The 144,179-nt window shown below is 37.1% G+C and overlaps 10 protein-coding genes and 2 pseudogenes across 10 annotated transcripts; 8 read left to right on the forward strand and 4 right to left on the reverse strand.

Moving 5' to 3' along the window:
* Positions 1–691: 691 nt before the first annotated feature.
* On the forward strand, positions 692–1,630 carry LOC130833345 (olfactory receptor 6C2-like). Its single transcript, XM_057702898.1, has one exon. It carries the CDS (start codon positions 692–694, stop codon positions 1,628–1,630), a length of 939 nt encoding a protein of 312 aa, XP_057558881.1.
* A 23,805-nt stretch (positions 1,631–25,435) lies between these two features.
* On the forward strand, positions 25,436–26,374 carry LOC130833234 (olfactory receptor 6C75-like). The gene has a single exon (XM_057702655.1). It carries the CDS (start codon positions 25,436–25,438, stop codon positions 26,372–26,374), a length of 939 nt encoding a protein of 312 aa, XP_057558638.1.
* Positions 26,375–31,303: 4,929 nt separating this feature from the next.
* Positions 31,304–32,239, reverse strand: LOC130833555 (olfactory receptor 6C2-like). Its single transcript, XM_057703302.1, has one exon. It carries the CDS (start codon positions 32,237–32,239, stop codon positions 31,304–31,306), a length of 936 nt encoding a protein of 311 aa, XP_057559285.1.
* Positions 32,240–46,522: 14,283 nt separating this feature from the next.
* LOC130834161 (olfactory receptor 6C2-like) lies at positions 46,523–47,458 on the reverse strand. Its single transcript, XM_057704260.1, has one exon. The coding sequence runs from the start codon at positions 47,456–47,458 to the stop codon at positions 46,523–46,525; it is 936 nt and encodes a 311-aa protein (XP_057560243.1).
* A 14,659-nt stretch (positions 47,459–62,117) lies between these two features.
* On the forward strand, positions 62,118–63,063 carry LOC130833364 (olfactory receptor 6C2-like). Its single transcript, XM_057702938.1, has one exon. It carries the CDS (start codon positions 62,128–62,130, stop codon positions 63,061–63,063), a length of 936 nt encoding a protein of 311 aa, XP_057558921.1. The 5' UTR covers positions 62,118–62,127.
* An 11,775-nt stretch (positions 63,064–74,838) lies between these two features.
* On the forward strand, positions 74,839–75,810 carry LOC130834118 (olfactory receptor 6C2-like). Its single transcript, XM_057704189.1, has one exon. The coding sequence runs from the start codon at positions 74,839–74,841 to the stop codon at positions 75,808–75,810; it is 972 nt and encodes a 323-aa protein (XP_057560172.1).
* A 12,360-nt stretch (positions 75,811–88,170) lies between these two features.
* LOC130834178 (olfactory receptor 6C2-like) lies at positions 88,171–89,108 on the forward strand (annotated as a pseudogene).
* A 9,299-nt stretch (positions 89,109–98,407) lies between these two features.
* On the forward strand, positions 98,408–99,346 carry LOC130833720 (olfactory receptor 6C2-like). The gene has a single exon (XM_057703638.1). The coding sequence runs from the start codon at positions 98,408–98,410 to the stop codon at positions 99,344–99,346; it is 939 nt and encodes a 312-aa protein (XP_057559621.1).
* A 6,503-nt stretch (positions 99,347–105,849) lies between these two features.
* Positions 105,850–106,778, forward strand: LOC130833793 (olfactory receptor 6C4-like; annotated as a pseudogene).
* Positions 106,779–117,522: 10,744 nt separating this feature from the next.
* Positions 117,523–118,452, forward strand: LOC130833631 (olfactory receptor 6C4). Its single transcript, XM_057703424.1, has one exon. It carries the CDS (start codon positions 117,523–117,525, stop codon positions 118,450–118,452), a length of 930 nt encoding a protein of 309 aa, XP_057559407.1.
* A 6,206-nt stretch (positions 118,453–124,658) lies between these two features.
* On the reverse strand, positions 124,659–128,664 carry LOC130833413 (olfactory receptor 6C2-like). Its single transcript, XM_057703073.1, has 2 exons — positions 128,655–128,664; positions 124,659–125,602 (listed from the first exon to the last, which is right to left on the reverse strand). Exons 1-2 carry the CDS (start codon positions 128,662–128,664, stop codon positions 124,659–124,661), a joined length of 954 nt encoding a protein of 317 aa, XP_057559056.1.
* Positions 128,665–141,685: 13,021 nt separating this feature from the next.
* LOC130833374 (olfactory receptor 6C2-like) lies at positions 141,686–142,621 on the reverse strand. The gene has a single exon (XM_057702968.1). It carries the CDS (start codon positions 142,619–142,621, stop codon positions 141,686–141,688), a length of 936 nt encoding a protein of 311 aa, XP_057558951.1.
* Positions 142,622–144,179: the final 1,558 nt, after the last annotated feature.

Here is a 144,179-nt window from a genome sequence, read left to right on the forward strand (position 1 = left end):
CACTCCTAGCTTTCTGGATCCTAGGAGATTTTTCTCTGCCTTGATAAGCTGCCCCATTTTGGGAGACTGGCTATCCTATATCCTGTGTAGATTTGCAATGTTTTGGAAGGGTTTTTCTCAGCTCTCTGCCCCACTCCTCATCCTTCTGTATTTGAAAGCTTGAAGTGTATTCAGAGGACATTTTCCTTATATTTGGGACAATATCTACTCCTTCTCCAAAGCTTTGATATAATGCCTGTAGCGTGAACTCGTGGGAAAGGGTTGCAAGTGAAAATTCACTCTAATTAGGGAACCCTGGAATTCCAATCTGTCACAAAAGCCCTTATGCAGCCACTAAAAGTTTATTAACATTTGGCTGGTTTCTTTTTTACTGTTAGCTATGGCAAATCCCTCCACTTTCATTACCTCTTCTATAGATGCAAACAGCTTAGGGTCATTCCTCCCCAATTAAGTCTGTATTACTTTAGTTTATTACATTTAGGTTTCTTTGGGTACTCAGATCTCTGAGAGGATTTTTTTTAACTGTGATTTTATTATTAATCTGGTTTATTTTGGTTGTAGAGGTGGAAGCAATAGTGTGACCCTCACATCCTAACAAGAGAGAATATTGCACTACTTGCCTTTGATATTCCTCTATTCATTTGAAATCTCTCTGAATTTTCCTTGAAAATAGTAAAGAAACTGGAGATCAATGATGAGAAACCAAACAATAACAACCTTCATTCTCCTCGGACTGACAGATGATCCTCAACTTCAAGTTCTAATTTTTATGTTTCTATTTCTCACTTACATGTTGAGTATAACTGGGAATCTGGCCATCATATCCCTCATTTTAGCGGATTCCCACCTTAAAACACCCATGTACTTTTTCCTACAGAATTTTGCCTTATTAGAAATTTCATTTACATCTGCTTGTATTCCTAGATATTTGTACAACATAGCAACAGGTGACAGGTCAATTACTTATAATATTTGTGTCATTCAAGTGTTTTTTATTGATGCACTTGGAGTAACAGAATTTTTTCTCTTGGCCATCATGTCTTATGATCGTTATGTAGCCATCTGCAAACCCCTACATTATGTAACCATCATGAACAACATCGTCTGCGGAAGACTCGTCCTCTGCTGCTGGACAGCTGGTGTGTTGATCATACTCCCACCACTTATCGTGATAGTAAATCTAGAATTCTGTGACTCAAATGTCATTGATTATTTTTTCTGTGATGCATCTCCTATCTTAAAGATTTCATGCTCAGACACATGGCTTTTAGAGCAGATGGTGATAACCTGTGCTGTATTGGCCTTCATCACAACACTTGTGTGTGTTGTTCTGTCCTATATATACATTATCAACACCATTCTAAGATTCCCCTCTGCCCAGCAAAGGAAAAGAGCCTTTTCTACCTGTTCTTCTCACATGATTGTGGTTTCCATCACCTATGGAAGCTGTATCTTCATCTATATCAAACCTTCAGCAAAGGAATCAGTCGCTATTAATAAGGGTGTGACAGTGCTAATGACATCCATTGCTCCAATGTTGAACCCATTCATTTACACTTTGAGAAACAAACAAGTGAGACAAGCCTTCAGAGATTCATTCAAAAGAATTGCATTACCCTCGAAGAAGTAAAAGTATGCTGAATCTAGGTATCAAATTTTCAAAAGATAAGAGGTTCATAAATATAAATTCTTTAAATTCAAAATCATTCCATCTTCTTCATCTGTGTTCTAATCCAGGTTAACTTCCTCAAAACATCCTTGAGACTTTAGCCCTATATCAGTTTATTCTCTACCCTTCTTATAAGTGAAACTCTATTGCACTAACATGCCTTATCAGAAAACATAACTATATGTTTATATGAAATATATTAATGACTTTACCTTCTATCCAACTTAACCAAAATTACAAAATACAACAAAATTTTTAAATGATGGAAAACAAATATAAAAAACAACAAACAAAAATTAGTGCCTAATTTATGAGAAATGTGTTTAGAACAAACTAACACTAACTCTACCACAAGGCAATTATATTCTGAATCTAAAAAGAAAAAATAAAAAGAAGACCCAGTACCACTACCTCAGGCATATACACATACTTGATATTTTAGGGACAGTTGGGCGGAACTAAGCCTTATCATAATCCTGCCACTAAGTCATAATGATTGAGGTTGGCCAAATATGCAACAAATGACCTGACCTCCCAGAGTATTTGGAGTATTTTCTCTATGCCTCTTCAGATCTACTTTCAATCCTTTTCCATTGTTTCCCATGCTCCAGGAGACTTATCTAAAGAATTTTATAGATTCCCTTGATCTCTGGCTTCAAGGAGCATTTAAGCAAACAAAGGACCTGACAAGAGATCAGAATTTAGGAAGAGTGTGAAGTCGACTATTTTTCCCATTTATTCCTTTGGAGTTGCCAGTGGTTGGCTGCATCCTTCTGCCAAAAGCTAGAACTCCTGCAGTACAGCTGCCCTGCAACTAGAGTCACTTCCTCCACATTCCAGTAACTACTCCCTTATCTTTTCCCTATAGACACAGGGGTATTAATGGCTTCCCATGTTGCTATTCCTGCACCACTACATCATCTTTTTCTGGTTTCCTTTAATATCAGAAACAATTTTGTAAATAGTCTTTCAAAAAATTAGCTGTATGCAAATGTCCTGTCTCTTTTCCCTTAGTACATTCTCTAATACACCATGTAATTGACAACACTTTCATAATTCTTCTTGATGTCTGAGTCCCTGTTATCAAATAATTTACATCTAGGTTTTAGGTTAATAAATGATTTGAGGCTCTGGAAAATTAATACACATCAATCCTTAGATCATCTTTATGACCACGAAGAACATTGAATATTCATTCAAACTTTTTCTTCAGTCATCCCTGGAATCTCCTCTTACAATATTGATTATTTCACATCAGAAAAAAAATAACAATTAAAATTACTTAATCTCTCTTCTTTCCCACAGAATTGGGAATTTAATGTTTTTGACCTCTCTCTAATGTTTTAATCCCTTTAAATGCAAATATGTATTAAATCTGAAAACTTAAACACTATCTTTATAGTCTATATAATAGTCTATACCCTAGACTATTTCTAGGGAAAAAACAAGTGGGGTAGTCTTACCCTCACTTATGAGTCCCAAAATCCTTGACACTAAAAGCCCATCACCATTCATAACAATATACCATGTTCTTGGTTCAAGAATTACTGTTAGATGTATTGATAGACCCATCTAATTAAGGTAAAGGATCAAAGACTTAGGAAAATTTCAGAAGACAAATTTGGCCAAGTCATAGTCTGTATTGTTATATCCACTATTTTAAGTCACTTACTCATCATTGAGAAAGAAAAATGTGATGACTTAATGACATATTTATGACCTCCCTCAGTGCCGTCACTCTAGCACTATAAAGCAACAACACAAATATTGTCTGACAAACTATAAATTATCATAATGGTCATTTTCCCAAATATATACTAAGCTACCAAATTTATAAAATATGAAAAAGAGATGAAATTTGATTTACTTGATAAATGTGGAAAAAATAAGGAAATATAACCAAATGTGAGATGAGCATTTCTATATTGAATACCATTGACAATTGCTTTAAAAATATAAAATATTTAGAGATAAATCTTACAAAATATGTGCAAGGTCACAGGAAATTGGCTTGTATTGAATGTTATTGTTGCATCTTCTTTCTCTAAGACACAGTCCTTGCTTCTACATTTTTCAGGATTTCTGCCAAGTTCATTACGCAGAAAATTCATTACGGATTTTTTTAATTGGATCAGCCAAGGTCCCTTTTGTTTATTCATTTCATTTTAGCATTGGCAAATAAAACAACTGCTAATGTCATTAATATAAAAACTTCTCAACTTATCCTATAGGAGTCAGAATATCAACATTTTCAAACCCAGAGAAAGATTCAGATATATTATTTGAAACCTTAGTTTTAAAGAGGTAAGTTTTTTGAAAGAAAAACCTAGCAATGTGTTTGAGAGGAAAATTTCAGAGATCAAAGGCATTCCAGAGTGCCTATAAGAGAAGGGCTGGTCCATGAGCAAGAATGGCCAGAAGGGCAAACACATGGCTCTGCTAACAAGGTCCACTCTTCCTGGTGGTCTGAAGGCAAATTATTATTAAACATGGAGTGAAAGCTATTACTGACTCTCAGAAGAGCAAGTATAACATTTGTGATTTCACTTACTTTTCAAGGGATTAGATCAGGATGTATTTAGTAGAACAAATTTGATTTACATTTATCAAGATTAGTGATGTATAGTTATCTGAAATATTGTAAAAAGAATTAAGTTTATATCATAGTTGTATTTTCTGTAGAAAACACAACATTTGAATATATAGCTTAGCGGAAATAGTCTATAATGGGTGTTATCTAAATGGTACTTGACTGTTATCTGATATGAACTCATCCTCTACTTCAAAGTGAAAGCAATGTATGTTAGTATGAAAAATAACCTCTAAACATAACTCATTAACTAAAAGTTAATGATATGTAGCCTCTACACTCTTAAAAATTAAAAAAAAAAAAAATCTCTGAAAGACCTGTAGGGAAAACAGAAATGTCAGTTACATTTTCATTTCAATGTTCTTCTCAAACTTTGTCTCTTAGTATTTTGGACAAGAAAAAAGCATTAAAGAATGGAAGAAAAGATAAATATTTTAGAACAAGGGATTCTGTTGAGTGGGGCCAAGGCTATGTTTGTTTGCACTAAGTGCTTATAAACTGAGGAAAAGGGATTGCCAGGAGACAAGGTGGACTGTAGAGATAATCCTTCAGTGCATTTGAATTTGATAGACTTAGTTACTCCCAGTGTGTGCCTACAGTCCCTGGGAATGTCATGGCTCCTCTCAGAAAGCCCCGGAACATTCTTCCTTCCCTATGTTGGTGACTGTATACTCTGGGGAGTTTACTAAGCACTAGACACATCTGGTAGCTGACCCTGCTCCCAATTCTAAAGGAAGGAAAGATTTTAAAGAAAGAAGGAAAAACTATTCACATTACAATCTAATCAGAGCCTTCAGGGAAAATTACTTTACATTCATTGATATAAGTAATCTCAAACCCTGTAGACACTGATTCATGATTTAAAATATTTGAGGGCTTTCCTGGTAGTGCAGTGGTTAAGAATCCACCTGCCAATGCAGGGGACACGGTTCAAGCCCTGGTCCAGGAAAACCCCACATGCCGTGAAACAACTAAGCCCGTGTGCCACAACTACTGAACCTGCACTCTAGAGCCTGTGAGACACAACTATTGAGCCCACATGCCACAACTACTGAAGCCTGCATGCCTAGAGCCTATGCTCTGCAGCAAGAGAAACCACTGCAAAGAGAAGCCTCAGGACCGCAATGAAGAGTAGCCCCCACTTGCCTCAACTACAGCAAGTTTGCACACAGCAATGAAAACCCAATGCAGCCAATAAATAAATAAATAAATAAATTTTCAAAAATAAAATAAAATATTTGAGATTGTAATTGGCACAAACTTAGAACACAAAGTCCTTAAACTCATATTAACACATTACTGAAAGATGAATTGAAGAAGTGTAAATGCCAACAATGAAGGAAAGTTGATATATTTGCTTAAGACAGAGAGAAGAATCCAAGTATCATTTTGTTCCTGGGTTGACTAAGGTATCAAATAAGCTGCGTAAATAGATCGAGGAGATATTTTAAGGTAAACAGCTTATGACAAATTATATATTCAATTGTATCAGTGTTGCATTTAATGCTTATATTTCTGTAACTGTTATTTATAATATGTAAGTATATTTGCAGGCCAATCTAAAAGCATATGTTCCAAATATTTGCTATCTCTGTTATGATATTTTACATCTTTTTTCCCTTTTTTACATATCAGACAAAATTTTTCTAGTTTATAAATTATCCATAAAATTAAAAAAGATAAGGAGTAAATGGGAGGTCTTAAAATTTCCAACGGCCTTAGAATGTACGAAAATAAATAAAAATTAGTTAACTCGTCATTTAAATTTTCGTTCTAGCAGCCTGGGGCAGATTTTATTGATACTTATTCTTCTCGCTGGGGATGCTATCATTACTGATTATTAATAGGGAGTTTTTTTTTAACATTTCAAGACACAGGAGATCCATTTGTAATGTTTGAACCTATATTATAAAAGACTTTCTAATCTCTCGACTTAATTATACATTCCAAATGTCAAATTGGTAGTATAATAGCCTCTCAGCCAAGGGAATTTCAAACATTAGATTTTCCTCCCAAGGAGATTGTTCCTAATATTTCTCACTTCGAAGAAATTTTTATTCCAAAAACAAAATAATAATGAAAAATTTGCCTAGACATGTAACGACAGAAAAGCCATAGGAGGTATTCTTGGCAGATAGAAAACACCATGTGAATTCCTGGGGCTGTGTATGAATGTGCTTAGGAAGAGTGACCATAGGTTCACATATAAGTCTCAACTGCACAGTCATCCTTAACAATTTCTTTAGTTTCACAGTGGACAGAAGCTATGGGTAACTTTTAAAAACATGAGAGCACCACCATTGGATACATTATACAGTAATTAAGAGAGATCATCAAAATTTCATATTATTTGTTGTCATGCAGCAGATCATGTGCTATATCTTCAAACTAAAGAGGACCTTAATTAATATCATTTTATTAGAGATCCCTAGATGTGTTATAAATGTGAAATATTTGAAAGATAAAATAAAAAGACATCAGTCAGTCACACTTCACAGTTAATTACTTTGCCAAAACTTTACTCTTACTATATAGGAAAGATGGGTTTTCCAAAGAATGACATTATTTGTAATTGCAATAGAAGAATTATCTTCCTTGAGCCTCTAATACTTTCTAAAGTGTGCAGGGCTGATCTTAATACCATAGTGAAGCATTTGGTTTCTATGAGCTGAATAGAATGGGATTCAAGGGAGACAAGCGGGTTCTTGAGGTGGATCCTCACTGCATCTTTATGGGATCCATTGAGGTTATTCCCTGTGTGACCCTACTACCTTTCAGCGTTCCAGCTCTCTAGAAGACCAAGAGCCTGGTTAATGACATTTCTCTGAGATAGTGGCCTAAATGTGAGAACTGAACACATGGGTACAATGTACCCACCCTGGTAAGAAGAGAATATTTTAATCAATGTATTGAATCTGTCCTTGTTTCAATGTAATTGGAGTTTCCCAGGAAAATCATTTTTATTCACTGATATAGGAAAAATAGCAAGCCTTAAAAACACTGAAAATATTTAATTGATTGCTTTTGTAATTAATTTGTGATAATAGAAAAAATATAGAGGAGCTATTGACTCAAACTTAGTATTGTAAAGTTGACCTATTAATTTATTATCTTACTGACAGATACTCAAGGAAGCAAAATGGTGATTCAAATATTCACTTACACAACAGATAAGGCAAGGAAGTGAAGCCAGTTATCTCTTTGGTAAGGAACATTAATCAGAGAATGTGGAAGTTTGGTGGTATGACTTAATTCAGTAGCCAGCACTCCACTTGGAAAAAAAAAAAAAACCTCACAAATAAATAAAACACAAATACAAGGGATGTAGACAAGAAATTTTTTAAGAAGAAAATTCAGTGATAGATCTATATCAAGAAGAAGTCCAATTGATATGAAGAAAGCTTCGCATGGAGAAAAATATTAATGTTGGCATTCAACTAATAATCATTTGTTCGGCATTGACCACATGCTTGGGTTGTATCCATTTTCTTCATTATCCCAGTAAGAAAACATATTTCCTAATCTCAACAGACATGTTGTCAGGGTAAGTACCATGATAGAAATAACCATTGTTTGGCAATGGTGCATATATGAGGGTTTGCACATCCAACACAGTCACCAGGTTTCAAAAGACATCCCCAAAGAGAAAATGCTCAGGCTAAAAATCAGAAAGAAATCAGCGTTCTCAAGGTGAATTCAAGAAATGTTAAAGAAAAACACAAAATGGAAAGAAAGGGAGGTACTATTGTTCCAGACAGGGGCTTACTATGAAGTTATTGTACAGTGCTTAGTATACAGTGTAAGTTCACCCACTATAACTGATTAACTTTATTAGAGAAATGCATGGCAGGAAGGAGATAGGGATACTGCATGTGTTCAATATGAGGTATGCATGACTGTATATGACTGAATTTCAGAAGAGAGATCACTACTGGACGCACAGAAGAATTACCATGTAGTATTGGTTCTCCTTGAAATTAAAGGACTTGATGCATATCCTCCCGAAGTGTATATACACTTTACACACAAAGTGACAAAAGTATTATTTTGTTATAGTAATTGAATATAACATAATAACTAATGAATGGATTTTGGAGATCCTCTATAGCAAGTCCATATTATTTACTATGTAATTGTGTTTTATCAAGGACCAAGCTGCAAGCAAAGATATGAACCTGTTAATGAAATCTAAGATTTTTCCTTCAAAATAAAGAAGACGGCATAGGAGTAAATGAAAATTTTAATATTGATGGCATCACAATGCAATGTCAATAAAGCCAATCCAGAATATAGACAAAAAATATTAAATTAATTTGGAAAAATGCAGTGGAGACGTAGAATCTATATATTATTGGATTGTGGCACAGTTAAACTGATCTATAAAAAGTTTTTCATTAAAAACTACAAAAATGATACTTACAAACTAGGTCCACCAGTATATCAACAGTGTTAATTACCAAATTAAAGAATAGATTTCATGAACCTGCTTGAGGTTACTTATTACTTATTACTAATGAACTTTGACACTCCTATATTCTAACAAAATAACTGATTTTCTCATAAAGATTGGACCAAAATCAGAAGTCAGATATGAAAAACCATACAGTAACCACATTCATTCTGCTGTGACTAACAGATGATCCACAACTTCAGGATTAGCTTTTAATTTTTCTGTTTTTTTACCTACTTATTTAATGTAACTGGGAACCTGACTATTATCTTACTTATGCTAGTGGATTCTCACCTTAAAACATCTTATTTACATCAGCTGGTACTCCTAGATACTTGATAACTTATCAACAGGTGGCAGGACTATTACCTACTGTGCTTGTGCCATTCAGGCATGTTTTTTACTGAACTTTTGGGAGTGACTGAATTTTTCCTTCTGGCCACCATGTCGTATGACCACTACGTGGCCATCTGCAAACCCCTGCTACATCGCCATCATGAGCACCAGAGTATGCAGCAGACTCATCGTCTGTTGTTGGATGGTTGGTTTGTTGATCATCCTCCCACCATTTAGCTTGAGCCAAAACATGGTAGGTTGTGCCCATCATTAACTACACCACTCAACTAATTTTTTTAAGCTCCTACCTCATGCAACACCCTGTTCTTGACAATGAGAATTATAACTGCGATAGGCAGGGTTCCTCCTTTAAGGCGTTTTCCAAAATAAGGTTGCAATTGATACTTTATATATCCTTCAAATTTAATTACTTTTGGGATAAAGTCCTAAAAGCTGCACTCTCAGGTTAAAGGATATGAAATTTTTCCTGTTCTTTATACATGCTGCTCAATTGTATTCTTAAAGGACAATATTAATTTATGCATGTGTATGTGAATGAAAGTGTTTATTATCTCACTGGAGCTTTACAAACATTGTATACCTGAATTTTTTTTGCTTTTTATTTTTTATTTTAATTTTAATTTGTATTTTATATTGGACCATAGTTGACTTACAATGTTGTGTTAGTGTCAGGTGTACAGCAAAGTGATTCAGTTATACATATGCGTATATCTATTCTTTTTCAAATTCTTTTCCCTTTTATGTTATTACAGAATATTGAGCAGAGTTCCCTGTGTTATACAGTAGATCCTTGTTAGTTATCTATTTTAAATATGGTATTGTGTATATGTCAGTCCCAAACTCCCAATTTATCCCTCCCCCCACACCTTTCCCCTTTGGTAACTCTGTTTGTTTTCCAAGTATGTGAGTCTGTTTCTGTTTTGTAAATAAGTTCATTTGTATCATTTTTAAAGATTCCACATATAAGCAATATCTTATATTTGTTTTTCTCTGTCTGACTTACTTCATTTAGTATGATAATCTCTAAGTCCATCCATGTTGCTGGCATTATTTCATTCTTTTAATGCTGTGTAATATTCTATTCTGTATATATACCACATCTTCTTTATCCATTCCTCTGTTATATGGACATTTAGGTTGCTCCCATGTGTTAGCTATTGTAAACAGTGCTGCAACAAATTTTGAGGTGCATGTATCCTTTTGAACCACGTTTTTCTCTAGATATATGCCCCAGAGTGGGATTGCTGGATGATATGTTAGCTCTATTTTTAGTTTCTTAAGGAACCTCCATACTGCTCTTCACAGTGGCTGTACCAATTTACATGCCCACCAATAGCGTAGGAGTGTTCCCTTTTCTCCATACCCTCTCCAGCATGTATTTCTTGTAGACTTTTTGATGATGGCCATTCTGACTGGTGTGAGGCAATCTCTCATTGCAGCTTTTTTTTTTTTTCTAAGCTCTTTATTGGAATATAATTGCTTTACACTTGTGTACCAGCTTTTGTGGTACACCAAAGTCAATCAGCTGTATTTATACATATATCCCCATATCCCCTCCCTCCTGCGACTCCCTCCCACCCTCCCTGTCCTGGCCCTCTAAGGCATCACCCATCATCAGATTGATCTCCCTTTGTTACACAGCAAATTCCCACTAGCTATCTATTTTACAGCTGGTAATGTAAATATGTCTATGCTGCTCTCACTTCAACCCAGCTTCCCCTTCGCCACTCGCCCCTCCAACCCCGTGTCCTCCAGTCCATTCTCTGCGTCTGCAACCTTATTCTTGCCCTGTCACTGGGTTCATCAGTACCTTTTTTTTTTTTAGATTCCATATATATGAGTTAGCATACAGTATTTGTTTTCCTCTTTCTGTCTTACTTCATTCTGTATGACAGACTCTAGGTCTATCCACCTCATTACATTATAGCTCCATTTCATTCCTTTTTATTTATGCGCTGAGGAACAAACAAGTGAAACAAGTCTTTAATGACTTAGTCAAAAGAATTATACTGCTCTCAGAAAACTAGGGGAGTGTTGAAATCAGGATCCCTAAACAATTTTCTTATGTCTATCCTATTTCGTCTCTTCCTGAACTAAATTAATCTTCCACTCTGTACTGACCCTGATCAAGTCACTCCTATCATCCCCTTATAAACTAACCTCTTTGGGAATTATAACCTTTAAGAAAAAAGTGAAAATAGTTGTTTCAGGAAATCTAAGCATAACGTCTCCCTCAACCTTGGCTTACCAACACTGAAAGGACTAGGAGATTTATCATAAGATGTTGGTGCAATAGAGCACATCAATTTTCCAGAACAAGACTGTTCAAATAAAAAGAGAAATAATAGTAAAAAGAAACAATACTTTTTCTAATTGCAACAAGAATAATACTTTAAACCTTCCAAATATATTTTAAAATAAGGAATAAGTATAAAGATTTAAGATAGCAAAAAAGCATTTTACTAATGAAGAAGCTTTAAAATTACACATATTTTATTGAATGGATCCACTCAGTTATAAAGGTTATTTTTTAATTGCCAAAATGTACATGGCGTAAGTTAAAATGAAGAGAGACATGCACCAGTAACTCCTGTTAAATAGTAAAAACTGCATTAAAATTATATAAAACAGATTGATACTGATCTACTAACAAATATTAAATGTTGAATGTAGATTATTTAAACTAAGAAAATAGGTGACAGAAAGACCAAGGAAACTAAGAAGGCTAGCAGAGTGGTAAATAAATAACCAGCAAGCCCAAATATACAGGAGACAGAGAAAAGAAAACAAAATAGTATATATCTGTGACTCATATCAATGAAATGAATTGCATTTTTGAAATGAAGCTTTAGTCATTTCAAGAGTTCAAAATATGTACCCAGTGATAGCCTTCAAGAAAGATCTGCATGTAATTACTTGTTAAATTCCTCACCAACTTCTACTTCTATAGTCCAACATATTAAAATTGCCTTTGATCCTTGTTCTTTTTTTTTTCAGACGATTTTTTTCAGAGCACTAGTCACATCATGGCCCATCTAGGCAGGAGTTTCCATTCATTTCAACTCCCCAACTCTCAGGGTCCTCCAGTTTATTTTTTTTCAATACCAGTAAGTCTTTATTGTATTTTCCCAAGGAAAAGAAGAGGAAAGGAAGTACCTGGCACAGCAAAACCAACTATCAGATAAACAGTGCCCAGATGGGGTCACCAAAGCCCAAGGGGGGTCAGTCTCCTGCAGTTCAGGAATGAGGAGAAGGGATGAGGGAAAGAACAGACAGGTACATGCTTTTCTACCCTTCCTGCCTCCCCATAAACTCGAGATTTCACACAAAGCTTTGGTTTCTAGCAGTAAACATGGAGTTACATTCGTCCATCTCCGATTAAACAATCTCGTGGCCACTTTGACATATGTTTCTTGTACCTGCGTAAAAGTTCCCGTGTGACTGGGATATACATTCATCTTTCCTTTTGTGGTCTCTCAATCCCACTTTGTACATGGAAATCCCCTTTATATCTTCTCTCTACTTTAGGATTAGAGATTAAAATAGGTTTTAATCCATCCAAAGATAGCAGTCTCTTTGACATGAATCACATCAAGGAATTGTCATGACTCAGGAGACTGAGAACAAGGGATGGAGAGTTCTTAGCTTCTTCAGGATTTTTGCACAAATCATTTAATCGCAGATACCCCACAGTTAAACATATAGATGTATGGGATATTTGGGGAGGCACGCAGGGGGAAAGAGGAGGGGGTAGGAATCCAGTTTTTAGGACAGAAAATCTTGTTCGAAATAGGAAATATGGTAAGAGAAACACCAAAGAAAGTGTGCTTCAAGACCCCCCACTTCAAGAAGAGAGGCCCCCAAGCTTATGTTTCATATCGTTTTACTTGGTACAGAACTTTTGTCAAAGAATTTTTTTTACATTTTTCCCAATATAGAAAGAAGTTTGCAAACAATGAAACCCCAAAAGAACATGGAGAAGACCAACACATTATATTTATACAAACTAGGCCACCTAGCAATCACCAAATCAGCTACTTGTGAAGTCCAATGAAGACCAGACAAATGCAATAACTAGAGAGGGGCAGCAATTAGGGGAGACAAGAACGCAGGCTCAGATACATATCACCCAATGCATTCTATTGCATTTGCCTCAGGCTCCTCCAGTTTAAATGAGACTTCCATAAGGAATCTTTTTCTGACCTTGTCTTATTCCTCCACGACCAACATGACCACCAAGCCTGGATTAGTCCTACTCATCCACACTTGTCATCACTTATCTGTTGCTCTCACAACTCTTACCAAACTACACTTCCGTGTTTGCTTGTCTTTATTCTACTCTAAATGGTAAATGCCTTTTTCATTGAATGCCATTTTCTATAATGTTTTATGCCTGGCACTTAGACAAATATTAGTTATATAACAAATAGTCTTCCAACATGATTTGATACTTCTGACTATCCAAAATGAGAATTTTTATGTGAAGATAAAAAGTACAAAAGTAACATGGGGGGGACTCGAGGGAGGGTGGGGGGGAGTCAAGGGAGGGAGGGAATACGGGGATATGTGTATAAAAACAGATGATTGAACTTGGTGTACCCCCCCAAAAATAAAAAAAAATAAAAATAAAAAAAATTTTTAAAAAGTACAAAAGTAACAGTTGACATTTATCTGTGAACAAAAGATACAGGCATGGCTAATAGTAACTATCCTGTTAAAATATTTATCTTTAAATTTCTGAATGAAATAGTCCTAATGAAAGCCAAAATTTATTGAAAATTTATAATTTAGCCTCTACAAGTTATATTTAACACTCATAATTTGCATGTGGAGATATCAAAGTTTGGAAAAGTGAACTACGCCTAGCAAGTGATAGAACTGGGATTCAAAACCATATTATTGAACATGAAAGTATCTCTTTATTTAAGTACATGCACCTTCTTCTCCAGAGACATCAAGACGATTTCAAGGAACATCCCAAGAAATACCAATCAATAATAAAATCGAGGAAGAGTTATATCATAAACACCATACAAAGATAAAAGTAAAATGTATGCAAACACATTTACATTATTAACACAATGTTAATGAGAAAAGATTATAATTGTATAATATACTATAAAAACTATAAGATTAAATTTTTTTAATCAGAATACTAATATACAGAGTTAAAGAACAAGTAGAAATAGAAAAGAAGTAAAAGCAAGAGAAGAGAAAATAGAAGAAATGGCTGGGTAGTCTGAGGTCTTCAGGCTCATTGAGAAAAGCCTGACTCCAAGTGGAGTTGTTTTTTGGTGGTGGTGGTGGTGGTGGTAGTAGTCTTCTGTTCTCCTAAGCCAGAGTCTCCTAATGTGAGCCCATTAAGATACTATAAAAGTCCATCCATTTTGTTGCAAATGGTAAGATTTTCTTTTTTATGACTGAGTAATATTTTGTTGTGTATGTATACAAAGGTTAGCCAAAAATTATCCATACTCCAGTTATATTAAAACTTCTATAAATTCTATAGCCAGAGTGTAGATAATTTTTGACTCACCCATGTACCACAATTTCTTTATCCATACACTTAGATTGTGTCTATATCTTGGCTATTGTGAATAATGCTGCAATGAACATGGGGTGCGTGTATCTTTTTACATTAGTGTTTTAGTTTTCTTCAGATAAATACCCAGAGGTGGAATTGCTGAGACATTTGGTAGTTCTCTTTTTAATATTCTTTAATTGAAATATGGTTGATTTACAATACTGTATTAGTTTCGGATGTACAGCATATCCAATAGTTTTGCAGATTATACTCCATTATAGGTGATTACAAGATAATGGCTACAATTCCTTGTGCTATACAGTATATCCATCCTTGTTGCTTACTATTTTTATACATAGTAGTTTGTATCTGTTAATCCCATACCTTTAATTTGTCCCTCCCCCATTCCCTCTCCCCTTTGACAACCACAAGTTTGTTTTCCATATCTGTGAGTCTGTTTCTGTTTTGCATACACATTCATTTTTCTGTAGATTCCAAATTTAAGTGATATCATACAGTGTTTGTCTTTTTCTGTCTGACATGTTTTATTAAGCATAATATTCTCTAGGTCCATCCATATTACTGCAAATGGCAAAAAAATTATATATTTATTGTATATATATACCACATTGTACATATTCCATATCTTAATCCAATCATCTGTTGATGGGCATTGGCTTGCTTCCATGTATTACCTACTGTAAATAGTTCTCCTTTGAACATTGGGGTGCATGCATCTTTTTTAATTAATGTTTTTATCTTTTCTAGACACATATGCAAGAGTGAGGAGTGGAATTGCTGGGTAATATGGTAACTCTATTTTTAGTCTTTTGAGAAACGTCCATACTCTTTTCCATACTGGCTGCACCAATTTACATTGTCACCAACAATGTACAAGGGTTCCTTTTCTCCACATCCTTGCCAACATTTGTTATTTGTAGACTTTTTGACTATTCTGACAGGTGTGAGGTGATGTCTCATTGTTTTAATTTGCATTTCTTTAATAATTAGCCATGTTGAGCATCTTTTCATGGGCTTGTTAGCCATCTGTATGTCTTCTTTGGAAAAAAGTCTATTCCGGTTTCTGCCTATTTTTTGATTTGGTTCTTTGGTTTGTTTTTTGATTTTTGGTGGTTCTTTTTTTTTTTAAGTTGTATAAGGTGTTTGTGTATTTTGGATGTTAATACATTGTCAGTCACATTATTTGTAAATATTTTCTCCCATTCAGTTGCTTGTCTTTTCATTTTGTTAATGGTTTCCTTTGCTGTGCAAATGCCTTTAAGTTTAATTAGGTCCCATTTGTTTATTTTTGCTTTTATTTTCTTTACTTTAGGAGACAAATCCAAAAAAAATATGTGATTTATGTCAAAGATATTCTGCCTGTGTTTTCTTCTAGAAGTTTTATTGTTTCCATTCTTACATAAAGATCTTTAAACTATTTTGAGTTTTTTTTTTTTATATGGAGTGAGGGAATGTTCTAATTTCATTGTTTTACATGTGGCTGTCCAGTTTTCCCAGCATCACTTGTTGTATAGTCTGAATATCACTTTGTAGTATAGTCTGAAGTCAGGAAGTGTTAAAATTCCAGCTTTGTTCTTTTTTGTCAAGATTGCTTTGGCAATTCAGGGTCTTTTTTGGTTCCATATAATTTTTAGGATTATTTGGTTGAGTTCTTTGAAAAAAGTTTATCCCTAGGTATTTTATTCTTTTTGAAGCAATTTTAAATGGGATTGTTTTTTTATATAGAAACAACTGAATTCTGTGTATTAATCTTATATCCTGCAACCTTGCTGAATTCATTTATTAGTTCTAATAGTTTTGTTCTCCATATAAAGCACCATGTCATCTGCAAACAATGATAGTTTCACTCTTCCTTTCCAATCTGGAGGCCTTAGTTTCTTTTTCTTGTCTGGTTGTTTTGGCCAGGACTTCCAATACTATATTAAATAGAAGTGGAGAGAATGGGCATCCTGGTTTCGTTCCTGAATTTAGGGGGAAGGTTTCCAGCTTTTCAGCATTGAATATGATGTTGGCAGTGGGTTTGTCATAAATGACCTTTATGATTTTGAGATATATTCCGTCTATACCCATTTTGATGGAAGTTTTTATCATGAATGGATGTTGAATTTTGTCAAATGCTTGATCTGCATCTATTGAAGTAATCATGTGATTTTTATCCTTTCTTTCGTTAATGTGGTATAATACATGTATTATATTAGTTAATTTGCAAATGTTTAACCATCCTTGTGACCTTGGAATAAATCCAAGTTGATCATGCTGTGCGGCCCTTTTTATATATTGTTGGATTCAGTTTGCTAATATTTTGTTGAAGATTTTTGCATCTATAGTCATCAAAGATACTGGCCTATGATTTTCTTTCTTTGTAGTGTCATTGAATTTAGTATCAGGGTAATGGTGGCCTCATAGAATGATTTTAGGAGTGTATCCTCTCCTTTAATTTTTTGGAATACAAGGGTGGTCAAAAATTATCCCCACTCCGGTTATATTAAAACCTCTATAAATTCTACAACCAGAATGCAGATAATTTTTGACTCACCCTCATAGTTTGAGAAGGATAGGTATTAGTTCTTAATGTGTTTGGTCAAATTCACCTGTGAAGCCATCTGATCCTGGACTTTTCTTTGCTAGGAGTTTGTTAAATTAAAAATCCCATTTCACTTCTCGGGATTGGTCCGTTCAAATTGTCTTTTTCTTTTTGATTCAGTGTTCGCAGACTGTACATTTCTAGAAATTTTTCTGTTTCTTTCAAGTTGTCCAATTTGTTGGCATATAACTGCTCATAGTATCCTCTTATGATTTTTTGTATCTTTTTAGTACGGTTATTATTTCTCTTCTTTTATTTCTTATTTTGTTTATTTGAGTCCTCTCTCTTTCTTCTTGGTGATCCTGGCTAAGGGTTTATCAGTTTTATTTATCCTAAAAAAACAAACAAACAAAAAAACCAGCTCTTGGTTTCATTGATTTTTTATCTCTATTTTATTTATTTCCTCTCTGGTCTTTATGCTTTAATTCCTTCTGCTGACTTTGGGCTTTATTTGTTCTTCTTTTTCTAATTATTAAGGTAGTAAGTTAGATTGCTTGAGATTTTTCTTGTTTCTTGAGGAAGAAGTGTATTTCCATGAAATTCCCTCTTAGAACTGCTTTTGCTGCATCCCACAGAGTTTGGAATGTTTCCTTTTTCATTTGTCTCAAGGTATTTTCTAATTTCCTCTGATTTCATCATTGACCCACTGGTTTTTTAGTACCATGTTTAGTCTCTGCATCTTTGTTCCTTTCCCATTTCTCTTTCTGTAGTTGATTTTTAACTTCAGATTTTCATGGTCAGAAAAAATGCTTGATATAATATCTATCAAAAATTTATTGACACTTGTTTTGAGGCCTAGTATGTGATCTATTCTCAAGAACATTCCATGTGGACTTGAAAAGATATGTACTCTGTTGTTTTTGGATGTAATATCCTCTAAGTATCTAAGTCCAACTGGTCTATTGTGTCATTTAAGACCAATGTTGCCTTATTGCTTTTCTGTCTGGATGATCTGTCCACTGATATTAGTGGGAAGTTAAAGTTCCATACTACTATTATATTATTGTCCATTTTTCCCTTTATGCCTATTAGTATTTGCTTAATATATTTAGCTGTTCCTGTATTGGGTGCAGCTATGTTAGTGAGTATAATATCCACTTCTTGTATTGATCCCTTTATCATTATTTAATGCCCCTTTTTGTCTTTTGTTATAGCCTTTGTTTTAAAGTCTAGTTTGACTTTAAAACAAAGTCATGAGCGATAGGAGTATTGCCATCCCCACTTTCTTGTCATTTCCGTTTGCATGAAATATCTTTTTCTATCCCTTCACTTTCAGTTTGTGTGTGTCATTAGTGCTGAAGGCACTTATAGGCAGCATATTGAAGGATCTTGGGGTTTTTTGTTTTGTTTTGTCTTTTGTCCAGTTAGCCACCCTATGTCTTCTGATTGGAGCATTTAGTCCTTTGACATTTAAAGTAATTATTTATAGGTATGTATTTATTGCCATTTTATTCCTTGTTTTCCAGGTATTCTTGGAATTCTTCTCTGTTCATTTCTTCTTCTTTTTGTTTCTCCTATTGTGGTTTGATAATTTTCTTTAATATTACAGTTGGGCTCCTTTTTTTCTGGTTTTTGTGTATCTATTGTAGGTTTTGACTTGTGGCTACCATGGGGTTCATGTATAATGACCCATAATTATACCTACTTGATTTAAACTGATAGGCATTTAAGTCACATTCTAAAAGATCTACATTTTTCTCCTCTTCTCTACATTTTGCATTTTTGATGTCATATTTTACCTCTTCATGCTTATCCCTTTACTGTTTGTTGTAGCTATAATTGCTTTTACAATTTTTTTCTTTTAATCTACATGCTGTCTTGTTTAAGTGATCTTCAACCCGTGCTATTTATTTGCCTTTCCTATTAGGATATTCCTTGCCTATGGATTCTTACTTCTTTTCCATTTAGATAAAACCCTTCAACACTTCTTTCAGGGCAGGTTTAGTTCTGCTGAATTCTTTTTTTTTTTTTTTTTTTCTTGTCTGAGAAATCTTTTATCTCTCCTTTGATTCTAAATGATAATCCTGCTAGAATATCCTAGTTTGCAGGTTTTTCCCTTTCAGCCCTTTGAGTATATCATGCCACTCCCTTATGGCCTACAAAGTTTCTGCAGAGGAATCAGCTGATAACCCTATGAGGATTGCCTTGTATATGACTCTTTGCTTTTCTCTTGGTGCCTTTAGAATTGTCTCTTTACCTTTAACCTTTGCCATATAAATTATGACCCAACTAAGGGAAAGATATTTAGTGTCATGGATTGGAAGAATTAATATTGTTGGATTTCCATGCTGCCCAAAACCATCCATATATTCAATTCAACCCCTATCAATATTTCAATAGATTTTTCACATAAATATTTTTAAAACCCTTAGGTTTTCATGTAACCACAAAAGACCTCAAATAGTCAAAGCAATCCTGAGAAAGAAGAAGGAAGCTGGCAGCATCACACTTCCTGATTTCAGACTATACTACAAAGCTATAATAATTAAAACAGTATGGTACAGGCATAAAAATTGACACGTACACCAATGGAATAGAATTAAGAGCCCAGAAATAAAATAACTTGCATATATAGTCAACTAATATTTGACAAGAGAGCCAAGATTGCTCAAAGGGGAAAAGATAGTCTCTTTAACAAATGGCATTGGGAAAACTGAATAACCACATGCAGGAGAATAAAATTGGATTTTTATGTTATACTACTTGCAAAAAATAACTTGAAATGGATTACAGAGTTAAACTTAAGACCTGAGACCATAAAACTTCTAGAAGAACACATAGGCAAAAAACACCTTGACATTGGTCTTGACAGCAATTTTCTGGATATGGCACTAAAAGAAATGGCAACAAAAGAAAAATTAAAAATTGAGACTACTTCAAACTAAAAACTACTGCACACCAAAATAAACAATCACCAAAATGAAAAGGCAGTCTACTAAATGGAAGAACTTATTTGCACATCATATATCTAAGAGGTTAATATCCAAAGTATGTAAAAAATTCATTTAACTCAATAGTAAAAAAAAGAAAAAAAATTTAAAAGTGGGTAGAGGAACTGAATAGACAGATACAAAGGAATATTATTCAGCCATAAAAAAGAATGAAATAATGCCATTTGCAATGACATGGATGGACCTAGAGATTGCCATTTGGAGTGAAGTAAGTCAGACAGGGAAAGACAAATATGATATGATACTGCTTATATGTGGAACCTAAAAAAATGATACAAATGAACTTATTTAGAAAACAGAAAGAGGGTCACAGATGTAGAAAACAAACTTATGGTTAACCAGAGGGAGGGAGGAGGGGTAAATTGGGAGATTGGGATGTTGACATATATACATTACTATATATAAAACAGATAACTAATAAGGACCTGCTGTATTGCACAGGGAACTCTCTCAGTACTCTCTAATGACCTATATGGGAAAAGAATCTAAAAAAGTTATATATATGTATATATACATAAGTGATTCACTTTGTTGTACAGCAGAAACTAACACAACATTGTGAATCAACTATACTCCAATAAAAACTAATTAAAAATTAAAATGAGGATTGCTATATGATCTAGCAATGCCAATCTGGGTGTATAACCAAAGAAAATGAAATCAGGATCTCAAAAAGATATCTGCACTCACATTATCATTGCAGTATTATTTACAGTAGCCAAGATATGGAAACAACCTAAGTGTCCATCTGTGAATAAATGGATAAAAGATGGAGAAATATACGTGTGTGTGTGTGTCTATGTATGTGTGTGTGTGTGAATATTATACAGCCATGACAGAGAAGGAAATCCTGCCATTTGTGACAATATAAATGGAACTTGAGGGTATTCTGCTAAGTGAGATAAGTTAGAGAAAGACAAATACTTTATGATATCACTTACATGTGGAATCCAAAAAAGCCAAACTCACAGAAACAGAGAATAGAATGGTGGTTAGCAGGGAGTTGGGAGAAATAAGCAGATGTTTGGTCAAAGAGTACAAACTTTCAGTTATAAGACAAATAAGTCCTGAGGATGTAATTATAGCATGGTAATTATAGTTAATAATACTGTATTATGTACTAGAAAGTTGCTAAGAGAGTATATCTTGAATGATCTCACCACAAAAAAAGAAATGTTAATTATGTGATGTGATGGAAGTATTAGCTAATGCTATGGTGGTAATCATTTTGCAATATATAATTGTATGAAAACAACAAACTGTGCAACTTAAATGTACACAATTTTATATGTCAATTATATTTCAATAAAGCTGGAAAAAAAACCTAAGACAGAATGAAGCAACTCACTACCACCTCCTGCCACCCTCCTCCTCTCCCCTTGGACATCAAAATTTGTTAGAGAAAAAGGATTAGAAAATCTTCTGTTTTGATTTTCTAAAATGTTATAAATGCTGATATTTCAAAGACAACATCTCATTCTTTTTCTGGCTGAGTAATCTCCCACTGTATATATATTCTTCTTTATCAATTCATCTGTTCATAGACACTTAAGTTGCTTCTATATCTTGGCAATTGTAAATAATGCTAGTATAAACATTGGGAATGCATGTATCTTTTCAAATTAGTGTTTCCATTTTCATGAGATATATACCCAGGAGTGGAATTGCTGGATCACATGATAGTTCTATTTTTAGTTTTTTGAGGAACCTCCATACCGTTTTCCATAATGGCTGCACCAATTTACATTCCCAGCAACAGTGTACTAGGGTTCCCTTTTCTCCACATCCTCCCAACATTTATTTGTGGTCTTTTTGATGGTAGCCCTTCTGACAGGCCTGAGGTGATATCTCATTGTCAATGGACCTGGAGGGTATCATGCTAAGTGAAATAAGTCAGCCAGGGAAAGATAAATACTGTATGTTATCACTTACATATGGAATCTATAAAATGAAACAAATGAATTTAACAAAACAGAAACAGGCTTACAGATATAGAGAACAAACTAGTGGTAACCAGGAAGTGGGAAGAGGAAAGAGGGGCGGGGCAAAATAAGGATAGCCAGCTTCTATGTGAAGGTATATTAGTGGGATTATGCTGCATTTCTTTTCCACTTCACAGGGTTTCTATTTCTTTCATACATGGTAAGTCAAGGGTTGAGGCATCCTTTCTTTTAATATTTTTGTTTTAAATACTTGAGAGAAATACCTTAAAGTTATTAATGTTGGGATGTCATTTTTCCTTAATTTCTGGAAGTGCCCTGCATTTTTTACTCTCCTTGGATACAATTGTCATATCATCATTTAGCCTCGTATCTCCTTTCATTCAATAAAGTTTCTTTGGGGTCTTAAATACTACTCTCCTTGTATTGGTTCTTATGTACTGAGGTAATTGATACCCAAATTAATTACCTTGGAGCATGCCACAATTCATGATAAAATTAGTAACTTTTCAACCATCTCAACAATGATTTTCTGAATGAAAAATTTTGTTAAACGTGGTCAATCTAATGGAATTTTATACCTTTAACCTGAGATCATAAAGTTAATCATTGGATAATAAAATGAATGTGATCATGACCCACCAATTGTTCTTGTTCACTCACTGTCATAGATTTTTAATAACCTCAGTTCCCTACTGATATACTCACCCTTCACATTCTATTACAATGTGCTATGCAACTCAGTTTTACTGCAAACATTTAGTGTCTTCTGTTCATTAATCCCAAAGGAAACTTTTCTTTTGTGTTGTTTTGCTTCTTTTCCCTCCTCAGTAAGTCCCTTGAGTATATAATTAAATAAACAATAGAAGAAAGCTCATTTTTTTTAGTGTGTGAAATTATGAAATATTTCCCTACTTGGAGGATATGTTAACACTTTGTCAAATATCCCTGGTCCCTGGATTTTTTTCTATTTTCATTTCCAAATGGAAAGAATATAAGAATGTATTATATTAATTATACATATGGTATCATTTGGACATATTCACTCTAAATTCTAGAGAATTTATCTTATTCGGCTTAGAACCAAATAAAGTAGTTTCTATTACCCAAGTCCAGAATGTTGGCCTAAATTCTCACTTACAAGAGTGAGGTAGGAGGTGGAAGATTTACAGAAGCAGAGAATACATGCCACCTTTTTGCATTGACTTGCAACTTAAAAGTCATTTTTCTTTCAACTTCTTCCTGAAAAAATATTGTCTAGACTTTGAGTATATTCATAATACATTATGAGCTCATTTTTAATCCCTTTTCCCATCTTAGAAGAAAATACAGGAAAATACAGGAAGTAGGTAAGTGCTTTAGACTTTGGATCTTTTATTTTTAATTGTAAATTAAAGTTATTTTGTAGAAATCAAAGGCAGACATTTAGAAGTAGTTTGGTTTTTTTCTTTCTGGATAATCATTTTTACATCTTTTTTGTATAGAAATATAAAATACAAGGGTGCCTATTCCCAAAATGCACCTAAACCTATCCATTGTTTATTTGATTAATTGCATAAGTTTAATATAACAACAGGTAAGTTGAGAAAAGAAGACTAATGAAATGATCTCAGAAGAGAGAAATCGTCACTCTATGGCCATAATTTTGCCACACTTTAGTTATCAAATTCTTTTTGCATGATTACATCTTCCTAAAGAGATATTTTTCTATTCATTACTAAGAAAAATAGAAGGTATCAAGATGCTGATTACATGAGAACAGATGTGAAAAAGAACAGATCATTTTCATTTAGCAGCCAATAATACAAAGCAGTTTTCGACACATAAGATATCATTAATTACTCAAAATCTTTTTACACTTGATTCTGGAAAGCACTGTGATATTCAGACGAACCCTCTGGACTAGGTTAGATTTTATTATTTTAAATCAAACTAGGTGAAAACTATTAAGGAAGCAATACATAACTGTTCTGGGCAGGCATAAATTTTGACATGGGGACTAAGGAAAGGAAACATGAAATGGTAAAACATTTTAGGTATATGATAGATCTTAAAAGATAGATGAAGAGTTTACCACATTGAGAAAAAAAGTCATCAGCAGCAATTCTAAGTTTCACAAAGATAACTCTAAAACAGAGAAAATGCATATTTTTACTTCTTTGTGCTTTGGGAGTTTGTTTGTGTGTTTGTTTTTGTCTCAGGAATCATGTTAATGGCAAACTTCATATGGAAGTAGTCCAACTCACCTACAATCGGGCAAACAAAACATTCTGAAGAAGAAGAAAAACACTTAGTATATGTCTTGAAAACAATGTAGCTGGTTTCTAAAATGTGTTTAGGGATTTAAAAACCACTATTTAAAATGTGCTTACTAGAGTTTCAATGTTTTTGAATTTATACAATGATTTCTCCCTTTTCTTTGTATTGATGCTCTGAAGTTTTTCTTATTTATAAAAGCTATCTACTATCACAATTGTATTCCTAAAAGGAAAATCTTGATAAATAGATACCTTCCTTAATTTTGCAGAGAGAATTTTAGATTTATATCAAGATCAGGCAAGTGATCTATGAACTCTCTTTTAGCTCTGAGATACTGTGACTATGTGCTATGATTTTTAGGTCCCACCTGTAATTTTCTGATTTGCCACCCAGTTGGCAACGATTCTGAATTATGTTCTTTACTGTTGTCATTCTTGAAGCAGTAATATATATTGCAGTGTGTCTTAAACAAATGTGAGTCATTTTCCCTTTCTTAAAAAAAAGTATATGTGCCATTCTCATGCATAATTTCCATAGATTTGAAGTGAATTCAAAAACATTCTGAAATCTATTAATGTACTTAATGCTAAGACCTTGTGGTGAATACCCATTACGATAAAGTTAAAAAGAAATAAGGGGTTGAATTTAAAAGGTCTGCAGTTCAACTTCCAACTGAATTACTAACACAGTACTTCTCCATTAGGCTATGAATTTGTAAACTTTGTAGGGACACAAATGCTTAGATCTCATCTAAGGGATTCAGATGGATTGTGCCAGTTGTGTCTTGTACACTTATCTTCATTAAAGATTCACCAGGTTTCTGTTGGAAAGCTGAGATTTAGATATATACCCCACACAAACTCTTTAATCTGAGCCTCAGTTTGTTTCTCTAAAAAGCGGGTACATTAACCCTCTACTCAAAGAGGGTTGTTGGATATTAACAAGAAAATTTATGTACATCCCCAAACACAGTGCCTAGCACATTGTTGGTGTCAATGAATGTTAGCTACTATCTTTTCTTCTCTGCCAGTTCTGACAGCTGTTTTTTTACCTGTTTTTGTCTATCTTTGATAAAACCCATTCGAGATAAATGAGGAACCATTCAATGCAGACAGAGTTCATTCTTTTGGGTCTGACAGATGACCCTGTGCTGCACATTGTAGCTTTCCTCCTTCTGTTTTGTGCCTATGTGTTGAGTGTGACAGGAAACTTAACCATCATCACTCTCACTCTGCTGGATTCCCACCTTCAGACGCCCATGTATTTCTTTCTACGAAATTTCTCCTTTTTAGAAATCTCATTCACAACTGTCTGTATTCCAAGGTTCTTGGTGAGCCTTGTGACAAAGGACAGAACTATTTCCTATACAAGTTGTATGACTCAGTTATTTTTTTTTATCTTTTTGGGAGTAACTGAATTTTACCTTCTGGCTGCTATGTCCTATGACCGTTATGCGGCTATATGTAAACCACTACATTACACCACTCTCATGAGCAACGGAGTTTGCTACCACCTTGTACTCAGCTCTTGGGCAACTGGTTTCCTGATTGTCTTTCCTCCAGTGATCTTAGGGCTCAAGCTGGAATTCTGTGATTCCAATGTCATTGATCATTTTATCTGTGATTCTTCTCCCATCCTACAGATCTCTTGTTCAGATACACATTTCCTAGAGCTGATGTCTTTTTTCTTGGCTCTGGTGACACTGATGGTCACACTGATGTTAGTGCTTCTCTCCTATGGGTATATCATCAAGACAATTCTCAAATTCCCTTCTGCTCAGCAACGGACCAAAGCCTTTTCCACCTGTTCTTCCCACATGATTGTAGTTTCCCTTTCTTATGGAAGCTGCATCTTCATGTACATAAAACCTTCAGCAAATGATAGAGTAACTTTAAGCAAAGGAGTAGCTGTGCTCAATACCTCAGTTGCCCCTTTGTTGAATCCCTTCATTTATACCCTAAGGAACCAGCAAGTGAAACAGGCCTTTAAGGACATGGTCCAAAAACTTCTGTTTGCTTCAAACAAGTGAAAAAATTCTACGAAGTATGGAGAACAAAAAGGAATATACATGGTGACCTTTTAATCTTGGTTTAGTTTCTCTTAGTCTGTATTTTTTTTAGATTATATTAGCAATTTCAGCCAATTTGGGGCCTCCTTCCATGCTATCATTTCTTGCTAGAAATTCTATTCTACAAACCTATTGTTTTATTGATTTCAGGAATGCAAAATTTTAAATGTGATATTTTTCACAGAACACATTGTCTGAAACAAATGTTTTCATGCGCTGTATATGAGCTTATATTTTAGATACTTTTCCAGAACTTGCATAGGTATAAGATGTTTGTAGCTGGAAACATATTTTTAGAACAAAAAATGACTAAAGAAAGAAAGAAACCACAAAATCAATTATTTAGTCAGGAAAATAGTTCAATTATAATAGATATAGCATTCTGCTCTTGAGAATATTGTGCTTCATAAGTGTCATATTTTTTTATGTGTGAGTAGATTGTACAAATTATAAAGTAAGGTATAATTTATAAATTTTTACAAAATACTTTTTCACTCAGTAGGATAATAAATTGTGATCCTTCTTTATGTGATAAATAAGAAAAATAGTAATCAAATTCTGTATGACTGCAAATGTAAATGTTTTTAATTAAAATTCTAAATTTTTGAATTTCTGAAAGACATATTGTCTACCTATGCCTGTGAGTTAAATTATAATGTAAGGAATTACTTCCTTGAATTACTTCAAAGGCTAAAGTACATTCTACTTCTTCCACAGAATTTTCCTGATTGAATAAAGCTATTTTCTCTATCTAAAAATTCCTCATTGTGGTGTAATACTTATTTTTCCATATAATGCTAATCTGCACTTTAATGTTCTATTACTGTTAATCGAGACTTTGGTAATGTTACTGGTGATGATAGTGCTACAGGCTAAATCTCAGAAAGGTCAGTGGCGTCAGTAGCATTTTTTTCTTCCTGTTAATCAAGTCGATGTTAACGTAAAGTATTGCTATACTTTGAGCAAAAGAGATGAGGGAAAGAAAATGTGAGTACAAATTCCATAAGATAAAAAGTGATGTTTGCAACTTATTGAAGGAAAAATCAAATGAATGCCAGAGGTCAAATTGAGAGTCTCTGCAAAAGATAAGGTATTGAATTTTCTTTAAAACCCAGTCAAAAAATGGGTCATGTAAAATGTGTAATTGCATGCTTTTGCACTTCTATTATTTGCTTTTATAGTAAAATAGCCTACATATTTCTTTGGAATTTTGAATTGGTTTATAGGAGTATCTGAGAGTAGGGGAAAATATTTCTTAGACTGATTCAGTTCAATCTCTTTAAAACCTACTATATGAAATTTACAAATTTGGCTGTATTAATAGAACAAAAAATGTATTAATATATATGGTGACATGAGTTTGAAAATATGTTCCATAGCATAATCCTATACCTTAGTCAATAATAAAGATAAGATGAAAATTATTTCTTGAGAATCTACAAATGTGACATATTGTAGAATGCCTGTCAAAACCAAAGCTCTAAATTTTAGTTTTGTGGACAAAGAATTTCACCTGACATTTTAGTAAACAAAATATGTTGCAGCCATCAAGTCATCAGCCATTTCTGCCACCCCTGAAGGTGCACCCTGAACACAATTCAGAGTGGAGAAAACAGGTTACTGGCCTTACATAGTTAAGATGCATATCAAAGAAATAATTTCAATGAGCCCAGACTCTTGCATCTTCCCACACAGAGAAAAGCACTGAAAACATTCACTCGAGATGTCTAGGTTTTGTGATTAGCAGTACTCTTTTGATTACTGAACAAACAACTGCATGTTTGTTTGTTTTCAGCAAGAACTCCTGTATATCCTGGGTCCCCCCTTACATCTTTGGAACAGCTCCTCAGAGCTGAGAGTATGTATGCTGAGCTTATAGTCCTCAGTAAGGCCACCAAATAAAGCACAATTCTCAACTTTTAGCTTCTACATATTTTTTTCATTCTATAGTGTATTTATACATAGGTGCTCTGAGAAAAACTAGCTAACACACTTAGCTACTGCCTAAAATTATTCCAAGATTGATTACTAAGATCATCATGAGAAGAGGAAGATACCTATATTCAAGTTTTTCTTAGAGATTAAGAGAGAATTTGATTTTAAAAAATAGCTATCCCAGGTTCTGTTAAAACTAGGAAGCTTGGAACAAATATGCATTCTGTAGCAAGTAGATCTGAATGTTTGGTTGTCAACTGAGCATTTTCACATACAGTAATACTGGGGGTAGTGTTATAATGCAAGATATGAAGAAGTATACATAATGTAGTATTGATTCCAAGGTCACTCTATGTTTTCTGTCAAATAGTTGAATCTGCAAATAAAAATGTGATTACAGACACTATGTATATATGTAACTGTGAAGGATTCTATGGGGCCTTTATGGGACCAAGACCTCCCCCTGTCTATTCTGCCTGCCTCTTGTTTATAGAGAACCTGTAGTCCCCCAAGCCTCCCCTGAGTCACAAAAGCTTGGCCCAAGAATTAAAGATTGAAAGAAATATGAATATGTAGGGACAAAAATAGCAGTTGCACCAGCAGAACTTGTAAGAATTTAAACAGTAATTCAGCCCTATGGCAGTCAGAGAATTTTTCATTCCTCTCTGAAGTGCCTAGATAACAGGATCTGATGCACATTTCCTGAGTTGTTTTACAGATGCTAAAACCCCCACCAAAGGAAGAAGTTAACTACTTGATGACCATGAGCACATAGCCCCAGACCTACTGGACCCTGAGGATTGATCATGTTAACCCCTGTGACACTGCCCTGTTACCTCACCATCAACCAGTCACAGAATTGTTCAGACACCATGCAACCCCCCACCCCACCTTGCCTTTAAAAACTGCTTCCCTGAAACCAGCTGGGGTGTTCAGGTCTTCTGAGCATGAGCCGCCCTGTTTCCTCGCTTGCCCTGCAGTAAACCTTTCTCCACTCCAAACTCTGATGTGTCTGCTTGTTTGGCCTCAGCACGGGTTGGGCACATGAACCTGGGTTCGACAACAAAAGGGGGTAGAATACTTACATCTAAAACAGTCAAAGTCTTGTACTAGTTATTAAATATTGAACAGACACATTCCTGTAATTTATTGAAAATATAGCAGCTATTAAGTTTTGCATCTGTGTCTAGTATATTGAGCCACCTCTTAGTAGGTAGAACCACGAAAATAGAGTCCATTTTCTGAGTCCATTCTAAGGGGAGAAACTAAACCTCTAGAAGTAAATGGTGTAGATTCTCTGGTGCTAATTGGGGCCCATCATCATGTTAGATTGTAAGCAATTCTGGCAGCAGGGTGTAGTTTCTAAATGCTATTTCCCATTGAAAGGAACCAGGGCCTCTTGGAGAAAGAGTTTGTAGGTTAGGGTGAGGAAACATACAAATTGAGCCTGGAAAATCTTTTCGTGTCAGAAGAAATGGAAGCAGAAAAATATCATATGAAGATACAGGATGCATGAGGGTAGGGCATTATAAAAGAAAATTGACTGATGACCAGCGAAAGTTTCTAGGACATCAAATTACTACCCCAGGACACTGATAAAGGAGAGAAGGAACCACATATTTAACCTGTTTACCTGTAAATATTAAGTTTCAGGTAATCAAATAGTTTATCAAAGAAGTAGTGAATTCATAGAAACACAAAAGAAAACAATAGTTTGGACATCTTAATGTTAACAGATCTAAACAATGTGTCATACTTGCAAAAAAAATTTGTGAAATTTTGATGCAGACATTTATAATTGACATATCAGACTGCTGATACCTGAATACACTGATCAATCTAAGCATTACCAAAAGTAGGTCCAGCAGACTTTATAAGGCTTATAACATCTTGTAATAGGAGGCATACAGCCTTGCTTAACAACTCTTTTTGCCAATAATATGAATCTAAATCTATCATTAATCAAATTTAAATACTATGTAAGAAGAAATTTGGTTTTAGAGAAATAAATTGAGTGATACTGTAAGGAAGCATCAGTTAAATAATCAATGACATTCTACACTAATATGACCTCATTTCATCATCAATTAAGGTAAAAAAAGGATTATAAAGGAATAGAAAAAGCATTGTAAGTAATATAACAACCAAATGTGACTGAGAATTTTGTTGGATTTTGATTCACACACCTAATTGTTAAAAACAACAAAACAAACAAACAAAAAAAAAAACATATTTATGTGAACCAGGGAAACACGAACACACTCTGAATATGAGAATCTATTGTCAGTTGTTGATAATATTGATGTATGAGACAATGGCACGGTGGTGAGTAAAAAACCATTTTATCAGTAAGCTATACCTACTGATAAACTTGTGGGTACCAATCTCTTTCATGTAATTTAAATGAAGGTTTAAATCCTTAGCATCAATTACCAATGCATTTCTCACTTTAATTTAATCTATGTCCTGTTGGCAATTTTTAAATAACTTTTATATTGAATTAGATCCATTCAATAAACATGTAAATTGTAATTTTAAAGTTTCCTTATTAGTAAAGACTTCTTTGAAATTCTAAATCTTTATACTTATTCCTTACTTTAAAATATACTTGTGCTTTGGGGTTTTGAGAATTTTTCCCTATTACATTTGGAAATAGTATTCTTTCTTTTTAATATTATTTCTCTCTTTATTTGAGTAAATTTGGAGAAATGATATGCAGTCCTTTCAGCACTGGGAATGAAGATTGAGAGTGAGGTCATACTTTGGTTTCCTGAAACAACTGTTTTCATTTTTTCATAATGGTTGTAATTCTCAAAGAGGTTGGTTTATAAGGGGACAATAGAGGTGATTTGATCAGGGTCAGTACTGAATGGAAGACGAAATCTAGTTCAGGAAGAGACCAAATAGGATAAGCACATAAGAAAATTATTTAGGGATCCTGATTTCAACATTCCCCTAGTTCTTTGAGAGCAATAAAATTCTTTTGACTAAGTCATTAAAGGCTTGTTTCACTTGCTTGTTCCTCAGAGTATAAATAAATGGGTTTAACATGGGGGAAATGGAAGTAGTGATTATTAATACTCCCTTATTAATGGTCATTTCGTCTTTGGATGAAGGTTTGATATAGACAAAGATGCAGCTGCCATAGGTGATAGAAACCACAATAAAGTGGGAAGAACACGTGGAAAAGGCTTTTGTCCTTTGCTGGGCAGAGGGGAATCTTAGAATTGTTCTGATGATAAACATGTAGGACAAGACCATACACATAAGAGTCAGAATAAAGATCAACACAGAGCCAACAAGAGTCATCTCCTCGATGAACCATGTATCTGAGCATAAGATCTTCAGGAGTGGATTAACATCACAGAAAAAGTGGTCAATGACAGAGTCACAGAACTCCAGGTCCAGTCCCAAGCAAAATGGTGGAAAAACGATCAAGAAAGTGGTCATCCAGCAGCAGAAGATCAGCATTCTGCAGACCCTCTGGTTCATGATGCTCACGTAATGCAGGGGCTTGCAGATGGCTACATAGCGGTCATAGGACATGGTGGCCAAGAGAAAAAACTCTGTTATTCCAAACATATATGTAACAAATAGTTGGGATACACAAGCATTATAGCTAATGGTCCTGTCACCTGTTGATATACTGTACAAGAATCTCGGAATGCAGGCAGAAGTGAATGAGATCTCTAAGAAGGAAAAATTTTGGAGGAAAAAGTACATCGCAGTTTTAAGATGAGAATCCACTGCTATGAGGGTGATGATGAGGAGGTTTCCAGTCACACTCAACATGTAGGTGATGAGCAGAAATACGAAAATGAAAGTCTGCGTGTGCAGGTCATCTGTTAATCCCAAGAGGATGAAACTGACTACTGACGTGTGGTTTCTCATTCCTGGGTCCTGACTTCTGCCCAGTCTGCATGTAAAACTGAGGGAGGTTCTCATTCCTGAGTCCTGACTTCTGTACAGTCTGCATGTAAAACTGAGGGAGGTAAGATCTGAGAAGAGGTTGAGAGAAATGTTTTACAATCGATTTTGTGTAGAAAAGTCAACCAATGTATTTTGCATGTATCTTCTTTTAGTTGAAAATGAGTATTTTTAAATAATTCGTGCTGTAAGCTCTGTTGATATGTCACTTCTAGGCTAGAAACTTGGCTTTCAAACATTTTTGACCACAAAATATGCTAAGATACACATTTTATATTGTAGTCCAATGTGCATGCAACCACACACACACAAACATGATACTTACATATCCTTTGATGCCCTGCACTCTGAAGTTTTCTATGCAGCCTATAAAAATATTGAATCACTATGATGTATACCTGAAACTAATATAACACTGTAATCAACTATACTTCTATTTGAAAATAAATAAATACAAATATCACCAAATCGATTTAAAACTCTGCTAAATAGTGATAACCTGTTTTTGAAACAAACATTTCATTTTTTAGAGATTCTTTACATATATTGTCTAAGTAAAACATACTTTTTCCATGATATTTTTTTAAATATACGCTATTCTTTTAATTTATGCCTTGGTATACATTTTTTTCATAGCACATTTATCTCCTAGAAGCAATGAAATTATGAACTCAGGATATCATTTTTTCTAAGAATTTTTCCTTTATCACTAATTGAAATATCACAAAGTTTAATTATATGCTTGAAGGGTTTTTTTCCTGGATAAATTGAAAATGCATACGGGTTTCTATATCATTTGCCAAAGAAGTTGAGGACTCTGTTCCACTGCCATGACCAAACCTATACTCAATCTACAAAGGACAGTCCCTGTATTAAAAATCCCTTTCCAAGGTCTTTCCCTAGACACTTTCAAATTGTTTTTGCCTTTAACTGATTGTCACTGATTTCCCACTTTGGTACACAACACAGAGAGCATTTTTGATACATACCAGATTCACTGAGTGAAAAATGTTTTGTACACAGCTTACAAATTAACATTCTTAATGTTTATAATTATATCTGATATTTGTCTCACTAAAACACTCAGATTCCTTTTGATCAAGTCACTGATGTTATAATCAGCTCTATAAGTAGTAAACACATTCTCCAGTCTGACTTTCATCCTTAGCTTCTCATAATTTTCTCTAACTCCATCCAGACATCCAACCAACTCCTCACTGCTTCCAATATGGCTTCTGAACACACCACTCCAATGAAACCACACTTGGCTATTTTAGCTATTATTTTTTAAGTTTCAATGAAGTGTAGCCCATTTGCACTTTCTGTTACATTTGAAACTATCATTCACTCCCTCTATTTATGTTGTTCTACATGCATTGTTTCATAATTTCCACACTCCTGGTTTTTGTTTTCTCCTTATGAGAACCTCTTCTACTATTCTTCTTTATAACATTACTATTTCTCACACTTGGCCCCTAAATCATCTTCTCTGCTTATCTCTGTGTTTCTCCTGGAAATTGATGAAATCCCATGAAGTCAATTTGTCATTTAAAATTTGATAATTTTATGTCCTCATGGTCTCTAAAATGAATATCTTTCTCACTTACACTGCCAGGATTCCTATTGCTATTCTCATGTCTTACATTTCAAGTCCATAAATAACCTTGCCTATTAAATCTTAACATGTTAAAAAAGTAAAAAATAAATAAAATTTGATACTTTTCAAATGCTGCATATTAGATATGATCTCTTTAAATGTGAAACATTTTCACCTGGCAATTTCACACTCCCTCTAAGCAAACATGTTCAAAATGCAATGCCTTATCAACTGCATCTGTGTTCATCCCTTGCCTTAGTCCTTCTTCACTGTACTAAAACCAAAAACCAACGTTGATTGCCCTACCTTAACAACTGAGATCTAATTTTCTTAGCATAACCCTATCTTGAAGCTCTATTGACACTGCAGTATTTCCACGTAATTTTGCTGTTTCCCTGACTCAAACACTGGGAAGTTTTATTTATTTGTTTGCTTGGTGGTCTTGGAGTTATGGAGTAGTGCTAAAAACACACCGTGGTGAGAGTCCAGTATTGTAGTTATCTTACGTGGACTACCTGTCTGGAAAGCATTTTTATCTAACCATTTGTGCTTTTCCCCTCCTTGTGACTCCATCTGTTTGCTCATTCTGACCTATATATCTGGCATTTAGTGATTTGTTCCTCTATTTTCTGTCTAGGCTCTTCCAAATAGTCTCCTAAGCTCCCAAACAGCAGTTAAGACCTATGTGTTTTGTCACACCCTATGCTCACACTGTATTCAAAATCTCATTTAATGTAATAAGAAGAGAACTGAAGGAGTCTGAGATATAGAATTAATTCTAGATGATATTTACCCTTAGATCTAGATCAATTTCTATTGCTTAATATATGGAATCAATTTTAAAACTACTCTGTCTCTAAGTCCAGGGATTCTTGTTGGCTTTTACATTTGGTGGAGGAAATGTTCCAGGTGGCTCTCAAACCACACTGTAACCTATCCACTCAGCACGTATGGAACACTTGCATTACGGCCAAAAAGTACTAACTGACCTATCACCATATTTGGCAGAGAAATAGCTTTCCTTTTATGGCTTTTATTCATGCTTCCTCAATATACCTGACAGAAGTATATCAACACCAGAGATTAAGGACTCAAATTCTGGATTTGGACCAATAGCTGCTTTGGGGTTCTTCCTCACCAACACCAAGTAAACACACTAACACCTGCTGAAATGATTTTGCTCTCCAAATTTTGTTCCAGGCCATCAATAAATTTATTGAGAAGAAACAATTTCTTTTAGAAATTCCAATTAACTAGCTATGTGACAGTGTCACTTGATTGCTTTAAAATATTCCTTTTCTGCAGAAATGGGAGCTAATCATGTGCCCATTTCCCATAATAAATCTCCCAGACTTTACAGCCTCCATTAAAGAAAAGGAGCACTGACCTTGTTTTAAAACATGTTTTAGCGGGGAGGGTGGGGGGGACTCAAGGGGAGGGAGTCAAGGAAGGGAGGGAATATGGGGATATGTGTATAAAAACAGATGATTGAACCTGGTGTACCCCCCCAAAAAAAAATAATAATAATAATAACAAAAAAAAAAAGAAAGAAAGAAAAGGAGAGAATGTTAAGCAGTGAGAAAGCTGGCACCTAGCAGATGTTCAGTAAGTCTTTAGAATGAATGAATGAAAGAGAAAGCAATGTGATGAAAGCTAAGGTTAAGTTACTGTCCCCACATTCCCCAAGCTCGGTTGTGGTAAATAAAGACACGGTGTCAGAAAAAAAAAAAAAAAAAAAAAAACAACAAATAAAAACATGTTTTAGGATGAGCTGGGGGCTCTTCCAAATATGTGACCATCACACATGTAACAATAAACTAAACAAATATTAACAATAAAGACTAAATAATTAGAATAATTAAATAGCATAACAGACTCAAGATATAGAAAAGGATTGTGTATACAACCCACCTACCTCTCTTTTCTTCAGTCTTGAGACATCTAGTTGGTGCCTTACACAACTCTGGAAACTTCAGGCCCTGTCTTTCCTTCTAATATCTTGAAAAATAGACACTGTTGTTTGACTGATACCTGTTTACCCCTCTTGCCTTTCAGAGAACTGAACATTGTAAGGAGTTAATCATCTCAACAGATAATATCCCATTCAAAGCTGCTTCTAGAAGTCCTTCATTTCACCTATTTTTAAGTCGCCCTCTATTTTTAGTGCAAAACCCAGCCTCGTCAGAATCCTCAGTCAATTCAAAATTATGAACTCTTGCTTCTTTTAACAAAATTCAATTAATTATTCCTATCTTTCTGATTTTGGCATGACATGTCAAACTGTTTATAAGAGATCATAATGTTCTGTCTCACAAAGACCACAGATGTAGTGGTTTCAGTTGGTTATTTATCGTTGGACATCCTGAGAGTTAGAGGATGAAGAAGAATATGTCTGAATAGGCTTGTACGTGGACTTCTGGTCACTCTTACTCATGGACCCACACTCACCTCACAGGCAGCTCTGAGATGGCTCTGATTGATCTGATCCTTCATTTCTAACATGTTGCCAAGACATTCTTACCAAGGCGTTTGTGTTCCTTTGAAAGGTATTTGTGACCCCAAGGTCTGGGGGAACATCAGGAACTCTCTCTAGTGTGGATGGACGTGATATTCGACCCTTCCTAGACGAAGTGAGAATTTCTCACAGTAGCAACATTGATGTTTGTTTTATGTCCCAAACAGAAAATCCAGTGAATAAACCTGAGTGCTAGGGGAATCGGGTTTTAAAGTCACTTATGAATCTTTTGTGTAACCTTCTGGCAAAAATCCTGAAACATGCAACCATGGGGACAGTGTCCTCAGAGAACTGAAGATTCCACAATGACATTCAACACAGAACTTTTACATAAAATAAAAACGAAATGAAAAAGCACAAGCAGATCTTTTCTTCCTTTTGTTCAATAACATCTACAGCCGCTAATCACTGCTAACAAAATACAATTACCCCTTGCTCCTTCTAATTTAATTTTACCTTGAGTAATTGCTATTTATTATAAACTACATACAAGTTTCATTTTATTTGTGGTTACCCTCAGTATATATATTTATTGGTTTTCTTTATACTTTCTCATGTTATTTTTTACAATTTTGGTAAATTACACATAACGCAAAATTTACCATCTCAGCTAGTTAAAACGTACAATTCAGTAGTATTAAGTTCATTTCTATTGCTGTGTATTACCCTTAATACTTTTACACACATATTCAATGCTGTGTTTTTCTTGTAATATCAGGAATATTGATATTCTTAGACCCTCATTCCTACCAGGGCAACTCAGTCAGCCTGATTTTTGTCTTTCTTCCTCTGGTTCTGGACTAGTTTACAGGATACTGCTCACTAGTGTCTTATGTTGAATGGTAATACCTTCTTTTTATTATCAATATTATTTCAGACTTAAGAATAAGTGTTATTCATCTTTGTAATAGCCTGCTCCTGTTACCCTACAGATAATTTCCTCTCTTGGATTAATGCATTTTTCTTTCTTGCTAGAGTACACCATATAGTAATTCTATTGGTTATAACAAAAGTTAAACCTTTTAGGTCTTTTCATTGCTTAAATTGTTTTGATTTAGTCTCATACATAAATGGTTCCTTTCCCATGTGTATAATTTTTGTTAGAAATAATTTTCCTGGAGAAATTTCATCTTCTCTTACTAATAATTCCAGGGATGAACCTATTTTATATATTGATACATTAATACAAAAGTACAGTACATGTTAGATAATCATTCCTAAGAAGTGTTTAGAATCTTTATTTATTTATTTATACTAATTTTTGTTTGACTAATTTTTATTGAAGCGTAATTGCTTTACAATGTTGTGTTAGTTTCTACTGTACAGCAAAGTGAATCAGCCATACATATGCATACATCCCCTCCCTTTTGGACTTCCTTCCCTTTCAGGTCTCCACAGTGCATTTAGTAGAGTTCCCTGTGCTATGCAGTAGGTTCTCATTAGCTATCTATTTTATACATAGTGTGTATATATGTCAATCCCAATCTCCCAATTCATCCCACCTTCCCTTTCCCCCATAGTATTCATATGTTTGTTCTCTACATCTGTGTCTCTATTTCTGCTTTGCAAATAAGTTCATCTGTACCATTTTTCTTGTAGATTCCACATATAACTGGTAGTATATGGTATTTGTTTTCCTCTTTCTGACTTACTTCACTCTGTATGACAGTCTCTAGGTCCATCCACGTCTCTGCAAATGGCACTATTTTGTTCCTTTTCTGGCTGAGTAATATTTTAATATATACCTTACCACATCTTCTTTATCCATTCCTCTGTTGATGGACATTGAAGTTGCCGCCATATCCTGGCTACTGTAAATAGTGCTGCAGTGAACATTGGGGTGCATGCATCTTTTTCAATTGTGGTTTTCTCTGGGTATATGCCCTGTAATGGGATTACTGGGTCATATGGTAATTCAATTTTAATTTTTTAATGATCCTCCATACTGTTCTCTGTAGTTGCTGTATCAATTTGCATTCCCACCAACAGCATAGGAGCATTCCCTTTCCTCCACACCTGTTGAGCATTTATTGTTTGTAGAATTTTTGATAATGGCCATTCTGACTGGTATGAGGTGATACTTGATTATAGTTTTGATTTCTACTTCTCTAATAATTAGTGATGTTCAGCTTCTTCTCCTGTGTTGGCTATCTGTATGTCTTCTTTGGAGAAATGTGTATTTAAGTCTACCACTCATTTTTAACTTGGGTTGTTTTTTTTTTTTAATTGAGCTGCATGTACTGTTTGTATATTTTGATGGTTAATCACTTGTCGATTGCTTCATTTGCAAATATTTTCTCCCATTCTCAGGGTTGGCTTTCTGTTTTGTTTATGGTTTCCATTGCTGTGCAGAAGCTTTTAAGTTTCATTAGATCCCATCTATTTATTTTTTTATTATAATTTTCATTACTCTAGCAAGTAGGTCAAAAAATTTATTGCTGTGATTATATCAAAGAGTCTTCTGTGTATGTTTTCCTCTGAGAGTTTTATAATGTCTGACCTTACATTTAGGTATTTAATCCATTTTGAGTTTATTATTGTATATGGTATAATTTCATTCTTACATGTACCTGTCTAGTTTTCCCAGAACCATTTATTGAAGAGATGGTCTTTTCTCTATTATATCTTCTTACAGAAATGAGTAGATGTTTGGTCAAACAGTAAAAACTTTCAGTTATAAGACAAATAAGTTCTGAGGATCCAATGTACAGCATGGGGAGTATAGTTAATTATATCGTATTATGTACTAGAAAGTTTCTAAGAGAGTACATCTTAATCTCACCACACACGTACAAAAAAAAATGGTAGTTGTGTGATGTGATGGAGGTGTTAGCTGATGCTATGGTGGTAATCATTTTGCATTCTAGAAGTGTGTGAATCGACATATTGTGCAACTTAAATTTACACAGTTTTAAATGTCCACTATATCTCAATAAAGCTGGAAAAATTAAAACCTCAGAGAGAATAAAGCAACTCACTACCACCTCCTGCCACCCGCCTCCCCTCCTCTTGGACATCAAAATTTGTTCAGAGAAAAGGGATTAGAATATCTTTTGTTTGGATTTTTTTAAATGGAAAAAATGCTGACATTTCAAAGGCAACATCTCCATCTTATTATTGCTGATATATATTACATATAATATACATATTATAATATATATATACCACATCATCTTTATCTATACATCTGCTGATAGACACTAGGTTGCTGCCATGTCTTGGCGATTTTAAATACTGCTACTGTAAACATTGCGGTGCTTGTATCTTTTCAAATTACTTTTTTCATTTTCTTCAGATAAATGCTCAGGAGTGGAATTGCTGGATCATATAATAGTTCTATTATTAGTTTTTTGTGAAATCTCCATACAGTTTTCCATAGTGGCTGCACCAATTTACATTCCCAGGAACAATGCACTAGGGTTCCCTTTTCTCCACATCCTCCCAACATTTATTTGTGGTCTTTTTGATGATAGCCCTTCAAATAGGTGTGAGGTGGTATCGCATTTGTAAATGGACCCAGAATGTATCATGCTAAGTGAAATCAGTTAGCCAGGGGAAAATAAACACTGTGTGTTATCACTTACAAATGGAATCTATAAAATGAAACAAATAAATGAATATAACAAAACAGAAACAGGCTTACAGATATAGAGAACAAACCAGTGGTTACCAGTGGGTATAGGAAAGGGGGAGGGGCAAAATAGGGATAGCCAGCTCTTGCCATTCTATGTGAAGATTAACATATGTTAGTGGGATTATGCTGCACTTCTTTTCCACTCGCAGGGTTTCTGCTTCTTTCATACATGGTAAGTCAAGGGTTGGGACATCTTTTCTTTTAATATTTTCATTTTAATACTTGAGAGAAATACCTTAAAGTTATTAATGTCATGATGTCATGCTGCCTTAAGTTCTAAGCCATTGGAAGTATCCTGTGTTTTTTACACTCCTTGGATACAATTCTCATACCACCATATAGCCTCATACCTCCTTTTATTCAGTAATGTTTCTTTTGGGTTTTAAATACTGCCCTCCTTGTGTTGGGTCTTATGTACTGAGGTAATTGATACCCAAATTAATCAGCTTGGAGCATGCCACAATTCACGATAAAATTAGTAACTTTCAACCATCTCAACAAGGATTTTCTGAATGAAAAATTTTGTTAAATGTGGTCAATCTAATGGAATTCTGCACCTTTAACCTGAAATCATAAAGTTAATTATTGAATACTAAAATGAATATGATCATGACCCACCAATTCTTCTTGTTCACTGTCTTATAGATATTTAATAACCTCAGTTCTCTATAGGTATACTCACCTTTCACATTCTATTATAATATGCCATATTTGTCGGTTTTATTGCATACAAGTAGTGTCTTCTGTTCATTAATCCCAAGCAAAGCTTTTCTTTTGTGTTATTTTGCTACTTTTTCCTTCTCAATGAATCCTTTGAGTATGTAATTAAATAAATGATAAAAGAAAGCTCACTTTTTTAGTGTGTGAAATTAGCTATAAAATAGCTCCCAACTTGGATGATATACTAACACTTTTGTCAAATAGCCCTGGATGTTTTTCTATTTTCATTTCCAAATAGAAAGAATATAAGAATGTATTATATTAATAATACACATGACATCATTTGGACATATTCGCATTAAATTCTAGAGAATGTTGGCCTAGGTTCAAACTTATGTACAAGAGTGAGGTGGGAGGTGGAAAATTTACAGAAGCAGAGAATACATGCCACCTTTTTGCTTTGAGTTGCCAATTAAAAGTCCTTTTCCTTTCAAATTCTTGCTGAAATAATATTGTGTGGACTTTGAGTACAATCATTTTCCATTTTGAGCTTATTTTTTTCTCCCTTTTCACATCTTAGAAGAAAATACAGGAACTAGGTAAGTGCTTTGGAGTTTGGATCTTTTATTTCTAACTGTAAATTAAGGTAATTTTGTGGAAAGCAAAGGGAGATATTCATAACTAGTTTGATTTTTTTCTTTCCGGATAATCATTTTTACATCCTTTTTTATAGAAATATACAATATATAAAGGGTGTCGTTTCACAAAATGCATCTAAACCTGTCCATTATTTTATTAATTGCATAAATTTAATATAACAATGGATAACTTGAGAAAAGAAGACTAATAAAATGATCTCAAAAGAGAGAAATCGTCACTCTATGGCCGTAACTTTGCCAGATTTTAGTTATCAATTTCTTTTTGCCTGATTACATCTTCCTACAGAGATATTTTCCATTCATTAATAAAAACAAATAGAAGGTATCAAGATGTTGATTACATGAGAATAGTTGTGTAAAAGAACAGATTAGTTTCATTAGCAGCCAATAATGCAAAGCAGCTTGCTAAACATAAGATATCATTAATTACTCTAAATCTTTTCTCACTCGATTCAGGAAATCACTGTGATATTCAGACAAACCCTCTGGACTTACCACCACTAGAGAAAGCCCTCGCGCAGCAACAAAGACCCAACCAAAAATAAATAAATATTAAAAAAAAAGTTTTGCATATTACCTAGTATATTGAGCCACCTGTTAGTAGGTAGAACCATGAAAATAGAGCCCATTTTTGAGTCCATTCTAAAGGAAGAAACTAAACCTCTAGAAGTAAATGGTGTAGATTCTGGCACTAATTGGTGCACATCATTCATGTTAGATTGTAAGCAATTCTGGCAGCAGGGTGTAGCATTCTCAACGGGAATGTTATTTCCCATTGAGAGCAACCAGGGCTTCTTGGAGAAAGAGTTTCCAAGTTACGGGTAGGAAACATACAAACTGAACCTGACATATCTTTTCATGTCAGAAAAAAAGGAAGTAAAAAATATCATATGAGGACACAGGATCCATGAGGGTAGGGCTTAAATTATAAAAGGAAATTGATTGATGACCAGTGGATGTTGCTAGGACATCAAATTACTACCCCCAGAACAATGATAAAGGAGGGAAGGAACCACATGTTTAATCAGTTTTCCTGTATATATTATATTTCAGGTAATCAAACCTTTTCTCAAAGAAGTAGTGAATTCACAGAAACACAAAAGAAAACAATGGTTTGGACTTCTTAATATAATAATGGATCTAAACAATGCACCGTATGTGCAAAAAAATTATGAAATATTGAGGGAGACATTTATAATTGACGTATCAGGCTGGTGACACCTGAATGCACTGATCAACCTAAGCATTACTGGAAGTGGGTGCTGCCAACTTTATACGGCTCATGATATCTTGCAATAGGAGGCATGCGGCCTTGCTTATCAACTAGATTTGCTAAAAATATGAATCTAAAATTAATAAATATTCAAATCTAATATGGAAGAAGAAATTCAGTGCTTGAGAAGTAAATTGAGTGATACTGTAAGGAAGCATCAGTTAAATAATCAAGGACATTCTACACTAACATGACCTCATTTCACCATCAATTAAGGTAATAAAACAATGAAAGGATTATAAAAATAAAAAAAAAAGTTGTAAGTAACATAACAACTAAATGTGATTAACAGTTTTCTTAGGATTTTGATTCACACACCTAATTGTGAAAAAAAAAAACAAAAAACAAAACATTTTTATGTGAACCAGGGCAAAACAAACACACTCTGAATATGAGACCCTATTGTGATTTATTGATAATATTGATATATGGAACAATGTCACGGTCGTGGGTAAAAGAACATTTTCTTATCAGCTATACCTACTGATAAACTCGTGGGTGAAGTAAAATGAATTTATGGGTGAAATGCTATAAGGTGAAATGATAGTCAAAAAATAAGAGATCAGAGGATAACAGAGAAATAATTTTAATATATTGATAATTATGGAATCTGGGCAATGGATACATGTTCGTTAATTACTATGCCTTGTCTCCTTTTGTGAATGTTTAAATCTGTCCACTTGAGAATGGTTTTAAAAACCTAGATGTACACACTGCTGTATTTAAAATGGATAACGAACAGAGACCTACTCTATAGCACAGGAAACTCTGCTCAATGTTATGTGGCAGCCTGAATTGGGAGGAGAGTTTGGGGGAGAATGGATACCTGTATGTGTATGGCTGAGTCACTTTGCTGTACACCTGAAACTATCACAACATTGTTAATCGGCTATGGTCCTATATAAAATAAAAAGTTAAAAAATAATAAATTAAAAACTAAATGACAATAATTTTCTAGAAAATGTATCTGCTTATTGAGATGGAGATAACATCACTCCTCATGACTGGCAACCTGGAAGACAAGCACACCACCCTCTTCCCTCCATCTGCCACCAAGTTAGCTTTCTAGGGCCCAGTGTCCTCACCTATGACTTCAGAAATGTGTGGCTTCCTACGCCACAGGTAAATTGGGCCAATTTAAGGAAACTCTCTCATCTAAGCCATATACTTCAATCTACATTTATCATAAATGAAACAACTATTTACACTTATTTGACTCCTCTGCCTATCTCTCAATTTGTTGGGATCTCATATTAGGAAATGTGTAATGAAATAAGATCAATTAGCAGCTATGTGATCATTTAGAAAACTAATATGGATAAAATTTACATATGCGACCAAGCTGTGAGCCCAGAGGATAAACTAGGCTTGTGTAGAAAATGATTTTGCACTTTTGGCTAAAAAAGTCTGAAATCAGTGGTGTGAGCACAGTTACATAAACTGATGCCATTGGGGACTTGATATTCAGGAGGTAAATGCTATACCTTTCATCTTAGTGGTATAGGTAGGCTAAGCAACTCTCACATGGAGAAAAAAAAGCAAAGACTAAATCTTCACCCAAAAAAAAAGTGTATACACACACACACACACACACACGTATATACATACATATATAAAGACACACACAGACATATACATATATATACACACATATATACATGTGTGTGCATCCTATATTTAAACTGATATAGCACAGGTTGTGGCAGGATCAAAGAATCAGATAAGCTAAATATTTCACAAATCTGAAGTTAAACTATAACCATAGGGTTAGGATTCCTGTCCAATGCATTTTCTGGTTGAAATCTGGAAGACCACTGAACATTTTTGGTCTCAGATGGGACTGAACTTGAAGAACCTCTCCCTCAAGCACTCTAAGATTTTGAGAACTTCCTGCAAGGTCTTCATGGACTCACACTGGAAGTCTGTGCTTTAAAGCAAATGATTAGCACTAAAAAAAGTGCCTGGAGGCAGGCTTCTCTCACTGACGCTGAAGATCCAAATTACAAGGCCAGTTTTTCTTTTTTCCTCTTCTCTTTATTTTACTTCTTTTTTTGTTTTCTCTTGCTCTTTAATTCTGTATATCAGTACAATGATTTTTAAATTTAATCATATAGTTTTTATAGTATTTTATCCAATTAGCATAATTAATGTCATATGTTATTACCATAGAATTAATTACATATGTGTATAAATGCATTAGATATTAATTGTATCTTTGTACTTTGTTTATGATATACATCCTGCTCAGTTTTATTACTGGTAGCTATTCCTTGGGCTGTTCCTTGAAACCCTCTTGATGCCTCTGGAGAAGCAGATGGAGTTACTTGAACAAATAGTTCCACTCAAAATCAGTAAAACTAGTTTTGGATCCTAGTTATGCCACTTGTTAGCAATAGTTCACTTTTTTTAACTTTTATTTCTCCACTATTTTCCAGCGTAAATTATGAATATAATCACTTCAACAGCAATTTTCAGGTTTGTCACTATTATGAATTTTTAATAAATTTTGGCTTTTATTCTATTTCATTCCAAAATTTAAAAATAAACATTTAACAGCATCGTTACTATTACTGTACTTTTCTTTCCTCCTGTTCACAGATTAATCCCAAATATCACTATTGTATTTTTTATCTTCATATAAAAATTCTCATTTTGCATTATCAGAAGTATTCATATCACCATGTTGGAAGATTAACTATCACATAGCTAATATTTGTCTAGGTGCCAGGCATAAGGCATTCTAGAACTTGTCATACAGATAGGCTTCTCTAACACATTTACCATTTAGAGCAGAATAAGGACAAGCAAACTTGAAAATGTAGTTTGGTAAGAGATATGGGAGCAGCAGATAAGTGATAAGTGTGAATGAATGGGACTAACCCAGGCTTGGTGGTCATGTTGGAATGCCATGAGGAATAATACGAGGTCAGTAGATTCCTTCTGGGAATGTCATTTAAACTGGAGGACACTGAGATTGGGTAGTTCATATGAGTGGAAAATTCCTGCCTACAGAGGCCATGATATGATTAGTAACATCAAGTAAGAGAGCAAAGATCAAAGGAAGTTAAAATGCTGGACTATAGAAGTTCAAGTTGTTGAAGAATTTAACAAATAATTAAATGTTGATCATTCTTTGACAGCTAGCACTGAGTGCACATTTCCAACACTTGAAATGACTAAAGTTTTCATTTTCAAAAACCAAATTGTTTCATTGACATTACTATTCACATTATACTCTGTTTTCTCCATCTCCTGTATATTTGGGTTGCTGATTATTTATTTATCACTCTTCTAGCTCTGTGGGGTTCCTTAGACTTGCTGCCATCTGTTTGTGATTTAACATTTCAATAGTACATCAGTACCAATCTCTTTCATGTAATTTCAATGCAGGTTTTAATCTTTAGCAGGAATTACCAATGCATTTCTCTCTTTAATCTATGTCCTGTTGGCTATTTTTAAATAACTTTTATATTAACCAAATCCATTCAATAAATATGTAAATTGTGATTTTAAAGCTTCCTTACTAGCAAAGGCATTCTTGAAATCCTAAATCTTTGTACTTATTCCTTACTTTAAAATACACATTGAGATTTTGAGACTTTTCCCTTGTTACACTTGGAAATATCATTTCTCTCCAATTTGAGTAAATTTGTTTGGAGAAATGATATGCAGTCCTTTCAGCACTAGGAAAGAAAGCTTGAGAATGAGGTCATGCTCAGATTTCCTGAAACAACTGTTTCCATTTTCTCATAATGGTTGTAATTCTCACAGAGGTTGGTTAATAAGGGGACGATAGAGGTGACTAGATCAGGGTCAGTACAGAATGAAAGACCAAAGCTAGTTCAGAAAGAGACAAAATAGGATAGACACATAAGAAAATTGTTTAGGGATTCTGATTTCAACATTCCCCTAATTCTTTGAGAGCAATATAATTCTTTTAACTAAGTCATTAAAGGTTTGTTTCACTTGCTTGTTCCTCAGAGTATAAATAAATGGGTTTAACATGGGGGAAATGGAAGTAGTGATTATTACTACTCCCTTATTAATGGTCATTTCATCTTTGGATGAAGGTTTGATATAGACAAAGATGCAGCTGCCATAGGTGATAGAAACCACAATAAAGTGGGAAGAACACGTGGAAAAGGCTTTTGTCCTTTGCTGGGCAGAGGGGAATCTTAGAATTGTTCTGATGATAAACATGTTGGACAAGACCACACACATAAGTGTCATGATAAAGATCAACACAGAGCCAACAAGAGTCATCTCCTCGATAAATCGTGTATCTGAGCATAAGAGCTTCAGGAGTGGATTAACGTCACAGAAAAAGTGGTCAGTGACAGAGTCACAGAACTCCAGGTCCAGTCCCAAGCAAAATGGTGGAAAAACGATCAAGAAAGTGGTCATCCAGCAGCAGAAGATCAGCATTCTGCAGACCCTCTGGTTCATAATGCTCACGTAATGCAGGGGCTTGCAGATGGCTACATAGCGGTCATAGGACATGGCGGCCAAGAGAAAAAACTCTGTTATTCCAAACATATATGTAACAAATAGTTGGGATACACAAGCATTATAGCTAATGGTCCTGTCACCTGTTGATATACTGTACAAGAATCTCGGAATGCAGGCAGAAGTGAATGAGATCTCTAAGAAGGAAAAATTTTGGAGGAAAAAGTACATCGCAGTTTTAAGATGAGAATCCACTGCTATGAGGGTGATGATGAGGAGGTTTCCAGTCACACTCAACATGTAGGTGATGAGCAGAAATACGAAAATGAAAGTCTGCGTGTGCAGGTCATCTGTTAATCCCAGGAGGATGAAACTGACTACTGACGTGCGGTTTCTCATTCCTGGGTCCTGACTTCTGTACAGTCTGCATGTAAAACTGAGGGAGGTAAGATCTGAGAAGAGGGTGAGAGAAATGTTTTACTGTAAGGTTTGTTTAGAGAAACCAAACAATGTATTTTACATGCATCTTCTTTCAGTTGATAATGAGTATTTTTAAATAATTCATGTTGTAAGCTCTGTTGATAGGTCACTTCTAGGTTAGAAACTTGGCTTTCAAACATTTTCAACCACAAACTATGCTAAGATACACATTTTATATTGTAGCCCAGTGTACATGCAACCACACTCACAAATATATATGCTTAAATATATCTGCACCAAAAATTTCAGTAAAACACTAACCCTTAGATTCCCTGCTCTCTGTTTTCTATAGAATCTAAAGAAATTATTGAATCACTATACTGTATACCTGAAACTAATATAATATTGTCAATCAACTGGACCTCAATTTTAAAATAAATAAATGAATACAAATATCACCAAATCAATTTAAGAGTCTGCTCAGCGGTGATACCATGTATTTGAAACAAACAATTATCTTTTAGGCATTCTTTAAATGATATTGTCCAAGTAAAACATACTTTTTCCATGATTTTTTTTAATTTATACTTTGGAATAGATTTTTTCATAGCACACTCGTCCCCTGGGAGCAACGAAATCAGGAACTTGAGGACATCCTTTTCTCTAAAAATTTTTCCCTTATTGCTTACTGAAATTTTACATAGTTTTATTATCTGCTTGAAGAATTTTTTCCTGGATAAACTGAATACGTATGCAGGTTTCTACATCCATTTGCCAAAGCAGTTGAGGACTCTGTTCCACTGCCTTGACCAAACGTATACCTAATCTACAAAGGACAGTTCCTGTATTAAAAAGTCCTTTCCTAGGTCTTTACCATGACTTTCTCCAATTGTTTATGCCTTTAACTGATTGTGACTGATTTCCCACTTTGGTGCACAACCCAGAGAGCATTTTGATACATACCAAATTCACTAAATGAAAAAATGTGTTATCCGCACGCAGCTGAAGAATTATTATTCTCAATGTTTATCATTCAATCTGATATATGTCTGACTGAAACAGAATCCTTTTGATCAAGTCTATAAGTAGTAAATACATTCTGCAGTCTGACTTCCATCCTTAGCTTCTCATAATTTTCTCTAACTCCATCCAGATGTCCAACCTACTCCTCACTGCTTCCAATATGGCTTCTGAACACACCACTCAGCTGAATCTACACTTGGGAATTCTAGCTGTTATTTCTTTATGTTTCAAAGAAGTGTAGATCATTTTATTTGCACTTTTTGTTGCATTTGACACCATCAATACTCCGTCTACTTATGTTGTTCCAAAAGCATTGTTTGCACAATATCCACACTCCTGGTTTTTGATCTGCCCTTCTGCTTTCTCCTTTATAAGAACCTCTTCCCCTATTCATTCTTATAACATTGATGTTTCTCACACTTGACCCCTAAATCATCTTCTCTGCTTATATGTGTGTTTTTCCTGGAAATTGATGAAATCCCATGACATCAATTTATCCTTTAAAATTTGATAATTTTCTGATGTTACTTATTAGATATGATCTCTTTAAATGTGAAACACCTTCACCTGGCAATTTCACACTTCCTCTAAGCAAACATGTTCAAAATGGAATGCCTCATCAACTGCATCTCTGTTCACTCTTTGCATTACTCTTTTTTCACTGTAGTAAAACCTAAAGCCAACGTTGATTGCTGGATGTCAGCAACTAGGATCAAGCTCTAAGTTTCTTAGTGAAACCCTATCTTGAAGTTCTGTTGACACAGCATGTATTTCCACTTAATTTTGCTGTTTCCCTAATTCAAACATGGGGGAGCTTTATTTATTTGTTTGTTTGGTAGCCTTGGAGTTATGCAGAGAGGCTATAAAAACATACCATGGGGAGGGTCAGGTACTGTAGACATCTTACTTGGACTACCTGTCTGGAAAGCATTTTTATCTAACCCTTTGTGCTTTTCCCTTCTCATGACTCCATCTGTTTCCTGACTCTGACTTATATCTGGCATTTAGTCACTTGTTCCTCTATTCTCTTCTGAGAAGTCTCCTAATCTCCCAAACCACAGTAAGACCTATGTGTTTTCTACACCCTGTGCTCACACTCGATTCAAAATCTCATTTAGCATAATAACCACAGGACTAAAGGAATCTGCAATATAGAATTAAATCTAGATAATATTTACCCTTAGATCTAGATCAATTTGTATTTCTTAATATATGGAATGAATTTTAAAACTACTCTGATACAGCTCACTTTTTCCATATCACTGACTCTAAGTCCAGGGATTCTTGTTGGCTTTTACATTTGGTGCAGGAAATGTTCAAAGTGACTCTCAAATCACAATATAACCTATCCACTCAGCACATATATAACACATGCATTACAGCCAAAAAGTACTAACTGACTTATCACCGCGTTTGGCAAAGAAATAGCTTTCCTTTTATGGCTCCTATTCCTGCTTCCTCAATACACCTGACAGAAGTATATTAACACCAGAGATAAAGGACTCAAATTCTGGATTTGGACCACCAGCTGCTCTGGGGTTCTTCCTCAGCCAACACCAACTAAACACTCTAACATCTTTTTTTTTTATGCCATAAACATCTTGTGATATTTATGTTATCACATATCTATCATTGATCAATCTACTTTGGATGAATTTCAAAGTAAATTGCAAACATCAGAACTCTTCATCCCTAAAAACTACACTATGCATTTTTAACTAGAGTTTAACATTTTAAACACACCAACTACTGAAATAATTTGCTCTCCAAATTTTGTTCAAGGGCATCAGTAAATTTAAAAATATATGTACATATATAATTTCTTTCAGAAATCCCAATCAACTGGCTATGTGACAGTGTCACAATACTCCTTTCCTGCAGAAGAGGGAGCTACTCAGGTGCCCATGTCCCATAATAAACCTCCCAAAGTTTACAGGCTCCATTAAAGAGAGGGAGCACTGACCCTGTTTTAAAACATGTTTTAGGATGAGCTGGGGGCTCTTCCAAATATGTGAGCATCACACATGTAACAATAAACTAAACAAATATTAACAATAAAGACTAAATAATTAGAATAATTAAATAGCATAACAGACTCAAGATACAGAAAAGGATTGTATACACAACCCACCTACCTCATTTTTCTTCAGTGTTGAGACATATAATTGCTGCCTTACACAACTCTGGAAACTTCAGGCCCTGTCTTTGCTCCTAAATATCTTGAAAGATAAATTGACACTGCTCTTTGACTGATACCTGTTTACCCCTCTTGCCTTTTAGAGAACTGAACATTTTAATGAGTGCAAGGATCTTAATTTTCTCAACAGATAATGTCCAATTCAAGGCTGCTTTTAGATGTCCTTCATTTCACCTATTTTTAAGTTGCCTGTTATTTATTAGTACAAAACCCAACCTCATTAGTATCCTCAATCAATTCAAAATTATGAACTCTTGCTTCTTTTAATCAAAATTCAATTAATTATTCACATCTCTCTGATTTTGACAAGACGTACCAAACTGTTTATAAGAGATCATGATATTCTGTCTCTCAGAGACCACAGATGTTCTAGTTGGTTATTTATCGCTGGACATCCTGAGGGGTAGAGGATGAAGAAGAATATGCTTGAACAGGCTTGTATGTGGACTTCTGGTCACTCTTACTCATGGACCCACACTCACCTCACAGGCAGCTCTGAGATGGCTCTGATTGATCTGATCCTTCATTTCTAACATGTTGCCAAGACATTCTTACCAAGGCGTTTGTGTTCCTTTGAAAGGTATTTGCGACCCCAAGGTCTGGGGGAACATCAGGAACTCTCTCTAGTGTGGATGGACGTGATATTCGACCCTTCCTAGACAAAGTGAGAATTTCTCACAGTAGCAACATTGATGTTTGTTTTATGTGCCAAACAGGAAACCCAGTGAATAAACGTGAGTGCTAGGGGAATCAGGTTTTAAAGTCGCTTATGAATCTTTTGTGGCCAAAAGTCCTGAAACTTCTGGCCAAAGTCCTGAAACATGCAACCGTGGGGACAGTGTCCTCAGAGAATTGAAGATTCCACTATGACATTCAACACAGAACTTTTACATAAAGTAAAACTAAAATGAAAACGCACAGCCTACCTTTTCTTCCTCTTGTTAAATAACACCTATAGCTGCTAACAGCTGCTCACAGAATACAATTACCCCTTGTTCCTTCTAACTTAATTTTACCTTAAGTAATTGCTATTTATCATAAACTAGATATAAGTTTTATTTGTGATTACTCTCAGTATATTTTGTTTTTGTTTTTGTTTATACTTTCTCACGTTATTTTTTATAATTTTTGTAAATTACATATAACATAAAATTTACCATCTCAACTACTCAAAACGTACAGTTGAGTAGTATTAAGTACATTCCTACTTTTTGTGTTTTATCCTTAATACTTTAACATGTGTATCTAACTCTGCTTTTTTCTTATCATATCTAGTAATTACTATTTATTATAAATTATAAAGTAATTGCTTTTATGACTTAAAATTGCTATTTATTATAATATTAAATTAATAAAAATAGAAAAGTTAAACTTAAATCTAACAACCAATCTTAACTGTCAGATTACGATATTCCAGAAATTTCCTAAATAAATATATTCATACTAATTGGTATATTTCAAAATGTGAAACTTTCTTTACTAGTTGTTTTCCAAACTACTATGTAATAAAAAACTTTAAATAAACATTTTTATTTCAATAATTATAAATTTACATTGCCATTTGGGGTACTATGTAATATTTCTTTTTGGAGCATTCCATCATAATTTGAAATGAATTCTAACAATCATTTTAGAATGATTAATTCTAATCATCACTTTTTGTGATGTCTAAAAACATTTTTTTACGATTAAAGAAATGACTACCTCAAGCTGCTACGATATTATGTGACTCTACAAATTTTTTTAATCAGTTTATGCAGTTTCTTTTTAAATAAACTATCAGCTGTGATGCAAAATGCATTTTTGTACAAATACCTTTGTGTATATTTGTAAATACAATTTATTGTAAATTGTAAATATATTACAATATATTGTAAGTACAACATTCCCTAGAAGTGAGCATTTGTTATTACTTCTATGTGTATTTACAACTTGACTATAACGTGTGTTACAAATATTTTCCACACTTTTTTTTGGTCTTCAATTGTGTTTATGGGTTTTCCTGAAATAGAATCTCGTTACATTTCAGGAAAAAATTATATTTTTCTGATTAAGGCATATGTTTTTTCATATCTGCTCTTCATACTTTATACTTTTAAAATGACGTCACATTTTTCAAATTATTTTTATTTAATAATGAAGTTAACGATTTTAATTTTGACTTTCATAGTTTTCTTTCAAAATTGCTCATTATGTTTGACCTCTTCTGAAGAGGATGTACCTGTGTTTTTGTATTATGTGCAGTTACCCTCAATATATATTTGTTTTTATTTATACTTTCTCATTTTAGTTTTTATAATTTTAACAAAATACATATAACATAAAATTTACCATCTTAGCTACTTTAAGGCTACAATTCAGTAGCACTAAGTAAATTTCTATTGCTGTGTATTACCCTTAATACTTTAGCACGCATATTTAATTTTGTGTTTTTCTTGTAATATCTAGGAATAGTTGATATCTAGACCCTTGTTCCTAACCGGGCAAGTCATTCAGTCTGAGTTTTGTCTTTCTTCCTCTGGTTTTGGACTATTTTACAGGATATTATTGACTGGTGTCTTATGTTGAATGGTAATCTTTTCTTTCAATTATCAATATTATTTCAGAATTAAGAACAAGTGTGGGACTTCCTTGGCAGCCCAGTGGTTAAGATTTCGCCTTCCAATGCAGGGGACACAGTTTCGATCCCTGGTCAGGGAACTAAAATCCCACATGCTGCAAGGCAATTAAGTCTGCGTGCCACAGCTAGAGAGAAACCTGCGCACCACAAAGAAAGATCCTCGATGCTGCAACAAAGATCCCACCTGCCGAAACTAAGACTGGTCACAGTCAAATGAATGAATGAATAAATAAATAAATGAATAAATAGAATACATCTTATTCATCTTTGTAATGCCCTCCTCCTGTTACCCTAAAATATTTTCCTGTCCTGGATTAATGCATTTTTCTTTCTTGCTGGAACATACAATTTAGTAATGCTATCAGTTATAATAAAAGTTAAACCTTTTGAGTCCTTTCATTTCTTCATTTGTGTAAATTGTCTCATACTTAAATGGTTCCTTTCCCACATGTATAATTTTCTATTAGAAATAATTTTCCTGGAGCAACTTCCTCTTCATTTACTAAGAATTCCAGTGATGAACCTTTTTATATATTGATTCATTAATACAGTGCAATACAAAACAATACAATACAATGCTGTACAGTGATAGATAATCATTCTTAAGACATGTTTAGGAGCTTTTTCTATTTGTTTATACTATTCTTAATTTACTATTACATAATCATTTCCATTTTTTAGGTATTTTTTAATTACTTTTTATTGGAGAATAGTTGCTTTACAATGTTGTGTTGGTCTCTGCTGTACAGTAAAGTGCATCAGGTCTCGGGGCCCACTGGCAGAATCGCTAGTGGCTGCATCTGTCTTCACCCCTCGGGGTCAGCAGGGGCATGTCCTGTGACCCGCCAGCAGAATCCCCAGTGGGAGAAGCTGTCTGCATTTCCAGGTTTTTATGTTGATTCTCACCTGGTGACTAACATCTTATGGACCACGAGGAAAATTTTTTCTCTATGATTTCACCTACTTTTCTTTCCAGCTGCTCTTTCCCTGTACAGCACACAGCATGGGCATTAGAATGTATAGATCCGTCTTTAATGCATCAACTCTCATTGTTTATTAAATACTTCTTATTTGCCTATTCTCTCTCCTTGCATTCAGAAAAGTTAACTGTTCCAGGGGATCGAAGCCAGTGGCAGAGAAGGAGAGCGCAGAAATCACCTCCCTCATGAATACACAGAAACACATCTCTGCATGTGGAGCAGCTCTCCCTGAACACTAACTAGAGACTGGCAGAAAACATCCTCTGCAAACAGGGCTGTAAGAAAGAGCCACACGGAATCCAGCACGAAGGGAAGAAAAGGGATCATCGGGTTGGGACCTGGGCCCCTGGGAGGGGACTGAGAGGGGAGGTTACGTGGGCAGAGGTCCTCCCTGGGGAGTGAGCAGTCTGAGCCACACAGTGGACACCCCAGCCCTGGGGTCTGACACAGGGAAGACAAGCCCCTTGCCCGGTCGGAGGACAGTGAGACTGCTGGAGGGCTGTGGGGAGCCTGCGCTCGGCTAGTGAGGCGTGTACCACGCTTGCTTGCTCCCAAGGCAGGGCAGGGAGGGTGGATTCAGAACCCACGGGGGGTAGGCAGGTGTCTCACTTCCGCCCTGGCCCCCTAGCCTCAGCCTAGAGAGCTCTCCAGCCCCCCTTGCTTCACAATGCAGCTCCACAGGGGAGCGAGGGCTGCCACGGCCAAGGGAAGCGCTCCCTGAAACTGGAGGTGGCCCGGACCTGAGGTGACATCTAAGCAGGGAACTCATCCCTGACCCTTACACAGGCCATCCTGGTCTCTTATTGTTGCCAGTCCACCACAGCCCGCAGCCTGACACACAGACACATATGCACCTGAAAGAAAAACCTACAAAATATTAAAAGAAATTAAATGAATACAGATATCATGTTAATGGATTGAAAGGCCCAATTCTCTAAAATGTAAATTGTTTCCAAGTTGACCCATTGATTTAAAACAAACTCCATCAAAATCCTAGCAAATTGTTTTTCTGTAAATTGACAATGAGGGGCTTCCTAGGTGGCACAGTGGTTAAGAATCCACCTGCCAATGCAGGGGGCACGGGTTCAAGCCCTGCTCCAGGAAGATCCCACATGCCGCGGAGCAACTAAGCCCGTGAGCCACAACTATTGAGCCCACGTGCTGCAGCTACTGAAGCCCATGCACCTAGAGTCCGTGCTGGCAACAAGAGAAGCCACAGTAATGAGGAGCCCGCACACCACAACGAAGAGTAGCCTCCACTCACTGCAACTAAAAGAAGGCCCACACACAGCAAAAAAGACCTAACACAGCCAATAAAATAAAAAGTAAATAGATAAATAAATAAATAAATTTATTTAAAAAAAATTGACAAAGACTTTCCAAAATTTATACGGAAATACAGAAGACAAAAACTAAAACAAAAAACCACTCCTGAAAAAGAAAAAAATTATACTGGCAGTAGTATAGAAAATAGACCAGGAAGAGAACAGGAAGTGCAGAAAGAGACCCATGTCGATGTGTTCCTGCCTCCATTTCTCCAAGCCTGTCTCTATATCCCTGCTTCCCTTGGTCTCTCCTTTCCTACCTCAGTCCCTATTTCCCTCTGCCCGGTAAAAACTCCAGTATTGCTGCCTTGGAGGGCCTGCCCGCCTCTCTCAATAACTGACCCACATTTATAAGAGATCTGAAGGCATTTCCACAGTGGGTGTGATGGCTGCAATGCTATGAGCGTGGATGGACTTCTTGCTATTTCTCTTGGATGGGGAGGAGGCTCCAAGTCAGCACAGGAAGTGACATGCACATGTGGATCCTGTGACTCCAGCTCAGACTTCCCAGTTCTCGGCTACGGAGCTTTATGAAAAGCTGGCACTGCTGAGCCCTGTGGAAGGGTTGGAGCCATCTCTGGACGTATGATCTCTGGGTGTCCACTGAGCGTCATACACTCACACCCTGCGTTCTTGGTACATAGAATAACAACTTTGGGTTTAGCCACATTGCCTCATGTTTTGAGAATGAAATCACTGTGATTAATCAATATATAAATACTCATTAGTTCTGACTTTAAATAGGACCAGTGGATGAACTATATGATCAGTAGAATGGAATAAGTAAATATTAATTCTCCTAATCATTGATAAAGACATTTTAAAAACTAATAATCAGATATCTGGGGAGCACTGGCTTGAGTAGATCATATGAGTGTGTCCAGGAACAAAAATCATCAGATGACCCCCAGCATTTAGACCATCTCAGACAAACATGAGAATCAGTGTCAAACTATCATCTGACTCCTTTTTTTCTGCCACTGATGCTAGTACGGTCGCATTTATTGTCTCTGTGGACACTGCCCCACAGGTGCTGCGTAAATTTTTTTCCTTTTTTTCTTTTCTTTTTTCTGCCAAAGTTAATTTTCCTGTGGATTCATTAGCAGTTTGAACACGGTCACCAAGGAAATTTGTGCTAGTTCCCTTAATTGCTGCCTGTGCACTTAAGCAGATAAAACCAATAAAGCACACGCCACTTCTATTCATGAGGACTTACAGCGTAACCATTTCTTTGCACAGAGAGCTCAGACCATCTTCACTTCCACAGACAGGGAGAGTGCTAGCAGTTATTTGCCATTGTTTGTCTGTTCTTTCAGTCACAGAATTCAAGGAGGTATTAATAGTAGTTGAATGAGAGACAAGAACTCTCATCGGATTCCATTTTAGACGTGGTGACGGTAAGAGCACAGGTGCCGGTCTCTAGGTTACTGCATATCACCTTGCATTTACAGACACTCTTACCTGGAAGAGGATGCAGGGCTCAAGAGTATGTCAAAGATAACTCAAAATTATAGCCTCTAGCACCCAGTGTTTCTCAGACTCAAGAGGAAACTTGGGGTCAAATTTCTTGAAAAATTATGGGGAAGCACCAGAAAGTAAGTATGAAGCATTTGTCATTTACATGCGTAAAGGTTTGAAAACTGGAACCGTGCAAGATGAGCAAAAACAGTCCCTGGGTAAAGGCAGTGCATTTAGCTCTTTCTGATGGAAAATCTGACCCAAGAAGTACCTACATATTCAGAGCGGATCTGAAAATTAATCTCTGAGCTGTCGCTTTGGTCTATAAAAAATGATGATGAATCTGAACATGACTTTGAGCAGTGATCTTGGACCAGATTAGCATTAGGGTAAGACCAGCTATGTACACAAAAGGAGACATATTAACAATGGACTCTGTGATGCGATTCCAGAAAATCTTCCTTTCTTCCTTATACTTTTCTACTGGTTCTAAATGAATGTGGAAGTTAAATATGTGTTTATCTTATTGTGGAGGATAAAAGTAATGTTATTATCTTTAAATGGGAAAATAATAATTCTCCATGATTCTTGATAGCAGGATGTGAAACAGTCATAGCCTAAAACTGCAATATTTAATATAATTTCTTTGTATTTAGGATTTTCCTCTTAAAGTAATGATTGAAACAATGATGTGAAGTTATTCACAAATCTCATTCCACAATTTCCTCTGAATTGAGGACACAAGATTATACATTTTTATGATATGCAATGTGATATTAACTGGGAGTCAGTGTATTGACCAGAATGAAGGTATTGGGTTATCCAGGTAGAAGGAGCTGAGGAGAAGAACATTAGCGACATGAAGTGGGAAGATGTGTGACTTTCAGGAAACCATCATGTCTTAGCTTTGGAGAATAAACTCTGCAAGAGCACCTATAATTTAAGGGTTGCCAGCACTCAGGCAAGCCCTTTATCCCTTGAAAGTTGGTCAGCAGACTTTCCCTACAAAGGTGTCTATAAATACTATCACACTGTGGCAACCTCCTCATTAGAAAAGACATGATGCCTAAGCTCAGAGGGAACCTGAACTTAAGGTATTTCATGGGGAATATCTTAAAGCATCATGTAAAAAACATTCATATTACAAAAGAATTGTAGTCTCACAGGGAGATTTCATTCTAGTCATTTACTGAAGTAACCCAGATACCCTGGAAACATTGTTTGCAGCCAGGAAATATATGAAAAGCTAACATCTTAATTAATTTGTGATTATTAGTATTCACACCCAAAGTCCTAAGATTACAACTTTCCTGGAAACACTAAAGTTATGGATCCAGTTCGAACTGGTTCAAATTCCAGCTCTGAGACTTCTTAGAAGTTCAGCATCGCCCGGGAGAAAAGAAAAACTGCTCAAGGGTTTCCGGGCAGGAAATGAAACGATGACTTCTTTGACATGATCCCCAAAAGAAGCAACACAGGAAGGTAATCATGTAGGGAAACTCAAAAGGATGGATTGTTTTGGGGGTTTTTTTCCCACTTTTAAGAATATTGACACTTAATTGCCATGTTTTATTAATTCTCAGTGTCATGTTTAGTCTTTGTTTACATTAAGGCCTGACAAGAACTATTCCTTGGGGTAATAAGTGCAGAGCCTGAGTCTATCCTGAACCAGACTGCTAAGAGCAAAGAGCTGTCCTGAAGCCATGATAGTGACAGCAATGATTTAGCGACATTCCCAAGATAAGGTGTGCCTTCAGAGAAAGAAATCATGGAAAAGAAGGCAGCTCTTTCCCCAAGAAGTATTCTCCCTCTTCTGCACCCTGGAGGATATTGATTTTGTGATACAAAGGCAGCTGCGGAGTAGCCTCAGAAGGTGTTTGGGAGCTGAAATATCTGTCCATAAACTAGAGAACCTCAATAAGGATCATGGTAGCCTAAGGGCAGGATTCTCTTCCCCAGAGAAAACCATCAGAACATCCTGTTGGTCCGTGTTCTGGGAAGGCTTAGGACGGATGGGACATTAGACAACAGATGGAATTCCTGTTGCACAGGACTTCAAGAAAGGAAAGACACATCATATTAACAAACTGAAGGATAAAAACCACATGATCATATCAATAGATGCAGAAAAAGCTTTTGACAAAATTCAACACCCATTTATGATAAAAAAAAAAAAAAAACTCTCCAGAAGGTGGGCATAGAGGGAACCTACCTCAACATAATAAAGACCATATATGACAAACCCACAGCAAACATCATTCTCAATGGTGAAAAACTGCAAGCATTCCCTCTAAGATCAGGAACAAGACAAGGATGTCCACTCTCGCCACTACTATTCAACATAGTTGTGGAAGTCCTTGCCACAGCAATCAGAGAAGAAAAAGAAATAAAAGGAATCCAAATTGGAAAAGGAGAAGTAAAACTGTCACTGTTTGCAGATGACATGATACTATACATAGAAAATCCTAAAGGTGCCACCAGAAAACTACTCGAGCTAATCAATGAATTTGGTAAAGTTGCAGGATACAAAATTAACACACAGAAATCTCTTACATTTCTATACACCAACAATGAAAGATCAGAAAGAGAAATTAAGGAAACAATCCCATTCACCATTGGAACAAAAAGAATAAAATACCTAGGAATAAATCTAACCAAGGAGGTAAAAGACCTGTACTCAGAAAACTATAAGACACTAATGAAAGAAATCAAAGATGACACAAACAGATGGAGGGACATACCATGTTCTTGGATCAGAAGAATCAACATTGTGAAAATGACTATGCTACCCAAAGCAATTTACAGATTCAATGCAATCCCGATCAAATTACCAATGGCATTTTTCACAGAACTAGAACAAGAAATTTTACTATTTGTATGGAAACGCAAAAGACCCCGAATAGCCAAAGCAATCTTGAGAAGGAAAGACGGAGTTGGTGGAATCAAGCTTCCTGACTTCAGGCTGTACTACAAGGCTACAGTGATCAAGACAGTATGGTCCTGGCACAAAAGCAGAAATATAGATCAATGGAACAGGAAAGAAAGCCCAGAAATAACCTACGGTCAACTAATCTATGACAAAGGAGGCAAGGATATACAATGGAGAAAAGGCAGCCTCTTCAATAAATGGTGCTGGGAAAACTGGACAGCTACATGGAAAAGAATGAAATTAGAACACTTCCTAACGCCATACACAAAAATAAACTCCGAATGGATAAAAGACCTAAATGTAAGGCCAGACACTATAAAACTCCTAGAGGAAAACATAGGAAGAACACTCTTCGACGTAAATAACAGCAAAATCTTTTTTGATCCACCCCCTAGAATAATGGAAATAAAAATAAATAAATAAGTGGGACCTAATGAAACTTCAAAGCTTCTGCACAGCAAAGGAAACTATAAGCAAGATGAAAAGACAACCCTCAGAATGGGAAAAAATATTTGCAAACGAATCAACAGACAAAGGATTAATCTCCAAAATATATAAACAGTTCATCCAGCTCAATATCAAAAAAATAAACAATCCAATCAAAAAATGGGCAGAAGACCTAGATAGGCATTTCTCCAAAGAAGACATATGGATGGCCAAGAGGCACATGAAAAGCTGCTCCACATCACTCATTATTAGAGAAATACAAATCAAAACTACAATGAGGTATCACCTCACACCACTTAGAATGGGCATCATCAGAAAATCTACAAACAGTAAATGCTGGAGAGGGTGTGGAGAAAAAGGAACGCTCTTGCATTGCTGGTGAGAATGTAAATTGATACAGCCACTATGGAAAACAGTATGGAGGTTCCTTGCAAAACTAAAAATAGAACTACCATATGACCCAGCAATCCCACTACTGGGCATATACCCAGAGAACACCATAATTCAAAAAGACACATGCACTCCAATGTTCATGGCAGCACTCTTTACAATAGCCAGGACATGGAAGCAACCTAAATGTCCATCAACAGATGAATGGATAAAGAAGATGTGGCACATACATACAATGGAATATTACTCAGCTGTAAAAAGTAATGAAACTGGGACATTTGTAGAGACATGGATGGACCTAGAAACTGTCATACAGAGTGAAGTGAGTCAGAAAGAGAAAAACAAATATAGTATATTAACACATATGTGGACTATAGAAAAATGGTACAAATCAACCGGTTTGCAAGGCAGAAATAGAGACACAGATGTAGAGAACAAACATATGCACACCAAGTAGGGAAAGCGGGGAGGGTGGGGGGGGGACGAATTGGGAGACTGGGATGCCAAATTGTACACTCTAAATATATGCAGTTTATTGTAAAAAATAAAAAAGTAAAAAGTTTAAAAAAAGAAAAGGAAAGACAACAGAGGCTTTTCAAACTGGTATATGGGAAAGATACAAACTCAGATATTCCAGCACATTATCTATCATGAAAGGGGAGCAAAGAAGAAATTCTGGAGGAGGATAAGACTCCAGAAATTTCATGGTAACTCTCTGATACTGCTCCTAGGTCTCCCAAATAGTAAAAGCAAGATTAAGAAATTTTTGGAAAAGAATAAATATTGCAAATCCTGAAAAATAGTACAACAAAGTGGATTTTTATTACCATAAGATAAGAGAATGATTTGAGGACATGTTGTACTAGCAAATGGGGAAATAAAATTTTTATACATCTTTTTCTATTAATCAACATTTATAGATCTCCTTCTCTACACTGAGGACTGAGGATACCACCATGGCTGCCAAAATCTCAGGGACTGTGAAATAGATGTTAAAATCATTTTTGTAACTGGAGTGGAAATGAAACTTCAGATGAATGTTTTTCACTAACCATTCTGAAGACCAATTCCAAGCAGAGTCCAGGGAAATGAAGTATGATGCAATCACTTTTCTGCATCATGATTACTGGTGATCAAATAAAAGCTTTAAAATGTGCTTCTACTGGCTTGTCTCGTTACTTTTCTCTAAAGAGCTATTGAAATATTATTTTTACCTTCTATTCCTCAGATTCAAAGTTTATGACTTAATAATACAGATGTATCATGTATCTGAAGACGGATGAAAAATCATTCTGCAATCACAACATTCGTCCTACTAGGATTAACAGATGACCCACGACTACAGGTTTTTCTTTCAGTATTTCTGTTTCTCACCTACTTCTTCACTGTTGCTGGAAATCTAGTCATTATCCTCCTCACTCTGGTGGACTCTCACCTTAAAACACCCATGTACTTTTTTCTTAGGAATTTCTCGATCTTAGAAATAATCTTTACAACCGTCTGTGTTCCTCGATTCCTGTACAGCATGACAACGGGAGACAAAACTGTGACCTATAATGCTTGTGCCATCCAGTTATTTTTTGTCATCTTCATTGGGGCGACAGAATTTTTTCTTCTAACAGCCATGTCCTATGACCGCTACGTGGCCATCTGCAAGCCCCTGCACTACACCACCATCATGAATGAAAAGGTCTGCACCATTCTGGTCCTTTGCTGTTGGCTGATTGGGTTAATTGTCATACTCCCACCACTCAGCCTGGGAGTTCAGCTAGATTTCTGTAACTCCAATCTCATTGACCATTTTGGCTGTGATGCAGCTCCTCTTCTAAAGATCGTGTGCTCAGACACTCAATTTACAGAGGAACTTATTTTAACCATGGCTGTGCTGACCCTCATACTCACACTAGTCTGTGTAATTGTGTCCTACACATACATCCTCAAGACTGTTTTAAGACTCCCTTCAGCTCAGCAAAGAAAAAAGGCTTTTTCCACCTGTTCCTCCCACATGATTGTAGTTTCCATCACCTATGGCAGTTGCATCTTTATCTATGTCAAACCAGCAAAGGAAGGAGTGGCCATTAATAAGGTGGTGTCCCTGCTCAACACTTCCGTTCTTCCTCTGATGAACCCTTTCATTTACACTCTACGGAATAAGCAAGTCAAACAAGCCTTCAGGGATTTAATAAAAAAGATAGCATTTCTTTCCAAAAATTAGGAAACTAAAAAGACTTTATAAATTAAACACATAGACATATAAGTGTTTCATCTTTAACTATGTATTCTAATTCAAATCTAAGTACAGTACTGAAGTTACAGTCTCATTAACCACCAAAGTTTCTTTTCTGTTACTCTGAGAACCACGGACTGAAAAAAAGCATTATGGCCTTAATTCAAATAGATCTTCTTTCATTATGGTTCACTTTTATAAGTGGAAATGAATATAGATTTTCAGAAGGTCCAAACAACACCTCACCATCCTGATGTCTGAAACACAAAAAGCCCATGACAAATATATGACCTGTATATTTTCTCTTCATTCCTTTAAATTTGCAGCTCTTTCAGGGCAAAATTATTTATCTTAGGATTCCTTCCTGGTCTAGCATCCACTGTCAAGAAGAATGGGTAAATGTAATTTGTTTAATCGTGTTTTTTGTAGTGCAAACCCACCTTGCTACAGACTAAGATGAAACTAGTTTATTATACTAGCTTGCTGTTACAATAAAACTTTTTGGTGTTTTAAATTCTTTATTTTGGGCATTGCAGCCCTTTGTTGTTTCCAGTTTCATTGAGATATAATTGACAAGTAACATTGTATTAGTTTGTTATACAATATTATGTATTTGCTATATGTATATATTGAGAAATAATTACCACAATAAGTTTAGATAACATCCATCACCTCACATAATTACAATTTCTTTTCTTGTGATGAGAATTTTTAGGATCTTCTTTCTTGGCAACTTTCAAATAAACAACAATACTGTTAACTATAGTCACCCTGCTGTACGATACATCCTCAGGACTTCCTTATCTTATAATTGGAAGTTTGCACCTTTGACAATCTTCACGCATTTCCCCAGCCTTGGTGACTCACCAATTAGTTCTCTGTTCCTATACGTTTGGTATTTTCAGATTCCACACGGAAGTGATATCACATGGTATTTGTCTTCCTCTGTTTGACTTATTTTACTTTAACACAATGTCCTCAAGTTCAATCCATGTTGTTGAAAATGGCAGAATTTCCTTCTTTTTAGGACTGAATGATATCCCTTTGTATATATGATACCTCTTCTTTATCCACTCATGGACCATCTATGGACACTTAGGTTGTTTCCATGTTCTGGGCTGTTTTAAATAATGCTGCAATAAACATGGGGGTGCAGATATCTTATTGAGATATGTGATTTCATTTCCTTCAAATACATACCCAGAAGAGGAACTGCTGGGTCATATTATAGTTCTATTGTATACTATAAAATTATATTTTAAAATATATATTATAGTTGTTTGAGGAACCTCCATGTTGTTTTCCATAATAGCTGTACCAATTTACCCATTCTCACCAACAGAGTACCAGGGTTCCCTCTTTCCACATACTCACCAACACTTGTAATCTTCTTTTATTATTATTATAGCCATCTTGACAGATGTGAGGTGATAGCTCATTGAGGTTTTGATTTGCATTCCCTAATGGTTAGTGATATTGAGCACCTTTTCATGTACCTGTTGGCTATTTTTATGTCTTCTTAGGAAAAATGTATATTCAAGTTCTTTACCCATTTTTTAATTAAGTTGTTGAGATTTCTTTACTAATGAGCTGTAAAAGATCCTTGTATATTTTGGATATTAACCCTTTATCAGACATACGGTTTGCAAATATTTTCTCCCATTCCATAGGTTGCATTTTCACTTTGTTGATTGTTTCCTTCTGTAGAAGCTTTTTATTTTGATTTAGTCTCTCTTGTTTAATTTTTGTTTTGTTGCTTGAGCTTTTGGTGTCATATCCAAAAAAAAAAAAAAACAAATCATTGCCAAGGCCAATATCAAGGAGCTTTTTACCTATATGTTATTCTAGGAGTTTTATACATTCAGGTCTTAACATATAAGTCTTATTCATTTTGAGTTGATTTTTCCATATGGTATAAGATAAGGGTCAAGTTTCACTATTTTGCATGTAGATATCCAGTTTATCCCACCATTTAGTGAAAAGACTATTCTTTCTCCATTGTGGCTGACCATCTATTTTAGTCCTACAGACAGTATGGTCATCTAAACAACGCCAAAGATCTCTTCTGATCCAATATTTCCACTCTGCTGGTCACTATGGCAATGACACATTTTATCTCTTGGGTTTTAGTGCTGCCACCTGACACCTACACTACAGAATCCCATCATCCCAGTGAATTCAGGGAGCTCTTCTCAATAGCACTATCTCCGTTGCCATCCCTGGACTTCAAAGCATACTCACTACAGAGCACTTAAGGAAGCCGTCTCCTGGTCAACAATGTCTCCCTCAAAAGCTGACAAATGGAATTTCTTGGGCTATTGTTAGAAAGTGCACAAGCCAGTCCCACATAAGAAATCTATTGGGGTATTTCAATCTCCTTAAGTCTTTGTATGCATTCCTCAACTACGTAAAGTTCTGGAATTTCAATTTCATTCAGTGCAGGGCACATTTAGGCCAAATAGAGCCCTGTCCAACCATTTGAGAGACCAGCATTCACATCAGTAAATTCAACCCTATCCAGTGTTACTTCTTACCGTACCCAGATCCCAAAACTCTTTGTTATCCACTCCCATAGATATTCCTCAACATTATGTTGATATAAATTAACAATCTTGAAATTCTTTTGGTGTTTATGGTACCTCTTTCCAAATCATACTGTGTACTCACTGCCTCAGAGTCTGTTTGACCTTGAGTGTGGTTATTGAACTCCAAGCAATGAGATGAGATGGGGATGTGTCTTGAACAACATTCTCCTGCAAAATATCCCTCAAAAGAGTTTCTTCAGGTAAGAAGAGGTCAAATCCTTGAGACAGTATATAAATGTCTGCTTCTCTAGCAAAAGTATACGGGGCTTCAATGGAATCTGCTCATAAGTCACCTCTAGTAATCTCTGGAGGTTGTGGATTCATCCATAAGATTAGACTTGGGTTGGTTTCCAGCCCAACTCATAGCTACAGGAGATACCAGTTTCTTTGGGGTGAAGTCGCAGTTTTCTGACTCCTTTCTCATAATTTGTACTGGGAATTAAAAATCCTGAGATAATTGCTTTTCTTCCTTCCAGTTCTTCAAGTACTTAGAAATAACCAACCGAAGTTACAGTTCATATATTTTTCATTTCCACTAAAATAGTCCATGACAGCAACTACTCAGTAAAAGCGAGCCGTAAGGGTGTCAAAACTCACCTAGGGAATGGGCTGCAAAGCAGTATGCATATTTCTGCAAATTAACACGTAACATGTGCTTCACTCATGTCTCCGCTAGGTTGCAAGATCTCGGATGGCATCTCATCTCCTGATGGCCTTCCCTGGTATGCCTACCACCAACATCCACTCCAAATAATAAGAAAGTTCTACTAGGCAGCAAACAGTGCCACTTATTTCATACGGTGAGGGGCCAAGCATATGATGCTGCCAAACAGAAAGAGTTTTAAGAGAAGAAAAAAATTTTTTATTTTATTTTTATTGACATATACTTGATTTACACTATTGTATGTTACAGGTATGCAATATAGTGAGTCACAATTTTTAAAGTTATATGCCATTTATACTTATTATAAAATGTTAGCTATATTCCTTGTACAACATATTCTTACAGCTTATTTTATACATAATCGTTTGTACCTCTTAATCTCCTACCCCTAAATTGCCCCTTCCCCTCCCCTCTCCAGTTACAAGCTGTTAACCGCTAGTTTGTTCTCTATATCTGTGAGTCCGAAGAGAAGACAACATTTGATCCTAACCAATAAGAAGAAATTTTCACAGGAATAGTTAGAACAAGAAAATTATGGTGATTAGTCACTCTAGATTTTCAAAACTCTAGAACTTGAGAAATTGTTTTCATACAAGGAAAAAAAATCTCAAGAAAATAATGAGCTTAGGCTTAAGTGAAGTAATAGGGAGCATATCTGCCTTCTCAACTTAAGCCAGTAAAAATTCAAGCAAAATAGATGAAGCCACAATTTTCCAAAGAATGGACATCAGGCAATGATACCTGAGATAATGACTTCAGCGTACTTCCTGGAGGCAGTACAGAGGGGGAGGACCCCTGTGGATCCCATCAGGCTTTCAGAGTCAAGAAGATGTAGCTGGGAGTCCAGAGAGGCTAAAGTTCTTGAGAAAGAGTACCGAGAGGTAGGAGAGGCACCCACACAGGTACCTGCTGATCTATCTGGCCCCTCAGGAGCATCCAGCTGAGTACTGATCAGCGTATAGAGGTAAGGAAATTACCTAAGATAAGAATCACTCAAAGGATTGCAAAGAACGATATCCTGAGCTCACATGAGAATGGAAACGGTTCCTATTCACACCAATCAGAATTTTAAAATCTCCTAATTTACCAGGTATTATTCTGAAGGATTTGCCTCAGTAGTGGGGAAAGAAATCACTAGGCTATAAAATTCCCTGGTCCTATTTAACACAGATTAACACAGAACTTGAAAGGATAAAATTGTTTTTAGGCAATTTAAATAATACCAGAACAAACTTAGAGAATCTTTGTAAAGATACAGATACATCCAAACTTCCAGAAGGTAAAATTCATAATGCCTAACATAATCAAAATGCCCACGCTTTCAAAGAAACAGGAAAATACAACCTATAACGAGGAGAACAGTGTGTAAAAATAGACCCCAAAATGGCACAGGTAATGTAATTAAAATAGAATACAGTTAAAACAGTGATATAACCGTACCCAATATGTTGAAGAATATAGAAAAAAGAATAGTTTAAGAAAAAACATAAAAATTATTTAAAATATCCAAGTCAAACTTATAGAAATGAAAACTATACCATCTGAGAAAAAAATATGCATTGAGTGGTTTTAATATCAGTTAGATATTACAGAAGAAAATTTTTGTTAACTGGAAGAAACAGCAGTAAAAAATTCTCTATATAAAACATACAAAGAAATAGAACCCTTAAAAAAATGAACACAGCATCAGGGAACTGTGAGATCAATTCAACAGGCCCGATAGGCTGTATAGTTAGAGTCTCCTTTAAGAAGCAGAGAGAAAGGACTGAAAAAGTTTTTGAAGAAATGAGCAGGTGATGTCAGCAACATGGCAGAGTGAAAAGTTAACGTTATCTCTCCCCTTCAATGTACAACCAGTAAAGCATCCACAATGCAACCCAAGAATATTCCATCCAGCAAAGTTATCATTCAGATATGAAGGAGAAATAAAGATTTTCCCAGAAAAATAAAAGCTGAGGGAGTTCATCAACACTAGACCTGCCTCATAAGAAGTGATAAAAGGAGCTCTTTTACCAGAAACAAAAACACAAAGGCACAAAAAGTTTTGAGTAAAGTGATAATAGACAGAATCAGAAAATTGAAACGCTCTATAAGAACAGATTTTTAATCACTTTATTATAGCATAAAGACTAAACGGGGAAAGTAGAAAAAATAACTATAGCTACTTCAATTTGGTAACAAACTCACAACATAAAAAGGGATAATTTGAGACAACCAAAACACAAAAGGGGAAGAAGAAAAGGATGGAACCCATATAGGTAAATAAAGATAAGATGCTATCAGAGGAAAAAGGGCTATTTTATCTATGAGACATTTTATACAAACCCCATGGTAACAACAAAACATAAATATAGAGCAGAGACACAAAACATGAAAAAGAGGAAACTGAGAAAAACATCGTAGAAAACTACCAAACCAAAATGGCAGGCAGAAACACAAGGAAAAAGAAACAAATGGAGATATAGAGCAACCAGAAAATGGCAGCACTAAGTACTCATCTATCAATGATCACCCTAAACGTGAATGGATCAAATTCACTCATCAAAAGACACGCAGTGACTGGATGGATTAAAAACCACATGCTGCCTCCAGGAGCCTCACCTCAGCTTTAAAGACAAACATAGGCTCAAAGCGAAGGGATGGAAGATGAATACTCCAGGCAGGTGGCAGCCAAAAGAAAGCAGGAAGAGCCATACTCCTATCAGACAAAACAGACTTTCAGCCAAAAAGGTAAAAGAGAAAAAAACGGGATAGTATCTAAAGATAAAGGGGACGACTCATCAGGAAGACAGGCTCTGCCACAACCCATCAGGATATTCTTTAAAAATGTACTCTAAATATAGAGAGATACCTTCTTCTTCCCCAGCCCATCCCTCTGCCAGGGAACATTTTCAGTCATTCTCCGCCAAAAGTGGGATGACAGGGAGGCATGACGTGACATGTCTATTCAGTGTGAGAAAACTTCATAGAGGAGTATAAGTGGCCTGAGGAGAGGGACAGCCAAAGATACCTACTCCAGCAGAGGCAGCAAGAACTCTCCCCTGCTCCATCATTTCACACCAGGATCCACATGAGCAGCAAGAGGGAAAATGTCCAGACACAGTCAAAGAAAGAGATAGTCAAAGAAAAAGTTCTGTTTGCATTCACTGGACAGTAACAAGCCAGAGTAACACAAGAAACATATCTGGGAAACAGGCAATATTTTATTCAACACTTGGGATGCCAAACTGCCCATCGCTTCAAATACCAAAGGTCGTTTCATTGCCTACCTGAAAAATCATAAGTAGAAGAAGAAGGGATGAAAATACAGGCCAGGTAGCACTAGAACATCAAGTCTGATATTTAAATGCTAGTGAGTCTTCAATATTGGAACAAGTGACTAGGGTTGTATGGACAAAGAAGCAGGATGTTTGTATTCAGGTCAACTTTTGTTCAAAACTTGCCCCACCATTACAAGGCATTCTGACCATTCGTCTCTCTGCTCCTTAGTTTCCTCACCTGTAAAATGAGGGTAGGGGGGTTTTGTTTCACTTTATCTGAGATTTATGTCAAAGATTTACATGTAATTGCAAAACCAACTGTCAAATTCTAGGAGAAATCTAAAGATTCAACAAAGAAATCAAAACGGAATTCAGATGACATCAGACCACCCTCAACGTCTCTGAGGACATTGTCTCCATCGCCATGTGTGTTTTTATATTGTTGATTAGGCTGCTGCCAATTCACTAGTAAGTTTGGAGACTGGGTCACCAAGGACTATTTTGTTGTTCTCTCAGATGTTCCCTGTGCACTGGTAGAGACTAAACATATAAAAGAAATGTTGCGATTACAGAATTTGCAGGGACGCCTGCCTCCCTGCCCGGGAAGATCAGGTATGCCGCTGCAAGAAAACTCAAGAGAAATCTTCCTTATCTGTGCACCATCTCTTCTCCCTTTGAACGCACAGAAGAACTGGGAAATCTAGTGTCAGATGTCATTTTAGAGTTAGCGAGGGAAGAGGAGACTAAGACCAGGCTCATCATATCAAGAGCCATGAAAAACTAGGAGAATTTTGTCAATTGTCAGACTTGCCTGTGAAAGGGTGGATGGGTGAGTGAGTGTGAGTGTGTGTGTGTGTGTGTGTGTGTGTGTTCACGCGGGCTTGTATGGAGGGTTAGACTGGGGGTTGAGGTGGGTGGAATGTGACATTGGGAACAGAAGTGAACACAAACCCCCTCACCAACTTAATGCTCCTCAGACTGTGGTTCCCTCAAAGGCTACTGATAGAAGACCGTCAGAAAGCTGTCAGTGTGTCATTTGTCGAGACAGTTATTTTCCATATTGCCTAACTATAGGCAAACGGCGAGTTCAGTTCGTTTTTAAATGTGGGCTCCAGTTCATTATAATTATGCGAAAGGTAATAAACACTCCTTTCTAGTATGTTGTCATTCTGAAGGAACATGAAGTTAGAATTCTCCTGCCATGGTCACTTTAGCAGCTATGAACAGGCCAGTCATAACTATCTGTTAAGGGAGGCATAACTGCTTAAGAGACGAAAGAATAAAAGGTGATGGAAAGGACACCACTACCCAATACTATGCACTAGCATCACAGACACCAAATAACATCAGTATGATAAGTTACCTCTCAGGGAAGCTCATCTTATGACTTGTCTGTTATTTAAGTCTTTTTTGGTGGAAAGTTCAGGGCGGGGAGGGGCACGGATTCACTTCTTGAATATCCGTCCCAAATGAAGACTGAATGAGGTTTGTTCCAAACATAAGTTCAAAGTGTCTCAAATATATTTTTAATTCACTAAATAGGGATTTGATGAAGGAAAAACACTCAATCACTCTTCTAGCTCCCAAAACGACAGTGAGAGTAGGTAGGTTTGCATGGGTGAAGTCATCAAGCCCCACATGTTAACATTAATTGAGAACACTACATATGGGAGGAAGGTGGTAAAATGTATTATTAATTTAATGAAATTGTACAAACTTTAATTGATCCAAACTAAAAATAAATAACTCTCGGTATCCCAGGGAACTTTTCCCAGTACAACATAGCACATTGGTGTAATTGCCAGTGAACACCAGAATGAAGCAATTTAAATCCAAAGGCTCTGTTGCCAGAGGCTTAACTGCTCCGCTGCTTTGTCAGAAGTAGTGTTTAGTTTAATAAGCTTCATACATTTAAAACACAATGTCCCTGAAGGTTAACTTACATGGTACTGGGCATTTTAAAACATTAAATTAAATTAATGATCATTCAATGCTACTATGATTGAGTTCACCAATCTTTCCTATCTATATAGAAGAAAAGAATTTTGATGAGAGAAGTTTTAGATCCTAGGAATTTTGTAGGAGGAGGTGGGCTGGCATTACAATGTCAGTGGCCAGTGCCAGGATTTAAACTCTTCTAGAAGGACAGAAAGAGAACAAGGAAGGGAGGGGGGAGGGAAGGAGGAAAATTAGGAGTACAGACGTGAACCTGACCTATCATTTGGTTTGGCCTATCAGAGTCTTCCCTGGCAAGCACATGGCAAGATACTGTCTCTCCAGTAAAGCATTTTTCCCATGAGATAAGGGAGGGGTTTCTGTTTCAAAAGCATGTCTGTGAACCCTCGGTAACTCGGCTTATGGTGAGTGATAAGGCTGAAAATTTTAGTAGAAAGAAAAGAACCTAAAGAAACTGAGTGCGTGTATAAACATACAAATAGTTACTAGCATAACTGAGTGCCAAGCAACAAGCTTGGAGCAGCTATCATCTCAAATCCAAAGGGCATTTTCACTTTTATCTTGTGTTACCATGTCACTGAGTATGCACTGAAAGGAAATGTTATCTCCCACTGGTAGCCTGAAAGCTCCTGGATGGAAAATTAGATCTCCGGTCTCTGATAGTATGCTCTTTAAGTAATAGCTGCTTATTATTCCTTTGACTGAATAAATGTAGGTTATTTACTTGGGCAATAGGGAAGAAGAGAGACCTCATGTATTTTTGATTCTCCACTCAGAACACATACAATGGGTCAGTTGGGGCAATTGTTTAAACACGTGAGAAATGAGTTTTTTCTCTCATTAGAAGTGTATAGTGTTTCCCTACCAACCCTTGAGTTAGGCCTAAATTTGCTCATTTAACAATCGATCCTCCCTAGTAAAACACAAATAACATATTATGTGACTATATTAAGTTATTACTGCTGATCCCCAGTGAGAACACATTTACCAGTTCTTCTTTTGCAGGATGGAGACCTGAGAGTAGCTGCTTGAAATATGCATCTCAGTGAGGGTAAGTTTTGACAGGAAGGAGAGGGGAATTTCCTGAGCCTCTGTCTAAAGGGATTCCTGAGGAAATGTAAATCAGAGTTTACAGGAAGACTTCGAACTCCTGGCAGGTGCTGAAATGGACAGTGACAAGTGTCAACGAGAAAGGTACAGTACATTAAAATTTGTTTACAAAGACTGGCTCCTATGTGTCCCTTTATCTTTGGATGTTGTTTGGGCAAGTTCCATGTATCTAAACTCAGAGAACATAAGCAGCAGGGTCAAGGAGCTGACTGGTAAATTAGTGGGGAGAGGTGATTTGGGGAGGCGAGCAGCAGAAATTGTTCAGTCGAGAGGTCACTAAGGGGACTTCCCTGGCGGTCCAGTGCTTAAGACTTCACCTTCCAATGCAGGGGGTGCGCGTTCGATCCCTGATCGGGGAGCTAAGATCCCACATGCCTCACGGCCAAAAAAGCAAAACGTAAAAAAGAAGCAATATTGTAACAAATTCAATAACGACTTTAAAAGTGGCCCACATCAAAAAAAAAAAAATACTAAAAAAAAAAGTCACTTTAAAAGGGGTCCACATCAAAAAAATATTTAAAAGAGGTCACGAAGATACCCCTTGAGACAGATTCTGAAGGCTACATGCTGCGCAGAGCACAGGGTTGACCAGGTTGGCAAAGAGAGCGGGTACCATGGATCATTCCCTCTGGGCTCTGTCCATGACCCAAAGCACCACAACAGCTTTAAATCTGCTTTATGTTCAGATTCCAGAAAGTTTTTCTTTGAACCACTTCAGGAAACCCTCTGCTTTAAGCAGTCTCCAAACTTAGAAATACTTTCATTTGCCTAAATATAAGGTAACTAAGCAAAGATGCATCTTTTATCTGCCTATTTAGAGACAATTTGAAGTGTAAAGAGCAGAACTAAGACTTTTTTTGATGACTAGCAACTTTATTCATTATAAGCCCAAACTGCAAATAACCCAAAAGTCCACCATGTGTGGATTCAAAGGGAACATACATGCCAAACATATAGATGACTCTCAAAAACATGCCGCTTGAAAACCAGATGTAAAAGATGGTTCCATTCATATAAAACCCTTGCAAACTCATTTATACTGACAGAAAGCAGATAGTGACTGCCTTAGGGACCAGGGGTACAGGGATGGATCAAACTGCAAAGGGAAATGAGGAAGCTTTTTTGGTGATGGAAATGCAGTGTACTTTGGTTGTGGTGGTGGTTTCACAGATGCAGACATTCTTTCCAAACACACTGAACTGTGAATCTTTTAATGATCGCAGTTTATTGTACTTAAAATTATACCTTAATAAAATTGATTTAAAAAAATTGAATTAACAATCTCGGCTCCTAAATGCGAGCAAGTCTTCAGGAGCATTTCTCGTGTAGTTAAAACTACTCACCCACTAACTCAGATGCATGTCCTTGGAGTTGCTCTTTCAGAAGAATGCTGGAATAAGAACTAACATTTTTAAATGAATGTGCTGCTGTTAAAATTCGGCATAACACAAGATGATCAACATAAAATACTAATTACGTATTTATCCAAACCCATAGACATAGAACACTAAGAGTGAACCATAATGTAAATTAATGGACTTTGAGTGATTGTGAGGTGTCAACTTAGGTTCACCGGTTGTCACAAACGTACCACTCCGGTGGGGGATGTTGATAACAGGGGAGGCTATATGTGCCTGGAGGCAAGAGGTATATGGCCATCTCTGTACCTTCCCCCTCAATTTTGCTGTCAACATAAAGTTGCTCTAAAGATAAGTATCGATTTAAAACACACAAAAATACTAATTAACAGATTCTTCGTGGTTTTGAAAATGGAACATTTTGGTATGGTGTGGAAAAGCAAAGACAGATGAGGACGGGAGAAAAAAAAAAACTTCAAAAACTTTCCTCCAGGATGAGGACAAATAAAACCTATGCCACAAGGTGATATTGTTAAGAAACTGCACATCAGATATGTGATCTATGGTTTTTTAATTTGATGTCTTTCTGAATATTCTTTCTAATCAGAGAATTAGAGGCATAAGATTCATAATAGGTATGTTCCATAAATGTCTCTGAGTAAGATGTCAAAGGCACTGTTATGCTAACAAATTGATTATTAAGTAAAAGAAGAAAGTGCATGTGAGCTGGCTCGCTGGGATGTTTCATTCAGATCCCAATTCTAGGTTCCTAAGGACACTTCTTTCTTCAGGTAGAATCGTAATCGCTCTTGACGTGGCAGGAAGCCGTGATGAGAAATCATTCAGCAGTAACAACATTCATCCTCTTGGGACTGACAGATGATCCAAAACTACAAGTTTTGCTTTTTGTATTTTTGTTTTTCACCTACCTGTTGAGTGTGGCTGGGAACCTCATCATCATCACTCTCACACTTTTAGATTCCCATCTTAAAACACCCATGTATTTTTTCCTCCGAAATTTCTCTTTCTTGGAAGTCTCATTCACCACTGTCTGTATTCCCAGATTCCTGTATACTATAACAACTGGAGATAATACTGTGACCTACAATGCTTGTGCCACCCAATTATTTTTTGTTGTCCTCTTTGGAGCAACCGAATTTTTTCTCCTTGCCGCCATGTCCTATGACCGCTATGTGGCCCTTTGTAAGCCCCTGCATTACACAACCATCATGAACCACAGGGTCTGCACTACACTCATTCTCTGCTGTTGGTTTGCTGGCCTGTTGATCATCCTCCCACCTCTGGGCGTGGGCCTCCAGCTGGAATTCTGTGACTCGAATGTGATTGATCATTTTGGCTGCGACACATCTCCTATTTTACAGATAACCTGCTCCGACACAATGTTGATAGAGAGAATTGTTTTGAGTTTTGCGGTGCTGACACTCATTGTTACCTTAGTGTGTGTAGTCTCCTCCTACACACACATCATCAAGACCATTCTAAGACTCCCTTCTGCCCAGCAAAGGAAAAAGGCCTTTTCTACCTGCTCTTCCCACATGATTGTGGTTTCCATCACCTACGGCAGCTGCATCTTCATCTACATCAAACCTTCAGCAAAGGAAGGAGTGGCCATCAACAAAGTGGTGTCTGTACTCACAACTTCAGTTGCCCCTTTGCTAAATCCATTCATTTATACACTTCGAAACAAACAAGTGAAAAAGGCCTTCAAAGACACAGTAAAATGGATTGTATTTCTCACAAAGAAGAGGCTAGTACTGTTTTTTGAAACCAAGGTAAATTAAATTTAAATTGAATAACCCAGGAGCAACAATCATAAATTTGCCAAATAAATGGTTTTTTCCCATTCTGTGGGTTCATCAAGCTAATCCTTCCACAGGAACATTTTTCTCTTATAATCCAAAAGCCAAAATCAAACTATTTATTTCTCCTTTTTTTGAATTTTATTTATTTATTTTGGCTGCATCAGGTCTCAGTTGTGGCATGCAGCATCTTTAGTTGCAGCTTGTGTGAAGGATCTATTTCCCCATCCAGGGATCGAACCCAGGCCCCCTGTGTTGGGAATGCCAAGTCTTACCCACTGGACCACCTCTACTTCTCCTTCTTTCAAGTTTATTTTTTTCAGAATGGTTTCTTCAATTAATGCGTGTTCCAGAGACTAGATTCCCAAAATACTCAATGTCATAAAAAAGAAATATAAATAAATAAAGTTGTATTTGTGGCCATATGGCCATCTCATGATGTGGAATATAAATGCCCAGAGAGCATTTCTCACACATTGGGAAGACTTCTGTATCTAGTGCTCAATCGTACCAAAGTAATTAAAGATTCTTTACCAAAGCTTAAAAAGTGATCTTAAAAAAAAAAAAAAGTATGCACTCCAGAGCTTTCATTTTAAAAACTTTATTTTTCAGGAATGATTAGAAGGTATTAATGGGACAAATTCAAAATCAGTGAAGATAGTTATATTCTTTCTTTTAAACCAGTTTATATACAAATTTGTTTCTACTGGTCTTTCTGAAAATTATTTGGCTGTCCTGCATCCTGAAATATATGACTACAGAAGAGAAAGAAAAAAAGACCTCCAAATGCTGGAGTCTTCTACTGACACTGCCATCCATGATGCTCAGACACAGACCCTAGAAGAACAAGCCTTGAATCTAGGAATAGGATAAGTAAATCTTAATGAGATAAGTTCTCCAATATTCAGACTTACATTATCCCTTGATTTAATGAGAATGTTAGAGATCAGGAGAGTTGATCAAAACATCAAATGTTCATGATTTGGGAAGGACATTCTAAGGGGTATCTTGTTGCTTAGCCCAGACTGACTACTGAAGATAAAATCCAGATATACTGTGAAAAAAATAACAGACTCAGAGAAGAAAGAAAGAAGTGGTAAAACAAGCAAGAGTTATGCAAGGACCTTGGACAAACAATTTAAATTCTTTCTATTAAATGGTAACAACAGTCTTTTTATTGTTTTCTAGCTCTGTAAATGTGAAAATAAAGTTTTGTGCTTTCACAGTATTATCTAAGTTTATTAAACATCACCTAGTGGCTCAAATGTACTTTTTTATTTTGATCATATTTTCAATTGTTCATTACAAGGTAATGGCCATAGCATGAGTACAAGCTTCTTCTATACTTCAGAAATATTCAGGGAAAATAGGACTCTCTTCTCCAAGGCCTTTCTTCTTTTTTCATTTAAAATTTCTAAAACACCAACAGCCCATATTGGTATTAATAAAAGATCAAATAATTTCACAAAGGAGGGAGAAGTGTTGGGCAGAAGTATTCCAAATAATTTATATAGGACTCCTCTGACAGAGGAGAAGCTGACAAACACCATGTCAGTCATATGATCCAGATCAACACTACAGTCCTGAGTCATGTTGAGAGTATGTGTCCTTGACATGACGTGATAAAAATGCCACTTTACCCTGTGGTCCTTTTCTCAATATCATCAGGCAACTTCCAACAGTGGGACATCTTATAAAATACCTAACCAGTAATCCTCAAAGCTGTCACGGTCCTCAAATACAAGAAAGTCTGAGACACTGTCACAGTCAAGAGGAGCCTAAGGAGACATGACAACTAAATGTAATGGAGTGTTCTAGATGAGAGCATGGAAGAGAAAAAAGGTACCATGTGCAAACTAAGGAAATCTGAATAAGCTATGGACTTTATTTAATGATAATGTACCAGTAACCAGTTCATTATTGGTACCAAATGCATCATCATAATGTAAGATTTTAAAAGGGGAAATTGGGCATATAGTATATGGGAATCACCCCTACTATCCTCTCCATTTTTCTGTAAATCTAAAACTGTTCTTAGGGGGAAAAAATCTATGAAAAAATAAATGCAATCCTCCAGTTAAAAATAGCAACTATTTTCTCCATGTTGAGAAAACCCTGTGGCTACTGAAATGATGGATTTGAAAGTGGATATAAAGATCTCTCTTGCAGGCCACTCAATGCAAGGATGCCGCTCCACTCCATTGTAGCATCTCTCATTCTTCTTCTTAGTCTGCTGATGACCTGTGTTTGACGCTCTCATTGCGACTTCCTTGCAGTCTCTCTGGAATGACTTCTCTTAAACATCATCTTAACTTTTGTTCTTGGAGATGGCAACCAAAGGACTTTATTAGTCCCTCAGAACCAGGAGCCCCCAGGGAATGTATTGTTTGCCAGCACAATTGATCCCATTGTGGCTGCTCTGAAGAGAGGAAAAAAATATTGTTACTTTGGATATTTAAAAACCTCCAAAAAGTTATGTCTCTTGCTGAGGTAATCATTTCTCCTGGGAACGGAAAGAAATGTAGAAATTCTCTGGCCTTTAACACATGTTTTGTTCATAATTTATTACACATTTAAATGTATGTCCAGCATTTTGCTATGCAGTAAAGAAAGTGCAACAAAGTTAACACACCCCAGGGCAACAATACAACATATAAAATAAACAACCACGAAAAGTTAAAAATACAGTATATTTCACAAGGAAACATATGAATGGCACAGATCAAGAGTACTTTCCATATAGGAGGGAGATCCCCGTGGCCAAGTGAAACAATAACAGCATTTATGATAGTCACTATGAGCCAGACATTGTTCTAAGTAATATGCATGGTAATAATAGAATCAACTAAAAACCCTGTATGTTGTATATTATTATTATCAATATATTATTATTAATAATAACATGTGGGGACTTCCTAGGTGGCGCAGTGGGTAAGAATCCACCTGCCAATGCAGGGGACACGGGTTCGATCCCTGCCCCAGGAAGGTACCACATGCCGTGGAGCAACTAAGCCTGTGAGCCACAACTATTAAACCCATGTGCCACAACTACTGAAGCCCACATGCCTAGAGCCCATGCTCTGCAACAAGAGAGGCCACCAAAATGAGAAGCCCACGCACCACAATGAAGAGTAGCCCCCACTCGCGGCAACTAGAGAAAGCCCGTGTGCAGCAATGAAGACCCAACACAGTCAATAAAATAAATAAATTAATTAATTAATTCATGAAATTTATAATAATTACATGCTATTATTATTGTTCTTGTATTGCAAATAATGGGACTGAGGCATAGAGCCTAAGACACACAGCTAATGGAAAAGCTGAGATTTGAATACAGGAAATCTGGATCTAGAGTTCTTGCTTATGATCAGAACACCATACTGCTTTCTTTTTTTTTTTCTTATTATTTTTATTTTTTATGTTTTATTGGGGTATAGTTGTTTTACAATGTTGTGTTAATTTCCACTCTACAGTGAAGTGGAGTTCCCTGTGCTATACAGCAAGTTCTCATTATTTATCTATTTTATGCATATTAGTGTATATATGTTAATCCTTATCTTCCATTTCATCCCATCCCTCCTTTCCCCCCTTGGTGTCCATATGTTTGTTCTCTACATCTGTGTCTCTATTTCTGCCTTGCAAACCAGTTCATCTGTACCATTTTTCTAGGTTCCACAAATGTGTGTTAATATACAATATTTGTTTTTCTCTTTCTGACTTACTTCACTCTGTGTGACAGTCTCTAGGTCCACCCACATCTCTACAAATGATCCAATTTCATTCCTTTTTATGGCTGAGTAATATTCCATTCTACATATGTACCACATCTTCTTTATCCATTCATCTGTTGATGGACATTTAGGTTGGTTTCATGACCTGACTATTGAAAATAGTGCTGCAATGAACATTGGGGTGCATGTGTCTTTTTGAATTATGGTTTTCTCTGAGTATATACCCAGTAGTGGGATTGCTGGGTCATATGGTAATTCTATTTTTAGTTTTTTAAGGAAACTGCATACTGTTCTCCATAGTGGCTATAAGACTGGACACCATAAAACTGTTAGAGGAAAACATAGGAAGAACACTCTTGGACATAAATCACAGCAAGGTCTTTTTTGACCCATCTCCTACAGTGATGGAAATAAAAACAAAAATAAACAAATGGGACCTAATGAAACTTAAAAGCTTTTGCACAGCAAAGGAAATCATAAACAAGACAAAAAGCCAATCCTCAGAATGGGAAAAAATATTTGCAAATAAATCAACAGACAAAGGATTAATCTCCAAAACATACAAACAGCTCATGCAGCTCAATATCAAAAAAACAAACAACCCAATCCAAAAATGGGAGGAAAACCTAAATAGACATTTCTCCAAAGAAGACATACAGATGGCCGAGAGGCACGTGAAAAGATGCTCAACATCATTAATTATTAGAGAAATGCAGATCTAAACTACAGTGTATGAATAGGTAGAGAAGTTCAAGGAAGGTGGCACAAGTGTTAGCCATCAAGAAGGAGCTGGATGCCCATCCACATCCATGGCTGATGACAACACTGAGTGTACAAGTGAAATGATTCTGTCGAATAGATGAGTGACAGGGGATTATGTGGCAAATCATTTCCAGATCAGCCATGGCTCTGCCTATGAAATAATCCACAACAGGCAGGTTTCAAAAAGTTTGTGCTGAAGCCTAAACTTTGGATTAAACGCAGAGGACTGCTATCCAAGGGAATTGTGATCTTGCATGACAATGCATGTCTGCACACTTCTGCCCACACTGTCAACACTCTGCAAAAACTTTGTTTTGAGGTTTACAGCATCTTCCCTATAGTCCTGATCTTGTTCCGTCGGACTTTCACCTGTTTGGTCCCCTGAAAGCTGCCCTACGAGGAAGAAGTTTCACTTCTGATGAAGAATTGAAGACAGCGGTGCATCCGTGGCTCTCAGCTCAGCCTGAACATTTTTTAATGAAGGAATACAAAAGTTTGTTGACAGATGGACACATGTATTGAAAAGCAAGGAGATTATATTGAAAAATGATATATTTGTCTTTTCTAAAAGTTAATTAAAATAAATTCTATAGCCAGAGTGTAGATAATTTTTGACTCATCCTTGTATTCTATATATTCTACAAAAATCATACGTATAAAATTATAATCCTGCACTACTTGCATCAATTTTGGGTGGGTTGGACTGCAACTGACCTTTTTTAAGAAAAGTTGTTTATATTCAAAGTATATAACATGAGGATTTTATATACATAGTGAAAGTATTACTACAGTCAAAGTAACTAACATATTTTCTCTTCACAGTTAGCTCTCTCGCTCTCTCTCTCACACACACACACAGAAAGAGGGAGAGAGAGAGAAATAAGGGCACCTGAAATCTATTCTCTTAGAGAATTTCCAGTATTCAATGCAATATCATTAACTATAGTCATCAAGTTGTACATAAGATCTCTAGATTTATTTATCCTACATGTTTGCAACTTTGGACACTGGCCAACAAGGACAGTAACTGTTCTTGAAGCTTAGATCAAACATAGGAAAACTGAACACAGATGTCCCTAATTATTTGTGATGTCTCATGTGAAGACTGGTCACCAGAGGAGAAAGCTGCTTAGAACAGAGAAAGGGGGCTGTTTCCACTGTGACACAGAGCAATAGGACTTCATCTAAATCTGACTTTCCACTAAAAAAAAAAAAAATGCTACAAATGAACTTATTTACTAAACAGAAATAGAGTCACAGATGTAGGAAACAAACTTATGATTACTGGGGGGAAAGGGAAGCGGGAGAGATAAATTGGGAGATTGGGGTCAACATATACACACTACTGCATATAAAATAGATAACTAACAAGAACCTACTGTATAGCACAGGGAACTCCACTCAAAATTCTGTAGTGACCTATATGGGAAAAGAATCTAAAAAAGAGTGGATACATGTATATATCCACGAATCGTATAACTGATTCACTTTGCTGTACAGCAGAAACTAATACAGCATTGTAAATCAATTATACTCCAATAAATATCAATCAATCAATCTGGCTTCCCTTGGGGAATTCTGAGCACCTTCTCTCCTGAGTTTAACTGAACTATCCCTAGGCAACATGGAGAGGGTCAAGTCTTCTGACTCTTCATCTGACTCTCTTTGTTTTTCACATGACCTATTGTTGCATCTTCCTGTCTCCAAAGACATTCTTTCCACTGATGTATGATTAAAGCTTTTATTTCAAAGAATCCCTTCAAGTTCATTCCATTGTAGATTAATTAGTGGCTATTGAACCTGGGCTCCCAAGGGAATCTTGTGTCTGTTCATTCAGTTGATCTCTCCACGCCTGTTGCAGACTCAGTGGATATAACTATTCTTGTTCTTGTAAATGTAAATTTTAGGCAGAGACCTGTCTCCCTGGTAGAGTCTTTCCATCTTCTCAGTTAACCAGAATACACGAACGTTTTTCCTACTGATAGAGTAGAACAAGACAGTTGGAATTTTTTTTTTATTTCTTAAGAGGAAAGGTGACTGGAAATTAATAGGCACCAGTCACTGAGGAGCACATTCTCACTCACAGAGTTTTTGTGAGTTCTAGTGTGGGGGTGTGCACGAATAATCTGAAGAGGTCTACACTGACCTGCTTCCGTCACCCATTCCTGTCTAGTTTTGAGTTACACTAAGAACCTTTGTGGTTAAAGTGCACTCAGAAGCCATGAAGGACCATCAAGGAGGTGAGCAGAGTCAAGTTGATTTTTTTTTTACCAGCATAGCGGGTTTATTTGAGGATAGCAGAAAACTTCAATTTGGGACAAGCATGCCTATAGCAAACAGTACAGGCAAGTCTAACAAACAAATAAGAGAAACATTACTTTGGAGAGAAAAGAGTGGAAGTTGGGACAGGTTGTTTTCAACGAAATTCAATGGAAGGAAAGTGAGAGTTTATGTTTTTATTATTTTATTGAAGTATAGTCAATTTACAATGTTGTGTTAATTTCTTCGGTACAACAAAGTGACTCCATTATACATATATATACATATATAAAATATATATATTATTTTCATATTCTGTTCCATTATGGCTTGTCACAGGATATTGAATACAGTTCCCTGTGCTCTACAATAGGACCTTGTTGTTTATCCATCCTATATAAAATAGTTCGCCTCTGCTAATCTCGAACTCCCATTCCTTCCCTCCCTTTCCCGCCCCCCGCCCCCACCCTTGGCAGCCACAAGTCTGTTCTCCATAAGGAAAGTGAGAGTTTAGCATGGTGCCATATTTCCCATTGACTGGGCTTGTTGCTGGGCAAGGAGAATTCTCACTGTTGGGGTCTGTAACTGATGTCAAGTTGTAGTGTGTGAAGGTTCTTACTTCTGGCCTTCTGACTCCATTTTAAATGAAGTTTCCTTTATTTTGTTTCACAACAACTTGGATGTATCTTTGCTCTCCTCTGTTGACATATTTGTTTTTGAATAATTAAACTTTACAGCTGTGAAATATAATAAAATTTGTGCTAGAAATCAAGTTGATTTTGACAGATACTCACCACCTGAAACCAACAGAATCAAATTTGAGTACTAAATAATGTTGACAATATTCAAGAAGAATCAACAGATGAGTTCTGAGATATCACCTTGTTCTATGACAAGTGACATGATTTTGCACAAGATCTTTGAATACTATTCATGGAAGGGAGAAGGCTTAAGAACAGAAACAGATGATTTGTAGAGGATACAGACACCAGGAAATGTTCTGAGAAAGCCCTTTCCTCTCAATCCGATGAAACTGTCTCCCTCATTGTTCTCCCTACACAATCTGAATCTCCAAGCTGAGGCCATAACCCTCTTTAATGGGCTTCATATTTTATAACACATTTGTTCCCAGGTATGGTAAACACACTAGGCCATTGGTCAATGAACACATTAAGTTAGGACATTTCTACTCTATTGTGCAAGAGTTCATTTATTTTCCAGGTGACATTGAGATGTGGAGAAAAATAAGTACTGACAGAAAAAAAGTAAGGAAATGTTCAGGGCCCAGAGAATAGTCCAGGACAAGATATCATATGAGTACACCTGAAGCCTGGATCCAAAATAAGAGATGGAATCAGATAGATAAGATGGAAAGAGAGTTGGAGTCCAGAGACTTGACCTTTAACATTTGGTCTCCTATGATCAGTCCCTGAGTGACCATATTACTGGAATGGCAGCAGCTGGCAGGTAACAAAAGCCAGAGGCCATTCCACTTCCCTGTAATGCTATCTGAAAACCAGGGGAAGGGCTATACTGTGCAACTGGACACAGTCCATCCCTCACCGCGGGGGGAAAAGCCATGTTTCCCTAGACTCAGGGGAAACCCCCCTCAAGGTTGTTTGCAGGAAATATTTTCCAACAACCAAATGAAAACCATTCTTGCAAAAAACTAATTGGTGTCTACTGAGAGGATCCTATTCCATTTATCTGTGTCCTCTCATTTGCCCAATCATTAAAAGCTTAAACAAAGGAGAAGTAGAAGAAAGCGTCAGTATTCTTAAATAGTTAAGAACTGAATCTCTGGAGTCAAATTATTTGTCTTCATATCCCCGCTTTACCATTCCCTCGATGGATGACAGCCTAGATGAATAAGTTTTAGGTTCCCTAATACTTGGGAGCCACAGCTTCCTCATCTGCAAAATGTGAATTATAATACTACAAACAGCAAAGAGGTGCTGCATTAGTTGCAATAAAGCACATGAAGTGTTTAGCACTATACCTGACACATAGTAAAAGTTCAAGAAATGTTAGCTGTTAGCCTAATAAGATTTGAAAATTAATTGGAAGGGAGAAAAAATGGATTCCTTATCCAGAAGCATATCTTCTATGATTGAAATTCATCATCAGAAATGCACTTGTCAATTAAAAAGAAAATATCTCTAGAATCAACAGTTCAAAGCTATTGCCAGCTTTTGAAAGCTTAGTATTGATTCATTTTCCAATTCTACATCAAGAAAGCTGTCTGAGAGCAGCTTTCTGAATAAGAAGACACATTTACTAAGTGGTTAACCTTTCACATAATAAATTATTCACTTAATAAGTTTTCCAGAAGGATATTAGAGACCAAGAAACAGAAATAGTTGGACTAGTAATCACTGGAAGCTAGAGAACACATTAGAGTTAGAAAATCTGAAGATCAAAAAACAGACCCCTTAAACTTTTTTCCCACATTTTTATAGTACAGAAAATATGTAATTAGGATTTAGGAGACAAATTTATTTTCCTGCCACTAATAAGGCAGTTAAACATATACTTCCAACCATCTATTCTCAACCTCAAAATTAGGGGGCTGAGCAAAATGGTTGACAGTATCAGCTGCATTTAAGATTGTATCCATTGGTTCACAATTTACAGATAATAATTTTATATAAAGGGAACTGGTATTCATCAAGGATGAGTGTTTTTTAATAAAGAAAGAGATAAAAGGACATAGTAGAGTGTGGAAGAGATGGCTAAGTTAGTAGCATAGTACGAACAAGGGATTCTGAATTGGCACAAGGTTTTGAAAGGTCAAGGCACCAAGACAAGTCCAGAAGATAAGTTAAAGGTTACGTGCAGCTGGGGAGTGAGTTCAAAAAGAGGTGGGTGGGTTAAGAAATATTGTCAGCACATTATTCTACAAATTGCAAAGATTAAATGACAAATACTAAGAGTAAACAGGGGCTTCCCTGGTGGCAGAGTGGTTAAGAATCCACCTGCCAATGCAGGGGACATGGGTTCAAGCCCTCATCCAGGAAGATCCCACATGCCATGGAGCAGCTAAGCCCGTGCACCACAACTACAAGCCTGCACTCTACAGTCCATGAGCCACAACCTCTGAGCCCGCGTGCCATAACTACTGAAGCCCGTGCACCAAGAGCCTGTATTCTGCAACAAGAGAAGCCACTGCAATGAGAAGCCCGCGCACTGCAACAAAGAGTAGCCCCCACTTGCCACAACTAGAGAAAGCTTGTGTGCAGCAACGAAGACCCAACGGAACCAAATAAATGAATAAATAAGTAAATAATTTTTTAAAAAGAGTAAATGACAAACCTAAATATTTCTTCTTTCTCTCTTGGAAGGAGGAGAACACACTATGTGTTACATCTATTAAGAGCTCTATTAATGAATAGACTTGCCAAGGAAGCAGTCCTTGTGAGAGTCCAGAAGTCTTCATAATATCAAGCGGGTAGAAACCTTTATGGAAGTCTGGGAGATACATTAAGGAGGATAGAGCTACAGTTGCAGTAAAGGAAAAGACAGAAAGGGAACAATCTTCCCTTAACCAAAAAGGGAAAGTACCGTGGTGGGGTGGGAACAACTCCTATTCATGGGAAAAAGAAGAAAGAGCAAAAATATTCAGCCTTTATTTAGTATTGATAATGTCCCTAAAACAATGCTGAGAACTTTGTATTTAATCTTATTTAGTCCTCACCATAATTCAGTGAAGGAGATGATATTAACATCTGCATTTTGTGGGTGATGAAACGGAGGAAGTCGAGTCCTGCGAAGCCATCGTGTGGCCCGTTACCCAGATCGTTACCCTGATCTGACTGATTCCAAAACCCCAGTCCTTCACTGTCACCATTTACAAAATGACCCAGGCAGCTGAATTCTGCCTATCCAGGAGCTACCTTTCCTGCAGCCTCAACCAACCTCCTGGAGGAGAATTAGGGGGGTGGGGCTCAAGGGCTGGAACAGAATTCAATCTCCTAGCAGCTCATTTACACAAAACCGTTCTGCACATTAATCCATAAATAATGTAAAAACTCTTGTCTGATTTACTCTTTGGCCCAGGCAGACATGCCTGGTGTCAGTTCAGGGGAATCTCTGGTAAAAGTGCTCTCTTTACTGCTGATGCCAAAAATAGCTTCAATAAGTTTAGAGACATTATGGGAGATAAGTGACTACATGGAAATAGATGAATGATGTTTCAGTTAAAGTGAAATCAGCCAACCTATTTCCGTGTGTAAAATGTTTGGTCCCACTTATTGACTTAATAAATATTTAACTCCTCCTGAGTGCCAGACATGTTGCTAGGCACTCCACAAAACAAACATGATCTGAGTCCTTATCGGCCTTGGGGTCTAGTAAGAGAATAAAGATGAACACGTTAAAAAGGAAATACATAATTACAGAGGGTAAAGGAGTGCCATAAGAAAAACAGTGCAGCACTGAAAACCCCAGGTTCGCAGAAAGTTTGTTTTGGAGAGCATAGACCTCCTCTCTGAAGCTGGAGGAACTGAAAAAAGCCACTACAAATGGGACATGCCCAGGGAGAGAAAGAGTAGAAAAGCTGAGGTTGGAGGGAAATACAGGGGCCAGATCATGTGGGAATTTTCAGGCCAGAGTTAGAATTTCACTTTTATTCCAAGTTCGGAAGGAAGCCATTGAAGGGATTGAAGCCAGGAAATGACATCATTCAATGTATCCATTTAAAAGAGCATTCTGGTCGTTATGTAGAGGATGCTTTGTTTTGCTTTTCATAGTTTTGAAAGTGAAGAGAGTAGAAAAGCAATAGTTATCTCACAAGCATGTTTGCCTGTGGAATTCGGAAAAGACAGAGATTAATAGGAGAAGCTTTAGGAACTTCACCTCTTTCATTATAATCAACTCTGTTTACATTCCACCGAAAGAAGATACACAACATTTACGACCAGAAGGATTATCGGCATTCATTCTAAAGCCTTGTATAGAATAATAAAAATAATAATAACATAACTTTATATGGTGTTTATTACATTTCAGACAATTTTCCAAGTGGTTTAAATACGTTAACTCGTTTATTCCTTTAGCAACCCTATGAAATACATTCAATTATTCTCCACAGAATAATCCTTCCACATGAAGAAAATGATGCACAGAGATTAGTAATTTACCTAAAGTCACGTGCCGAGTGAATCATAACCTGAGCCCAGACGATCAAGCTCCAGAGTCCATGCCTCAAGCCCATGAGCTGTGTTGCCCCTCTGGTGCCATTATATGATTCGTGATAGATAATGCTTTTGTTTTTGTTTTTGTCTTTGTTTTCCTACATGGCTGATATCATCTGAAAGAGGCTCATTCCCAGGTCTTCTTTTGGGTGGTTTTAACCTGGGAGACCTATCTTTAGTATAACGATACGAAAAGTTAATACCAGCTTTCTGGCCACATTATTGTATGAATCTTGGAGTAGCATGAGTCACCAATGCAATCACATTATCAAATAAAATGATATTGTCTTGCCTGGCATTCTTACTCGACTCCCATTTTTTAATCCATTCGAACTCTACTCATATCCAATGTCTACCTTGTTTTTACCAACAGCACCTGCAGAAGTCAGAGGTCAGTGATGAAAAATTACACCATGTTAACAACATTCATCCCGGTGGGACTGACAGATGACCCAAATCTACAGATTCTGCTTTTTATCTTTTTCTTTATTACCTATCTGCTGAGTGTGATTGGGAACCCGATCATCATCACCCTCACTTTCATAGATTCCTGCCTTAAAACTCCTATGTACTTCTCCCTCCAGAATTTCTCCTTTTTAGAAGTCTCTTTCACCACTGTCTGTATTCCCAGATACCTGTATACCCTTGCTGCTGGGGACAATACAGTTACGTATAATCCCTGTGCCACTCAATTATTTGTTGCTGTGGTCCTGGGTGTGGCTGAGTTTTTCTCCTGACGGCCATGTCCTATGACTGCTACGTGGCCATCTGCAAACCCCTGCATTATGTGACCATCATGAACAGCATGGTCCACATCAAGCTCCTCATCGGCTGTTACATGTTAGCTCTGATCACCGTCCTCCCACCCTATATCATGGGCTTTGATCTCAAGTTTTGTGACTCTAATGTCATAGATCACTTTGCCTGTGATGCTGCTCCCATCCCAAAGATTTCCTGCTCGGACACAAAGTTTATAGAGAGATTCGTCTTGGTCCTGGCTGTGTTGACACTCATTTTCACTTTGGTATGTGTAATTATGTCCTACACATACATCATCAGGGCCATCCTCAGATTCCCTCCTGCCCAGCAAAGGAAAAAAGCTTTTTCTACTTGCTCTTCCCATATAATTGTGGTTTCTATCACTTATGGAAGCTGCATTTTCGCCTATATCAAACCACATGCAAAAGAAGGGGTTGCTGTAAATAAGATGGTGTCAGTGCTGACAACTTCAGTTACCCCTGTAATGAATCCCTTCATTTACACTCTGAGGAACAAGCAAGTGGTACAGGCTTTCAAAGATATGATCAAAAGGGTTGCATCTATTTCAAAGAACTAAGAGTAGTGAATTTAAAAGATCAAAATGTAAAAAAAAAACTTCCTATACCCGTTTTAACAGTCTTATTGAGATGTAATTTAACTACTATAAAATCCACCGGTTGTAAGTGTACCATTGAATAAACTCTAGTAAGTTAATAGAGCTGTGCAATCACCACCAAATCCGGTTTAGAACATTTCCATCACCCCAAACATTTCTTTGATAACCGTTGGCAGTTGATCACCACTTCCATCCCCTATCCCCCAGTACAACCACTGATCTGTTTTATGTCTCTAAATTTGTGTTTTATGGACATTTTCTATAAATGGAAACATATCTGTATTTTGTGTCTAACTTCCTTCATTTGGCATGATGTGTCTGAGTTTCATCTACGTTGTAGCATTTATCAGTAGTTTATTCCTTTTTATAGCAAATAGTATTCCATCACATGGATAGATCACATTCTGTTTTTCCTTCACTAGTTGATGAACATTTGGATTGTTTCCATGTCATTGTGAGACATATATTTTCATTCTTTCCTACCGAAAGCGGAATTGTTGATGTGTATGGTATCCATAAAGCTGTTTTCTAAATATGTACCATTTTATATCCCCACCAGCAATGTGTGAAGGGTCCAGTTTCTTCACATGTTCGCCAGCCCTTGAATCTGACTCTTTTTTTATTACGGCCATTCTTATGAGTGCGTAATGGCTCCAGATTACGGGATTTATTTGCATTTCCCTAATGATGAATGATACTGAGCATCTTTTCATGTGTTTATTATCTGTTTGTATATCTTCTTTGGTGGAATTTCTATTCAAATAATTTGCCCATTTTTTAATTGAGTTGCTTGTCTTCTTGTTGAGTTGTAAGGCTTCTTTATATATTTCGATCCAAGTCCTTTATCAGATATATGGTAGGTAAATATTTTCTCCCAATTAGTGGTATGTGAATAAATGTGTGAGCTGATACCTCTTTAAAGTCATTCATTTCAGCATTGGTTGTAATAGCAAAAGAAGTTAATCAATTACAATGTCTTTCAATAGAAGATTGTTCCATTCAACAGAAGTTCCATTCTGCAGAATACCTTTCATCTATTTAAAAAAAAAAAAAAATTTTTTTTAAGTTCTTTGTGTATTGACATAGAAAGATTTCCATTATGCTGTATGTTTAAGAAAACATGCAAAACAGTGCATATATCCCTTCTAAGGGTATTTAGAAAAAGATGAAAACTTATCATCTAATTATATGTATGTCTAAAAATGCATAAAAACACTGGAAAAATGGTGGAAGTATACAGACAGGTGACTGAGCATACGAGGATAAGGTGATGAAAATGAGCTTTAACTGAAGATCTTTTTATACTTTCTGCTGTTTGAAAGCTTAAAAAAATCATATAATGCGTGCAAGTATTCATCATATAAATACATACACATAATTCATACAACTCACACAATACATTCATCAACACAGGAATTTCTATGCACTATGTAAAATATATTTCTATTCCATTCATATTCCAATTTTATACTCATATTTTATTCACACTAGTATTTAATTCATAGCCATCATTGTTGCAAGTTCACAGATAGTTCATAAATTCATTCTATGATGTGAGTTTATACTCGATATTTCTACCGTAAACCTGAGCACCAACACTATGCATTCAAGCATGTGTCGTGCACTGAGAGGGTTCACTTCAAGCACATTTTTCATCTTAAATGCACATATATGGAAAAGATGGCTGAAGTTATACTTTCAACTTTAGTGGAATTTTTTCAAAGTCTAAGTAAACGAGATTTTTTTTTTAATAAATTTATTTATTTTATTGGCTGTGTTGGGGTTTTTTTGCTGTGCACGGCTTTCTTTTAGTTACTGTGAGTGGGGGCTGCTCTTCATTGTGGTGCGCAGGCTCCTCATTGCTGTGGCTTCTCTTGTTGCGGAGCATGGGCTCTAGGCACATGGGCTTCAGTAGGTGCAGCACATGGGCTCAATAGTTGTGGCTCACAGGCTCTAAAGCGCAGGCTCAATAGTTGTGGCGCACGGGCTTTGTTGCTCCTCAGCATGTAGGATCTTCCTGGACCAGGGATCGAACCCATGTCCCCTGCATTGGCAGGCAGATTCTTAACCACTGCACCAACCTAGGAAGCCCAGGAGATCTTAAAATATAAAGATAAGGTATAAAGATAGAAGCAGAAATTAATGAAATGGAAAACAAGGATACAGTATGAGAGAAATTAATAAAGCCCCCTCCCCTCAAAAAAGCTCATAAGATTTTCATGTTCTGGTAAAACTGATAAGCAATAATAAGCAGAATACAAATAATACTAAAAGTGGAAAAAGAGACTTGATGGATACAACTTAAATAACAAAGATAAAAATGCCACAAAAACATTACATCAGTAAATGTAAATCTTAGTGAAACGAACTACTTCCTCTTTTCAAAATGACCTCAAATAATAAAAACAGAAAAACCTACATGGTGCTATAAAATTTAAGGAAATTAATCAACAGTTTCAAATATTCGAACAAAGAGAAGACCAGTCCCAGATATTTTACATTTAACTCCTACTACTCTCAAGAAACAGATAATTCCAAAAAACTAAAATGTTTTCAGGACCAGGAAAAATGTAACTATTCCTCAGTTTATTTTAGGAAACTAATATAACCTCCAACCTAAAAACATGTAAGATAAGTGCAAGAAAGGAAATCTGAAGGACAATCTAACTCAAGAACACATATGCAAAAACATTAAATAAAATATTAGCAAGTGGAACATTTTTTGTTTTAAAAAAATGATGACCTAGTTTGGTTTTCTGTCAAGGATGAAAAGATGATTTAATATTAGTAAATCTATTAATATCATGTCATCACTCCAATAACAAAAGGAGAAAATGTATATTTATTTTTCTAAATACACTAAAATTATTTTATTTACACTAATTTACTAGATATTTTAAAAACTGATAAAATTCAACACGTTCATGATAACTCTTAGCAAGCTATGAATGGAAGTGAATCTTGGAGTGTCCAAGTGAACCTGAAATAATTAGCTTTGATCTTTCCTACCCAGGTTAATTATTAAAAAATATAACAATCTGACAGTAAAGTATATTGCTTTACTTTGGAATCACGAGTGTGCGATCTCCTAAGTATTTATAATAATGAGTCACATAACTGGGCAAAACACACATGAGTTGAATGGGTGTCCAAAACCCAAGGGAAGAGCTATTCTCCTACAATAGGAGAAGGTGTGGCTTCACCCAAGTCCAGCATCTCAGGGCATCCCTGAGGCTTCTTCCCTGAACCCAGCAGAAGAATGAATCCTTTAAGCTATGAGAAGTGAAAAGAAACCACACTTGTGATTTGTCAACAACAAACACATTGTTTTTGCTCCTGACCTATTTCTGATTCTATTGTTGCATCTTCCTTTCTCCAAGGACACAGTCCCAAATGAGAACTGTTTTGTTCTCGCAAAGTTCATTACACTATAGGTTAGTGTCTTTTGAACCCAGGATCCCAAGGGGTCCTATTGTTTGTTTAATCAGTTGATCCCTGCTCACCTGTTGAGGATCAAACAGATATAACTTATACCATTTTTGTTAATACATAATTTGCAGGGAATCTTGTCTTCCTGTACAGAGGTCAGGATATCACTTTGCCCAAACCAAAGAGTTTCTCACCGATGTCAAGAGTCTTTAATTCTTTCAACTACACAGAATATATGAGCAATTTTTCCTAGAATTAAAGTCAGAAAACAGCCTTCATTTGGTATCCTTATAAGACTGTAGAAGGTAAAAGGACATTTGAGGAAGACCCCTGGGAAATTCTGGGCAATGGGACTCTAAGAGACCTCTGCCCACTCACAGACTTGCCAGTGAGTGCAAGTGTGTGAGTGCATGAAAAATATTGCAGGACACGCCATCACTGACAAACTCTTCTCAGCTCTGAGTTGCCCTGAGGCTATTTGCAGTTAAATTGCCCACAGAAGCCATGAACAGCAATCGGAAAGGTGAGTATGATTTACTTAGTCATGCCAGTTGTTCACCTTCCAGAGTCCAAGTAGTTCAAAGTTACAAGAAAGAAGGCTTTGACCTGTCTGTTTCAAAACCCAGGTCCTGAATAGTTAGGAACAGTGTTTCACCATAGGAATCAATAGCTATATCCAATGTTATTCTTTTCTCTGACAAGTGACATTTGAATTTTAATAAGACTTCACAAAGATGTCCTCTGGAAAAGTTTGAAGCATAGGATAGAAATGTTTAAGGGAAGAATATAGCCTCCCATGAATGAGATCCTGGGGAAGTCTTCCTGTTCTCTTAATCCAGCAAAAATGCCTCCCTGATGTTTCTTTTTGGCTACACAGCCTGAATATTTACCACTGGAGATAAATCCCTATATTTAACAAGCAGTACCACAAAGTGCACTTGCGAGGGTAAAACACTGTGTTGTTATTAAGACACCACAATAAATCAATGAACTTTCATATGCTATTCTGCTTGAGTTCCAGAGGAGACTATGATGCTATCAGATATTTGCAAGGACAGAAGTTAGAACATTGTGGGTGCACGGGGCTGGCCCAGGTTGAGGAGAGTTTGGTGGACACCATATATGGGCACTGGGAATCTGGATGGGAAGACAAGGAAGGGTAATAGAAATGCTACCAACTTCAACCCCTGGTCTAGTGTGGTCCCTCCCTGAGTGGTTCCCCTGTACCTGGGAAAGAAGCAGCTAATAGACCAATCATTTATTACACACCCAAGTCATACCCTGTCCATAAATTCAGGGGCAGAGGGCTCTGAAGTGAGATCTGAGCACATGTTGCAAACGGACACTGCATCCTCAGTGGGGAGGGAAGAGCCACATTTCCCCAACCTCAGGGGCAACTCACCTCAAGATCACTATGAGAAATATGTTGAAACATCCAAGAGAAAACCATTCATATTCCAAACTAATTGAGGTCTCCTGGGAAGATCTTTTTCCATCCCAGTGATGATTGAAATTGGGAGCCCTAGAGAGAGTGACTACAAATGGGAAACATTCCAGTTGCCGCAAATGTAATTAATTATTATTGTTGAAGACCATCTCTCTACTATAGGCCCTAACTCAGAAATAAAGACGACCTGGGCATTGATTCATTTATTCCCTGGAAGTTACTTGGCAAATAGCATCACAAAGAACATCAAAATGTTGGTCATCTTCCCTTCCTCAAAAAATAAAGAGGAGAAATAAATCAGTCAAATAAAGAGTTGAGAAGGCAGTGTTTTGCAGTGGTTATGAATTGGGTCACATAGTCATACTGCTTGGATTCATATTCCTGCTTTACCACATCCTAAGTCAATGACCTTGGATATGATTCTAAATATCTCTGGATGTTGATTTCCTCAATTGTAAAATGACGATTAAACTATAACCAGCCTCAGACAGTTGCTTGGAGAATTAAATGAGGTAATCTAAATGTTTAACATAATTACTAACTTTTAGTACCTGCCTTATAAATGTTACATATTATTACCTTCCTTGAAGAGGTTTGTGAATTAAATTGAATACAACCAAAAGGGGATTCTTTGCCCTGGTACTTCCATTAAAAATCTATTCTTATCCCAGGAATTTCCTCATTAGAAGTTTATTCTTCAATTTAAAACATAAATATGTCTGTAGTGAGTAATATAAATATAGTTATCAGCTTCTAAGACATTGGGTGAATTTATTTTCCAGATCTCCTACAGCACTGAGGGTAAGTTTTCCTGAAATAATATAGAGATTGAGGAAAAAGCTGAAATGGACTGGGTACCCTTGGAAGATTTAAACACACAGAGACACACACACACACACACATTAGAAGTGGCAAACTTCCTAACGGGTGAGTGGAAACCAGGGAAACCAAGGAAAAAAAGTCCTGAGACTTGGCACAGTGGGGAAAAAGCATGCCAATCAGATTTAGGAAACTTGGATTCCTCCTTAAACTTTGCTCCTAATTAGCCTGGTGATGGCTGACCCTCTGATTTCTGTCTTTAAAACTAGGGGGTCGGCTAAAATAATTATTAAGGTGCTTTATATCTCTCAGTTTATGCAGCTCTCTGAAGTCCTTGATCATTTCTTTATAGTAACCTGGCACCCATTTGACTAAGTTTTTCTCTTTCTTGTTCCTTTATAACAGGTCAAAGAGAAAGAGACAGGGCAACATATACAGGGCATAAAATAGATTTCTTATAAATTAGTGGGGAGAATTGCAGGGGAGTTCTCAGGTCATACACTGTGATGAAAGAAGAGGACCCTCAGACAAGCTCAGGAGAGAATATGAAAGCTGTGATTACTGAAAGGACGTGAATATCCCAAGGAACAATGCTTGAATTAAGAGATTTGGGCAGGAAATTGCATCAGAAAGTGCAGTGTAGATTATAAATGTAAAAGAGATTCAGAGAGAATAAGTCCCATGTTGCATTGTATGTCGTTGAATTACATCTATGTGAACAGACATCAACAAATATTACATTTTCGGAATTTAAGAGGACCTTATAATTTTGTATTTAATTTCAAGGATAGAAGAAAACTTAAAATATATACATGGACTAGAGTAAGAGGTGGGAGGCAAATCTAGGGATAAGGTAGAAGAAAGTGTAAGACAGCATGTGAACTCTGTTCACACAGGGAGAGGCAGCAGGTCCTGGAAGAAGAAATGGAGTAAATAGAATGTATTTGATATTTGTCCTATGCCAGGCAGGATGCTAAGAGCCTAAAAGAATTAATTTATTTAATCTCTATACTAACCCATGAAGAACATACAATTATTATTTGCATGTTACAGACCAGGAAAGACAGCCCATTACGGAACTTCGCAAGGTTTCACCGCCATGGTTTGAATCCAAGTATCGAGCCCTGGTATCTACTTTATTCCAGAATTACACTCTTAACCCCTACCTCTTATACTTAACCCAGATGGGCTCTCTTGGAGGAGACCTAAGGACTGGGTCACCATTTGCCTCAGCCAAGCTCCTTCTGAGAAAATGAGGTAAAGAGATGAACAAAAATGGAAACCCTACTTCAAGGCCACCTCCTTCCATCTGCAATCCTCCCTCCGGGACACTACTCTTAAACCCAAGTAGCTTTAAGAGATTAATTCTTATTTATTCTTAGGTACAGATGAAATAGCTTAGTGTAGTTATGGGGGGGATTGTGACTAAAAGTGAACCATTAATCTTTTTGATTTCTAAAATTGCCTCAATACACTGAGGTCCTTAATTGAAGATCAAAAGCCTAAAAGGTAAATTGATGGATGATGTAACTTTTCGATTACACTTTAAATGGAATTAGTCAATCAGTTATCAAGGACAAAATGCCCAGTCTTAGTCACTCAATAAATACATATTGCTTATCTGCTATGTGCCAGGAAAAACATCTAGTCCTGGATTTACAGTGGTTTACAAAATAGATCCGTGTATGTTCTCATGGAACTTGCTATCAAGTAGAAGATGAAGGTAAAAAGTGAATGAATTCATAAACGCCTCATATAATAAAAGAAATAAACAGAGAGCGTGCTCATAACATTGGAGGTAGAAAGAACACAGACAGGATCCTCCAGAAACGCATCTTTGAGGGGGTTAAATTTAAGCTGGCACCTGAAAGATAAGATCCAGCCACCCAAGAATGCAAAACAGAGCATTTCTAGAAGAGAGGAAACATTACGAAAGCTCAGGGGTGGAAAAGAATTTGGCATCTTCAAGGAACAGAAGACCAGTACAGTTGGGTGAGCAAATGAGAAATTAGCAGCATTTCACAGCAATGAGATCATGAAATACCTTATAAACCAGAGGAAGGAGTTTGACTTTTATTCCAACAATTATGGAACTCCAGTGAGTGGTTTTAAACAGAGAAACGGATCTCATGCAAGGTTTTCAAAATTACTCTGATTCTGTCTTTAGAACAGACTTACGAGCGTGCTTTTGTGCAGTTTAAAAGGGAAGAGAGCAGAGAGGTGCGAGGCACTTTAAAGGAGAATGTGCACTATCACCGCAAGCCAGGAAGCAGAGGCTGAAAGGAGACAAATTGTAACTTCACAACCTTACCTGTAGTTGCCCCTGTATCCCACATGGAACCAAGATGATGAGCACACCTTGAGGTATTATTGTCGGGAAATTACAAACCATGCATATGTTTATGAGAGTGTCTTTCTGTTCACTAATACCAGTAATGTAACATAGCTTCTTTTCCATGAGGTTGTTAATCAAATAATCCCTTTACTATTTTTTTTCAGAGCAATACAAAAAAGCTTATTTATTCATTGGGTTAAAAATTAAGATTGTATAGTGAACAATATTAGGAAATATTTTCAGCAAATAAGTTTTCTATCAACAGTCAATGTGTCAACAGTATTAGTTGCCTGAAATCAGAATTACATGTCTAACAAAACCTTTTACAATTTTTTATATCTTTATTGGATTATAATTGCTTTACAATGTTGTGTTAGTTTCTGCTGTACAACAAAGTGAATCAGCTATATATGTGTGTGTGTGTATGTGTGTGTGTGTGTGTGTGTGTATCCCAATACCCCCTCCCTCTTGAGCCTCCCTCCTACCCCCCATCCCACTTCTCTAGGTCATCATAAAGCACCGAGCTGAGCTCCCTGTGCTATACCGCAATTCCACACTAGCTATCTGTTTTACACATGGTAGTGTATATATGTCAGTGCTACTCTCTCAATTTGTCCCACCCTCCTCTTACCCTAATGTTCATTACAGCACTATTTACAATAGCCAGGTCATGGAAGCAACCTAAATGTCCATTGACAGATGAATGGATAAAGAAGATGCAATGGAATATTACTCAGCCATAAAAAGGAACGAAATTGAGTCATTTGTAGTGATGCGGATGGACCTAGAGTCTGTCATACAGAGTGAAGTAAGTCAGAAAGAGAAAAACAAATACCATATGTTAACACAAATATATGGAATCTAGAAAAATAATGAATCTAGTGGCAGGGCAGGAATAGAGATGCAGACATAGAGATCCCTTTACTGTTGAATTAACACTACATCAATATAATAATAGGAATCTTTAACTAGAGCCTTCTGCCTGGTATCCAGTATAATACCTAGCAGTGGGAGACCAGTAGCAATAATGATTAACTATTAATTAACTGCCATTCCAATAACATTCTTGATTAACAGGTAAATAAAATAAAACCTTGGCTTATTTAACTAAGCTAACATCAGCTAACATTTTCATGTCACCCCTCTGCTAACTCGTGCAATAGTCTATTTCTCTGATCTAATTTCTCTATTTTTTTAACACACAGGGGGAACCACAGTCAGGAATCAGGGATGAAAAATTATACAGCCATAGCAACATTCATCCTGGTGGGACTGACAGATGACCCAAACCTACAGATTCTGCTTTTCATCTTTTTGTTTATCACCTACCTGTTGAGTGTTGTTGGGAACCTGACCATCATCACTCTCACCCTGGTAGATTCCCACCTTAAAACACCCATGTATTTTTTCCTCCGGAATTTCTTCATCTTGGAAGTGTCCTTCACTACCGTCTGCATTCCCAGATTCCTCTACACAATGGCATCTGGGGACAATACTGTTACCTACAATGCATGTGCCACTCAGTTATTTTTTGTTGTTGTCCTGAGTGTGACTGAGTTTTTTCTCCTGGCGGCCATGTCCTATGACCGCTATGTGGCCATCTGTAAACCCCTGCACTACACGACCATCATGAACCACATAGTTTGCATCAGGTTCCTCATTGGCTGTTACGTGATTGCTCTAGGCATTGCCATCCCACCGTTTGGCATGGGCTTTGAGCTTGAGTTTTGTGACTCTAATGTCATAGATCACTTTGGCTGTGATGCTGCTCCCATCCTGAAAATTACTTGCTCCAACACAGAGCTTCTAGAGCGATTTGTCTTGGTCCTGGCTGTGCTGACGCTCCTGTTCACCTTGGTGTGTGTAATTATGTCCTACACACACATCATCAGGACCATCCTCAGATTCCCTTCTGCCCAGCAAAGGAAAAAGGCTTTTTCTACATGTTCTTCCCATATAATTGTGGTTTCTATCACTTATGGAAGTTGCATCTTCATCTATATTAAACCATCTGCAAAAGAAGGGGTAGCTGTTAATAAGGTGGTATCAGTGCTTACAACCTGGGTTGCACCGGTAATGAATCCCTTCATTTACACTCTGAGGAACAAGCAAGTGGTACAAGCTTTCAAAGACAGGATCAAAAGGGTTGCGTCTATCTCAAAAAACTAAAGGACTACTGAGTGCAAAAAGACGAATTATAGAAGAACTCCCTAGTTCCATTTTATTAGTCACAGTTTTGTATATCACAACCCCATTCTGTTACACGTAGTGCCCACAATTAATACATGTATTAATAATCCTTTTTAGCTCAATCTATTTCCAGAAATACATGTGAAAACATTCATTGTAAACATTGGTAACAATACACCTATTATTACCTACAGAATCGAGAAACGTAGACAGTATCAATTTACTATTACATTGGTGCTCAGCTACTCCTCTTTTAGCGACTGATAGGTCTTCATTTGAGTCCCAGATCCCCCAGGAATATCAGTGACAATGGTTTCAAGGGTGTATGCATACGTCCAAACTCATCAAATTGTATACATTAAATATGTGAATTTTTGTATATCAGTTACACCTCAATAAAGCTCTTTTTTGAAAAGGGAAATTATTTCTGAAGCCATATGCAGAGATTTATTTCCTCCTAGATTTATTTCCTTCTAGGATATGCTTTCTGTCAGGCACTTGCTTGCTTGCCACTTTGCTATTGGTGACTGTATCTCTAAGACAACATAGTGTGGTAGTTAACTAATTATAATGCCTCAGGGCATTCTCCTTAATAGATGATCAAACTTGAATCTAAAAAAAAGGTGAAGAGAAAAATGATAAAGCTTCTAGATGGAAATTAGAAGAATATTTCCATGATCTTGCGATAAAGAATATTTCTTCATTTTTATTTTATATTGGAGTATAGTTGATTAACAATATGGTGTTAGTTTCAAGTGTACAGCAAAGTGATTCAGTTATATTTCGTATTTAGGTTATTACAAAGTATTGAGCAGAGTTCCCTGTGCTAAAGAATATTTCTTAAACTAAAAACATTAATCATTAAAAGCATTAATCATTTTTTTAATCCTGGTAAATTGAACTGTTTTACAATTAGGAAGGCTCCATTTATCGAGAAACATTAGAGAGTGAAAAGCGAATATATGAATCTAGAAGAGTATACAGATAAACGTGGGCATATAAATTTTCCCTGGATTTCTTATGGTTCCTGTAAAGTGCCCTAGATTCTTAAGATTCTTCACCTGCCTTGAGAATTAGGTCTATAGTCACTTGGCTAGTTGATGGCTCTGATCCAAAAAGATAATAAAATTTTTCTTATCTCCCCTAGTGAGTCAAATGGTTACAGCCAAGGACTAGGTTCCTAGATTAAACCCCAAGGTGTCAGGAAGACTAGGCCTGTCTCCTTAATTATTTACATATCAAGGAAGAACGAAACTCAGGAACCTGGAGACATCTCTAAATTGCAAAAGCTAAGACATGCATGGGTCTATCTGACTCTTGGAGACATTTTATTTACCTATCAAATGGCTGGAGTACAGAGAAGACCCTTTCTGGAGGGGAGGAGACAGCTGCCTCCTTTCCCTTTATAAACAGAGAAGAATCATTTTTCCTGTCTCTTGCCTATGGGTTTAGAGCTGCTTACATAGGATGCCTTACCTGACTGTCATCATGTCACCCCAGTGATAAGACAGGGTGAGGGGATCCAATATACTTATTATTTATTGAGAGGTAATTAATAAGAAATCTGTTTCTGATCTAGAACACCTCATGTGTACATTCAGAATAAAATAGAGATAAATATTAAAAACCCAACAATAGAATAGTATTAGTTTTCATACCTTAGTTTCAATTTAAAGTAAAATTACTATATATAACAACAACATAGACAAACCAATTGCATATCTATATGCCAAAAGCAAATCACTAGAATATGAAATTGAAAAAAAAATTTTTTTAATCAAGTAGTTATGGATAAATATACAAGATTTCTTAAAGAAAAACATAAAATTTTATTTGGAGACATTTTAAAGATCCAAATAAATGGAGAAGTGTGCCATATTTATGGGCTAGAAAACTAAATGCCTTAAAGACACCAATTTTCACAAGTTTACTATACATTCAATGCAATCTCAATAAAAAAATCCAATAGATTTTTTGGTAAAAGTTGATAAGCAAAATTTCTGGTGAGTTACAAAGGACGAAAAATAATGACACACTCTAAAAGAAGGATAACAAAATGAAGGAAATTACCATAGGTCAATAATTATTCTAAAACTAGCTAATGAAGACAGCATATTATTATTGTTGCGGGAATACACAAATAGACCAATGGAAGACAATTGAACCTAGAAACTAACACATGTGTATGTGGGTCCTTAACTTATGATAAAGTCATCACCACAGTGGGGAAAGGACAGCCTTAGCAACAAACAGTGCTGAGAATATTTGACGTCTATATGGGAAAAAGTGAAGTTGGATAACAACTACAGAAGAAACCAACTCCAAATGAGTTACAGAAATAAACCTGAAAGCCAAAAAAAATTAATTTTAAGAAGATGATTTAGGAGAATATTTTCATTACTTTGGGTTAGGGAAAATTTTCTTAAATTAGATACAGCAAACAATTGCTAAACTTGACTGCATTAAAATTAAGAATCTGTTCGCCAAAAAAAAAAAAAAAAAACTATTAGCAGAGTGAAAAGTAGAAGATATTTGTAACTCATATAACCCAAAAAGTAATTATATTCAGAATATATAAAGAATTCCAATATATCAATAGGGAAAAGACAGATAACTCAATGAAAAAGAAGTGGGCAAGAGACTGGAACAAGAACTTCAAAAAAGAGAAATATAAATGGCCAATATAAGTATAGAAAATTCTTCACCTACACAAACGATCACAGAAAAGCAAATTAAGATCACATGAGTTCCACTTCACATCAATCAGATAGGTAAACACTGACAATCTGAAGTCCAAGTAAGGAGGCTGTGGAGCACAGAGCAATTGGATACACCAGGGGTGGTGATACTATAAATAATTCAACCACTTTGAAGTCAGTTTGGCATTAATAGTAAAGTGGAAGTTATACATACCCAGTGACCCAGCAGTTCCACTCCTGGATACATTTCACAGAGAAAATTTCAGACATGTGTCAGGATAGCTGTACATTTCATAATTTCTCCGAAATGAAAAATAAATCCCTATTAACTGAATGAATGAATGCATTGTGGCAAATTCATACAATGGAATCCTGTAATGCAAATGAATGAGTCACAGCTACAAGCAACAACATAAATGAAGCAAGACAAGAGAGAATATATACAGTGTAATTCCATTTTTATAAAGGTTGAAAACAGGCAACACTAAACTATATTGTTTGAGGATCCGCACTTAAGTGATAAAATTATAAATGTAAGCAATTTATTCTGTTGAAATTTTCTCATATGTAAGTGTAGATAAAAATAAGACCATCCAACAAAGAGCTTAAAAAAAAAAAATAAGACCAGGCTCAAAAGATATCTGAGATAATTAAGGAAGTTAATGCATGTAATGGACTCAGCACATGCTTAAAAAAAAAGAAGAAAAAGAAAGAAAGCACTTAATAAGCATAGTTGTTCATATTGTCCTCCTTGGCCTTGCTGTAATGTTCTTGGTGTTAGTATTGCTACTGATTTTTTATCTTTTGAAATTTCTGAGAACACAAACCTTCATTCAAAACAAAGTTTTTCACCACATATGTTTTTCTCCTTTTTGAGGATAATATTTGTACTTCATTCTTATAATATCACGTGATGAACAAGAAGGAAGGAATGGGCAGAAAATAAGGTAGTATTTGTCTGTATTTTGGGGTAGGTGGTGGGTGAATGACTGAATCATAATTTGAGAGATTGTTTGATTTCTGATGAGTTTGCAAGTATTATTCAGGGCCACTGATCCTCCTACAAATGAAAGCACCCCGAATTGTGTTGATTTTAGAAAAATAATTTACAAAATATTTTCAGAATATGGGGCTCTTCAATGATCATCTAAACATGTCACCAATAGGGAAGCACGTTTCAGTGATAACCAAGTGGTCATTTTTCTAGTCGTCTTCAAAGGTCTCTCCCCATTGCTCTCAGCTTCTCTCTCAGGTTCTTAGGCTGTAGCTGATTCTCTCATTGCACTTTTTTTTTTCTTGGTCTTTTTTTCCCAGCTTTATTGAAATATAATTAACATATAACACTGTGTAACTTTAAGAGGTACAACATGATAATTTGACATGCTCATTGTACTTTTAACAGAGTATCCCTGGCCCTTCTTCTCTCAGATATGTGTCCATAGTTTGCTCACAAAGTTGTCAACAACTGATGTTCATTAGCACCTTCTGAATTTGAGTCCACAGGGCACCTTTAGCTTCTATAGGAAATTGATCCCCTGTGCCTGCTCTAAAAGGAACAGATAAAGTTGAGGTCACAGGTGACCCTTGCTAACACAGAATCTGCAAAGAAATCCATATCTTGGCTTCTAAAGACAGCAACAGAAAATTTAGGAGATTTTCAGTCTGATCAGTCCTCCCTTTTAATTCCATCACTGCTACTTTTTTTCGGTTTACTGTTTTGCCCCTCCTAAGCAGACTCTCTCTCTCAAGAACTGAGGTTTAATTCTAGTTTGAATTATTTGAACTAATAGAAAGAGAAAATAATTAACTTATGATTTACTTAAGCCTTATAAGGTCGAGTACTTCTATGAAGGAACATGGCAGGATATGGCCAGATGGTGTATAGAAAATATGCTGATTTTTTACTATTTGTAGACTCATATGTGAATCTCACCTTTGATTCATCTTTTAGAGTCAACAAAGTAAACAGACCACTGCAGTCATTCAGATTGTGAAGAGTTTCCAGTTTCCAAAATCACTGATGTTATCAATTTGTGGATATAGACCATTGAAATTATACCACTGTGAAAATTCAAAGCTACTGAAAAATCACAGGTAAAGGACTCCCCCTGCAGTCAAGTGGTTAAGACTCCGCACTTCCACTGCAGGGGTACAGGTTTGATCCCTGGATGCGGAACTAAGATCCCACATCCCACATGCCGCAGGAAGAGGAAAACCTGCAGACCACTGCATGACTAGATCGGCATGTGACTTTCACAATCCGCTGGCCAAATGAACACATCAATGAGAAGTCAGCAATGCTCTAAGAAGAAATTTCCATAGTTATCGTAATGGTTTAAGAAATGCAAATTAAAACAACAACAAAATATAATTTTAAAAAAAAATCACAGGTAAGTACAACCAGAGAAGTGAGATCCAGCTCTGAGAAAACTAGGCCAAGGTTTAACCTTACCTAGGCCCTCAGTATTCATGTATGACTGTCATGGGAAAATTATCAATGACATCTGAAAGTATATGATTTTTCTAACTATGTGTGTGGATTAGAGGAGCCATTAAAATGTCCTTTGCCACCAGAATCTTCATAATCAGATAAGGCTAAAGATGGCAAAAATACATTACTATCAAAATTTCCTTCCTTGTGGACCACCAATGTGTATACAAAGGACAGCTATAATCAACAATATTAGCGTCAATTTCCTTGTGTCTGTGTTCTAAGAATAGTAGAAACACCCAACCTCTATTCCTAGATATCATCCAGGAGTCTTCCAAACTTTGAGCAAAAATCCATTCTGAAAAATGTGACTATGGCTGCCACAATATCTCTCTTCCCAGTGGTGTGCCAAATCAGTGCCCAGAAGACTCTGTATACAGCAATGAAGCATAAGGCTTAGTGCTTATCAATACAATTTAGTGATGGTGGAAGCCTGGACCTAGAAAGAGACTTACAGTATAAAATGACAGAGTCCTGAAACAACAGTCTCAGAATCTTAAAGGCCAAATAGACATTCATCCTAAAAAATTTGGGGAGAATGCAAAAAACCAGTTTTGGATTTGGGGTTTTTAGCATTGCCTGTACTGGGAGAATTTCCACAGGTTACTTTAAAGAGGAAACCAGGGAGCTAGACTATGAAGGAGATGAGGGTCAGTTACATATATGATGAAGTATCAGGTAGTATATGTAGGGGAACACAGAAAGAAGAGAAAAGAGGAACAGAGAGAGAAAATTACACCAAGAACATAGAAGTAAAAGACACAACTAAAGTCAGATAAAATTATTTAAACGTAGGAAATTTATGAATATTTCATAAGAAAGGATAGGTACAGACAGAGTCATACTTGTGTAACATATCTTTGCTAAGAACCCAGGAATAGGAAAAATGACAAAAGCTTTATGAATCAAATCAATATTTTATGTTGTGATGTTTTGATTCCATTTGTGAATTTTCCGTGCACATCCTTTGTGTGTGTGTTTTAGATCTGCTTTATTCTTTGTGTTTAAATCAATTTGTATTCATGTTTTAATGTGAAACTATTAATCCATTAAAATATTAATTTGCAAAAAAAAAAGCTTTATGAATCGAGCCACTTACACAGGGACCCTGGGGCTTCCATTGAGCCAAATCCAGTCCAACAGGATGCTGGTTTGAGCCAATTTGGATGAAGAGTTGATAATACGACCTGATCCTGTTGGTTGCAATTAATGGCATTTTTCCTACTCTGAGAAACTCTTCAGTTTTCATCACTGACCTTCTCTTTTTCCTTTAGATCTACTGAAGGTCAACAATGAAAAACCGAACCACATTCACTGAGTTTATCTTGCAGGGCTTCACAAATCAACCTCAACTCCAGGTGGTGATATCCATCTTTCTGCTCCTCGCCTACATGCTAAGTGTCCTAGGAAACCTGACCATCATCATACTCACTCTGGTAGACCCCCACCTCAAGACCCCCATGTATTTCTTCCTCCGGAATTTCTCCTTCTTAGAAATTTCCTTCACGTCCATCTTTATTCCCAGATTTCTGACCAGTATGACAACAGGAAATAAAGTCATCAGCTTTGCTGGCTGCTTGACTCAGTATTTTTTTGCTATACTCCTTGGGGCAACAGAGTTTTACCTCCTGGCTTCTATGTCCTATGACCGCTACGTGGCCATCTGCAGACCCCTGCACTACCTGACCATCATGAGCACCAGGGTCTGCACACGACTCGTGTTCTGCTCCTGGCTGGGGGGAGCCTGGCGATCTTGCCCCCAATCATCCTGATAAGCCAGATGGATTTCTGTGTCTCCAATGTTCTGAATCAATACTACTGTGACTATAGACCCCTCCTAGAGGTTGCCTGCTCAGACACAAGCCTTTTAGAATTAATAGTCATCTTCTTAGCTATTTTGACTCTGGTGGTGACTCTGGTGCTGGTGATACTTTCTTATACATATATTATCAGGACCATTCTGAGGATCCCCTCTGCCCAGCAAAGGACGAAGGCTTTTTCCACCTGTTCCTCCCACATGATTGTCATCTCCCTCTCTTATGGCAGCTGCATCTTCTTATACATCAACCCATCGCCAAAAAAAGGAGGGAAATTTGACAAGGAAATATCTCTGCTCATGACTTCAGTTAGCCCCTTGTTGAACCCCTTTATTTATACCCTAAGGAATCAGCAGGTGAAGCAAGCTTTTAAGAATACAGTAAAAAATATTGTAAAGTTTTAGTACTCAGAATTTATTTTAATTAATAAAATTACCTGACAAATATGTGAGTTAATCCATATCTATTAAACATAGGCTATGTTTCAAATGATATGCTGGACATTGAGAATAGAAATATATGAAACATGGTTCCCAAATTGCTAAGAACCTCCAGTCTAGTATCGTAGAGAGATATAAAAATGAATAAATTATAATCAAACATTAAAAGTTATTACAAAGGGATGAATGAGATGCCATAAAAAAAAGATTTGAAACAAATAATTTTGCTCTTGATGTCATGGCATTTCACTTTTGAGAAGTTTGAGAGGCAAAAACAGTTTATAACAGGAACAGTAGGGGTACAATAATTTAGAGTGAATGGTAGGAGCCCAATAATGAAGATATTTATTGCACATTTAGAAGTAAACCGGGCATTATTGAAACAAGAGAAACTAAGAAAGAAAAGTGATATTATCAATTTTGCTTTTTGAGGAATATAGTAAAACAGAGACTAGATCAACTCCTATATACAAGGTGGGTGATAAGCGATTAATCAAGAATAGTATTCAAGCCAGTGATGGTAAATGTCCCATCGTGGTCCATGAGGATAAAGAGAAAGGACACAATTACGTCCTAATTCAAACAATTTAGTGGATAGATGATGGAGGTGAGAAAGTTTTCCAACTTGGAAAGCTGCATGGTTGATAAAGCCATAAATCAAAATGAAGGATTCAAGAGGAAAGTATTTGTAAGCTTAATAATCACAGGTTATAAGAGTTAAGGAATCTTTACTTTATGTAGGAAATAACCTTCTGTCCTATCTCATTAGGATATTGTTATGATAGAAGTAATAGTGAAATAATAATAATAATCATAATAAACTTTTAAAATTCAAAAAAAAATAATGTTATATTTAATCAAGTTTGTTTTGAAACACAGATTAAAAAATAAAAGTATGAGAAGTATTTATTTATCAGTGTACCAATAGACTTAGCTTTAGGACATGTAAAACGTGAATAAGATTAGTTTAAAAGTAAATTCAGGCAAGCAGTGCAAGAAACAAAGTGAGGTTTGGAAAGAAAGGTTTGGCCTTTATCTCAGAGTGACTGAAGAGCACAGCCTTAGGAAACCTCCTTGAAAGTAGTTTCTTTCTTTGTGTGTGTGTGTGTGTGTGTGTGTGTGTGTGTGTGAAGATTTATTTTATTATTTATTTATTTTATTTTTGGCTGCATTGAGTCTTTGTTGCTGCACACAGGCCTTCTCTAGTTGCAGCGAGCAAGGGCTACTCTTCATTTTGGTGCATGGGCTTCTCATTGTGGTGGCTTTTCTTGTTGTGGAGCAGGGCTCTAGGCATTCAGGCTTCAGTAGTTGCGGCACGTGGGCTCAGTACTTGTGGCGCATGGCCTTAGTTGCTCCATGGCATGTGGGATCTTCCCAGCCCAGGGATCGAACCCATGTCCCCTGCATTGGCAGGTGGATTCTTAACCACTGTGCCACCAGAGAAGTCCTAGGAGTAGTTTCTAATCAAGGATATTCTGAAATAAATTCTGCCAATAGTAGCCATCAGATAGATGGAGTAGGAGAAGGAAGGGGAAGGAGAGGGGTTGGGGGAGAGGAAAGGAGGGAGGGAGGAAATAAAGAGATATGATACAAAAAGTAAAACCTCCCCTAGAAGTCAAGAATTACAGGCCTAAGAATTGTCATAACTGGAAGCAAAGCAGTCGAATTGTCAGTATCGTGTCTATAAATCTTCACTATTCTTTCAAAGTTTTATAAGAGAAGTTCAAAATCATTTCAAATCTAGTAATAACAGACAACTAGAGGTCATGTGGAGAAGGAAAATATTGTCATACCTAATTTAAGAAGGAATGAAAGTTTTAGACATGTAAGGTGGAAATTGCAGGAAATAATGAGAACAAAATAATCTTGAAGCTGTAGGTATGTATGAAATTTCAACCTTTCACCCAGCAAGTGGAAGTGTTTCATGTGCCACTTTCCCTAATAGTAATCCACAATGCATGCTGTTGATGTTTTCCCTAGAATTAATGTCTAATGATTATTCCTAAAGAGTTTCCTCAATTGTGTTTTAAACTCCCAGATGGGAGACTTTGAACATTTTAAAGAGATTAGCCCCGGGCAGTCTTTGAATATGCCTTTCCTTAGACCTTTCTTAGACCTGACAGATAATTATATCTTAGATGAGTATAATCAATTATATATATATATTCAAAGTAATAAGTGCACATGCTTAAAAAATCAAAAGGCACCAATGCCTCCCTATGCCCAGAACATATCTGAGATAGCTTTTTCTTATGTTGGTCTTGTTTATGCTTTAAATAATGAGTTCAGAGAACTATCTATTGACTTTAGACATATTTCCTGTTGTAAAAGATAGGGTTTCAGGTTTTATAAAATTCTCATCTCCTACTTCCCCATATCCCTAATATTGCTAACATTAGATAATTTTTAAACAATATTTACAATATGTTTATATCAATAATGTTCCCTGTTCACTATAAAGACAGGTGGTACAATACAATTATATTATTTTCTTCAACAGCCTTTTGATTCTCTAGCAGCATCTCATTACCTTTTTATTTGGTGCTATTTGCCATATCTTATTCTCAAATGTTTAAGTCTGTTAATTATTCTATTGAGTTATCTTTCATCCTAAAGACCTCCCTCTTCAGGCTTCCATCCTCCTACTCCATCGATGCAAGTGGCCTTCTATACATGTTCAATGGCTATCCTATAGTTACTGTTGGTTAATGGATTAAAAAATGTAAAATGAGATGTAATTTTTCAAAAAGCATGACAGGATACAACCCCTCAACAAGGATTACAACAATGAGAGAACATTACAAAAAGATGATAAATCAAAAACTAAGACTCAAAATACATTTGTGTATCATAAAATTAAACAGTAAGATGTTCCATTATGTAGAAACAATTCCTGGGACACACAGATAAAGATTATTCTCAAAGATTATTTTAGATGCTACAAATACAGTAGGTATTATTGTCCAGATAAGTGCCTTAAGAGGAAATGAGTGGTACCCACCAATAATTGATCCAGTTACCCAGGATACATCATCAACTGGGAGAGTGGGTAATGTGAAATTTTGGAAATCTTTTATAATTGTTCCCATAAACTCATTAAGACTGGATTGTGGCAAACGAGTCAATGTCTGGTCCCCCCAAAGTAAGCAGACTCCTAGAGTGTACATGTAAAATGTGTACATATTACACCTGGAATCTTCTGTTGATTGCTGCAAGCATCCTCCAGTCATTTTGATCCACAGGCAAACACGTTTGTTTTATGTAGTTGAACAATTTTTTTTTAAGATTTATTTATTTATTTTATTTATTTATTTTTGGCTGTGTTGGGTCTTCTTTGCTCTGCACGGGCTTTCTCTAGTTGTAGCGAGTGGGGGGCTACTCTTCATTGCGGTGCGCTGGCTTCTCACTGTGGTGGCTTCTCTTGTTGTGGAGCACGGGCTCTAGGCATGCAGGCTTCAGTAGTTCCAGAACTCGGGCTCAGTAGTTGTGGCACATGGGCTTAGTTGAACCCGTGTCTCCTGCATTGGCAGACGGATTCTTAACCACTGCGCCACCAGGGAAGTCCCTGTAGTTGAACAATTTTTATAGGACAAGCTAGAGAGATGGAGATGAAAACAAACAGACCAGTGTTCAAATAATTAGTCCCATATCTGCCCCTTCTTCACTGGTTAATCCTGTGTTTTGGATTTGTTGAGTTATTTCCTCCATTGAAGTATCAACGTTTACTTGGTATTATGTTTACTTGGGAGAACAAGAATGTTGCCAGGGAGGTACATAATGCGATTTCTTTTCATTATATCTTCCACAGCTGGCCTTAAAACTTCTTTGGCTTCTGGTTTTTGAATGGGTTATCAAAATTTGGAAAGAGGTTTAGTTTAAACAGATCAATCTGAACCTCGATAGGCTCAGCTCCAATCACAGTGCCAATGGCAGTGAAATGTCTGGCCAATAAGGAATCTAGAGCTTCATGGAGTTCCTCCACTGTGTTTTACTTAGACATAAGGACAAACTATCTCAACTACAGAAGCAAAACAACCTTAGATTTCCTTCAGTCAACACAGCGTATGTACCATTGTAAACACATCCTGCTGTACACATTTTTAAATACGTAGTTATCTAAGGTATATCCAAATAAATTATCCAAAGACATGCTTTTATAGCCCAGATTTGGAAATCTAGGATTATGACAACTAAGTGTCTTGCAAACTTTAGTGATAACCCTTATCTCAGAGTTTGTCTGCCTGGCAGTACCCGATATGAGATCTTCAGGATCTTCAAGTCACGCAGCATGCACTATGGCAAATTACTCAGCAATTGGATCATCCAATATAAAAAGCAAGAAGAGCTATGCTTTGGAAGATTGACATGACTACTGTTGAAAACTCGGTGTATGATCACAGCCCACTGAATAGCAGTGCAGAACCAGCTGATCACATGTACACACCAAAAAAAAAATCTATTTTGCATCACAGACTGGAAATTAGATAGTGCGAACACTACAGTTTTGTTATTCTCTTCAAAATTATTTACACTATCCAAGTTCCTTTGCCTTTCCACGTATGTACATTTTAGAATCAACTTATCATTATCTCCAAAAAAAATCCTACTAGAAGTTTTACTGCGTTGCTTTAAATCTATAGATCAAATTGGGGAGAATTTATTTCTTAAAAACATTAGAACTTCTTTCCACCAGAGCTGTTATAGACGGCTGCTATTGCAGAAGTTTGGGGTTCCCCAAAGGCCAGAACCCTACTCCCCAGGATCACAGCAGAGAGGGCACTAATCTTAGGGAGCTGGATGTCACACCCCCTGCAGGATATTGAAGACAGGAGCCGCACACCCCCACGAGGCAGCAAATCAGTGAAGGGTCACCAGTGTGTGATCACCAGCATCTAGTATTAGAAGCAGGAATACTGGCCTGTCATGAGGTTTTAGAGAACTGAGAGCTGAAGAATAGTGAACAGCAGTACACAGAGCTTGAGAGGCGGCAGCAGCAGCAAGTTGGCCCAAGAGGCAACGTACGGAAGGATGGTCAGCCGTGCTGCAGCAGGGGCAGAAGCTGAATCTCAAGGACCACGGCCACCATCAACCTGGACTCTGAAAACCTAAATGGTGTCAACATTCAGGATAACAACTTGGGAAACATGCTTAACTTGTGCTGAATATCAGAGAGACCACTCTTATCCTCAGTAGAGCCAAGAATTGTGTTTGGCAACATTGCTCTAGGACAGGCACTCTTGGTATCATTAATTAATTCATGGTTTTCTAGCATAGTATCTTGACAAGCTGCCAACTAGAGCTTTTGTTCATTTTAATAAAAGAATAAGAAGTGTCTCACTGAGGTCTTGTTTTGTGGCATGTCTGGAAGGACAGGGCAGTAATATTTCCATATACGTGTCTACCATGGTCCGAGAATAGTAACTAACCCTTGCAGAGGGAGTTGGTAGCCCCATAAAATCTATTTGCCATTGGCTGAGGGACATCGCCTGGGGAGCGGATCTTCCTGCGTGTTAGCGGCAGGGGCACTTTTTCCCACGTAAGGTGCGTTGGTTAGTCACTGTATTATCCTACAGTCCAACAGGAAAGGGCAAGTCCCTTTCATTCTTCTCAGGCCTTTACGGCAGAGGCCACACTGTGGCCTGGCACTTCACGGGCCCACCAGGAAAGGGTTAGTGGCATCAGATCTGAGCTAATTTATCAGCCTGTGCATTGTAATGAGGCTCTGGAAATTGAATTTTAGTATGTGGAGAACACATGTGACCTTGGTTTGTATTTTGGTATCTGTGAGGCAAGAAATTCCCAGAGTTCTTTACCCCAAAGAGAGTGTGAAACAGCCTGGATAAGGAATTGTTGTTGCTGCCATTAGCCAGACCACATGACCATACCTTTGGCGATGACCCAAGAGTCTGCAAAAATGTAAAGGGGCCAATTGTTGGCCAGGACACCCTCCGGTATTAACGTGACCGTGCGGAGCCCTAGGTCTCACCTTTGATTAGAGACATCCCAGTTAGGGAAAAGAGTGCAGCTAATTTTCAGTGGGCTCCATCCTGTGTGGTGTCAGTGCTGAATCAATAAAGTACACAAATTCCACTTCCTGATCACTCAGTTGATCCCAAGGGGGTCTCCAGGTGCCCGAGGGATATGGGAGAGGGGTGACCTCTTCAGACACCACTGCATTGAGCAAAGGACGGAGGACATGGAAACCATTTTCTCTGTAAGTGGGATATGCCAGAGGGCCCAGATTTGGCTCTATAAGTAGCATTTTCATTTTAATAATGAAGCCTCTGTAGCCGTGCCAAGTTTGTGGGGCTCTGCCTTAAGGCCCCAAGACATAATGGGCAACTGGGTGCAGAGAGTCACAGGCTCAGGATTTGTGAAAGCATTTATTCCCAGAAGGGCCCACTATACAGCCAACAGTTGCCATCCTAATGGGGTGTAAGGTGCAGCCAACGAAGGTCGTTTTTTGCACCAGAAGCCCATAAACCGTGGCTGATTCATTGGCTCCAGAAGGAATGAGATAAGAATGTTGAAGCCTCCACAGTGAAGGAGTCTCTGTTGCGGCCAGGGGGATGGGAGGGTAGACTAACACTAATAGAAGTGCCTGTTTTATTGCAATTTAGAGCCTTTTGTTGTTGGGGGGCCCATTCAAAGTGAGCCAATTTAGGTGCAGCCACTATGAAAAATAGTATAGAGTTTCCTAAAAAAATTAGAAAGAAAACTATCATACGGTCCAGCTGTTCCACTGCTTGGTATTTATCTGAAGAAAATGAAAATACTAACTGAAAAAGATATCTCACGCCACGTTCATTGCAGCATTATTTACAATAGCCAAGATATGGAAACAATCTAAGTATTTACTGACCGTTGAATGGATAAAGAAAATGTGATATATATATATAATTATTCAGCCATAAAAAAGAAGGAAATCTTGCCATTAGCAACAACATGGATAGACCTTAAGGGCATTATGCTAGGTGAAACAAATCAGCCAGAGAAAGACAAATACTGGTTGATCTCACTTATATGTGTTCATTGTAGACTATTTACAATAGCCAAGACATGGAAGCAACCTACATGTCGACTAACAGAGGAATGAATAAAGACGTGGTACATATACACAATGGAATATTACAGCCATAAAAAAGAATGAAATAATGTAATTTGCAGCAACATGAATGGACCTAGAGATTATCATACTAAATGAAGTAAGTCAGACAAAGAAAGACAAATATCATATGATATCACTAACGTGGAAGCTAAAACAAAGTACAAATGAACTAATTTACAGAACAGAAATAAAGTCACAGATATAGAAAACAAACTTATGGTTACCAGGGGGTAAGAAGGGGGAGGGATAAATTGGGAGATTGGGATTGACATATACACACTACTATTTATAAAATAGATAACTAATGAAGACCCACTGCATAGTACAGCAAAATCTACTTAATACTCGGTAATGACCTATACGGGAAAAGAATCTAAAAAAGGGTGGATATATGTTTATGTATAACTGATTCACTTTGCTGTACAACAGAAACTAACACATTATAAATCAACTATACTCCAATAAAATTTTAATTAATTCATTAATTAAAATAAAAACTAAATTCATAGATACAGAGAAGAGGCTGGTGGTTGCCAAAGGTGTGGGTTAGGGGTGGGAGAAATGGGTGAAGAGAGTCAAAACATACAAACTTCCAATTACAAAATAAACAAGTTACAGGGATGTAATGTACAGAGTGGTGACTATAGTTAATAGTACTATATTGCATATTTGAAAGTTGCTAGCAGAATGGATCTTACAAGTTCTTATCACAAGAAAAAAAATTCTGTAACTATGTATGGTGACGGATATTAACTAGACTTATTGTGGTGATCATTTTGTAACATATATAAATATGGACTCATATTAATGTAATGTATTCAATTATACTAATCACAAAATTAATTAATTTTTTAAAAGGAAAAACAAAACAAAGTGAGTCCACTTGTGAGAAGCAGCATAATGGACTTAAAGAAAATTTATGAATGAGGAACATGTTGCCTCTGAGGCCCAATGAAACACGTAAGTGCTGATGAAAGTGAAGAATTTCTTCCTTACTATATCAGATATGAGTCATCCCTGGGCTGATGAGTAACTTTCAGAAATTTTAGTGAAGTAGCAGGGGCTTGAATCCTATAGGATGCAGTGGCCTAACACTGATCGGAAAGCTCTATGACAAGTTTTGTATATCCCATGTAAGTGTATTGTTTGAATTTCCTTGCCCAAGGATATTATCAGTATAATGTCACAGCTGTGTTCCTGGAATAATGTAGTTAAGAACATGCCTGCAAAGTTATGTGCATTGGCAGGGCTGTTGAAATATCCCATGGAGAGTGAAAGCATATTGCTTCTGAGAGCCTGTAGACCTATACGTAGAACAGAATGTATTAGCCAAATCTATAATAGCAAAATATTTTCCCGTTGCTGATTGAATGGAGCATTACTTTCAGTAATATTAAGTATGCAGATCTTAATGGAGGATACCGTGGCATTAAGGTTGTGGTAACCCACTGTAAGGTGACATTCATTTATATCAGGTTTGAGCACTGACCAACTAGTTTATTCAAGGGAGAAATATTAGGAACAGTGACTAGGGCAGACATACCAATCCCCAGGGTTCTCAATGCATTGATCTCAACAACACAAACCTCATGGCTGTGGCAGATTCTTTCATGGAACCCTTCTCATGGTCTCTCAGGAGCTGCTCTCCTCAGCCACATTTTACAACTTGTTCTCCACGCTGTCAACAATTGAGGTTTATTTGCACCTTTTGAACTTGGGTCCACTGGGCATCTTTAGCTTCTTTAGGAAATTGATCCCCATGTGCCTGGTCTAGAAAAAACAAATAAAACCTATGTCACTCTGGCTAACATAGAAACTGCAAAGAAGCCCACCCACATCCTGCCTTCTAAGGACTTTGCAATAATCTCTTAGAACAGAAATATTAAGGGTTTTTCAGTCTATTAAAGTCCTCTCTTCTAATTCTCTTATTGCCAGGGGAGGGGGGTTATTTGCTCATTTATTTGTTTTTCTTTTTTATTATACATGCAAAGGACTCTGACTCTCAGGAACTGTGATTTGATTCTGGTTTGGATTCAAAGAATGGAAGGTAATACACTTCCTTCCTAGCTAAGCTACAAAAACTTGGGTACTTCCATTAAGAGAAGAATCAAATGTGGATAGGAAGCCAATAAAAAACATGCTAAATTTTATCCTACTCAAAGACTCACGTGGCCATCTCACCTTTGACTTTCCTCTTAGGAACAACAAAGGAAACGGAAGTAAACAGCCCACTGCAGTCAATCATATCTCTGAGCGTGTGGATATTGTATGTTTCTAAAGCAAGTGCTGTTATCATCCTGTAAATATGGATCATTAAATCAATCAACCGTGAAAATCTGGATGAAAATGCAAAACTTGCCAAAGACCACAGGTTAGTACAAACAAGGAAGGCAGGCCTGAAGGGGGATACAGGTCGATGCCTCCAAAAGCTATATGGAATAAGGGGAAGACTGACAAGAGCGATTGTGAGGATATGATTTTTCTTACTCACGTGCGTGTGAATTAGAGGGGCCTTTTACATTGTCTTTGCTTCTTAATCAGAAAAATCTAAAGATGCACACAGGATATCACCACTATAGTTTCCTTCCTTGGGGATTACCAATTTATCTATAAAGGACTCATTGTCAGAAACATGAATGTCCCTCTTCCTGGTTTCTGTATACCAAGAAAATTTGAGCCATGATAAATTATCATTCCTGGTTTGCCACTGAGGACTCTTTGAGACTTTGAGCACAAAAGACTCTACTCTGAGATGCTGTCTGTGGACCTCTCAGGATCTCTGTTCTCAGAGATATATACCAAATCAGTGTGTAGGAGACTGAAAATGGCAGAGAAACATAAGTAAAAGCTAATTAATATGATTTATTAATGCCTTAGACTTGCCCATGTAGTCAAAATAAAATGAGAGACTATTGAACTAAAGATATTAAAGTCCTAGAGTATTACAAAGTCATCCTACAAAAGAAGTGGGGGTGTAGAAAAATTAATTATGCATCAATATCTTCAGAATTATCTGCTTGGGGAAATTTCTATTGGTTGCTGAAACAAGGAAGTCAGAGATTTGTACAGTAATGGAGATAAGGATCTATGGCACTTATCCATTGAAACATCAAATAGTGCAGGGAGCAGGGAAGAAGGAGAGAAGAGGGGGAAAGCACAAGGAGGGGAAAGGGAAACACAGAAAATAGAATCAGATAGAGAGATTTGTACCACGTGCACAGAAGTATGAGAGATGAACAGAGTCAGAGAAAAGTGACTTCAATGTGGAGATTTCATAAATATTTTGTAAGAAAAAGATGGGTTCAAAAATTTATTCTTCTGGGAAAAATGAGTAACTATTCTGTAATAGTTCTGTTCTGTGTTCAGGAATAGATCAACTTGAGGAATTACAAAGACTTTAGGAATCAGCTCACGTGCATGAGCAACAGGGGGTTTCCATGGAGCCAAGTCTAGTCCAATGGACACTGGTTTGGGCCAGTTGGATGGAGAGTTATATGTGACCTGATTCTGTTGATTACAGTCAGCCTTATCTCTCCTACCCCAAGAAGCTTTGGTTTTCACCATTCTCACCTTTCTTTTTAGATCTACTGAAGGTCAGCAATGAAAAACCGAACCACATTCACTGAGTTTATTCTCTTGGGCCTCACAAATCAACCTGAGGTCCAGGTGGTGATATCCATCTTTCTGCTCCTCGCCTACATGCTAAGTGTCCTAGGAAATCTGGCCATCATCATACTCACTCTGGTAGACCCCCACCTCAAGACCCCCATGTATTTCTTCCTCCGGAATTTCTCCTTCTTAGAAATTTCCTTCACGTCCATTTTTATTCCCAGATTTCTGACCAGTATGACAACAGGAAATAAAGTCATCAGCTTTGCTGGCTGCTTGACTCAGTATTTTTTTGCTATATTTCTCGGGGCAACAGAGTTTTACCTCCTGGCTTCTATGTCCTATGACCGCTACGTGGCCATCTGCAGACCCCTGCACTACCTGACCATCATGAGCACCAGGGTCTGCACACAACTCGTGTTCTGCTCCTGGCTGGGGGGATTCCTAGCGATCTTTCCCCCAATCATCTTGATGAGCCGGGTGGATTTCTGTGCCTCCAATGTTCTGAATCACTATTACTGTGACTATGGGCCCCTCCTGGAGCTTGCCTGCTCAGACACAAGCCTCTTAGAACTGATGGTCATCTTCTTGGCAATTGTGACTCTGGTGGTTACTCTGGTGCTGGTGACACTTTCTTATACATGTATTATCAGGACCATTCTGAGGATCCCCTCTGCCCAGCAAAGGACGAAGGCCTTTTCCACCTGTTCCTCCCACATGGTTGTCATCTCCCTCTCTTATGGCAGCTGCATGTTTATGTACATTAACCCTTCTGCAAAAGAAGAAGGTGCTTTCAACAAAGGAATAGCTGTGCTCATTACTTCAATTACTCCCCTGTTAAACCCCTTCATTTACACTCTAAGAAATCAGCAAGTGAAGCAAGCCTTCAAGGACACCATCAAAAAGATTGTGAGGCTTTAAAAAACAAAATATATTTCAAGGAAAAATATATTTCACTTAATAAAAATGTATTGAGTGTCTACTATATTTCGACTGCTGAACTGACATGTGAGGGTAAACATATGAAAGGCATATGCCCTAATTTCAAGGAATCTATGGTATAATATGATAGAAATGTGTATAAATTGTAATTGATAAGTTTAGAGTTCACTTATAAGTCGTAAGTTTACAAAAAATTAAAGAATTTGGTAAGTGTTATTAGAGAAGGATGAATGAGAATATCTAAAAAGAACTATTGGAAAGAATTAACTGTTTTCTGGAAATTACTTGAAATTTAAGAGGCAAAACATACTGCTTATTTAGGAGAGTGGGAAGATAAAAATTTATAGTGAGAAAGAGAGACCAGAACATAAAGGTATTAAATTACAAAGTATGGAGTTAGCTAAACATTGGTGAGTCAAGACGTTTTAAAAAAGGAAGTGATGTTATCAGCATTGTTTTGAAGGAAATCTAGCATTGGCATTGTTCTTCATAATGGAGCCCTGGAGACCATGCTTCTATCAGAGTGTCAGTAGTTTTTATTCTCCTCCCCTTTTGCGTTTATCTTACAATTGTAGCCATTGAAATTTTCATCCTCCTGTAACAGAAAAAAAGGCTATACATTTGGTCCACTTTTCTCCAAATAAGGCAAAAATTCTCAAGATTCTGTCAACTTACACATCTGTTTGCTAGAAGTTATGGTTAGATTTCTAGAGGCAAGTTTAGAACCCTCTCACCTGTTGTTGCTTTTCAGAGCTGACATCTTTCTAAGTTAATGGCTGAGTCACCCACTCTCTCTTTGGTAGTCTCTGATAATTTTTTTCAATTGCAATTTAATTTTCATCTTTTTTTAATACTTATTTTATTATTAATTTATTTATTGGCTGTGTTGGGTCTTTGTTACTGCGCTCGGGCTTTCTCCAGTTGCGATGAGTGGGGGCTACTCTTTGTTGTGGTGCACGGACTTCTCATTGCAGTAGCTTCTCTTGTTGCAGAGCACAGGCTCTAGGTGCATGGGCTTCAGTAGTTGTGGCATACGGGCTCAATAGTTGTGGCACAAGGGCTTATTTGCTCCTCGGCATGTGGGATCTTCCTGGAGCAAGGATCGAATCCGTGTCCCCTGCATTGGCAGGCAGATTCTTAACCACTGTGCCGTCAGGGAAGCCCTCATGTTTTTGTTTGCTTTTGTTAGGTATTATAAAGGACAAATTCTGTGATACGGCTTCATTCTTTTAACTTTTCCCAAATTTTTGCTTTTTTTAACATAAGCCATGGATACCTGTTTCATAAAATGAAGAAGAGTATAAAGTATCATACAGTTTTATATCTACAGTGCTCCAAATTATGAATCTTCAAAACCAACTGGGAACAGACTACCCTACCAAGAAGAGACTACCCGACCAAGAACTCTACACAAGGAGTTAAGGTAACAACAAATTGAATTTGAAGAGGTGGTAGTAGGGCCTCGACTTCAATGGCACATGTGACATTTTGGAAATCTGAGTATTTATACATAGTTTAGTAATATCTTAATTCATTGCAGAATGCTGATTACTACTTGGAGTACAAATGGAACATCATCTGATGTATTCACATGTTTTATATGTGGTAAGAACATTGAGTGGAATGATGCTTCTTAAGCACATAAGGAACAAACTGTATTGGACCGATCGTGAGAGAAAATTTCCAGAACCACAGAAAATATTGAAGAGTATATAATATTTTTAATAAATGACCATTAATGTAAAGCCATGGCTATTTTGAATATCTGGGTTTCCTGATGGCTAAGCTAGAGATTGGCGATGACTTCTAATTTATTCCAAATTCATTGAACTATTAATTAACAGAGAAATGTTCTTAAACAGCCACACCTGAATCACTAACTTCCCCCAAATCCACATTTCTACCAAAGCCTATGGTGAAGTGGAAAACAATGCCATGTAGTGATTAAAAATATAGGCTTTAGTTCAAATCCCAGAGTCTCAACCTCCTACCCAAGTCTCCTTGGAACAGTTTTTGACCTCTCTAAAACTTACTTTTCTCAGCTCTAAAATGTGGATAATATAGTGTCTATCTTATGGGATAGTTTTGAGAATTAAATGAAATAATAAGCATAAAATTTTAAAGCCATTATTTATTATATTTAATAAGTGATATCCATTATAACAGTATGCTAAGGGTAACTGATGTCCTTTTCAAGAAACTCAGGCTTAACTGGTAAGAATAAGTATTAAATTGATTGGTTTAATATAACTGGGACTGTAAAAATGCTGGCCATTCTACTTGAAATCCCTGTGCAGCAAGACCAACTTATTTCTATTCATCTTATGTCCACTTGCATCCTTGGATAGCCATATCAGCAAAGGTCTTACCCACACGTCTGATAAAGCCAGTCAGAACAACTGGCAGCAGGTTGTTAGGACTGGGCTACCATCACCTCCATGTGACCTGGATATCGCTGAGTATAATGAGATTACTTGATGTATGTCAAAGTTCAAGAACACTAGCCAGGGCTTCACCCAGCCTTCGTAACATTAGCATTTAGAAATGAATTTGGGCATGAATGTATCACCTTTTAACATACTTGTCTGAAGGAAAGAAAGAAAGAAAGAAAGGGAGGAAGAAAGAAAGAAAGGAAGGGAGGAAGAAAGAGAAAGAAAGAAAGAAAGAAAGAAAGAAAGAAAGAAAGAAAGAAAGAAAGAAAGAAAGAAAGAAAGAGAAAGAAAGAAAGAAAGAAAGAAAGAAAGAAAGAAAGAAAGAGAGGAAGAAAGAAAGAAAAAGAAAGAAAGAGAGAGAGAGAAAGAAAGAAAGAAAGAAAGAAAGAAAGAAAGAAAGAAAGAAAGGGAAAGAAAGAAAGAAAGAAAGAAAGAAAGAAAGAAAGAAAGAGAGAGAGAGAGAAAGAAAGAAAGAAAGAAAGAAAAAGAAAGAAAAAGAAAGGAAGGGAGGAAGAAAGAAAGAAAGGAAGGGAGGAAGAAAGAGAAAGAAAGAAAGAAAGAAAGAAAGAAAGAAAGAAAGAAAGAAAGAAAGAAAAAGAGAAAGAAAGAAAGAAAGAAAGGGAGGAAGAAAGAAAGAAAGGAAGGGAGGAAGAAAGAGAAGGAAAGAAAGAAAAAGAAAGAAAGAAAGAAAGAAAGAAAGAAAGAAAGAAAGAAAGAAAGAAAGAAAGAAAGAAAGAAAGAAAGAAAGAAAGAAAGAAAAGAAAAGAAAGAATCAGACAAGTCATGTGCTTCTGAAACTGTTCACCTTGCTAGCTTTATGTCAATACCTACTTGGTATGTAACCCAAGTCATAGAAAAGCAAAGGAATGAGTTTTCTGATTGTGCAGCTAAACTTTTGGAATGCTCAGTGTCTAAATGTGTAAGTTGGTCGGTGTTATCCCTCCCGTCACCACTGTAAACAAGAATCAAAAGAAACAGCTTTACCTACCTAGTATTCTCAAGGTAATATCAGAGCAGTGCTAGGGTGAGATCATGAAAACACTAGGCATTCATTCCTCTGTCTTCCCTCCCAAAACCCCCAGAGGTTGCGGACTTATGAATTACAAATCTAAACAAGTAGACTTTTCCCAATGCTGCTTCTTGCAAAGAGTTTAAAATAAAATTCAAAACAAAACAAAAGAATTTTTTAAGACACCAAGTAAGGTAAGAACAATTCTATAATGACTTGGACCTTCTGGCCTGAGGACCACCTCTGTCATTTCTTTAAATTCACCCAGAAGATCACAAACCAGGGCTTAAGCTTCAGCCCCTACACATCACTAGACAGTATAGCTGAAGCTATGCGGAAGTCATGAGTTCAGAAGCCAAAAGACCCACCCATCTGAGGGATACATCCACTGTGGGGTGGGGGAGGGGGTGAGGTAGGGGGCGGGCGCAAGATTACACACAAGATAACATGTGATACAAAGAAGAATTATAGGAACAGAAACATCAAGAATTTAAAATAAGTACATTTTCCTCAAGAATATAAGAATGATACTGGTAAAATGAAGGACAAAACATTATAAAAATAACTAGGTAAAAAATACTGCTGAAAAACCTAAATGAAATAAAGATGAGGCTAACATCAGAATAGAAAACAAGAGATTAGATAGCTCACAGAAAACAATAAAGATACTAGATTAGATAGATAAATAGGTAGAGAGATAGATAAGCAGCAAAAGACAAGTGCAGATGCCAAAATCTAGATAATAAGTGTTACAGGTAGAGAGAAGATTAACAAAAGGAAATAATAATATATTTCCTCTACTGGAGAAAGATGGATATCTTTGAGTATGCTGAGACAAGATAGATAAGGAAAATCTACATCTTAAGAAATCAGACATTTAAATGTGATTGTAAAATAAAAGAACACCACAGAAGGTTTGCCACACAAAAGACAAATTTGAAAACACTTTTAAAAGAAATATTCAAGTAAATTGTGATTATGTGATTAGTAAATTAGAAGGTAGTGGTTAAACTAAAGTAAGCAGTGAAGACAGTAAACAAAAATGTTAATTATACAACAGTCTGCTACTTAACCAGGAATATAAATTTTACTTTCACGTACTCTGGTAATTATGGGTAAGATTTAAAAACAGTATACTGTCCTACAGAAAAATTTAGATGTTACTAGTAAAGTTTCAGAAAATTGATTAGAAAGTTGAAAGAATAAAAATAAGGCATTTTAATCAAAATGTAAAATTTCATTCATATCTGTATTCTAAAGCAGTTGTTTGCTTGAATGTAACTAATTTATGAAATGGAATGGAGATAAAGTGTTATTTTGGTGCTATGTTTTTCTAGAACTCAACATTTCCTACCACATATAACAAAGGAAATACCTGGACTTCATTTATCACAATGAATAAATGATAGATAAATACCACCCACAAAAAAAAAAAAAAAAGGCTAACTGACCTGATTGGAGGGCAGTCTGTAAAATTATTTGGATGATTTTCTTGAGCACTCCTGCTTTCACCATCTCTGTAATCAGTATAGTAATTTCTCTAGCCCCTGCTATCCTTCACTGATTTACATCAACCATATATCTGAGTTGGGGGAGGCTAGAGGCCCCCAGGCTATGTGCTGATCCCATTACCATTGTCTTAATGCTGGAGTTGCTTATTGGGAACATCCCATATCAACAGTAGAACTATTTCACATACTTAAAACATTTAGTTCCAAAAGACATTCAGATAATCAGCTAAACCACTTGGGTACATAAAATATCCATCAAATATTTTGACCACCAGCCCATTACTGGATGGCTTTGTGACAACAGGTGCACAAATGTCCACTGCAGGTGGTCTAAAATGCTGAAAGTTAATTTCAAGGGCCCCAATGGTGGGGCCATTGTTGACTGACCATCCCAAATCTTGCGACTTCACTTCTACGACACTGTCATGATCGAAAGCAGATTATAAACCCAGTCAAGTCAAAAAGGGGGGAAAGAAATTATGTACCCTGATGCAGAAACTGACACTGAATACTTTGAAGCAATCTTTAATCCACCACAGCCCTGAACCTGAAAATGCCTCTAAGGGCAAAAGTATCTACATAGAATAGCTCACTCTTCAACAGTTCCACCATTTGCAGAATCTTATTTCAGCAGCCACCTGATGATTTTAAGCCAATGGTTTTCGTGTTGTAGTTGACTTTTCTAGTTGTTCTTGGAACAATTACTCAAGGAGGAAATCTACCAGTAATGTTTAAAGGCTACATTGCAACATCTCTCTGTACTGCTGGGGGTTTTACCAGTTCTTTTTTCATCATTTTAATACATTCAGATAAGAAGGGCAAAGGAATATTATTATATTCTTATTTTGTACCAACTCTTGTGTTATTTATTGTGAGGACAGCATTGACAAGGCTGGTATGAAAATGAAGGCGGCTTTACATTTCCTGTTCGAAAGAGGTTGTGTAGCAAAACAGGGAAAGCAGTGATGTGTACAAAATAGTGACATGCAAAACTAATGACTGATGCATATCTGAAATGACTAAGAATTGATGGAATTCCAAATTAAGACGGACAGAAGGCTTTAGGAGTTTCGGGGAAGAAGAGAAGTGCCCATGCACATATGCTGTCCTTCAGCATTCTTCTCAACTCTGTTTAATGCTTGACAAAATGTGCTATTCTCACAGCTTCAATTTCTGTCTATGTTTTCATGATGTATCTTTTATTTTAATCTGAATCTCCAGTATGCAGTTCTACTACTTCTTTGAATAAAAAGCAATTCTTCTAAGAGTGTCATGGAAAGACTGCTTTACTTGTTTATTTCTCAGGGTATAAATGAAGGGGTTCAACAAAGGGGCAACAGACAAAGTGAGCAAAGAAACTCCCTTATTAAGGGCCACTTCATCCTTAGCTGTAGGTTTGATATAGATGACAATGCAGCTGCCATAGCTGATGGAAACCACAATCATGTGGGAAGAACACGTGGAAAAGGCTTTTTTCCTTTGCTGGGCAGAGGGTAGTCTTAGAATCATCCTAATGATGTATATGTAGGACAGAACTACACACACAAGGGTCATTATGAAGGTCAATACAGCACCGAATACAACCAGCTGCTCTATGAACCATGTATCTGAACATGAATTCCTCAGTATTGGAAAGGCATCACAGAAAAAGTGGTCAATAACAGAGTCACAGAATTCCAGGTGGAGAGTCAGGCCAAGGGGTGGAAGGATAATCAATAAGCCAGATACCCAACAACAGAGGATGAGGTTTCTGCAGACTCTGCTGTTCATGATGCTCATGTAGTGCAGGGGTCTGCAGATGGCCACGTAGCGGTCATAGGACATCACAGCCAAGAGGAAAAACTCTGTAGCTCCGAAAAGGACAATGTAAAAGATTTGGCTGAAGCAGCCTTTGATGGTGATGGTTTTGTCCCCACTTGAGATGATGTAGAGGTATGTGGGCACACAGGCAGCTGTGAATGAGATTTCTAAGAAAGAGAAATTTTGAAGAAAAAAATACATAGCTGTTTGTAAATGAGAATCCACCAGCACAAGAGAGATTATGGTCAGATTCCCAACTACACTTAACAAATATGTGATCAACAGAAAGATAAACGCCAAAATCTCTAGTTGTGGGTCATCTGTCAAACCCAATAGGATGAACGTTGTAATTGCCGAATGGTTCCTCATCACAGACTCTGTAGTATCGTCCAGTCTTCACATAAGAGCCACAGAAATTGGATCTGAGGAACAATTTCAAAAGATGACAGGATCAAGTAGTGACTATAAATAGCAAACCAATCACATGCTGCTCCTTCTATAACCTGATAATTGGTATTTCATGAGACAAGGTCCTCAAACGCCACTGAATGTACCACAGGGAAGCTAAAAGCATTTTGTGAGGGTCCAGATCATCTCTCTGTCATCTACAGCATGAGCAACATTGGGAAAGTCATTTAATGAATCTGTGCTCCCAATTTCCTCCTTAATAAGATGGGTTCAATGATAACACTACCTCATAGATATATTTTGAGAGTTAAATGAGGTAAGTCATATAGTATCCGATAATAAGCACTGTATAGGTGTTATTTTTCTTATTTTCTGAAGCCAGTCTGATAATCTCAAAAAAGGATTTAGGGTTTTTTTTAGGAGTACAGTATACATTATGATTCTGTGTTAATAAGTTTGGTGATTAGAAATGGACAATATTCTGTAAAAAAGTAGATATCCAAATTTCTTTAGAAATAGAAAATTAAAATACAATTAATTACAATAAATCTAAAAACAAGAAAATTCTTCCTGCATAAGAAGCTTGAGGGGGACTTCCCTGCTGGCAAAGTGGTTAAGACTCTGCGCTCCCCACGCAGGGGGCCTGGATTTGATCCCAGGCCAGGGAAATAGGTCCCACGTGCGTGCCACAACTAAGATTTCATTGCCACAACTACGGAGCCCACACACCGAAACTAAGGAGCCTGCCTGCCACAAATAAGGCTTGGCACAACCAAATAAATAAAATTAAAATAAAATGAAAATTAAAATTAAAAAACTCGAGGACCAGATTCTCTCACATATTAATTATATCAAACTCTCAAGAAACAGGTACTCTTTTTTGGGGGTGGGGGGCACACCACGTAGCATGTGGGATCCAGGTTCCCCACAAGGGATTGAACCTGCACCCCCTGCAGCAGAAGTGTGGCGTCAACCACTGGACCGCCAGAGAAGTCCCTGGGTAATTTTTTTTTTAAATAAGGTTTTACTCCATGAAATACTAGATTTATTATATAACATTGGTCTAAAATCTAAGCAAGTTACCTGTTTATTAATTAAGCTCACTCATGAATACACATGCAAAACTCAGCCTTCACAAGACATTTTAAAATGCATTTAGCTTTTCAGGTAGCAGCTCTCCCTCTCTCTTTGTTCCATCATTATTTTCTTTCACATCTCTGGATTAATTTCATCAGCATACACAATTTTTCTGCTATTCCTTATATAATTTTTTAAATCCTTCCCATTGGGGCAACATGGCTATCATAATTTTAATATTTCATATAGTTTTCTTATAGTTTGGACACAGAAATCTGTTAATCTCAAAATGGATTAAAGATCTAAATGTAAGGCCAGACACCATAAAACATTTAGAGGAAAACATAGGCAGAATAGTCTATGACATAAATCACAGCAAGATCCTTTTTGACCCATCTCCTAGAGTGAAGGAAATAAAAACAAAAATAAACAAATGGGACCTAGTGAAACTTAAAAGTTTTTGCACAGCAGAAGAAACCATAAACAAGACAAAAAAACAACCCACAGAATGGGAGAAAATATTTGCAAACGAAGCAACTGACAAAGGATTAATCTCCAAAATATACACGCAGCTCATGCAGCTCAATATCAAAAAAAACAACCCCATCCAAAAGTGGGTGGAAGACCTAAATAGACATTTCTGCAAAGAAGGCATACAAATAGCCAACAAACACATGAAAAGATGCTCAACATTACTAATCATTAGAGAAATGCAAATCAAAACCAAAATGAGGTATCACCACACACTAGTCCGAATGGCCAACATCAAAAACTCTAGGAGCAATAAATGCTGGAATGCGTGTGGAGAAAAGGGAACCCACCTGCTCTGTTGGTGGGAATGTAAATTCATATATTCTTGATATAATTGTTAATTTTGCAAGTATTCTGTAAATTTTAAATTATTTCCAAATAAAAACTTTAAATTCAGAAAAACCCTCAGACTGCCTCATCACCTCACTTTCCTGCTCCATTTAACAGAACATTTCCTCCAAAGAATGATTTTCAGTCTGTTTTCACTTCCTTGCTTCCTATCTACCAGTTTTTTTCTCATGGGAAGTACTTTTATTGTTATTGGAGTATCACTGTTTACCGCCTCCTCTTCAGTTAGGTTCTTATTGTGGTGAGAACTCTACATGAGATCTACGCTCTTACATTGTTGGCTTGCTCTGCAGTGTTGCCCGCGACAGGCACTATACTGTACACAGATCTCTAGATCACATTCCTCCTGCATAACTGAACCTACACCTGTTACGTAGCAACTCTGCTTCTCACTGTTCTTTCTACATCACTCTCACCTCCACAGCACTATCCCAGCAAATATTGTTTTATCAAAGGAACCACTCACTTCCTTGTTATCAAATGCAATAACCACTCATTAATCTTCACGTTTTTCAAACTCAATTACTCTTAAACAGCTTCTCAAAAATTCTTTTCAACCTTGGCTTCTTTATTGCCACACTTGTGATGTTATCCATAGCTCACTACTCCCTCCTTTTCAGTGTACGTCTCTTAATACCAACTATGAAATAATAAAGGACCCATACTGCCCTCTTGCCTTTATATTACATACTCTCCCAAGGTGACTTTACCAATCGCATAATTGAAGTGCCATCTAAATCTTATTGATGCTCAGATAGATGATGATGATGATGATGATGAAGATGGAGATAGAGATGATAGATAGATGATAGATGATAGAAGAATAGATGTACATACATATATTTACATATATATGTAACTGAATATCCTTTTGTATCTCAATGCTTTCTTTAACTGGCACAAAATGAAACTCAAGAGTTTCCCACCCATGTTTTCCTCCCCTTGATCTCAGTTTTAGCAACACTATCACTCAGATGTTCAATGTAAAACTTAAGAAATACACCTGGCTTCTTATTTTCCCTCCTCCCCACACCAGTACATCAACGAATACTGTGCTTTCTGCACTGACATACATCTCTAATCCAACAACAGCTCACTAGCGCCAGCGCACTAGACAAAATCCACATCATCTCTCTCACGTGATCTCCCTGTGTGGCCTCTCACCCACTCTCTACAACATTTTCCTTCGTGGCCACTGGAGGGACAGTTTTCAAAAGTAGATTAGTCCACGTCCCTCCCCACTTAAAAAGCAACAGCAGCTTCCTACCATCCACGGGCCATTGCCGCCTAGCCATCTCCCATCCTTCTCACTCTGACCACACCCAGTCATCCGGCTTTCTCTCTGATCCTCAAGGAGGCACCACTTTGAGCCTTTGCACAGACTGAGCCGTCCTCCTAGATTGCTCTCCTGTCTGCACGCTCCTGGATGCATCTTGTCACTGCGGGCTCAGCTCAAAGCTCACCTACTCATAGGTCCTCCCCTGACCACCAGATTTGCTGAGGCCCCTCAGCATCTAGTCACTACGATTTGCAAGAGCTGTTTTTCATCTTCTTCCTAATCATCAACACATTCTGAAATTCTCTCTTTGCCCTCACTTACCACCAACTATAAGTTCCACCTGCAAAAGGAGCTCAAATACCTTACACTCTCCATTATACCCAGCAGTGAGGACACTGTCAGACACAAAGCTCTGCATGACAACTTTTGCTGAAATACTGAGTTTTATAATTGCACAACCAGAATCTTTTAAACACACGGATTAAATGTAAACAAAGAAATGAATCGCTAAAGTAGAAGTTTTCACTTTAGTAACAGAAAGCTGGGGAAACATTTTTAGGAGCTGATGGGCAAAAGAAAACCTTTTATGAGATGCTTTTCACCAGTATTTATTAAATAATCTTTTAATAATCATATTAATATTAAGTAATGCTTTTAATATCCATTCTGATGAAGAGGGAAAATGACCAAAGGTCCATGATGTATCCTCTGTGCCATAGCTTCCAAGCAGGTAGTTGCTCTTCTCTCTCCTAATAAAATTTGTCTCTACTTAGTTTATCAATCAATGTGGAAATAAGACCAATGGCCAAATACACAGTCTGTCAGGGTCTGAGCAACAGCAACAAAATAGTTGTTCTGCAAATACCTGTTTTACATTGGTCTATTCAGCTCTTTTCTGTCTTCAATCAATATTTTAGGTCTTCACTGTCTAATACGGTAGCCACTAGCCATGCACGCATGTTAAACACTTTACATGTGGCTGGTCTGACTGAGATGTGCTGTAACTGTAAAATGCACACAAAATACATAAATAAATAATATAATAATAAAAAATAAAATAAAATGCACATAATATTTGGCAGAGATACAGGAGTATAATAATATTTTGTAAGAAAACAATAATCTAAAAGTTCTCATTAATAATTTTATTATGAATGTGCTTTGAAATCATAATATTCTAAATATATTGGTATAAAGAAAATATGTAATTTAAATTCATTGTCCTTGTTTTATTTCCGTTTTTATTGGTATCACTAGAAAACTTTACATTCTAAATTTGGCTCCTATTACGTTTCTATTGAAGAGAGTTGTTAACAATTTCAAGTCCTCTCTCAGTAGACACATTTTCTTTAAAGTCTCATAGGACCCACTTAGGTTGTCCCCTGAATATAGCTTTCCCTCTTTTAATTCCTTCCACAAATATCCCTGAAGGGTATGTTCCCTGCATGAAGGATATGAAGCTGTCCTCTCTCCTTGTGAAGTGAGTGAGTGTTTCGCTCCAGCCAGGTGGAGTTCCCAACACAGCACCAAGTTTCCTGAATCGTGATAAATAAATAAGGGAGACTGTAACCTGGGTTTATGAGACAGACGACATGAAGAGAGGTAGTACTGAAAGAAAGGGAGCTTTTGAAAACTGGAAACTGTACCATTGATAATTCAGATAAATGGAATACATAGGTATAGATGGATACTTGAGAGATGAGAGAGAGACAGACAAATGTAGAGTGATAGACAAAGTGAGAGATTTTAAGAGATGTGGGAGTTGTCACTATGTGGCAATCAAACCACCATACGTGGGACTCCCCCAATTTCATGATGCGCTAAATGAGTCTGGCCCACATTTTCAGTCTGATAAAGGCTTATCACTCGATAAATAAACTCAGAAATGGTTGCTTTTCTTAATAAAATATCCAAAATAGTTTTGAAACTAATACGTACTTAATTTCCTTTCCTAGAGTGAAACATATTTTATAGAGTGAAATGTATTACATAGAATAAAACAAGTATCTTTTCCATCAGTTACAAACAGAAGGGTACCTAACCAGTAAAACACCCACTTCTTACCTTTGACATTCTTCATTGTTTCATTTGGAAGCTGTACCGCAAATGACATGAGTGAACCTCCGTTTGAACAAATACACACCAGGAGGAGCATCTACATGCATTTCCGCCTTTAGGAACACATACAAACTCACTGTGAATATTGGGAACATGTATTGGTTTCTGAAATACAAGATATACCACCCTATTTTTAAATTAGGAAAAATTTCTGTGCCTGTTGAGTAACTGAAAGGAAGATAAAAAGTTGAAAAACAGAGAGGAGCTGAGATGCTCTCAAGCTCTGTAAACTCGAGCGTTCTCATTTTCTAGGGACAAACAGATATTCATATTAAAGTCCTCCTTTATATTCTCCATCTGCAACAGCTTCGCAGAAAACAACTAGGGAAAAAAAGGTCCTTGGAGGACCTGATTCAAAAGTCTCTAATCAATCTAGATATAATTCATTTTGAATCCCAATCCCAGCACCAATGGGATTAATGTCCTTTGAGAGGAAAAGATGCGATAATAACAAATTCAATCCAAGGTGAGGAAAGTAAGGTTCTATTTACAAATCAGAAACCTATTCTTTATTATTTGTTCACAATAATGATAAACATCTTTCTTTCTATTTAAATAAAAAGCGATATAAACTATTTTATATTTCACTGTGGTATTTCTATAGGTGTTTTTTAAACAAATCAAGGAAGTGCATTTCTGTTCTCTGTTTCCTAAGAAGCTTTAATATTTAGTGAATAGATATGAAATTTTACCAATGTCTTTTCTACATCTATGAAAATCATCATTTCTCTTTTAACCCATTTAAAGTAGTAAATATTCAAATATTAAACAAACTTGTATCTCTGAGAGGCATTCATCTTGGATGAACCATATTATACTTTTAATATGTTACTGGCTTGGTTTACTAATACTTCCTTGAGGAATTCTGCAAATATGTTTAAGAGTGAGATACCACTCTAATTTTCTATTCTGGACAGTCCTTGTCAGGTAGAGCTATTGACTCAATGCTACACAGAGTTGAGGGTACATCTCCTCTTCTCTGAAAAGATTGTAAGTAAACTTTCATTGAACGATCTGTAGAACTTGTTATTTCAACCAGCTGGAGGGGATTTTTTGTGAGTTTTTTTGACATATTCATCCCCTAAAGATTATGACATGATTTTTGCATTTTGAAATCAGTGGTAAGAGTGAGGTAGGCACTCTTAGGTAGCCCCTAAAACAGCTCCCCATCATCTCCAACTCCTGTTATTCATGGCCTCAAGCAAGACCCTTTCATTAAGTGTGGGTTAAACATAGAGTGACTTGCAACAAAACAGAGACCATCACTTCTGAGATGAGAGTGTTAAAAGACTGCGGCTTTCTTCTCTCTGTTTTCCTTCAGAGCCCTACTCTGGGTGACATCAGCTACCATGCTGTGAGTGCCCTGTAGAGAGGTCCACGTGACAAGGAACTGCCATCTCTGCCCAACAGCCAGTGAAGACTTGAGGCCTGCCAACAGCCAAATGAGTACAACTGGAAGCAGATCCTTTCACAATCAACCCTTGAGATGACACAATCCGGGATAATACTTTGATTGCTCCCTTAGAAGACCCCTGCGAGGTCCCGGCCCCAGTTAAGCTGTGCCTACACTTCTGACCTACAGAAACTGAGGCAACTGCTGTTTTAAACTGCTCTGTGTGGGGTAATTTGTTACACATTACAGATAACTAATGCAAAGAATTTATCAACTCTCTAAATTTTCAAATTTATTGAGATAATGTTTTCATAATATCCTCTTGTGATTATCATTCTAAAAATTCCAGCATCTATGTTAGTATCCACATTTGTCATAGTAGTTTTCTGTTATGAAAGGAATGGGATCCTTCTCCAAAGATTAACAGATTCCAGAAAGTGGATTGGCAGAACTGGGAATGAATCTTGATAATGTTGAACTTGGAGAGGAGTGCACATTATAAGGCTGGATACAGATGAGTTTGTTAACACTGAAGAAGAATTCAAGATCTAACACTTTGATTGGACACCTGGACATGTTGCTAAGATATTGCTGGGATGGCCCTCTGAAGGTATAACATAATGGACTGAGATTAATAAAGTGGAGGTGCTGAAACTGCCATGTCAGAATAAGGAATAATGATTCAAAGCAACCCAAAGATGGGCATGCAAAAATATGTGAATTTATTATCTAAAACTAGGGAATTCCATTTTTGGTTTTTTAAGGAACCTCCAAACTGTTTTCCTTAGTGGCTGTACCAACTTACATTCCCACAAACAGTGAGGGAGGGTTCCCTTTTCTCCACACCCTCTCCAGCATTTATTGTTTCTAGGTTTTTTGATGATGGCCATTCTGACTGGTGTGAAGTGATACCTCATTGTGACTTTGACTTGCATTTCTCTAATGAGTAGTGATGTTGAGCATCTTTTCATGTGTTTGTTAGCCATCTGTATGTCTTCTTTGGAAAAATGGAACTACCATATGACCCAGAAATGCCACTACTGGACAAATACCCAGAGAAAACCATAATCCAAAAAGAAACATGTACCATAATGGTCATTGCAGCACTATTTCCAATAGCCAGGACATGGAAGCAACCTAAATGCCCATCAACACATGAATGGATAAAGAAGATGTGGCACATATATGCAATGGAATATTACTCAGCTATAAAAAGGAATGAAATGGAGCTATATGTAATGAGGTGGATAGACCTAGAGTCTGCCATACAGAGTGAAGTAAGCCAGAAAGAGAAAAACAACTACTGTATGCTAACTCACATATACAGAATCTAAAAAAAAAAAAATGGTACTGATAAACCCAGTGACAAGACAAGAATAAGGATGCAGATGCAGAGAATGGACTGGAGGACACGAGGCTGGGGGGGGTGAAGGGGAAGCTGGGACGAAGTGAGAGTGTAACATAGACATATTTACACTACCAACTGTAAAATACATAGCTAGTGAGAAGTTGCTGTATAACAAAGGGAGATCAACTCGATGATGGGTGATGCCTTGGAGGGCTGAGATAGGGAGGGTGAGGGGGAGTCGCAGGAGGGAGGGAATATGGGGATATATGTATAAATACAGCTGATTGACTTTGGTGTACCTCAAAAACTGGTACAAGAGTGTAAAGCTATTATATTCCAATAAAGAACTTTTAAAAAAAGTGAAGATAAATAAATAAATAAATATAACAATTATGAGAGCTAAAAAAAAAAAAGATGCACAGTCTTCCTATGTATGGGATGCAAAATGAGCTTAGGAAAGATATGTTTCTTTTCCTGGAGTAGCTTCCTTGCTTGCTAGGTTCAAACAACCAGACAAATTGAAGCAAGTAAGGTGAGTTGTGCAACTGCAGAATAGAACACTGTCTTTATTTGAAATGTTGCTATTTTTATTGTGAAATTTGAATTTCTAAAATATTGCACTAAAATATTATTATCTTGAGGTTATGGAGTTGCTTGCATGCACGGCAAGTGCCTCATGTGCCTCATTTGCCTCACCGTTAGCCCAGATTCTGGAAAAAGCATTGTATATTTACAAACATTACAGAAAACAATAAAGAACATACTATCAACATCAGGTGAAAAAAAAAAAGATGTGGCACATATATGCCACGGAATATTACTCAGCCATAAAAAAAAGAATGAAATTGAGTTATTTGTAGTGAGGTTTATAGACCTAGAGTCTGTCATGCAGAGCGGAGTAAGCCACAAAGAGAAAAACAAATACCGTATGCTAACTCATATACATGGAATCTAAAAAAATGGTACTGATGAACCGAGTGACAGGGCAGCAATAAAGACACAAATGTAGAGAACAGACTTGAGGACACAGGGACTGGGGGAGGAGGGGCAAAGGGGGAGCTGGGACGAAGTGAGAGAGTAGCATTGACATATACACTACCAACTGTAAAATGGATAGCTAGTGGGAAGTTCCGGCATAACATAGGGAGATAAACTCGATGATGGGTGATGACTTAGAGGGCCAGGACTAGGAGAGTGGGAGGGAGTCACGGGAGGCAGGGGATATGGAGATATATGTATAAATACAGCAGATTGACTTTGGTGTACCTCAGAAACTGGCACAACAGTGTAAAGCAATTATACTCCAATAAAGAGCTTTAAAAAATAAAACAGCTGACTGTTTCCCAGAAGGATCCCGCCTTCTCTAAGGCACTAACTCAGGCACTGGGGAGAGGAGCCACCAGCTGACTGTTTCCCAGAAGGATCCTGCCTTCTCTAAGGCACTAACTCAGGCACTGGGGAGAGGAGAATGAGCATCGTGGACACCCTCAGTGTTGGCTGTTCGCCAGCGTCCTCTCCATTGTAGACGCTGTCTCAGAACTGGATTCCCCAATGTCAATGGAGAGAATAGGATTCCAGCATAACAGACACCAGATGGTAGAACTTAAGTGTCACAGACAAGGTAACATAATTACTGTGACTGGAAACAAGACAAGAAGAGAAAGTAAAACCCAAAAGAACACCTAATCTGCAGGGTATGTGGTAATGGTTACAGGACTACAGTGATCCTAGAAGTAAGATAGATAGGAAGCCACCAAGGATATTGATTGACTATAACCAAAAATGATCACAAGTACACGAACAGAAGACTGATAGAGGCTGCCGCAGTGGAAAACCCATGATTCTCCACCCGGTTCTCAGAACTGGTCCACTTTTCTGGCTCAGAGCCCCTCTATTAAAGGATAGACTCTATGTACATTGGGAAGTAAAGTGAATCCTCCAGTCTCTTCCCAAAGCAATCTAGAGGCATTCAGCCAATTCGATGTACACTAGAGAAAAGAGAATGCTCCGAGTTTTCTAGAACTCTTGGGGAGAGTGTGAACTGAGAGATACATCAGGGAGCAAAACACTATCACGCCCCCCATATACTGCAGGCTGCTTTACTCCTGTCTTGGATATAGCATTTCTATTTAAGGACAGACGCTTGGTGGGAAATGCATACCTTATTGGGGTTTTGCTCTAATCCACAAATGTACTGATGTCAGGAGATAACAACACTTGTTGCTGGTTAGTTAATAATTGCTCACCAAATAGGGTCTACTGAAAAGAGGGATCCGGTAACCACTGTGTCCAAAACTTCAGGCGGCACCTTCAGGGGGCACCTTTGCTAAGGGGCAATGGCCTTCTGCCACAGGCTCCAGTCTCCAAAACGGTCAATCACTGACCCGTGTAATTCAAAATGCTCATTAGAATTAACTGTACAGTCTTTCAGATGGTTTTCCTACTCACTGGTGCTTTTGCCAGCTTCTTCATCAGTATACGCATTTCTTTCACACTTCCTCTTATGCACTGCTTTGTGATAACCATGTAGCTGGGCTGGGGAAGCCTGGTGGACACACATTGGGCATGTGGTCCACCACCGCTGTGCTATTTCTGGCAATTCATTATTGGAATATCCCCTGTCATCAGGAGAAACATCCCCCAGACTTACAGTGTCTAGTCCCACAACACATTCGGCAGTATGGTCACCAAGCAGGACCCTGTGGGGCCTTCCTGAGACGGACCCTCCCCCCACCCCTGCCATGTCCTCTGCCGGCCTCTTCTTTGTAGAAAAACTGTAGCCTCCTAGGCCTTCCCCAACTTCCAAAGAGCAAACTTAATCGGAGGAGTGAGAAAATGCAGAAACAAAGGAAAACAGTCAAGACAAAATAATAACAGTTTAGCCATTAAACAAATCCAAGGACCCTCAGCTCCTCCTCAAGGGCTCTCGACAGGATTCTGAGCCGTATCCTTAAGCTGTTCTGCAGACGCTGATGCCCCCACCGGGGGGAGACGTTAGCTGTGTGCTGCGCTGTTAACAACAGGGACCCATACACCAAAGTATCTGCTTCAGGGTAAAGCACAGGGCCCGGTGAGTGTCTACCAGGGAAAGCGAGTCAGCACTATTCTCATCAGAGCAAGCAGAACGGAAGCACCCTTCGCCCCTACCTGCCCTTCACTCCCCTCTGCATCCAACGAAAACTGTTTTCCTCAGCTTTTTTTTTTTGAAGTCCTTAGCTTTTATTTTTTTTAAAATATACTTGATTTTAAATGTTCTGTTAGTTTCAGGTGCACAGCATTGTGACTCAGATATATATATAAACTGTAAGGGAAAAAAATATATATATATATATATGCTTTTTCAGATTTTTTCCCTTACAGGTTATTACAACATATTGAGTATAGTTCCCTGTGCCATACAGTAGGTCTTTGTTGGTCATCTGTGTTATGCATAGTAGTGTGTATATGTTGATCCCAAACTCCTAATTTATCCTGCCTCCCCCCTTTCCCCTTTGGTAACCATAAATTTGTTTCCTATATCTATCGATCTATTTCTGTTTTGTATATATATATATAAGCTCATTAGTACATAATTTGGTACAGCCAATACGGAGAGCAGTATGGAGGTTCCTCAGAAAACTAAAAATGCAACTACCATCTGACTCTGCAATCCAACTCTTGGGCTTACATCCAGAGAAGACCATAATTCGAAAAGATACTTGCACCCCAATGTTCACAGCAGCACTATTTACAATCGCTAAAACATAGAAGCAACCTAAATATCCATATGTCCATTGACAGATGAATGGAGGAACAATATGTAAATATATATATGTGTGTGTGAATACACACACACACACACACACACACACACATATATATATATATAATGGAATCTTACTCAGCCATGAAAAAGAGTGAAAAAATACCATTTGTAGCAACATGGATGGACCTAGAGATTATTATACTAAGGAAAGTAAGCCAGACACAGAAAGACAAATTTCATGTAATATCGCTTATATGTGGAATCTAACAAAAAATAAACCGTACAAATGAATACAGGTACAAAACAGAAACAGAAGATCCTTAGCTCTTCCTGAGCTTTGGACATGGCTCCCTATTCCCTCCCCGTCTCCTCACTGCCCAAATGCCTCCCCTGGAAGTCCTAAAGATAGCCTTTCAGAGAACGGCCACCCCACCCCACGCCCATTCTTTCTCTCTGCTTTCCTGGCACTCAGCTCTCCGCCCCGTGCGGTCAGGCAGCCCGCTGCTCGGGCCCTGCCGGCCTCGGATTCCCACCAGCCCTCACCTGATGAGTCCCTCCTCTGCACACCCTCTGTGCTTTCCCTGCTTCCCCTCACCGGCTTGTCCCGCACCAGCTGCCTTTCCCTCACCCGCCTTCCCTCCTCGTGTTTGGCTTCCCCACCACGTCGGCCGCATCTGACTTTCCTTCATACTCAGGCTTTCCTTGCTTTCCAGCTCTCCTTCAGTTTCATTGCAGTCTTTTTCCTTGCGGAGGTTTCCCTCCTCTTCCTGTCCTGCAGGGATTCTGGGTGGGCTGCTCCTCCTTCTCTAGCCTTGCAGGGAGTGGGGAACACACATGCCCCAATCTGGGGGCAGCTCTGCCTCCTGGGACAGCAAGTGCCCGCTGGCCCCTCTCCCGCCACCCCCAGGGCCACGGGAGCTGGGGGTGGCAGGACCAGACCACAGCGCGGGTGCCGGGTGGATGACCGTCCTAGACTTTTAAACATGGAAAAGTGCTCTAAAATGTTGTGGCATTGATATGACTTCTACTCTGCTTGTCTCAGTTCGTGTAGCCTTCAGTGGGTGAGTCCTTCACAGTACCACCTCCTTAAGGAAATGTGTTCCTCTGAGCTACAACCACAGACTGGAATTAACACTGCTTTGGAGTCGCAGAAACGTGGGTTTCATTCATGGACCTATCACTCATAAAACTAGTTAATTCCGTGAGGCTCATTTTCTCCACCCAATAAATGAGATTTAAAAATTATCATGTAGAATGTTATTTGGAGGATTCACTATAATATATAAGATGGCAAACACCTAACAGTCTGACTGAAACCAATGACTTCTTCACCACTTTAGAAGCCCTCCGTAATAGATATTGCCTCCAGGACCCTGTCATTTTTAACATATTCCTTGAAAATGAAATATATTTTCCATGGGACTGCGTTCATGTTTCTATTCAATATTTATACATCTAAGGTTTAGCGCTTTCCTACATTTGTAGTTAACACTTTTGAAATATACTTTCTGAAAGGAGCAAAGTCAACGTGCACAACTTAAAGAATTTCCATGTGTTTCAGGCCCCTTAAGGGTCTAAGCCCTAGAAAACCACCAAAAGTTCTAATCCCTCTGGTCCCAGGTAGCACTTCCCCTGCACTCTTATTTCAGTTATCAATTGCTGTGCAGCAAATCACCCCAAATCTTAGTGTCTTGGAATATCAGTTTATTGTTGCTTGTGGTTCTAGAGGTGGACTGGGGTCAAGTAGCTTGTTCTGTTACCCTTTCAAACTTGGGTCCCCTTGCCTATCGCGCAGCAAAGCCAATTTACTGACACAGGGTTGTGGTGAAGGAAAGGACAGTGTTTATTGCAAAGCCAAGCAACAAGAATGGACAGCTCATGCTCCAAAGACCTGCACTCCTGGATGGCTTCAGGGAAAGGCTTTTAAAGGCTACGTTGGGGTTAGGGCTGAAATTCGTGGACTTTCTTCTGACTGGTTTTTGTTGAGGTAAGAGGGTGATGCTTTGGGCATCTTGAGCATCAAACTTCTGGTTCTAGCCAGTCTGGGGTCTACACACCTGAGCTCTGCCTGTAGGCACCATCCTCCACTCCCACAGCCCACCCCCACCCCCGGGGCGAGGCAGGAAGATCTTAGTTCCTGCAGAACAACTCAAAGATATGTCAGATTGCTCTGTATATGTATATATATATCACTTGAAGAGGAACTAAGACTGTTTTATCGCTGAACTCTTGTTTCATGACTGCTTTTCCTTTGTTTCCAAATCCCCTCACTTCCTACTTCGCAACTTCTTGAGTCTGCTCTTTGGAATTCAGGGAAGGCCCAGGAGGCTAGAGCCTTTTGTCTACAAACAAGAAACAGGGCACACAGAGGGCCTTTGTACCCCCAGAGGGCCCCTCAGGGTCCTGCTTGGTTTCAATCCCCCCTTTTCTCTGATACTCTTCAATCCCACGGGGGACGGGGTGGGGGGACAAGAAAGGGAATAAAGCTTTGGACAGAGGGGTCCATCACAAACTCAACAGGGGAGCTCAGTGTTCGGGGGACTCCGTCTCAGTTCTCACGTGGATCTGTCATTGACTTGTAATCAGATGGCAACTGGGGTTGGAATGAGAAGAAGGCTGCAGTGGCTGTTTATCCAAGATGGTTTGCTCAGTCGGGTGTGTGACACCGCAGCTCAGACGGCTAGAAGAGATAGCACTAACCAGGCATCTCTCTAAGGTCTCTCCATGTGTTGCGGGAAGGGGGACCTCTTCCAGGGCCCGATTGTCTGAGGAGACACACATGCTGATAAAGCAAGAGACTTTATTAGGAAGGGGCGCCCAGGCAGACCACAGCAAGGTAAGGGAACCCAGGAGGACTGCTCTGCCACGTGCCTCACAGTCTCGGGGTTTATGGAGTTGGGGTTAGTTTCCCGGGTGTCTCTGGCCAAGCAGTCTGACTCAGGGTCCTTGCTGGTGGCAGGCACATCGCTCAGCCAAGATGGATTCCAGCGAGAAGGATTCTGGCAGATTGGTAGGACATATGGACTGGAGTCTCCTCTCTCCTTTTGACCTTTCTCAAATTCCTCTGGTTCGTGCTAGCTTGTTAGTTCTGCATTCCTTGCCAGGATCTCCTGTTGTAAGATAACTCACGCAAGTGGCTACTATCGTGTCTGCCCAGGGCAAGTCGTTTTGATCAGTGTTTCCCCTAACACCTGGGGCTAGTTTGGGCTTCCTCACTGCTTGGCAATTTCAGGGTATTCAAACGTTTCACTGGGCACCTGGATTTCCCCAAGGATTGTGTTCCAAAAAAGAAGATGGAAATTGCAAAGCTTCTTATCTCTTAAGTCATACAACTTCACCTCTACCATATACCCATGATCAAAGCATAGACCTGGCCAGGTGAAAGGGAAGTGGAAGTAAATTACATCTCATGAGGAGGAAATGACATTGAAGAATTTGAAACAATCTTTTAACCAACCATACGTATGACTCTGAAAATGCCTCTAAGGGCAAAAGTAGCTACATACCCTCAGCTCACCCTTCAACAGTTATACCCTCTGCAGATTCTTGGACCCTCTGATCCTCATTGTTTCACCAGCATCTGATGCTTTAAGCCAATGCTTTTTGCTTTGTATCCGGCTCTTCTAGGTGTTCTTACAACAATTACTAGAGGAGGAGGAAACCTAGCCACAAACTCTAAAGACTATGTAGTTACACTGTTTTGTATTGCTAGGGGGTTCGCCAGTTGTTTTTATCCTCACTTTAGTACATTCAGCTAGGAAGGGACAGGGATATCCAAATATTCTAAGTTTGTACAAATGTACATATTATTTATAGTGAGGCAGTATTGACAAGCATAAAGTGAAGATTAAAGCCACTCACATTTTCTGAAAAGTAATGTACTTCTCTTGAAAAACAGAGACACTTCAAAACAGGTTTTATTGCAAAGAGGGAAAACCAGTGATATGGCCAGAATACTTTACACATGCGAGACTGATGACTAATGAATTTGAGAATGCTAAGCAGAGTTGTTGGCCTGTAGATTATGCAGATATAGAAATGTGAGCTGTTTCAGGGGAGTAGGAAAATCCTGGGTCCCTTCAGCATTCTTTCTTAGATCTTCTCAACTTTCTTTAATGCCTGTCCACAAACATCATTATCGGGGCTCAAATCTCCATCCATATTCCAATGATATGTATTTCATTTTATTTCGAGTCCTCAGGATGCTGTTCTGCTACTTCTTTGAAAGAAATATAAATCTTTTCAGAGTGTCATGGAAAGATTGCTTTACTTGTTTATTTCTCAGGGTATAAATGAAGGGGTTCAACACAGGGGCAACAGACGTAGTGAGCACAGAAACTGCCTTATTAAGGGCCACTTCATCCTTAGCTGAAGGTTTAATATACATAAAAATGCAGCTGCCATAGCTGATGGACACCACAATCATGTGGGAAGAACACGTGGAAAAAGCTTTTTTCCTTTGCTGGGCAGAGGATAGTCTTAGAATCGTCCTAATGATGTATATGTAGGACAGAGCTACACACACGAGGGTCATTATGAAGGTCAATACAGCACAGAATACAACCAGCTGCTCTATGAACCATGTATCTGAACATGAATTCTTCAGTATTGGAGAAGCATCACAGAAAAAGTGGTCAATAACAGAGTCACAGAATTCCAGGTGGAGAGTCAGGCCAAGGGGTGGAAGGATAATCAATAAGCCAGATACCCAACAACAGAGGATGAGGTTTCTGCAGACTCTGCTGTTCATGATGCTCATGTAGTGCAGGGGTCTGCAGATGGCCACGTAGCGGTCATAGGACATCACAGCCAAGAGGAAATATTCTGTAGCTGCAAAGAGGACAATAAAAAAGATTTGGCTGAAGCAGGCTTTGATGGTGATGGTTTTGTCCCCACTTGAGATGATGTAGAGGTATGTGGGCACACAGGTAGTTGTGAATGAGATTTCTAAGAAAGAGAAATTTTGAAGAAAAAAATACATAGCTGTTTGTAAATGAGAATCCACCAGCACGAGAGAGATTATGGTCAGATTCCCAATTACACTTAACAAATATGTGATCAACAGAAAGATAAAAGCCAAAATCTCTAGTTGTGGGTCATCCGTCAAACCCAGCAGGATGAACGCTGTAATTGCCGAATGGTTCCTCATCACAGACTCTGTCGTATTGTCCAGTCTTCACAAAAAATTCACAGAAATTGGATCTGAGGAACAATGTCAAATATAACAGGGTCAAAATGTGACTACAAAGAACAAGTAAACCAGTCACATGCTGCTCCTTCCAGAATTTGATAACTGGTCCTTGCTCAGGTGATGCCTTCAACTCCACTGAATATACCACAGGGAAGCTAGAGCCAGTTTGTCCATCATCCACTCCCTGGGTAACCTTGGACAGGTCCTTTAACCAATCTGTGCTCCCAATTTCCTAATCGGTAGGATGCAGCTCTTGATAATACCACAGCATAGAGTCACTGTGAAATTTTTTGGTTTTTTTTTTTTTTTTTTTTCAGATCATTGTGAAGTTTAACTAAGTCATGTAACATGTCTGTAATTGTACAAAAGAAATAAGCACTGTACATGTATTCTTTTTCTTATTTTCTGAAGCCCATATCTAATCGTCTCAAGAAGGAATTTAGCTCTTTAGATAGCAACCCCCCCCCTCTGTTTTTTATATCATTAATTTCCTCCACACTTCTAGATTAAGTTCATCCGCTTACAAACATGCTCTGGTGTTCTCTATTTTTTTAATCCTTCCCACTAGGGTGTGACTGCTGACATATACTTTTAACAGAATTTCATATAGGTGGCATAGAGTTTTGCCCTCTGGAAACTTTTTAATATGAATGTTCAAAAATAAAACCAATTTAAACCAATGAAATTGGGAGGGCAGACCTAAAACGGAGGACAAATTGGAAGTAATCAACCCCCCTTTATCTCAAATGACTGCTGTAACCATACCAATATGGGGAAAGGAAAGGAAAAATACAGGTTCCCATAAACACATAATCTAACTGTAGCCCCTCAGTTTTGTTCTGAGAGGAGGGCAGGAAGGATTGTAAACAAATCCTGAACTCTGATAGGCTGGCTTTTTCTGGCAGTATGGGCAAAGCTATGCTGAAATATTTTAGATCTTTCCCAGGACTGTGCAAATGAGAGCTTGTTGTCAGAGTTTTCAACAAGCAATTAGGAAGATGCAAATATGAACTGTGGAAAGACAAGAAAGAAACCTGAATGAATGGACTGGAGTGGGAGGTCTCTATAAACGTGTAATTTCCAAAATATGCATATGAAGGTGTATATACAGCTCTGTGCACATGTGTAGGCATGCATGTATGTGTATGCATATATGTGCATATACTAGGCTGCATTTTATAAAATGCATATATGTGTGTGTGTATATATATACACACACTAGCCTATATTTCTTAAGCCCAGTAAAAAAACTAAGTAAAAGGATGCCTCAGTAGCAATGACGTCACATCACAGACGTGGGGCTGTGGCCCCCACTAAAATGAACCAGAGCTTCCTTAAAAATTTGGCCGACCCAGGACTGACATAGAGTTAGTACAAGGTGAGCATGTAACATCTCGTTGTGCGAAAAGTAAGGAAATTCTTAAATAAACAATGGGACTTGTCACAAGGTCCATAGACGCCAACTTGAAGGAGGTCCCACTGACAAAATGTGTGACAGTGTGAGCACCATAATTAC

This window comes from Hippopotamus amphibius, chromosome 12, assembly GCF_030028045.1.
Source record: "Hippopotamus amphibius kiboko isolate mHipAmp2 chromosome 12, mHipAmp2.hap2, whole genome shotgun sequence".
NCBI classification, from domain to species: Eukaryota; Metazoa; Chordata; class Mammalia; order Artiodactyla; family Hippopotamidae; genus Hippopotamus; species Hippopotamus amphibius.

Bases quoted from the DNA above. Each gene is read 5' to 3' on its own strand.
- LOC130833364 (XM_057702938.1), top strand. From the start codon at position 62,128: ATGAAAAATCATTCTGCAATCACAACATTCGTCCTACTAGGATTAACA.
- LOC130833234 (XM_057702655.1), top strand. From the start codon at position 25,436: ATGAGGAACCATTCAATGCAGACAGAGTTCATTCTTTTGGGTCTGACA.
- LOC130833720 (XM_057703638.1), top strand. From the start codon at position 98,408: ATGAAAAATTATACAGCCATAGCAACATTCATCCTGGTGGGACTGACA.
- LOC130834161 (XM_057704260.1), bottom strand. From the start codon at position 47,458: ATGAGAAACCGCACGTCAGTAGTCAGTTTCATCCTCCTGGGATTAACA.
- LOC130833555 (XM_057703302.1), bottom strand. From the start codon at position 32,239: ATGAGAAACCACACGTCAGTAGTCAGTTTCATCCTCTTGGGATTAACA.
- LOC130833631 (XM_057703424.1), top strand. From the start codon at position 117,523: ATGAAAAACCGAACCACATTCACTGAGTTTATTCTCTTGGGCCTCACA.
- LOC130833374 (XM_057702968.1), bottom strand. From the start codon at position 142,621: ATGAGGAACCATTCGGCAATTACAGCGTTCATCCTGCTGGGTTTGACG.
- LOC130833345 (XM_057702898.1), top strand. From the start codon at position 692: ATGATGAGAAACCAAACAATAACAACCTTCATTCTCCTCGGACTGACA.
- LOC130834118 (XM_057704189.1), top strand. From the start codon at position 74,839: ATGAGAAATCATTCAGCAGTAACAACATTCATCCTCTTGGGACTGACA.